At 45.3% G+C, this 144,179-nt stretch overlaps 2 protein-coding genes across 3 annotated transcripts in view; both read right to left on the bottom strand.

The window, feature by feature from the left end:
• LOC135909719 (cytochrome P450 3A6-like) overlaps window positions 1–46,650 on the bottom strand; it is a 54,377-nt gene extending 7,727 nt beyond the window's left edge. The window contains exons 1-11 of one of the 2 annotated variants that reach the window (XM_065441763.2): window positions 46,446–46,650; window positions 43,402–43,501; window positions 41,295–41,347; window positions 39,384–39,480; window positions 38,321–38,446; window positions 25,550–25,787; window positions 12,259–12,389; window positions 7,895–7,991; window positions 2,903–2,966; window positions 2,723–2,831; window positions 893–984 (exon numbers count right to left, since the gene is read on the bottom strand). In XM_065441763.2, coding sequence (XP_065297835.1) covers window positions 893–984; window positions 2,723–2,831; window positions 2,903–2,966; window positions 7,895–7,991; window positions 12,259–12,389; window positions 25,550–25,787; window positions 38,321–38,446; window positions 39,384–39,480; window positions 41,295–41,347; window positions 43,402–43,501; window positions 46,446–46,522 — 1,184 coding nt within the window. In that variant the 5' untranslated portion in view covers window positions 46,523–46,650. The remainder of the gene's footprint in view (window positions 1–892; window positions 985–2,722; window positions 2,832–2,902; window positions 2,967–7,894; window positions 7,992–12,258; window positions 12,390–25,549; window positions 25,788–38,320; window positions 38,447–39,383; window positions 39,481–41,294; window positions 41,348–43,401; window positions 43,502–46,445) is intronic. The other variant, XM_065441764.2, reaches the window with a different exon arrangement.
• A 28,520-nt stretch (window positions 46,651–75,170) lies between these two features.
• On the bottom strand, window positions 75,171–129,765 carry LOC135909740 (cytochrome P450 3A6-like). The gene is made up of 14 exons (XM_065441801.2): window positions 129,589–129,765; window positions 125,873–125,972; window positions 123,236–123,288; window positions 119,906–120,002; window positions 117,831–117,956; window positions 112,830–113,067; window positions 96,661–96,791; window positions 91,140–91,236; window positions 90,197–90,260; window positions 90,009–90,117; window positions 84,512–84,603; window positions 79,362–79,502; window positions 77,327–77,489; window positions 75,171–75,448 (listed from the first exon to the last, which is right to left on the bottom strand). Exons 1-14 carry the CDS (start codon window positions 129,672–129,674, stop codon window positions 75,359–75,361), a joined length of 1,587 nt encoding a protein of 528 aa, XP_065297873.1. The 5' UTR covers window positions 129,675–129,765; the 3' UTR covers window positions 75,171–75,358.
• Between the last annotated feature and the right edge of the window lie 14,414 nt (window positions 129,766–144,179).

Raw genomic sequence — 144,179 nt, 5'->3', positions numbered from 1 at the left:
ATTTGACGTCATGAAGTGACGATAATATGGGTGACGCCGGGTCAAGCGTTGCGAAAATTATTTTAACATCAAATCAAAATAAGTGTCTCCCTACCTTCATTCGACTAACAATTCCGTAATACAGTTCAGTAGTATACATTGCCGTAGTATACGATTCCGTCATCACATGTCAGTGCAGCGAAGCCAGAACATAGCAAACCCGCGTAAAGTGAAACATAAATACTATTGAACACACTGAATGATGCTCATATAAAATAACTGCCTAATAACCATACTGTAGATTGAAGATATCGAACTCGGGGAGTTCGGTGATAGCGCCATTAATCTGCTTGCATCTCATGAACTTACCATGATGAGGAAGTCGAAACATCAGGTTCACGCAATTTCGCGATTCCCAAATGACATCATTAGTGAAGCTTAGAAACATTTCTAGGCACAGCAATATTGACTGCCGACTACGCGCGCTTTTGTTCTCTAAAAATAGGATTCCGTGCTCGATTATTTTCTTCATTGGAGATTAAAACTGGTACGAGCTACAAGCTGTGTAAGTTTGCAATAGGTAAGTGGGATTAGTATACCAAATCATTGATTTACTTACCTAAATTGAGCTAAAAAGCTTGATCGTCATCCCTGTGTACTACCCTACTCCTTTGAACAGTAAGTTTTCGCATTTTTCGTGGGACACTTCCAACCAACACAATGCGCTCGGAACAAGCACTATTTACGTTGGCACCTTACTATTTCTCGACTGCCGTCTTTTCGTGTAGAGTGCCCGTTTAGATAGTAGCTTCTATGACAAACTTAATTAAAAAAAGAACACACCTGCTAGCTGACTTGTGCCGTACCCTAATCACGGAAAGTGGTTGTCAAAGAGGTAATGAAGGTTTCTCACATGATTACTGGCGGATACAGCCGCAGGGTCTCAGAAATGACTTGGTTTGAGTAAGGAAGAGTCGTAACAGTGCGCAGAGATAGGTGGTCTCCCTGAAAAAGGCACAAGAAACACATGCGCGATTGGCACACCCGAGCTAAGATCAGAAGAGGTACCGGACAACTTGCAGAAGATCATTGCATCTTTTAGAAGATTCCCTTTTCATGAAGCGACATGGTAAGAACTATGAATATTATTCAATGGTCGTAAAGTTTTTAGTGGCAATTTAATTCTTCAAGTAACTAGCGACAGGCCACATTCATATGCTGGACACACAAATTCGTGCTGCTCATTGACATTAGCTACGGAGAAATCACGTGCAATGTACACGTCAGCATGGTGCCAGTGGCTAAAGGGGCCTGAGGACTGCATGCCCGTTCCGACAGAGGAAGAAACGGAGACACAACACCAAACACCAGTACGCTTACTGGTATTGATTAAAACAATTTTTCGCATGTCGGCACCACCGCGTAGTTTAGGGGCTTCGATCTCGCCCACTGCGTTGAAATTTATATTGCATACGACTATACATGTTATAAGAGTATATTAATGGTTCGCGCCTTAGTCACTAGTATCGTCAATACTGACGACGACTCCTCCCAGTAAAGCATTTCTTTTATGATTATTGTGTAAGATAGTGCTCATCTTTGAGTTTTAGTATTATTACAAAATTACCATAAAATAGAAATTGAGCAACGATTAATGTATAGGAGTTTGATTTATGTTGACTTGAATAAAAGTAATACATATGGGCACCTACATAGGAACTTGTTCTTTAGGCCTCGAGTCTAAACACACGTTGTAGGTTGAGGAAAGAGCAACGCCACTTCTTATGCCTCGTATTTTACCGACAGGGTCACACACGCTCTCATTGAGGTGACCACGTGTTGAAAAAATTGTATTTCCGGTAAAGAAATGATCTTGCCTCGGTAAATAACTGACAAGATTTTATCGACAGCATGCCAGGGTGAGGTACCAGCTGATTGGGGAGCCCATCACTCTAACGTAGAAGTCACGTGAAGCTGACAGAAAAGTAGAAGTTTAAAAATTGACAAAGAAATCATGCAGGTCCCAATTACTTCGCGAAGCTTTCATAAACTATCAACGCGAAATAGCGGAATAAGACAAGAGACGCGCTGCAGATTCGAGTGAGTGCCCGTACCTTAGCCACTATGCTGGAAAATGACGAGAAACTGCAGCTATTATTTAACAATGAAACGCTTTGAAGAGTGAAAGAGTTCAGTATTGAACCAGCAACGGTCAGCTGTCCACGCGGCTTTATGCCCATGCAGATGTCAGTCATCGAGAACTGAGACAGAATTATCCTGATTTTTTTATCGCGAGCTTGAGACGGTTTTGTGTAATTTTCAAATTTCCTCTTGTACAGGTATTGTATCCCGAATTCTGGTATGGTCTTATTCGGTCTAGTAATGTGAGCCACACTACAGTACAACTTGTTTTACATACTATGGTGTCTGTCGACTACCACGCATAAACCTTGTAGAATCACTCCTGTGCTGAGCATCGTGCCGTGGTCTACTGGCGGAAAAAAAATGTTAAGAAAGCCTCCATTGCGTCATCTTGTGCACTGTTTCGCTGCTTCGGGACACAAACTGAAACGATCAACCGAGATTAGTGCTATTCGTGAAGGCTTCGAAGCAGTTTCGCCAACTTCTCAACTGAAACAAGCGCATTTTTTGTTCCTACATTGCACGGGCGAGTACATACCGCTAATACAAATTAGAACCATCAAAATTATCTACCGAAGAAGTATTCAAAATACTATCTAACCTCTGTTTCGAAAGCGTCAAGGACCTCCTGACGCATTTTCTCCTGCACCTCCGGATACCTCCCCATCAGATAAAACCAGAAAGTCAAAGTCATCCTTGTGGTATCGTATCTGAAATTACGAAGAAACACCGTATTTGCCTAATATTTGAGCACTCCGATTAGAGTGACAGCGATGCTTACCCTCCAATGAAGATGGCCATGCAGTTTGAAGACAGCTGGTTTAGTGTCTCTTGAGGGAGGGGTGCTTTGGAGAAAACATGACCGAGGTTACAAAATGCAAAAGAATATAATTTTAGCATTCAGTGCAGTATTAGAGCGCGTTGTCAGCCTGAACCTTGATGCTTAATAACATTATATTTGTGTTCCTGTAATGCAGCTAGCAAGATACATTAAACAAACACAATAAGAAATTACTTCATATGAGGAACAAAACTTGGCGCTACATCAGTGTGAAAATAAAGCAGACTACAAGGAGATTTCAGCATATGGATAAATTTCGCCGTGTATGTTTAGCCCGATAAACATTTCGAAAAAGCATACCCTAGTGAGCTGTGCGAGACATTACTTCCCCAAAAGCGATCGCCATTCACATCTTCGTACGTTTCGGGTTTTTCAGCCAAAAATCACAAAATGCGAAATATATATTTTTCAGTAGTAAATGTTGCAATGAAAATTTCAACTGGCATTCAAAAGTGTACGGCTTGCTAGCGTTATGGTGCAGTTAATAAAATCGTCCTTCATGTGATTTGAATGATACAGGCTGTTAAGCAAGCGCCAACAAATAAAAAAAATTGTATTGCAGGGGCCCTATAACGTAAAACTATTCCAATATGTTTCTATTCCAATTTCCTGACGTCAAATTTGCGTAACCACCGAAGCAAGCACCGGGCGGTCACCCATAGGGTTGTCTGAACAGACCAATCAAATGCTCTCCTCGTTCATAGGAGGTCCCTTTTGTTTGCTTGAAAAAGGAATAACATTGCCTACACTGAGCGGCTTGTTGTATCTAATTGGCTGACAAAAGGCGAGGAGAACGCTCAAGTGGAGAGGTATTCACTAGGGCAGAGCCAGTGCACTGAAAACCGATAACCGGATGAAGAGGGTGGTGCCGGCGTCTGCGATTGGTCGGCTTTCCCTTACTTAGCTTGTAATGGCTGGTCGAAAATTGCGGCGGCATGCAACGGAAGCTTAAGAATGACGCTAAAATTGACCCTCAGCAAAGAAGAGTTGGCAGAATGAGGTAGTAAACGTGTCGAAAGTGCTTGAAAACGTTACACGGTCACGCAAGAAGTCTTATTATACGTAAATACACCCATGCACTCCGGCAGGTGCGAGTAGCCAGCGTCTCAGTGATCGGCGGCAGCTATCTTTTATTCCTTTCGGAACGGGGCAGCCTACGGCTATTCCGAAAAAAATTCAGTTTTGTTCGGCATATTAATGCATCTTTATCGCGTACACGTCACTTTGACGCGGTGAGTTCGTGCGTTTTGTGACGCCGCGTGACAGGCAGGTGAAGTGGGTGCAGCCCGAAAACTTTTTACCAATAGCCGAGGGCTAATGGCGAAAAGGGGTCGAATCAGAAATAACTGTTTTTCTTTTTTCTGTCAAATCATGCATAATCAGTGTGTACACACCATATCAGATGGGGAGGTATTGCGGTTTTTGGAACGTCGCGTGACAGACAGGTGAAGTGGGGGGTGGTCGAAAAAAGTTTTTGACCAATCGCGGAGGGCTGATAGCAGAATTGGAATAGAAAAGTTTGGAATAGTTTTACGTTATAGCGCCCCAGGTGTTTTATTGTGCAGTTAGGAGCAAAATATGATTATCTCTATGCCGACAATGCAGCCTAGAACATGCGCATCATTTTTCGTTGGTTTAGCCGATCTGTCACGCATATCCTGTCGACGCGAGCGCACCTTATGCTATGTTCAGACTACGTTCGTAAGGCGCCGATTTTTCGTAACATGCGTAAGCGGAAGCGCAACAAGCGTTTGCGTCTAGTTCAGACTGCGAACGTAAAGGTACCAACGCGCGCAATTCACGGAAATATCGTGGGTGAGAGTGTTAAAGGGTCGGCAACATTTACGACTGCGATATTACGACCGTTACGACACAGCCAATGACCGATAAGCTTTCGGTTTTCAACAACCGGTGACGACACTTCCATCCTCCCGTCTGCAGACAGCTCCGGGCGCGGGAAGTGCCATTCCGCCATTCCGTGCGCACGATTGGCTGTGTTCGTTAAAAATTTTGGAGTGCGCCTTGCGAGACTGTTTTCAGTTCATCTGGTTTATCCGCCGAAGAAATCGATGGCCGCAGATGCGCGCTCCGAACTTCGATGAGTGGTCTCACTAGGTTTTCTAGGAAGCGGAACTGCTGGGGCGACATGCGCATGAAGTTATGAAACATCGCAGCGTCAACTCGGAGCTTGGCGAAAAGGTTGTGAAAATCGCCGTCTATAGCCCTATCGAGAAATACATGCCGCACCCAAACCCTTCTGCGTCGCCTCCGTCGTTTTTGGGCGACTGAATACATGACTACAAATTTGTTTTGAGCGTGCATTTCTTCGATCTCGGCCAGCGCTCGCATGTTGACAGGAGTCATATTGGACCGCTGGTGACGTCGATTCTACAGCTCCAAATTTGATTAGCCTGTTGTAAAAGCCGTAATTTACGCAGCAGTAAATGTGAACAAAGGTGCCGGCTTAACTGCCGTTACGTTTTTTACAGCCGTTACGTTCGATACGCCGAAAGAGCGGTTACGCGCGTTACGACCGTAGTGTGAACATAGCTTTAGGCTTATCAGCTAGCGTTAAACGGGCTCTGAGGTGCCCCTCAGGTATGGTGAAAACACGCATTCTGTGGATAGCATTTGCTGCTGTGAATGTCTCAGCTAAATTTTGACGTTGTGTGCGTCGCATGTAGCTCGCAAGCGTAGCGCGAACTCACTTTGCTTCCAAAACGCCCCCTTTCAACATTAGCCTTCTCCTCTCTCTTTTCGGCCTGCTTTGTTTCGTAATAAACCAGATTCCCATACACGGCTGCTATTCCAAGCACGAGAGAAGCCAACGAATACACGCAAAATTGCCAGGCGACTGGCCGATCGAGGCATTTCGTGTTTATTCGCGGGCTTCGTCCATGCTTGGAAAACACTTTTACGTAGCACGTATGAGCAACAGAAAGCTGTATCGGGGGTTTTTAATGTTGCTCTACATATTTTTCTTTGACACTTTCCAGCTATTTATAACCTTTGATAAGCTTACAGATATACGAATTACGTGGTTAAATGGGAATAAAAAATAATCTGAGTGCTTGCAAGAGACGAGAAACAACATTACCCTAGTTCTGTCCAGCTACTTGGCATTAGTATAATTTTAGGGATTGCCTCAAGTTACGTGGGACACTTCATATAGGAGTCAATACTACAACCCGTCAAAATTGCTATCGTTAAGGCTGCCAAAATAAAAACAAATCCAGCATGCCGGATTCGATGAATGACTCCTCTATGTCAATGACGCTTTCACAATCCTTAGCTTTTGCGAACGTTGGGCTACACTGAATTTGAACAATGCCGTTAAGGTGCAGCATTCGTTTGCATGTTGTCACGGTGTTTTACATTTTACGGCGTATTGTTCATACACCGCTAAGAAGATCCCAAGCTTCCAGAACGAGCTGGAAACATTGCTTGTGCGCAGTGATAGTCATTGCGCAGCTTATTTTATTCAGGCGCAGCAACAGTTGGCAGGTGAAGTTAACTTTGTCAAGCGCGCGTGAAACCTTAGGAAATGAAACCACGCATAGTCCGCGCCCAGCGAAATTTTAACCTTCAAGCTTCTTATAATCGGGAAAATACGGTAATTATTTCTCTTAAGAATGTTATGCTACCATGTCCTCCCAACCGCTTGCGTGAGTTGGCGTGTGCTGCCTTACTCTCGGGAAAAAGTCGAAGACATAAATAAAATTGTTCCCAAATGATGTCGGTAGTCAGGTGCGAAGAAGCTGCCATACACGCATCTTGCCCTCTTGTTTTGAACGAGAAATATGATCCCCTAGTATTGAAAAATGAAAAATGAAAAAAAAAAGCGTTTGCTTGACTTCTAATTTTAAGGTTGTTGAACTGTGCTACACTTGCAGTAGATTCATAGTGCATTGACTAAATCGGCTATTGCCTAAAACGAATTAGCGGGTGCTTGGTATATCTTGAGTGGGGCTTGGTATACAATAAGTGCCAACTAGATTAATTTGTATGATTCCCACAATAAATTGACTGGTACCTTCGAGTAAATCGAGCAGGAAAATCTGTGCACGTCATACTCCTTTTTAGAAGTTGACTACAGTGATGAGGACGGGCTCTCATAATTTATGTATTTGCCATATTGCATAACGAATGGCCCCTTAGAGCACAAAAGTGTGTTTGTCATATAAGAACTGTCGTTGCAAACCCAGTAGTCGAAATAGCTCTATGAAACATTCTGCCTGTACAAGCTGTATAGGTTTGTCTGAAGGCCCATATATATATTGTGCTGCTTGCCTTGAATATGCCTGGTGTAACGAAGAGTCATTAATTCGCAAGAGATAACTTTAAAGATGTACGCGCTTGCAGATGTTGGTGTGGGCGCTGCACGAATGCCGAAACCGACGTCAGTGCATAATATCATATAACTGCAATCAGGCCTTTCAGCGGTTTCTTGCCGCGTAGTTTGACACGTGCTGTAGCTATACTCTAGTACCGCGATAAGATGGGCACATGATAAGAATGCAGCTAGTCCTATCACTACGCTGAGCCTGTTGTGAAAAAGTGAGCTTAATAAAGGTATAAAATATGCAGAACATTTTGGACCGTCGAATGCGCCCAAAGTAGGTGTTGCTAAAGCGAACATAAAGTACAGTCAAATAGGTATTTTCGATGTGCTATACACACCTGTATGGAGTTGCTAATGTAGCTTTATAAATGATGCTTAAACCTTGTAAAACTTGCTGCTTGCGACCCCCTTTAAAGAGTGGGCTGGGCATCCAAAACGTATCAGGGTTAGGAATGAGTTTTCAGCAATCTCAATATCTTCTTTCCGAAAACATGAGGACGTCTTGTTCCCTTTCTCGCACATTTCTATGTTATTTGCCTCATTTCTAACAAGTTTCGTCCAGTAGGTTAGGTCAAGAATTGACGTGATACCTGTGTTGTCTACACTGACGTCATACTTCCCGACTTCGGAAACTTCTCCCTCTACAAGACCATCCAGAAGAATTTGTGCCATGTCCGGTACTCTCACCTGAAGGAAAGAATACAGTAGAAGGCACATTTCGACACAGTCTTCCGGAAATAATGGTCATCACTACATATCTGCATCTACCGACGCACGAGCTATTTGATCTCTCCGTGTCACCTAGACGATAACGCTAAGGCAATTCCTTACCACCGCTGCACTCATGGGCAAACAATTCGTGGATATCGTTTCATTTTACCACTTTTGATTTCTTACACACGCGTCTTCATTTATTGTTTCAGTGATCCATGTGAGTTCTCGATATTCCAGATTCGCGTCGTTCGACTTAAGGTGTAATTATTGTAATTAATAATTATTGCAGCGACAACGCTGGAATAAGAGAAGTTTATTGCACCGTTGCGGGAGAGCTGTGCGCTCCAAGCCAAAAATTAAAAAAAAAAACGTTCAGCGTGCGGGCTCTTGCAGGCATGGGCAGAGAAGATGTGGCCGTGGCTCTCGCTGGCCTTCCGCCCTACACCATCAGGGAAACCATTTCCTCTTTTGCTTCTTGAGTCAAGGCCTTGTGAGCACACTGGTCACTTCACACAAAGGAATACCGAGAAAACCTACTCAATTGCGTAAAGGTGGGGAGCGTAGGTAACGCTGGGTCGACACACAGGCCAGCCCGCACGCCGGAATTCGGAGAGAAACCACTCCGTGGCGTAGAGGGGGTGAACGGACATTAAAATAGAGTAGCATTTGCACTGGCGCGTAATCCCGCCGCTCACACGCGGCGGACAAGTTTTTCATGTTGACAAACGAGACGATTAGGGATGTCGTGTCTTAGGTGCTTGGCATCAGTTTCCTTCATCACCACACGCAGTGAACCGTAACCAGAGCCGAAATACACGAACAAAATCGAAGTAATGAACAATGCTCAAACAATGAATTTCATTGGAGCCAACGTATCGGCAAAGGGACTTTCCTTCGCCAGTTGCCCTGACAATGACAAGTCACTTCCAAGACTCTCACACGAGCCTCGTTGTCCGAAAGTTAGGTCCAGAGACACGGTTTTCTTGAAGTTTTCATGACTTCCAAGTCTCCGTCTTTCCCGTGAACTTCTGCTGTCATTCCGTGATTGCTGTCATTTGCTTACATTTATAAGTGATGGTCTGTGTTCAGAAACATTATTTTACGCTCAAAGATTACCCACCATCTCTTCAATCGCTTCGTTATCCCACGCAACAGAACCGTGAATGTCGGATACGATAGCAATTTTCCTTTAGCTTGAATTTCTATACCGAGGACGACTAAACATTCGTATTGATGAAACAAAAAACAAACACCGGTCTTTGTTACCTCTGTATACTTGTAGGCTACGATAACGAGTCAGTTCAATCTGGCCTGTTTCATTATCTAGATTCAATGTTACTTATTATATAATTAACGACCCATAACGGTGGGTTACCGTTAAATGATAGACTAGCTGTCCTTTAATTCGCTGACATCATGAATAAACATAGCGCTGTCACAACATAGCGCTGTCACAACATAGCACTGACACAACTGCGGCAGGGGCAAAGGCCTGAATTTCGCGGCGTACTATCTGTGTCAGCTGATCTGGTGTAACTGGCGGCTTTGCTGCCGTGTGGTCTTCGGAAAAGGACATTGTCGCCGTGCTGGGAAGACGGGCAAACGCCTGGCCAACGAGCCGGCTTTTAGCCTGCTCAAAGCGCCGGCATTCCTTGGTAATAGCGTCGACTTTAGAGACATTTTGGCACATCCAAAAGTTCAAGGCAATCAGTTTAAAGATATGCCCAACCTTGCCGTCCTCCGGCATCTTGGCAGTGGCCTTTCGACATGGCGATAACACGCCTTCAATTTGCGACACGTAGGATTCTGATGACGTCTGCGCACGTGACGCGAGCACCTTTTTCGCGGCGATCTTTCGGCCAACGGGCTTCCCAAACAAGCATCAGTTTTTCGTTGCAGGGGACCCAGCTCCCGATATCAGTTTCGTGGTTATCGAACCATAGTATTGCAGCACTTTTGAGGTTGAAAATAATATTTGCCAACATCAGGGTCGGGTCCCATCAGGTGTTAGCACTCACACGTTCGTACTCTGCCCATCAGTTTTCACCGTCCGCTTCACCAGAATCGCACGTGCTAGGATCCCGAGGTTCCACCAGCACGACCGTTGCAGTGGCAGGCTCCAGTGTAGGCACTGCGTCTTCCGCCCTTGCAGACAGATATCCAACACTATGGCCGCTGCAGAGTTCTGTTGTGAGGCGCGACGTACCCAGCACTTCCACCAATGTGTGATGGAGGCAAGATGTAGGCGAAACATCTGCTGGTGGATCGGGGGGTGTCGTGGAGAAAGCTGGCAAACAGGCGGCCTCGAGCTCGCAGCGAACAATACGGGTTACATCGTCACAGGGGGTGGTCTGACGCGGTGGAACCTCACATGTCGACGTAGCAGCAGTATTGGGTAGCCGCCTGATGTGATGTGTGATACGGCAGCTCTTAGCTTGTTCAAGGCGACGGCATTCTTTGATGATAGTGTCGATAGTCGAGACGTGACCAAAAACAAGCAAATTGAAAGCATCGTGGGAGATGCTTTTAGCGCATGCGACACTTTATCTGCTTCAGACATCGTATCGTCAGCTTTGCGGCAGAGTGCCAAGACGTCGAGGATGTATGAAACGTACGGCTCTGTAGATGTCTGAACACGAGACGCAAGAGCCTTTCTCGCGGCAGCCTTGCGCCCAATGGGGTCGCCGAACAGTTCCCTGAGCTTTTCTTTGAAACTTTCCCAACTGTTTATCTCGTCGTCATGCGTTTGGTGCGACACGCGTGGGGTGCCGTCGAGACAAAAGATGACATTGGCGAGCATGATCGTTGCATCCCACCTGTTATTAGCACTGGCGTGTTCATACAGCTTGATCCATTCGTCAACGTCCTCTACCTCTAGGCCAGAGAACACACCAGGGTCGCGATGTTGGGCAACCGTGATGATTGGAGCAGTCGGAGAAGTCGAAGCCGTTGCAGAGGCTTTCTCGTCACCGGGAGGCGTGGTGGCAAGCTCGATGTACCGACCACTCCGGAATTTCGTGGTGAGAACGCGGATCACTGACCTCCACCAGAATGTTACGTTTGGAAAGACACAGATGAAAGAGGCTACATACAGGGTATTTACACTGGAGTCAGACCACCAGGCCGACACTCGCCCACGCCAAGGGCACAGACCCACTTCGTCGTTGTTCTCATGGCGGCTCGTCCCTTGAGCATCGCTCGATGATATCGTAATAATATATTTACAAAATATTTGCAAAGCAATCTAGGGCAAGGCAAGATGTTTGATCCGGCCCACGTGCAATCGTCCTCATCGTCGTCTTCATCGCTCGACCTAGCTGGGTAGTCATCCAACTATCGATCGCTCCGTAACAATATAATGTTGCATATTGTACAGTCTTAAAAGTATGTCGGTGTCATAAAATCTATATATATATATATATATATATATATATATATATATATATATATATATATATATATATATATATATGGGTCATGTATTATAACACAGCTAAAAAAATATGCGGCTAACGATAAAGAAATTTCGTCTCTATGAGAGATCTCATAGACTGCACTAAGCGAAGACCGATGGAGACGCAGCTGTTACCACCCATGAGGGCCTTCTGTCAGCAATATCGGGAGAGAGGGAGAGAACGGTAGTATAAGAGGAAAGCTCAGGCACTAGACTACCTACAGAATAGTCCTAATCTGCAAGCTGAAAGCATTCCATGTTCAGGTGACTGAGGTTTAGCTGCAGGACGTTAGTTGTGGGTAGTTGGTAATTAATCAATAGACATTACTTCATCCCTTCGCACTCTGCAGACAATTTAACTGTTCCCAGATGCGCTGCATGGTAGAAATTGTTTTATCAGAAATGTAACTCGTTACATGCAATTGGTTACTAAAATGTAATTGAAATAGAGGTAGCGTTAATGAGTTCACCAGTTTATTAATAAATTTCAAAAGTATTGCAAAACGTAATTGAGTACAAGGAAATAATTGCATCTGATTCGTTGCGTACAAGTCTGCTTGGTACGTATTAGGCTCTGTATACCATAATAATCACAGAAATACAAATAAACATAATTTGAGCATAATTAGGTTTTTGCCAGGTGAATGTCACTGGCTCTAAACCGATCAAATCTGTGCAGAAATTTAGGCTTCCGAGAGATGTCACATCTAGCAATGATTTAGAATTGCTATCTACTTGTACAATCGATACACACTACCATATTCTAAGTTAGGTTAGATTACGCACCTGCGGATGTTTTCGTCGGTATCGAATGACTTCTGTGACTTTTTTGGTCATTTCTGCAAGGGGATTGCTGCTGATAGCGCCGATGACCTTGAAGGCCAATTTCAGGAGCCAATCCCAGTGGTACAGGTTCTCTGAAAAAGGTCATATGCCAGTTCCTCTAGATTGTTATTTTCAGCAAGATGTTTATATCAATAGTCAGCGAACCATGCAAGTTCTATGTCAAATATTTGGTTATCCAAACGCCGCTGGAGAAACATTTGAGGCAGTATAGCTAAGAAGTGCCTCACGCAAGTAGGTTGAATGGTCCAAGTCCAATATTATATTGTTCTCGTTAGAATGTATGTGCTCAAACTTAGGAACAAAGTACATGGTTGCTGTAAATGTAAAAAAAAAACACGAATGTTTACGTACTACCGCGACTGTGAGTCTCCGATTTGTGTAGCAATAACTTCGACTGAAGGTTGCTACAGTTACTTAAAACGAAAGCTTTTTAGCAAAAGTGTTTTCTTTTTGCACCATAAAGAGGTATTGGCGTGCGTTCAGAATCATTGCGTTAGGCTATGTGCCTTCTATGGAAGCTCAACTCAACTAGACAAATTATAGTTAAGACCCAGGTAATCTCTGCCTTAGCGAGGTACGAAGTACATCCAAAACTTTCGTGCGGTACGTTTAGAAAAAAAAAACAATGAATTTAACGAACATTCAGTTACAACGGTTGCACGTTTTTTTTTTCTTTGACTGGTGGAAGCACCCTTACAAGTCCTCTTCTGTTAAGCTCTTCAGAAGCGATTCCGTTACCTTTTCACAGTTCCGATAGCCACCATCTCTGGAGCACATGCTTGCATTTGGGGAACGAGAAATAGCAGTCAGGGGCTAACTCCGACGAGTTGGAATGGTGTTCAAGCACAGTGATGGCAAACTGCGGTCCAAGAACTCGCGCACTATCAAAACAGACTGCACATGTGCGTTATTGTGGTGCATAATATAGCGTAACTCTTTCGACAAATTTGGTCGGGCACCTTGCATGATATCCTTCAGATGCTTCAGCACCTCGTCGTATAAATCTGTATTTACAGTTTCATATTGCGATGCCAATTCCTTGAGCTTGATTACGTGGCAGTCATAAAAGACTATGAAAATGTGTCACTTTTGCTTTGTTCATCGCGTCGTTTTTTTTTACTTAGGCTCTCTTTTTTTGACGTCAACGTCGCATTCGTAAATCTAACTCTTGATACCGGTGACGACCATCTTTATCGCTGTCGTATTCTTTCCAATGAATGCAACATTCCATTTTTCCTATGTTTTGCTCGCAAGTCACGATTGCGGCATAATCATGGCGCAAATCCTTGTAATATTCAAATTCTTATTGAATATATGGTGAATGAGCAACTTTCGCAAAGTAAGTGCGTCTGACTTTACTCTAACAGCCATTGAGCCGTCGCTGAGCCTAAGGGAACACACACGATGGTTGTTTTAATTCTCTGTCACTCTTCGTCTTCACGGTTTTCACGGGAAGGTAGCACTCAGTTAAACAAAATTCGTTATTTTAGGGCATTGTTTTCATAGCCCTGTTGCAAGTATTGTAGAATTTCAGTTCTTTTTTTTGCTGTTTCACTGGAAATAATTTGCTGATCCTTTGTTCTGTGTATTTGCGAATGTACAGTCATGTGCAACATGACTTGAAACACCCTTGTTCCTGGTCGAAAGGGCTCCAGGGCTGTGCGGCGGCTCTGACATGCGAAATAGCGGTTTAATAAATACCGCTAATTGAAGCTGTCTTTAGGTCTGGAACTTACCCTGTGTCTGCGCAGCCGTACAGTCTTGGAGCCCCTTGGACCACGGGTACTGGCGTTGCAGGTCATATTGCACGTGACTGTACATTTCGGCAAAAAGCTAGATATGTGTTGTACAAAAAGCACACCTTAATATTCTCTCGTTTCATATAGAGCAGTACCGCTCATAGTAAATGTCAACCAGGTCCCTCTGAGTACAGAGAGCAAGATCGATGGCACTTCACTCCCTCCCCGTTATTTTTCTGACTCACTGCATGAACGCTTGACACAGACTTCGTATTATTTAATGTCTGTCATGAACTTATAAGAGCGTGAACATCAGAGCCCGTATCCACAAAAATTGTCTGCCGCAAGTGGGGCCTGCACAGCTGCTAATAGGGTCAATACGAGCTGCGAACCCGCATTCACACAGAAAAACATATTTTCCGGAAGTGCTCCTGTGCCATTAGATCGACGCCTGCCCAAACTTTAAACCAGTTCGTAAGTGGACAACGGCTGGCTCGTATGTATAGTGGTCCTCATGCAGAGGTGCTCTACGTGCTGAAGGGAGCCTTACTGTCGGCACTTTTTGTGGCTATTTTTAATAAGTGCCGCATTACTTTGCTGAGGACCGCAGTACGAATACACAAATGAAAGTATAGAAGAAAAGTCTCTCATAACAGTTAGTTCCCTCCAAGGACCAAGGAAAAATAAAGCATGGCTGTTTTTGACAATCTATATTTTAAAAATTGAATTAGAGGGTTTTACATGCCGAAACCACTTTCTGATTATGAGGCATGCCGTAGTGGAGGAACCCGGAAATTTTGACCACCTGGGGTCTCTTAACGTGCACTTAAACCTAAGTACACGGGTGTTTTCGCATTTCCCCCCAATCGAAATGCGGCCGCCGCGGTCGGTTTCGATACTGCGACCTCGTGCTCAGCAGCCCAGTACCATAGCCACGGAGCAACCATGGCGGGTTCAATATAAATTTCTTTTGCTTGTATATTGCGGACAAAGGCTTGCTCATATCTACAGTGGTCCCCATGCAGATGGGCTCTACATGCTGAAGTAAACCAGTGCCTTATACTTTCGGCACTTTCTGTGGACATTTTTTTAATTAAGTGCCGCATGAGTTTGCTCAGGGCCACAGTACGAATGCACAAATGAAGGTATAGAAGAAAAGTATTCCGTAACAGTTACCTCCAAGAACAAATAAAGCGGGGCTGTCATTTGTCAATCTAAATATATTTCCCTTGTACATATTTATATAACCTATCGCAGGAGTTGTCAGTTGAGGTGACAATGCCATAGCTTTCGATTTTGGCTAATGCAGTATCTGGTCTTCCAGAAGGTTGTATCGCTGAGAAGAGATACCCATGATAATTAAGGGACATAACCTAAGGCATGATCAGAGGCGACCACGGCCCATTTAAATATCATTGACCGACAAGACACATAGCCACCCCATTCACACCATCTCCTCATCTTCGTTTCTGCATCTCTCTCGGCTCTTTACTCTCACGCTCCTTCATCTTGTTGCCCTCGGCTTAGGGATTGACAATTTATTTTCAAGCGAACCTTTATGTGCCTCTTTCTTAGACTTTCCCATTGCTACTGCTGATGCTTTGTACGGCACACCACGTACAACATATTAGCAAGGCGACTCGAGAATCTCGTTTGGACCTACCGCGTCGAATGTGCACAATGCCTTCTTGAGCTCCCTGGGCGCCGCCACCTTAGCCTCTTGACAGCTGTAACTAACCGTGACCCCCCTCAAAAGCATTGCAGAAACTGAAGCGCTTACCTTTATACTAACTTGCGAGGACAGAGGGGACGTAGACAGAATTGTAGAGAGGAGGGGGGAAGAGGCAGTTCCATACAAGTGGGGAGAGGGACAGGCATAGGTGACGTGAGTAAAACTTCGGTTGGGGCTAGTTGGTACATAATATTTTGAAGGGGAAAAATTTGCGCGAACACCCACGGCAACCCACAATGACAAGCACTGGCGTTGTTAGTCAGCGCCAGTGTTTGTCTCATCTCTTCTTTGTGGCTTGTCCTATGTGTCTGTGCTGCATTTGCACCGTCAGGTGAGCTGAGAGGAAAGGATAGGCTACATGAAAGTGGTTGCGGAAAAGCTGGATAAACTTAAGTTCAAGGTAAGGTGCAGTACGTTTCTGCTATTTCTGAAAAATAGACACCCTGCAACAATGTCAAGCGGGTAACTTACGCTGGGTGTGCAAAAGCAGAGCCGCATTAATTAAAGCGCACCGCAGGGTCTAGGAGACACTACGGAAGCGGTGGATCTACCAGTCAGCATTGCTGTGCCCTCCGTTAGCTTTGCGGCTATGGCATTGTTCCAAGTTGCGGATTTGATCTCGACCACGGCAGCCGCATTTCGGCAGGGGCGAAACAAAAAAAAATGGTGGTGGCTTAGCTGGGCTATGCCAGGATATACGTAGGGAAAGCTTAGGCACAGCAGGGTTAGCCTTGGTTAATCTTGATTGTAAGTCCAGGTTAGTCTGGTTGTCGAGCTATGTGGCGGCGTTTAGCCAGTCGTTCGGCGAGCTGTTCGTCTGTTTCCTGCGCGATTCGTTTCCTCTTTATCTCGTTCCTATGTCGATTGCAGGCCTCCTCCTCCTAATCAGAATTGTCGCCGTCGATACTGCCACCCCAACTGTGGTTGCGGCGCACGCGAGCTCTCCTTTTCCATCCTCCGACATGTTATCAGACCTGCGATGCAGATGGTGAAGTGAACGGAGGCGAGTGCAACGACGAGGAACGCGCTGTGACATCGTACCAAACGGGGACAGCTGAAAGGCACGGTGCTGCGCAGCGGCGGAACACCTGTGGCTCGGTGCTACTAGTGTTGCATGTGCAGTAGTGACTAGGGTTCTAGAAATAGAGAAATATCCGCGGTGAGGCACGTGTTGTGACGTCATGTGTTTCCTCGGAGCACTGCCTCGGCGAAACCGCAAGTTGGCGGCACGTAAACCTTTGGCTTTAATACACACGTGCACCTGGACTTTCGGACATGGTAATGAACACTACGGTGTCAAAATAAATCCCGAGTCCGCCACTATGGCGTGCCTCGCAATCCGATTGTCGTTTTGGCACATGCAACTCCATAATTAACGTTTAAAGATTTGGAGGACGCCTAAGCTTCACTTTAAGAGTGGAACGCGATAGCATTAAAAGATCCCTGACTGCATCTCACGCTTCCCTTCAACTGGAGCATAATGAAATGAATAGAATTTATTGATTGGAAAGACAGAGAGGTCGACCTGAGCTAGTGCGCTCTAGTCTGTTACTCTGCACTGGGGAAGAGGGAAGGGGAGTGAAAGTATTGGGATGGATGATGATGATAAGAGAAGTGGTGAGTGCTTATGTATACATGAGACAGTTGCCTCGCTAGAGCCGCTCGTCGAGCTTGGTGTCCTGCAGGAACTTCAACAATACTTTTGTTGCACGCACTGAAATTGCAGTGTCGGGCCATGGGCCGAGGATAGCTTCCTCCGACCGTAGTTGTCTGCCAACGCTGGCTAGAAAACTGTCTAACGTCCTTCGCTCCAGCATATATGCTGGGCAGTCGCACAGTACGTGTTGCAGTGTTTCGGGCATCTGGCAGTGTACACAATCGGGGTTGTTCGATTGGCCGATGAGGTGTGCGTAGCGACGGGTGAAAGCAACGCCGAGCCGAATCCTGTGTAGCAATGATGTTTTGCTCCGTGTAAGCTTCGGGGGCAAACAGAATTTACCGTCTGGGTCAATCGTATGTAGACGTCTGTGAATATTATCAGAGTGGGCTCTGTAAGCCTTTGTAAGGTCCTGCATGAGTGCCTTGATCATGGAGTTGGTGTCAGGTCGCGAGTAGGCAATCCGTACTTCATCAGAGGAAGAGGAGGCCGATCTTGCCTCACTGTCAGCGAGTTCATTACCAAAGACACCACAATGGCTAGGCATCCATTGAAAGGTAATCACGTGGCCACTTAACTCGGCACTGTGACAAAGTTCGACGATTTCCAGCACGAGAAGATAGTATGGTCCTTTCTTTAAAAAGTATTTTAGTGCCTGTAGCGCTGATTTGGCATCGCATAATATCGTCCATTTATGGGGTGTCTGCGTTCTCATAAAACGGACAGCCTCTCGTATTCCCGCAAGTTCTGCAGCCGTAGATGTCGATTTGTGGTCTAATCGAAATCGTTGAGTAATTCCAAGTTGTGGGATGACAAATGCGGCCGTTGTGGCAGATGGCGTGACCGAACCATCGGTATATACTTGTACAGTCCCACTATATGATGTAAATATATGGGACAGGGTGAGCCGCTTCAAGCCAATGGAGGAAACGTGAGATTTCTTCCTAATTCCGGGTATCTGAAGCCTCACTAATGGTCTTGGCAATGTCCATGGAGGTGTCACGGGGATGTCGGTGGCCTGGAATCTTGCAGGTACAATGCTTGCGTGACATGCAATAGCTTTAGAAAAAGCACAGTCAAGGATGGTGCTTGGAAGTGTTGACAGTGGATGGTGTGAGTGTCTGGTTAGCAGGCGAAGATAGGTTCGCACAGGTTCACAAGACCTGTATATGTCGATAGGACAAGCCCGTGCTTCCGCTATTGTGCCCTTAGTTGACGTGCAGCGTGGCAATCCAAGACATATTCGTAGTGCTTGTGCCTGAAGGCTCTCCAGCGTGCGTATACAAGAGGACCCCATGTTAGATAATACAGGCATGCTGTAGCGTATGTAGCCCACAAAAAGTGCCTGGTACACTTGGAGCAAACTTTGCTCAGAGGGGCCCCATCTCAGTCCTGATATTACACGAAGAACGTGTATGAAGTTGGTCAGTTTAGCCCTAAGCGCAGTAACATGTTTGGTCCAAGAAAGGCTGTGGTCTATTATCACGCCAAGATATCTCTGGTGGGTGACTAAAGGCAGCGCTGTTCCGTCGACAACGATTGGATAATGTGACATTGATTTGCGCGTGAATGCCAGGACTGCACACTTAGTTGCTGAGAGTTGCAGGCCTCTACGGCGCAAGTACTTCGCCGTTATGGTAGCCGCACGTTGGAGTCTTGCACGCACTTGTGGACGTGTGACCCCAGATGACCAAATACAGATATCATCCGCGTACGTACTGATACGCACTGTTTCAGGTAGCTCGTCTGCAAGGCCCACCAGTATGATATTGAACAATATTGGGCTAAGGACACCACCCTGCGGAACACCCCTGCGAACGTCATGTCTATCAGTCTCGCCATCCGAAGTGGACATGAAAATGGTGCGGCCACTGAGGTAACTCTGCAGCCATGCATACATCCGGCCACCAACACCAATATCCTCAAGCGCCTGAAGAATCGAATGGTGGAAGACGTTGTCGTAGGCACTTTTGATGTCCAGAAATATTGCGCATACCAGACGACGGCGTCTCTTTTCCTGTTGAACAGAAGATACTAGGTCGATCACACCGTCAATTGATGATCGGCCTCTTCTGAATCCATTGATGAAATCAGGAAGTCCACCACTTTTCTCGAGTAGCCATTCCAGTCTGCTCAGTACCATCCGCTCCATCACTTTACCGACACAGCTTGCCAAGGCTATTGGCCGGTAATGTGAGAGATCATGTGGGCATTTCCCAGGTTTTAGTAAAGCCACAAGACGACTGCACTTCCAGTGATTAGGCACAGTTGCTGTGTCCCACGTAGAGTTGTAGTGCGCCAGGAGAATTTCTCGAGCTTCTACTCCAAGATGACAAATCGCGGAGTATGTAATTCCGTCTGGTCCTGGACAAGTTGACCGGCGGGAAGAAGATATCGCAGCGTCGAGCTCGTGCATGGTAAAAGGCCCGTCCAGACGGTGATCACTAGATGACGGGAAAGTCAGTCGTGAATGGGTTGGTATATCGTTCGAGGAGCTCACGAGTAATTTGCAGAAGTCATCGGCGACCTCAACTTCACGCCGGCCTTGCCGTATGGCCACAGCGCCGAACGGATGAAGCTGTTGTGGAGGCGAGCGAAGGCTTCGTACAATTTTCCAAATTCTAGAGAGAGGTTTTCTCGGATCCAGAGAGCCGCAGAATGATCTCCAGCGTTGTTTGTCAAGCTTGTCAAGGTGTCGCAGGACATGACGCTGAGCCCGGCGTGATGCAGTGACGTCTAATGGTGATTTGGTCCTTCTGTATTTCCGTTCTGCTCGACGCCGTATCGCGCGAAGTCGCTCGTACTGGTCATCAATAGATGATCTCGGTGAGGGTGCGCTGAGGTGTTTTGTTGTGTCACGTAAAGTTGCCGCGATGACATCTTCAATATTGGATGGTGCTTGGATGGCTTGACATGCATTGGTCACAGATTCTCGAAATGTTGGCCAATCGATAGAACGCACAGTGTGAGGAGCTGGGGGACGTAACCATTTCAGCTGAACATATGTTGGTAGATGGTCACTTCCATGGGTGTCGAGATCAGTACACCATCGTGTAGCAGACAGCAGGCTTTTTGAAACAAACGCAATATGAAGACAACTGCTGTAGCTAGAGCGCCGAAGGTATGTTGGCGAGCCATCATTGATCACCATCAAGCCTTGACTAAGCATGAAGTCAGCCAAGTCTCTACCGCGGGCGTTCGTCGAAGCAGAGCCCCACATGGGATGGTGGGCATTAAAGTCACCGATGACTATGTGGGGACCCGGACAAGCTTTCAGTATGGACAGCAAATATGAACAGTCTATGCTCGATGTTGGGGGTATATACCCGCCAATTACTGAGAGTGTGCGCCGCTTGTGCTTCAGCGTTATGCAAACGTACTCGTTGGAAGCATGTGCAGGAATGTCTTTACGAAGGCACGTTAAATTCCGACGAACAAAAGTGAGCACTTTGCTTGAATTGCGATCATTCTTTGACCACAGTGGCACATATCCAGATACACGTAGTGAAGACGTCATGTTTGGTTCACATACTACAGCCACGGGAAACTGGTATTTAAACATCCATTGGCGAAAGTCTGCGAGGCGGCCTCGTAGGCCTCTGGCATTCCACTGCATTATTGCAGATCTTCGTAACTGGTTTTCAAAAGATAGCGCCATGATGCCTTATTGTAGAGCCGCGAGGAGCGGTTCCAAAGCATCTAGAACATGTAGCGCGGTCTTAGCAACCGGCGTCTGTAGTCCGCAGAGAAGTGAACGCATCGTAGTTATCAGGTGTTTCAGCATACTTCGTACATTTTCATTTTCTGTCTTATCATTCCCAACCACCTTTGCAGACACATCACCCGACGCGTTTAAGCCTGTTTGTTTGGGTGGGAGCGACGGCCAGTCAATGTCAGAGTCGGTCGGCGGAGGCGTCGTTTTATGCAGCGCATGTGTTCCACGTGCTGCTGCCGAAGAAGGTACGTCAGGCCCGCATCTTGATCGCAGAAGCAAACTTGGCAAGCGAGGAGATTGCCATGCGGCCGATGGTCCATCTGTACGGGAAGCACTCTTGTCTTGCTGTCGTCTGTGTCGCGATCGACGTCTGCGGCGGCGTATCGATGTAGCAGCCTGTCTGTGAGTGGAGTTGTCCCGCACCACCTTTCGAAGCACTGACATTTCGTCCTTGATTTTCTGGCAGTCTTTTGATGTCGCTTCATGTGGACCGGCGCAATTGGGACATTTTAGGGCAGTAGCATCGCAGCTATCATTTTGATGGGCCCCTCCACACCGTTGGCATGTTACGCCGCCCTTGCAAGCTGCGCTTACGTGTCCTATTTTGAAACACTTCCGACACTGCACCAGTTTTGGCACGTAAGGGCGCACACGGTGTCTTACGTATCCTACTTTTACGTAGTCAGGTAATGTTTCAGAGTCAAAGACTATTTTAATACACCGGGACTGACCGAAGCGGTGAATCTGCACTATTGGCGCGGTGGAATTCAAAAGCTTCTGGAGGTCAGTGTCTGCAATTTCTTTGTCCACATCAGAGATAACGCCAGTCGAGGTTCCTTTTCCATACGCAAAGAAGGAGCGCACTGGGATGTTTCCTAGTAGTGTGGCAGCCTTTAACGTATCCAGAATTGACTTGTTGTTCACGTCCACCGAAAGGATGTTCCTCCGAGCGTTAATTCTGATCTCGCTGACTTGGCCGGGCGCAATTTGCTCAAAGTACTCCGTTAAGCTTTGCCTGTTCAAAGTATTCAGATCGTCGGTAGCTGTGGTAGGGACGTAAGCAACAGTGGATGATTGCTTACCACTGTCCTGCCTGGGCAACGATTCACTGTCTGTTGATGTCCTCCTGAGTTTTCTCTTCAAACGGCGACCCACGGCAAGTGTGAAATCGTTGTCCGATTCCAATTCTTCAACCGTTGAGCTGTCGGAAGATTCAAGAGCGACAGCGGAAGGGCCAGTGCGGTCCCTTGTCTTCGATGCAGCCAGTGGTGGACGACCAGGGTCAAACGCTTGGTTGGGATTCCTATCCCCCATCCTGGAGGATGACGTTGTGCCCGTTGCACAGTCTCTGATGTTGAAAAACGTCCGAGAAACAGGAAAATGAAGAGACCACAGCTATAGGCGTTCTTCTTCCAAGGCACTTCTTCTTCCTCCCCCAACTGGAGCATATGTAACTGTAATGTTTACCGGGAAACGCTGGCCGCAAACGCTATGTACGAAGGCGAGCTTTGGGCTAGAAACACGGCCTCTTGCGTGGGCCGCGATGCGGCGGAGGTGAGCGCCTGCTGTAGGTATTGCAAGGAACAAGGCGTGCCACTCCATGGCCCCCGAGACGCCCAACGCGCCGGCGCGCGTAATATTGCGGATGCCACCGCCAGTCTGTGAAGGCCGTGGCTGGTTTGTGTGTGTGAAGGGGTTTCTTTGAGTTTTCGCGTAAAATAAATATGTTTTCTCGCATAGCCAAATTACAATCCGAGAGCTATCATGCGTGTAAGTTGTGTGCAAGTCGTAGTTTACGATTTTTCTGCGTATTTTAGTTTGAGAAATTTAATTAGTTCAGTCAATTTCTTGCGTCACATAGAAGGCTTGGGTATATGTGGCACGAAAATCTTGCTGTTGAGATGGTGTCCGACAGCGGATTGTCCGCGATGAGGGCTGCTTATAGCTATCGAATTAATGCTTCTGCCACGGTGCAATGTTATGAAATATTGCGCAGAACAACGCCTCAAGCAAACACCTTTCCCTTTGTGTTTTGTCTACTATGCAGACTGCAGTGGTGCATGCAACGTAGCGTTTAATATAAACTCACCACTCTCATGTTCTACTAAACGTTGAAGAAATGAAACATTCACGGTCAACACTAGCGATAATTATCTTCAATTAAAGCAACCAGCACAGAAAGCTTCGCCTACATTGATTCTCACAGTACGTGGGATCTACAAAACGTTTTTTCGATTAACGATTAATCATTCATCGTTATGGCTTTTAATCAATTAAATGGTTTCAATGTATGGTTTTTCATCGATTAATTTATTAATCGAATAAATTCCCAGGGACTTTTAAAATGGTTCAAATCTAGTTATCTGCTTTTGTAAGACCATACTTTAATGTTGGAGAGGGGGAATCAAGCTTGAAACGCAAGTGTATAAATGTTTTATAAAGTATATTCTTTGACATCTTAAAGACTAAATATACTTTTTGACTAGTGGCTTTTGAAAAGATAAACAATATATGTCATAAATAGCACCTATTCAAAAATAAGGAAGAGGCATGGCACTAGCTTAGCCCTGTACTGTACAGTTAAACGGGAAATAAGAAAAATGGCAAAAGTGAAAGATGAAGTCCAGCTTAAATATGTATTGCAATATGCACAGAGGAAAAAAACAACTTTAGTGCTTCAGGATTCCAATTCCACATGCACTTTTCTACAGAGCCGAGGAATGTCAATTGATTTGGATGTTTGGGTGAAGCCGACACCTTCTTTGAATGGCCATACGACCAGCATGCGAGATGTGATGTTAAGACGCTATAGGTTTGCTGGAATTGACATGAACTCCATCGCTATGTCAACACACGTGCTCCAAACCGGCGCGCATGCTGTGCCACGTCTTTTGTGGACTGCGTGTGGCATGATGATCGACTGCTATGTTAGGGTAGTATGCCTTGAATTGCGAGGGCATTCCAAGCCTCCGGCTTCGGGCGGCGTGGTGCTTACGGGGAAAGAGATGGGTAGTGGCAGGCTTGGCATACCTGGGGATTCGCACAAACTGTCGACAATCGTTCTACCACAGCCACACAGTCACCACTCGTGTGCCGTCATTCCAACACGACTTTCAAAATTTTCGCGCCACTCCTGTCAAACTCTCGAAAACGACTAATCGAACAGGTCTAATCGATTGAGCCGAATAAATGAAAGGTGGACATCGTTTGAAGATTAATCGTTTTGGGCGATACAATTACTCTATTGATCGTTCGTCGATATTACCAGCCGTACATCAGGTGTGTTAAGACGGAAGAGCACGATGCGATTTATCGCTTGAGTGACATGCGGCGACGGGGCGTGCTCATGCCAAAATCGCGTCGCTGCCGGTTCCTGCGCGTCGGTACGTGATTAGGGGCTGCGAATATTGCATTCTTTTGAATAACCAACCAAGAATTTAAATATTTTTTTCTGTCCTAGTATCGAATAGTAACGAGATGTAAATACGAATATTTTCCGTTAAAGATTTGTATGCTTCTAATCTCCAGCTGCCCGCAATTAAGCATAAACATGGTCCACGTACAGAACAAACTTTATGGTTGTGACGACAGCAGGCATAAAACAAGGGTACCTGTGCAGTGCAGCACCTTACGTTGCTCAGGGAGCCACACTTTTACGGTTAGACTTCCGCCATTCGCATTCACCGTTGAGTCCGGGGTTGGCTTGCACGAACATTTAATAATGAAAATAACAACGTATTTAAGAACGCGTCCTTTTGCGGTCTAGGCGTTGTCTATGGAACACTTAAGAACGCGCCCCTAAATTCGTAATTATTTTCGTTATTAAATGTTCGTTCAAGCCGTCCCAGAGCATGCGAAGAATGGAGCTCCTATAATGCTCCATTCGTGCATTTAATGAATAACGCTTCATGAAGTGCAACGTAACGGCAGCAAGTTGATAACGTTGTGAATATGCAGGACGTGAAGATAGTTCTATATTCTTGCCGGCAAAGGCACTTGTATATTGAAAAGCTATGAAAAACGATTCGATTCCGTTTTTTCTGCCACTATTCTATACACGCATTCGATTCCATCTCCAAAATTATTATTCTGACGTAGACGCGATGCCACGCGCACGTCCACCACTGACCTCTCCCCTGTCGTGGAGAGCTCAGTCCCGTGACGCGCCGATCGGTTCTCTAGAACACCACCAGATGGCGTTGGCTACCACGCATCACTCGTGGGTGGAAGCCATGGTATCATGCTACCATGGTGGTCATAAACGTTGTCACTTCAAAAGAAAATATGAGTTCAGTTGTGATGGGTTAATTGGCATCATTTTCCTATTTCTACCACGGCCTATGCCACTCAAGTTTTGCTCGCTGATTCCGCTCATTGTTTTTACTCACGGCCAAGGTGGTAAAAGAAGCCCGAAGTCACATTCGCGAGGACTGGGAGGGCGCTCTTAAACAATGGGTGGTCAGGATTCCGTTGCACGCCCGTGTCGATGCCGTACGCTGCCTTGCTAATCACGTCGAAGGTGAAGCGCTCGCAGAGGCTGTTGATGTCCACGTCAACGCCGCGGTCAGCGTGCTCGCCCAAGACATCGATGAACTGCTTCTGGGCGTGCAGCAAGGACGGCATCACCTGGGGCGTGATGGGGCGCTTTAAATACGCCAGCGTCTCGACAAGCGTGTTTTCTATAACGCGTTTTTTAAATCACTGAAAGACGCTCGTAGCATTGGACAATGCAGAACCGACAGCCCTCTTCTGTTCAAGATTTATACAGTGTCTTATAACTACACGCTAACATATCTGCGACGTATGTGAAGTAATTTCTTGACTTTGTCAATGCCTAATTTTCACCAATTTCTTGGTAGTTAGACATTCAAACAATGCTCTTGGTAACGTATTCACTTACCCTTTTTTAAATAGCGCAGGCACAAAGGCACGAGCATGAGAAGCAAAGTGCATAACAAATATATGTTTTGCCAAATACGCAATAGGTGGGAGACGCACGAGAAAATATGGGAATACCAAGACAATTAAAAGAAAAAGCACGAGTTTGTAAAAAAGTTTATGAAGTGGAAGTAACGAACAGTAATTTTATAACGTGTGAGTTTCAGTACCTGTACAGAATTACGACGTTTTTCGGGTAAACTGTTCTATTTGACAACAGTTATAGGAAAGTAAACTTAAACTAGTTGGCACTGGCAGAGTAAGGCGTTAGAGACTTCGGAGGAGCATGCCGCGTTCTCTGAGTTGATATTCATGAAAGATTCTTTGGTTCCTACAGAAACATGAAACTTTGCAATGAACTAACACAGCCACGACACTTGGAACTTTTCACATCGTATATAAAACGTTTCCCGAAAAAATATCTGATTTCTTTCTATATCACTTATCAGGCTACATAGCCTTGTTCAGTGTCCTTGTTCTTGTCACTTAATCTACATCTTAGAATATTAATTGCTGCTCTTGCGCGACTTGAGGAACTACAACGATTTCGACAGCACATGGTAGGCTAATTTTGTTAGAATAATAAATAGATTATGTTTAGCATGCCTACTTGAAAAGCTTCGGCTATCACCCCCTTCAAAAATGTTCTCAATTTTTCCTCCTTCCATGGCAAGTAATACAGCAGGCATCGAAATGCCTGTTGTTGGATTTGGCTGCACAGCTTGACTGGATGCGTATTGCTGCAACTGGCTTGATCTGATGTTTCGGTAATTCGGACATATTAAGCAAAACCTTAGCGCAATATTGCCCTCTCTGTACATGTACACTGCGCATTTAGTAACCTTGCGAAAATAATATTTTCTGACTATTTTATGTTGGCCTCTTAATTATGAACTTTGAGCAAACTAAGCCTTTCGACTACGCGCTACGCTTACGTCATTCCGCAAGTTGTGTTGCCAAATTTCACAGTGTAAAAATTGTAGGGTCTCCTAAGATATCTGGTAAAAGGTGAACGGCGAAAACCTAGTCGTCCTGTTCTTATCATTTGCCTCATTAGTAAGCATTTTTAGTCATTTGTAATCAGTTGTAGCCGTTACAATTCGACGTTAGACATCTTGGTCCTTAGTAGTCATTAATAGTCATTGCAAGTCATTTCAGTCATCATCAGTGACTACTGGTCATTACTAAGTATTTGTAGTCACTTATAATCAATTGTATTCGTTAGACATATTGGTCATTTCATAGTCATTACTAGTCATTACAAGTCATTTCAGTCATTATTAGTCATTACTGCTAACTAGGAAGCATTTTGAGTCATATGTAATCAATTGTGACCATTACAAGGTATCGTTAGACAGATTTGTCATTTCATAGTCATTAGTAGTCATTACAAGTCATGTCTGTCATTATTAGTCATTACTGCTAACTAGTCAGCATTTTCAGTCATTCTTAATCAATTGTGGTCATTACAAGCCGTCGTTAGACATATTGGTCATTTCGGAATCATTAGTAGTCTTTACAAATCATTAGTAGTTATAATTAGTAATTACTAGCCATCATTAGCCTCTACCGATCTCTATTATAACGCTGTCCTTCACTAACTGCCACTATCAATAATTTTTCATTCTTTAATCTTTCTTCATATGGCGTGACGACGCTTCGGCGGATGCTCCGGCGGTCAGGTCTGCTGACACAACCTTGACAATGAGCGCAGAAAGGCTTTCGCCTGACAAACAATCAATTTATACGACTTCGTCCATGGTTCGTCTTCGCAAAGTTCCGCGCAGAATACTCTAAATGAGAGGCCTTTAAGAAGCTCACATTCTTGCGTTTGGCACTTAAGAGACTTAGGAGTTTGGGTCTTAGGAGCGTTTGGGAACGTAGTATATATTTTCAGAATGCATATATAAGGATGTGAGTTTGAGTGTGCATATGTTTCTATACGTATACCCACCCCGATCTGTCAACGCACGCGTGTTAGCCGGCGTGTCAAGGGCGTTTGACACGCCGGCTGAAAAAAAAAGAGGAATGGAAAGGGCAACAAAAACGCGGAGGATATGCCGAGAAATCAAACTAAGTGTTGTTGCCTATAGCTGGAAGTTTAGCATAGCGAATAGATTCTAAAGCTCCCTTTGAAACGTTTATGCCTATTGGTTGCAATGTTTTGAACTTATGGATAAGGTACGATTCTCTGTATTTTCTTTCTCGTTCAGAGCGGAATTTTGACTGTAAGATGTAGATAAAAGTTACGACCTGGTTGGTTGAAATGCTCAGCGAAGGCTTTGGGAAGCTTTTTAGCTGTGTCCGCGCGATGTCCGTTTAATCTGACGTTCATTGATTGTCCTGTTTCTCCGATATATTGTTTCTTAGAGAAGGAACATTCAAGCATATAAATCACATCCGAACTTGTACAAGTGAAGCTAGATTTGACTTCATGTGTATAACTATTTGCGGTGCTTTTCATTTTAATGTCACTCTGAAGGTGCCTGCAGGTTTTGCACCCAGGGCGACAACATGCTTTTATTACGGGGGAATGCTGTTGGCTGACTTTTGCGAGCACTAACATGTCTTTAATGTTCCTATTTCGGTGATAGGTAAGCCTAGGCACATCCGGGAACGCTTTTCACAGACGCTCGTTACTTGATAGTATTGTGTGGTACTTTCTTAGGATGTTGTTTATGTTTGGGAGTGAATTAGAATATTTTGTTATAAAGGCCGGCGGTCTGTCAGATTCTCATGTGGGCTGTCTCTTCGCCAAATCTGACTGTCTCTCCAATCTTGACGCAGCATCATAAGCTCTATCGAGAGGAACTTGGAGATAGTTCCTTTCTGCTAGCGTTGTTTTAAGGTCATTTAGGTGGTGGATATAATCGTTGCCTTCGCTGCAGATTCTTCCTATACGTTTCGCTTGTCCGTCAAAAACTCCTTGCTTGCAATGTCGCGGGTTATGACTGCTGCAGGCTAAATATTGCTGGCTATCTGTAGGCTTCCGGTAAAGTGTCGTTCTCAGTTTACCGCTTTCTATGTAGACCATCGTGTCCAGGAAGTTGATCTGACTGGGAGAGTGGTGAGCAGTAAATTTAATACTCGGGTGAAAGCGATTGAAATGGCTAATTCAGTCGGTTAAGGCGCTTGTGCCGTGTTCCCATAATATAAATATGTCGTCAATGTAACGAAGATAGGTGTGGTGTTTTAAAGGGTAGGATTTCAGCAGGTCTGCTTCAAGCTGTCCCATGAAAATGTTCGCATACGTGGGAGCGAATGGCGTACCCATGCTAGTGCCGAAAATTTGCAGGTAGTGTGTAGAATCGAATTCGAAGTAGTTGAGCGTGAGAACTAATTTAAGGAGCGATAAGTAAACTTCAGAAGCGTGCGGTCCGGGATTGATTGCGAGTGATCTAGAAACGGCTTCAATTCCTTCACTGATGGGAATGTTGGTGTAAAGGGCAGAAACATCCAAAGTGACTAGAATAGCGTGATCGGAAAGGATTTGGTTGGCGTTGATGCCGTCGATAATTCGAAGGAAGTGCGGCGTGTCTTGAACGAAAGGTGGGAGGGTGGTGGGTATGTTTGACAGGTGGTGATATGAGAATTCAGATAGTGACTCAGTAGAGGTGTTGTTATTAGACACAATAGGCCCGACCTGGGATTTCTGCTGTACACATTTCTTCGACCGGAACTTTATGTATTTTAGGAAGAAGATAAAAGCAGCCTGCTGTTTTGTTCTTGGGCATCATGAAGCGATATTCAGACTGCGTGATTATTTCCCTGGACAGGAGCTCCGCTATTGTGTTTATCAGAATATTGCTGTAATCTGAAGTTAGGTTAGAGTCGAGTTTTCTATAATGGGTGTGGTTGCTCAGTCGTTTAGAGGCCTCATTCTTGCACTTTTCTCTAGGCCAGATTACAATACTGCCGCCTTTGTCTGCTGGTTTTATTACGATATCATTCCTTTTCGCAAGTTCTTTAAGGATTTGGTGTTGAGTGGAGGTCAAATTCTTGCGTTTCCAGCAATGCCGCGTTGACTCTAGAATTTCCTATGTTATCAGTTTTATGTATAAATCAAGGTTTAGGCACTGTTCGGTTTCCGGTGGCCACGTGCTAGGTGTTCTAAGAGAGTATCTTCTTTTCCTACATCTGGTCTATCGAAAAAGAACTCCTTGATGCGCATGCGTCGTGAAAACTCTGTTATATATTTGTGGAGTTCGTATTCGTTTACTGCGTTGTTCGTCGGACAAAACGTTAGACCACGTTTCAGGAGATCAACTTCTTCGGGGCTTAGACTCTGGGATATGCCTACTACATTACTGCAGTGCTCTGGATGCTCGCCTGTAGGACTGTCGGTGGAGCTACGTGCTGCAGGGGTTACATTAGTTTCTTTGGGTGGATTTGCAGCTCTAATATCCTTGCGCTGGTATTTATCTAGTAATTTTTCCTCCTTAGTTTGCACGAATTGTTTAATTTCTCTTCTTTCCGGTTCAGATAACTTTATGCTGTCGAGTATATCGGTGAAATAGGACAATCAATGAACGTCAGATTAAACGGACATCGCAAGGACACAGCTAAAAAGCTTTCCAAAGCCGTCGCCGAGCATTTCAACCAACCAGGTCATAACTTTGATGAACTTAAACTCTATATCTTACAGTGAAATTTCCGTTCTGAACGAGAAAGAAAATACAGAGAATCATACCTTATCCACAAGTTCAAGACATTGCAACCAATAGGCATAAGCGCTTGAAAGGGAGCTTTAGAGTCTATTCGCTATGCTAAACTTCAAGCCATAGGCAACAACACGTAGTTTGATTTCTTTGCGTATCCCCCCCCCTTTTCTTCCTTTTTTTCCCTTTCCATTCCCCCCCCCCCTTTTTTTTTCAGCCGGCGTGTCAGACGCCCTTGACACGCCGGCTAACACGCGTGCGTTGACAGACCAGGAGGCGGGGGGGGGGGGTGACTCTGGCTTTGACTTTGTGCACAGCGTTCCTTTACTCTCAATTCGACACGCTAACACACCTTCCCTCATTTCCGCACCCTCCCGCCTCACACCCTCTCCCCTTTAGAAGAACCCCACCTATATATACTGTGGCGAGGAAAGCGTACGTCGCCTTGAAGAAGACCACTTGTCGAAACGTTGGGTCCTGCATTCACCTTGTTCACGTTTTCCTCATCGTTTTGTATTTCCATCTCCCGCATTCCCCGCCTTTTCCCTGGATTTCTACCGACGGAAGATGAAGGAACAAGGTGAGCGACCTCCGCTTTCCTTGTCACACGTAGCATTGGAGACAGTCACTACAACTACATGCACGAACACTTCCCACCAGGCCAACACTCACCACACATTAGCTTTAAGAGCGGCGCCACAACACACACCATCCGGGACCTCATTGATGCAGCACCATTCACTGCGGGACTAACGACCCGCAGTAAATGGATGGATGGATGGATGGAGTAACTTTATAGAAAGGTCCTGCGAGCTACGGGGTGCAAGGTCCCATAGAGCGGGCTACTCCCACGTTGGGACCGGGAGTTGTAACTCCCTGGCCGCATCGTGGGCTCGCTGGACGGCCCAGAGCTGCTCCGCCAGGTCCGTGCTGCGTAATGCGTCTTGTAGCCGGGCGGAGTCTTGATCCTTGTTTGCGTGGGTCCGACCACACGGCCAGAGCAAGTGATGTACGTCTAGTGTGCTATGGCAATTTTCGCAATATGATGTTTTGTATAGGTCAGGCATGTAGTGATGTAGTCTGTTCTGCGTGAGGTACGTGTTTGTTTGAAGCATTCTGAACGCCAGGGCTTGAGGCCTGGTGAGCTTATTGTGAGGTGTGCTGTATATTCTGCGGTCTAGATAAAAGTGCTTTATGATCTCGTCATATGTGGAGGGAGGGTCCCGATTCTCGCTGGGATGGTCACGACCAGTATAGGTGGCGTCGCGGAAGGTTAGGTCTCGCGCGCTCCTGTGAGCCATCTCATTGAGGAAGGATCGACATTTGGGCGGTTTGGCCCCTTCAAGATGTTCATCTCATTGAGATTGCGAGGGGCGTCCTCGATCTCTCCGAGGTGTGCCGGGAACCAGCAGATGGTGTGATGCTGCAGCGGTGCGGATCTATTGATTATTTGTAGTGCTTGTCTTGCAACTGCTCCTTTCTGAAAGGCTTTGACGGCCGAGCGTGAATTGCTGTAGACGTGGGTGGTGGTCGGGTCTGTGAGCGCGAGTGCGATGGCAACCTGTTCTGCTATCTCGGACTTGTGGGTCTTGACTGTGAGAGCGTTTCTCACTTGACCTTGCTTATTGATCATGGTGGCAGCGAAGGCCTTCCTGGTTGGGTACTGTGCCGCGTCAACGAAACAGGCTGGGATCTTCTTATCATGTATTTCGCGCAGGATGAACGATCCGCTTGCCAGCCTTCTGGGTTGATGGTGCGCGGGGTTCATGTTCCGCGGCAGTGGGCGAACCGTGTAGGAGTTGCGTGTGTCCGTCGGAACGCTTTGATATAGATTCTCGATTACTGTGGTGTCATGACCTAGTTTGGCTAGGATTTCTCTACCCGGTTTGGTTCCAGAGAGTCTTGTCCATTGAGCCCAATCTCGAGCTTCGGCGATTTCTTCAAGTGTGTTGTGTACCCCCAGTTGCAGCAGGAGCTCTGTCGCGGTGTTCTTGGGGATTCCCAGCGCTAGTTTGACTAGCTTCCTCATATGTACATTGAGTTTGTCCTTCTCCGCTACCTTCCATCTGTGCATGGCCGCCTCGTAGGTGAAGTGTCATAGCGCAAAGGCGTGTGTTAGCTTGAGGAGATTTTTTTCCTTAAGGCCATGTTGTCTGTTGGCTACGCGTCGTATCAGATGCAAGGCATTATTCGACTTTGTCACGATCTTCTCCACTGTAGCGCCGTTAGAGCCCTTGCTCTCAATGAACATCCCAAGGACTCTGATTTTGCTGTCGTGTGGAATGGTTCCTCCGTCTTTTGTTCTTAGAGTAACGACGTGTGTGTCTCTGATTTCGTTCTTTGGTTTGGGACCGCTCCTCAATGGTTTGTATACGAGGAGCTCCGACTTCGCAGGCGAACATCGCAGGCCGGTGGGAGCGAGGTATTCCTCGATCACGTCGATCGCTTCCTGCAGAGCGCTTTCATTTGATCCCAGTCTACCTCCGGGGACCCAGAGCGTTACGTCATCGGCGTATATCGTGTATTTGACGTTCTCGATTTGATCCAATTTCTTGCCTAGGCTGGCTAGCGCAAGGTTAAAAAGCGTCGGAGAGATGACAGAACCTTGCGGGGTGCCCCTGCCTCCGAGTTTGTATTTCTGGGACTTGATTTCCCCTAGACGGAGGGTGGCCGTTCTGTCGCTCAGGAATGATTTTGTATAAGCGTAGAGTCTCGTGCCGAGGTCGAGGTTGGAGATCGTGTCGAGTATGTAGTCATGTGATAAATTATCGAATGCCTTTTCGAGGTCTAGCCCTAGGATTACTCTCGCGTCTCTCGTGTCTGCGTCAATGATCTGATGCTTGAGGAGCTTCATGGCGCCTTGGCTGGATAGCCCGGGTCTAAAGCCGATCACTGCTGCGGGGTAGACATCTTTATCTTCGAGATGTTTCGAGAGCCTGTTTAGGACCGCGTGCTCGGCTACCTTGCCGACGCAAGACGCCAGCGAGATAGGTCTGAGGTTATTGATGTTGGGCGCCTTGCCAGGCTTTGGGATGAGCACGATAAGGGCCGTTTTCCAGTCTTCGGGTAGTGCTCCATTCCTCCAGATTTTTTTGATTTCCTCTGTGAGGGTTTCGATTGAGGTTTCGTCGAGGTTTCTAAGTGCCTTGTTAGTTACGCCATCCGGTCCCTGCGCTGACTTGCTGTTTAGGTTCTGAAGCGCCGTGCGTATCTCTTCGGCTGAGAAGTCCCGATCAAGCTCTGGGTTGGCTTTGCCGCGATATGCATCGGCGGTCGTGCCTCTAGCATTTTTGGCCAGCGGGAGGTACTTGTCGGCGAGACGGTCAATGAGCTCATTTTCCGTAGTAATTGTGAGTTCCTCGTGCATGATCTTGTCCAGCGTACGACCCTGGTCCGCTTTGGTTTTGGTTCTATCTAAAAGATGTTTGAGAAGGTGCCACGTCGACCCGCTGTTGATGCGGCCGTCCGCGGCGTCGCACACCTCGTTCCATTGCTGGTTAGATAGTTGCGTGCAATATTCTGCAATCAGCTGGTTGAGGGAAGAAATTCTTTTCCTGAGCCGTCGATTGTGTCTTTGTTCCTTCCATCTCCTGGTGGGCGATTGTTTGGCTTCGAGCATGTGGGCCAGTCGGCTGTCCATGCTTTGAACGGGAAGATCTGTCTCTATTTCTTTCGTGGCCGCCTTAATGTCGGCCTTTAGTTGTGACGTCCATTGTTCCATTGATTCTTTGCCTGTTTGGCGTTCGTGTCTGAACTCGCGGAACTTGTCCCAGTCGACGTACGTCATTTTTCTGGGTCCTCTGGATGGGGTGTCAATTGTCTCAACAATGTGATGATCGCTGCCCAGATCCTCGAAGAGGTTGTTCCACTGATAGTTTGGGACGTTGCGGACGAAAGTGATATCTGGCGTTGTGTCGCGGTTGACCGAGTTACCCGTTCTTGTGGGGTACTCGGCGTTCGTGATGAGCGTTAGGTGAAGTTCATCGGCGTCGTTTAGCAAGTCCTTGCCTTTGGCTCTGCTGGCGACGTATCCCCAGGCCGTCTTAGGGGCGTTTAAGTCCCCGGCCACGATCACGGGGTTCTCGCCGGTACGGTTACGGGCGAGCTGGAGTATTTGCTTACATTTTTGTGCTCTGTGCTTGGGGCTGCTGTAAACGTTTAGGATGAATATGCTCTTGGCGTTCTTGGCTCTAGGGAAGACTTCCGTGAGAATGAATTCGCAATTGCTGCGGTCGTGATTAATGTTGTGTGTCGTGTGGGCTAGCTTGTTGTGACCAACGTGGCGATACCTCTACATTTGTGTTGCGGTGTCGTTGCGGTCACGTCATAGCCGGGTAGCGAGGGTGTAGCGGTATTTGTCTCTTGTAGGAGAATGACTTGGGGTTTGTCTTTTTTGGCTCGAATGTATTGTTGCAGGGGGGCCTCTTTACGGACGTAGCCCCTACAATTCCATTGCCAAAGGCGAAATGTTTCAGTTTGCACAGCCATCTTTGTTGTTGGCGTTGGGTGGCCTTTGTGAGGCCACGTTGTTGCTACGTCTATCGAGCGACAACGCCCGAGGTAGCTTGGTGATAGTAGGCTGTGGCGTCACAGGCGGGTGGTCTGCCATTTTTAGCGCGTTGAGCCTTGCACCATGGATGTTGATCGTCTCCATCATGTGGTTGATCTGCAGCGTTATCCTGTCGCAACCTTCCTTGAGGGTCCCTACTGTCGTCGCAAGTTTGTCTTGCCCTTCCTTCAGTGACGCGACGGTAGTTGCAAGGCCGCTGAGCAGTTCCTTGATTTCCCAAATGTCGCTGTCCGTGCTGGATGGATGTGTGTTTGTCACGGCTTTTCTCTTATGCGGATTGCGCGTGGATTCCGCGACCGGTACTTCCACTACCATGGGTTCTGATGTGACTTCGGTTTGATTAGAGTCGGGGGTGGTGGCGTTTTGAGTTGTCTGATTTCCTCAACAAGTTGTGTGATGGTTTGCCTTAACTCTTTGTTTTCGTGTTCTAGTCTTTTAATCGTATTTGCTATTTCTACTTGCTCTGGCCGTGCCATCGGATTCACCTGGCTGGCGGCCTGCTGTTGCTGCTGCTGTTCTTGTCGCTCCTGTTGTTGGTGCTGCTGAACTCGTTGGGCCCACGTCAACCGGTCATCACCGCCAACTCGTGGGCTGGGAGCGAATCGTATCCTTGACGAGGATCTCTGGCTCGGGTTCCTGGAGCGTCCTCGCGATCGTGACGACAGGCGACCGCGGTTGTCCGCGGCGACCCCGCTCACCGGACAAGCGAGCATCTGCGTTGGCGGCCATGTTGTGGTTGATGGCGCTACACTCGGCGTCCTTGAGCGGCGGGAAGTCGTGCTGACTCAGGGCGTTTGGCCCTGATCTCGTGGTGCTTGTGCTTGCGTTTGCTGCAATTTTTCTTTCAACTCGTCTTCTTCGGACGACGTAGGGGAGTTGGAAGCGGTTCTTGCATTCCTTGCTTGCCGTGACATGATTTCCCTCGCAGAGCGCACATTTGATCGAGGTGCACACATGATCTGCGTTAGGGTTAGCTAGTCCACAGCCTTTGCAAATTGCGTCGTCGGGCGAGGGGCATACGTCGGCAGGATGGCCGAGTCGGCCGCACACATGGCACATGGCGATCTGGTTGCGGTAAAGGGAACACTTGATCAGGGCGTTGTCGTATCTGACATAGTTCGGGACTCGAAAGCCGTCGAAGGCGATGATGACCGTGCCAGTTTCCTTGATTCTCTTTGCCGCCAGTGCGAACGGGTTGCGTGGGTTGACGATCTTGCGGTTTATGGAGTCCTGCGTCTCATCGAGCGGAACCCCTCTTATAACGCCTTTGCATGTTTCGTGCGGCGCCGTCCTATATGCAGTGGTTTCAAACGTTTGCTCTCCTATGGAAATGCTGCGGATCCTGAGGTATTTTGCTGCATTCGCTTCGGACGGTGTGCTGACCACCATGATGTTCTGCTTCAAATTGGGGCATATCGTGTCCTCGCTTCGCTCGGTAGATTCGATGCAAGCAGCCACGCAAATTGCTTTGGTGACCGTAAGTTGGCCTACCTTGGCTATGTTGATACCGCCACGTATGCGAATCACGATCTTGATGTCATCTTGGGGCAGCGCGGGCATCCTGCTTGCTTTGATCAAGGAGTTTCTGGCTGTTGAGACAGTTGCGTTCGTATTTCCTCCCTTTCGTTGGTGGTTAACGAGGTTGGGCTGGCTCAACGCAGTCTTGATTACTACCGGGCGCAGCGCCACGATAGTCCACCCTGCGTCTGCGGTGAAGTCTTCCGGGCTCATGTCTTGGCCATTGACTTCGTATGCCATCGCTGTAGGGTTGTTGTTGGGTGGAAGGCTCGTTTGTTGTGATCGCTGGAGGCCACCACAGCCGGGGTGGGCGCGGGGACGTCTGGGGTCGGCGGCGGCTTGGTCGGAGTCGAGATGCGCGTTAATGGCGGCGGCCGTACTCGCCGTTAGGCTTAGAGCCCGAAGCGGGGCGGTGAGCGCTGAAATCACTCGTAAAAACGTCCACAGGTCACGCACTTGCCGAAATGTGGTCTCCCTAGGTAGAAGAGAACTTCAAGAATCCGATTCCGAGTAGAAAAGGCACAAAACTGGGCAAAAGGCGCATTTGAATTGGCGAGAAAGCGGGAGCCGGCGCCGACGCGTCCGCAGCAAGCACATGCTTCTTCTTCCCCCGCAGTAAATGACCCGCAGTGAACAAAGGAGAACTTCGTTATTCTCGGCAACCACTGTGCCAAATTTGGCGAGGTTTGTCGCATTCGAAAAAAAAACCTAATATCTAGTGATTGCTGGTTCCAAATCTCGATTTAGGTAGTCAATCGTTTATACAAATTTGGCAAAATTCGAAAATTTTCATAATATGAAACTATCATGTTCACAACTATGTAACTCAGCAATGAAAAATGATATCACAGTTCTGTGAGCTGCATCTAATAGCACATCTAAAGCGGACAAAATTGATATGTTACACATGAATCTGCAAAAAATTTTTAACATTGAAATACAGCTTTTGCAAAACCCTTGTAAACAGCGTAACAAATTCACGTAAAATGTAAAATGTCACGTCGAATTTGCCCGCTTTTAATGATCTAATGGATACCTTTCACAGAATCGCGATATCTGTTTTTGATGCAGGGCTATGAATTTGTTAACTTCGCGTTTCTATATTTTTCAAGCGTTCAAATTTTTGAAAATTCTTGTAACAAGATTTAGGCCTTAAATCGAAATTCCACTTCCAACAGTAACTAGAATTTAACGTTCTCTCGTAAATACAACAAATACAACAAATTTCATTAAAATCTGTCCCGGGGTTACTTCAGATAAGCGTTTTTGAGTTTTGCATGTATTTGGATAGGTCGCGTTGGAGTTGGGCCCGAGCTAGAGCTTCCTCTTAAAAACGAACCTTTAGTGGCGTCAAGTTATTGCTAACTGGGCCGCTTTCTATTTCGAATTTTGTTGTTCGCGGCCATAACAGTAAACTTTAATAGTGACACCAGCTCAGAGCCCGTTATCAGCGCTCCTCCAGTGAGATAACTTACCGCTCTGAGCTTCGACGACGTAAAGAACTGCGACATGCAGTTTCGAAAGCGCTTCCACACAGAACCCTTGGAGAAGATAAGGTACTTGGCGAAGAGCGGGTCTTGCTCGGCCATGTGAGACATGCGCTTAGAAGAAAAGGTTTTAAAAATGGTTGGCACACGTTCATATAACATGTTGCTATCAAATTATTAAAAAACTGCGAAAACAAACGCGAAGACGGAATTTACATTCACAAACAACATAAACGAAATCTCATACTAAGGCCTTCGTAACTGGCGCACAAAGCCTGTGCGGTACTTCGCATTCCTTCAGACAGCGTTCACTGAAAAAATTCATGGTCAACGGTGCTTAACGTAGTGAGCAGTGATAGATTCAAGAGCTTGGCTGTGCAAAGATATAACGCTAGCGCCGTGTGATTTGTTGAGTATTTCAAGCGACAGTGCTGATCAGAAAAGGAGGCTTATTCTCCGTAGCACTATTTGGGGTCATTACATCTTGGAAAGTAGTGGGTAGACTATTTATCGTGTGCTGTAAGCGCACTCTCTATGTGTATTGTTTAATTCGACCTGCCTTTGTTTCATTCTATGCCTGGATTCATGTGCCTTCGTGTGAACTTTATCTACCTTTCTTTATAGGCCCTGCCTTTATTTTAGTTATGCAGTATAACTACACCTTATGTTTCTGTTTTCTCTTGCTGCTTCTTTAAGGTGAAATGACTTAAATGCGCAGTGCTTCACTTATTTATATGAGTGGACGCTAAGTTTGAGTGCGTTCTCAGGTAATTTTTCATACCTGTGGGATTCATTATGCGCATTTGTGCCCGGCAAGGGACAGGCCGCACGAATTTAGGGCGCTGACATCTGCTCAATGTTATGTATAAAAAACTTTACTTCACGCGCATTGCGGCGCCCAGTTTAGCGAAATAAAAATAAAGATGCTCATTAGATCCATTCCGAGAAAATCAACCAAGCATATTTCTATAACCTGTCCTTTCTGGTCTCGAGCTGATGAGAAGTGAAAAAAAAAACGAAGTGGCTCGATATTAGCAGATGTTTTACTTACACCACGACTTGAAAACTTGTTTGCCTCCTTGATGAATATTTCGTTTATCATGTCGAGATCCTTGACCACCATGAATGGCGTATCACCAATGAAGAATCTGGGAAACGCATTCACGAATCAATGGTTCAAGTGTTCTAAAAAAAAAAAACTACCTAAGTGCCAACATTTGTGCATGGCAACGAACCGATCCGCATGCATGAAGTTTGAAAATAAAGCTTAACAGGGTCACAAGCACCAGGAACGGTCTGCTCAAATGAAATATTTCTACCCAGAGCAGAACGGCAGCAATCTTTGGACCACCAATGCAGCTTCGTGTTTCTTTTCTTGCGCTAGCACTTAAGTGCTCAAAGCTGGGTTTATTTTGTCTGTCCGTCCATCCCGTCACGCTTATGACTATGGTTCTTGCCACCGACATAATCTTGTTAACTCGCCGCGTTTTCACGTGCTTCACCATCGTTAGAGCGTGCATGAAAGGAAAAAAATTCTCGACTGACTGCCACTTGGATTTCATTTCAAGCAACTACAGCGGTATGCATCTACGAGTTGGGGAAGCTGAACACTCCGATTTCTGGAAATTGCAGTGCTGCGCGAGTATGGCAATGATTTACGCTCAAAAGAGACGGCGAGAGTGGTGTTTTGGTTAGTGTATTCCGGAGATCAGAACAAACACTAGTGGAGTAGGGAAGGACGACATTATGTCCATCGTATAAAAGTTGCTCTCAGAAAGGTCTCTTTGTGTTGGCTTTAGATTCTACTTCAGGTTCCTAAAAGGCAAGACTCGGTATTTTCACATTTTTAAACCCTATTAGCCTGTGTTAGGTGCACTCCGTATGCACTCTCAATGGGGCTATAATTTTGGAGATCTAACAATAATAGGTGCTTCCAGATAATATGTAGCGAGTAACAGTTGACTATATAAGAACAATAACTTTTATATTTATTTACGCAGGTACAATGCCACAGAAGTTACACTTTAAATAATTCCTCGTTCATGTTAAGGCCCTTTTTTGTAGCACACCACCAGATTTTTAGTGTCATCGCCATGAAAGTTTGTGGTCAAACCGTGATATCACTTGCGCCTCTTGCGAAGCACGTGAGCTCAGAAACCCACAGATCGGTCCTGACCCACTCGTACCAAAAACGCATCCAAAAAGTTTTCCACAGATTCCACCAAGAGAACATAGGTTCCAGCTGACTTAGCAGCGGTTAGATCGTTCTGTTTACCATGTTTCCCGCTCTAATCACAAGACCACACCGCAGTGATCCCTCATGATAAATCATCCGTGCTCTGCACACAAAGAGCTGAAGACCAGAGCACGTATCCGCAGCCCGCGAAGACCCCATTACACAAAGAACTTCGCAATTACCGGGACAGTTGTTAGATGGTCTTCCAATCCATATCACAGGGACGGCTATCACTATTTCTGTTTAACAAAACATATGTGAAAGGTAAACTTTTTGCTGAATCCACGCAGCGCAAGCAGTTGCGCTACCTAGAAGCACGTCGTGGACTCCATGTTTTAGAGACGACGCATAACAGTAGCTAACTTTCGTTCAGCACACCGAGCAACAGATGCTGGCTTCACGGTGCTGCACCCGCAAGATAAAGTAACGATCAAGTAACGACTTCGCATGGACGCTTGCACCTCCTTGTTGAACAGGTATCGCCATTTTTAGCAGCTTCGAAATTTTCCAACGTACATCATAGTACAAAGCATCGAGTGCAGTTTTTTATTGACTCCTTTAATCAGGGACCCTACACAGACGTTATGATTACAGCCAGTGATTCTGTTAGTCAAGCAATGTTTCTGCCTGCTGGGAGTGACGCAAACATCTGAATATAAGCGAAACATGTAATATTGCTCGTAATTACGCTTGACGTGAGCACATATTGCCCTAAAAAGTACTGACCCAAAAACGTTGCCGTATCCTTTCACCCATTCATCGATCCTTTCGATGACAGTCTGGAACAACAAGGCGTCCAACGCAATCATTTTCGATAGAAATCTACCACGATTAACCCTAAAAAAGCAGTCGATTTAGGCTGTTTCACCTTTCTTGTGGCATTGGCAAGGTATTGAAGCTCATGACGTTAGGTTATGGCGCCGTAAATGTAGAAGTCACGGTAGCTTTGGATCTGCCGATGGAGCTAGCCTATAAGGACAGCTCCAGTTTAATCGTTTTACTAAACAGCAATTCAAGAGAGAGAAACGACGTTTATTTATGTAGCCGGCAGATTGGTTGGGGGCCAACCCTCCTAGATGGCGGCCAGAAGCGCTTGAGCTCCTGCGGCATCCTCGGCCTCCTGGACGGCCAAAAGTTGGTCTTCAGGGGCCGAGCTGACCAGCACGGTCTGCCACTGCTTTCGCTCCTTTATTTTTCGGTTCTCTCGGGGAACTCTAGGGCAGGCCCAGATAATATGATCCAGGGTCCGCCCTTTCTTGACAAAATTTACATTTGGCCGAATATGGTTTTGGATGATAATGATTATAAGTCACCGGATGGGGATACGTATTTGTTTGAAGGAGGTACCATGACCCCGCCTGTTGCTTACTAAGTGATGGGTGTGTGGGCGAAAAACGCGCCCTCCCCAATCTGTAGTGGTTAGTATTCTCCCTGTAGCCTAACATCCGCTCTCCTGTCAGCACCAGCTGCGGCTCCCCGGTGGCTCGGCTTGTGAGTCCTCGAGCCACGGTGTATGCCGCCTCTTTGACGGGGAGGGAAGGAGGAGTGCGCAGGCGTGTAGATGATATGGACAACCCGCTGACCGCGACAGTTTGCCAGGATTCATTGCGATCCCGGCGAAATGCGCCCCTTTGTGTAATTTAAAATTGCGGTTTTAGAATCGCTGACTATTATCGTGGCCAGTGTGGTAGCCATTGCGATAGCAATGGCCGATTCCTCAGCCACCTCGGCTCTGTTGGTTTTAATAGATCCGCTGACCTTAAGATCTCCCTCCGAATTCACTGCAACGATAGACATATTCTGATTAGTCGTGTACTCTGCCGCGTCGACGTACACCACGCCCCGAGAGCGTTGGAATCTCCTGTGCATAGCCGTTTCCCTTTCCTCCCACCCTTTCCTGTGGTGTTCGGGATGTATGTTCTTGAGTAGCAGTGAGATAAACTGCTTCTTTATGTTGGAGGGAATGGCTACTTTAGTGACATACTGTGATGCGTATGTTACTCTAAGCTTGTTAGCTATGTGTCTGCCAGTAGGTGTTTGTGTGAGTCTTCCGTATTGCGCTATCGTATGGGCTTCTATGAGTTCTTCGAGTTTGTTGTGGACACCTGAGTCTAGGAGCCTGTCATTCGAAGTGTTTATTGGTAATCCTATGGCTTGTAGGAATGACCGTCTAAAGATCCCTACGATTTTTGTCTTTTCTGCGACTTCGAGAATTAGGTAAGGGGTTACATATACTATAGAGCTAATGACAAAAGCCTGGAGTAGTCATACCAGATCGTTCTCTTTCATCCCATAATGTCGATTAGCTACTCTCTTAATTAGTCTCATTGTTTGTTGTGTGCCGTTTTCTATTATTGTGATTGTTTTCCCGTTGTGACCTTTCACTGATTCGCGGAGTCCAAGGACTCTACTGCTCTCGACAATGGGTATTTGGCTGCCATTTACGAAAATTGTGATGCTTGGTTTATCCATAGAACTCTTACGGCAAGCTTGATTTTTTCAAGGCGCGCCATAGCTGAAGAATGCTGTTCGTGAATACTTCCACATTTCTTACCCTTAATAATGTAACATAAATAGTGCTATTGTTTGTTTTGGTGTGTTTTAGTGTTTTGGTGTCTATTCAGCGCACTCATCTCGCTTGTAATCGCACTTGCATACAGAGGTTATGGAAATAAATATAGTGTAGATACAATTGTTAATATAGCAATAGCAGAAAAAAACACAACCATACCTATTGGAAACAAGCGTTTTATGTGTGTCATTTTAAATGCGTCAAATAAACCCTTCAGAAGAAGCGCGCGTTTAACAATCTTAACACTTGTGTTGCACTTACTGGTTCCCAGAATTCATTCGTATTGCCGCTGATGAGGCTCCGGAGTGGGACGGTTGGTACGCCCGTGCCATCGAAAGCGTTGAAGCATTTACGACGCTGCCTGCAAAATTAATGACAAGGTCTGCTTGGTGTGACTTGCTCATGGCAATAAATATTGCCTATAGGGCTGGCAACTTAGCGCATTAGTAAAAAGAAGAAAACTGTGCCTTCTTTAATATTGCAGCAAATACACTAAAGCAAGAAAAATTAGTGCGCTACACTAAAAAAAGAAAAGAACAGAGAATGTGCTGCTCTTGAATAAAAATAATTATGACCAAACAGCGCATAAACGGGACCAAAGCTAGGTATACTCATGGAGGAAAGAAAACGCAGAAGAGGTTCCGGCTAGCACAGAGGCGTTGGGGAAAGTATGGCTTAAGTCATGTGCTGTTTTCCGCAAGGGAGCATTGGGACTGGTCCCCCGAACGTCAACATTGCCAAATCAACCACGCTCCTGAACTCTTCTGCTGCTATAGTCCTCTAAAAAGTGAGATAAATTTTTTTGGCCCGTGTCTTTCTTGAAGCACATTCTTCTTTAACGTGCCATCTTCTTTAACGTGCCACGGAAAATCGCAGGTGCGCGGCTGCTTCACTCAAATTGTTACAGATATTTCGTAGGCTTTGTTCTGACGCGCGTCGGCAGCACACATTTCTGGCGGCTCGTAGCAATACGGGTTCAAAGCTCTCGCCTATCTGCTCAAGCGAGCTCATTGGAGGCGCAATGAGAGATGGCGCACCAACATGGCTGCATTTCCGGCTTCGAAAAACGAGACGTCAGACCCTCTCCTGTCTTGATTCTTTCCCGCATGGGAATACGGAAGGTGCGCGCGCTGCCTTGGATCTAATGCTTGTTGGGCGGGGGCAGAATATATCAGCAGAGAAAGACTGCATCATAGAACAACGTCGTCATAACCATTCCACGGTGAGTTTCTTCACGATATGATGGAAATGACTTTCTGGGGTTTGATGTGCTTAAACTACGATACGATGATTAGGAATGCGTTGTGCAAAACACGACTATGTTTGACCACGTGCCGTTCTTTAATGTGCCCTTATTTGTAAGTACAAAAGTGTCTTTGCATTTAGATTTCGTGAAATTGCCGCTCGAGTAGGCGAGACTGAACCCGCTACTTCAAGCTCAGTAGTCGAGCGTGGTACCACGGTGGGTATCGCGATGTGTCTTGTGTCTATGCTGAATGTTGTCACAACGCACGTGTCACCACGTTCACGGCCCAGTTATTGCATTCAATCTGCCTGGTCCATCCCGCACATTGTAATTAGGCTTGACACCCAATCTAGTACAACACGTTCACGGGAGTCTGTGCAATGCACGTTTTTCCGCAACTGAAACAATGCAGTAATTGTATGATACACATGCTCCGATATTACTGAGAAGCTTTGGGAAAGAAAGAGAGATAGTGGAAGGGAGGAAAGGCAGGGAGGCTAACCAGACTTTGTCTAGTTTGGTACACTACACGTGGGGAGAGGATGGCGTAGTGAAAGAAAGAGCGACAGCAAATGAGCCTAGTTCATTACCCCTCACTAAGCTTGGTGCCACGTATCTACAGTCGGACACTGAAGGCTGTCGCCTTCATGTACTGCTGGCGTTCGAAACTGATTAGCTTTAAGGCCAGGCTCCCCAGACCTTTGTTTCTGTAAAAGGCCCATTGTCTAGTCTATTCAAGGCACACTTGAGTGTCTGGCGTTGTTTATCGAAGCGTGAACTCTTTACGTCTGCTATTAGCCCACATGGGTGAGTCAGCTATTGCAATGCCATAGCTGTATGAGCTACTGAAGGCTACTGCGGCGAACAGCTGACGCAGCAGTGATTCGTCACGCCCTGAAAAAAAATTTGGTGGTAGCTGCAGTTTCAATAGTGCGTACAGTGTCTATAAATGACGATTGGAGTTCTGCAGAGAATCACAACAACCCAACACTGTGTCACGCACAACGTTGTGGAACTATCTTCAGCGACTTCTCTTGATACCTGCATAAGGAGTGTCGGTGCTCTAGCGCGAACACATCGGGGCGCATCACTCTGAAGCTCTAGTAATGACTTCGAGTCTGAGCTAACGACCCTGTTGGCACTTGCAGCACCTTCCGTAATAAACTTCGTTGCGTCCATTGTGGCATATTGCTCTGCTGTAGTGCATGATCCAAAGCGAGGAAGTTCCTGCGTATCGCAGTGCTCAAGGAGCTGAAATGGTGCCGCATAGAATATGCAGGAAGTTCTGTTTAGCCAGTGCCGTATCAGAGATTTTAGCTCAGCAGCAGTTCTTCTCCAGCTCCATGCAACGTAAATTGCGTCATTGCCTGACACGCACGGCACATTGCCTGTTTTGTGTTGAATGGCTAGAGGAGATGGCATAGGAGATGGGAGGCCGAAGTAGCTCCGGAGTCCTCCCTTTGACTTTTTAAATAAATACGTTTTTATCACCACCTCCACCGCCTATAGCTAAAATCTGCTGCGAGTTTGTCGTCGAGATAGCCAAATTCTACTCTCCATCCATAGGTAACACACATTTTAACATCATTAACGAGAAGAAATGGGGTTAACCGAAGGGCCCGAATTTTATTAGTCGTATCATAAGAAGCCAACAAACACTGGCACCAAGGACAACATAGGGGGAATCACTTGTGCTTAATAAATTAAATGGATGAACAAAACAACTTGCCGCAGGTTGGGAACGATCCCACAACCTTCGCATTTCACGTGCGATGCTCTACCAATTGAGATACAGCGGCGCCGTTTCCCCATCGACTTTCTTGGGTCATTGAATTTTAAACCAATTTCTGTCTTTAATGCTCCTATTGCAGTGGTGGCCGTTTCTGCAGTAACATAGTAATGTTCAGATATTGTTCCTGAGCATGGTTACTTGGCACCCCCGGACTTAACTGGAAAAAAGAAGTCGCGTATACGAATGTGTTGGCCGGGTATTAACAGGTTATATAAACTCGAACGCCAACCCCACGTAGCGCTGCTACAACATCAGAAAAATTCTTACCTGATCAACCATCGTCCAAGGCTCTGACAAAGACAGATGGCCCCTACGACAAGCAGGGCGCCGCCAACACTCAACATCGCTACCGAATGGCGCTGCCACAAGAAGCCGTGGCGAGAATAGAAGCCTATGTCCCGGTGACCACTAGACTCATGTGAGTAAAATCCGGGAATGAAAGTCGTACTAAGCAGTAAGTCATTCTACGACGTGCACGTGCCGGAGAAAATGCCTCAGTTATCAATGGAGGACGCCCAGCACTTGACTACTATCTCAAGCATAGATTATGCGCCGCTTATTCCAGTGCCTATACCATGAAAAACAGACGATAACACTACCGTTGATATTGGCTGGAAACTTTCTTTATCATTCCAGCTGAGCTGTGCGCAAGGGTGTTCCCCTCTCATAGAGCTGATAACGACATTTGTTTTCGGCGAGACTACCTCGACCTGCACTGAGAGTTGCAGAGTGTTGAGCATATGTGTACAATGCTAAGCGATTGAAACACGTTATCGGAGGAAAGCGGTTACCGATACACTTTTGCGCCGATCTGATGCATTTTCGGATCGAGGGAAAGCGAGTGCCTTTGCGATGAATTTTGACTGCATTCGGGGCCCCCTCGGCAATCACCCGGAGTTCTTCGTTGGCGAAAAATGCAAGACACCATACGGTCTGAGCATCGCGTTTCAGTTGCTGACCGCTGTGTAGGCAGTGACAAAATCATACAGCCCGAGCACGAGGTCGCCCTGTCACGGTGGTCGCATCTCGATGTGGGCGGAATGAAAAAAAAGAGCAAAAACACCCGTGTGTTTAGACTGCCTTCCAAAAAGAGCTACACATTTCGTGTCTAGCATACGATCTGGTTACATAAGTTTACAACGGACAGAACCTGCGATATCATTCGAGGAATTTCTGGCGCAAAAGAGATGCTTCTTGCTCTGAGCGGTAACTTCCAATATTTATTAGCCTGTGAAATGCGATCACCGCAAAAAGGCAGAAGTGTGCGTGTCAATATGCCTGCTTTATTGGTGGAAGCTTGTGTTTGACTGCGCAATAATCGATTTGATATTCGATACTTGTTTACCATACTGAATTTTTGTTTAAACACTTGATATTCTGTCATCTCTAAAGATTTTATTTCTGGCTCTCTATGTTTCTATTTATTCTGCTCAGTATTTAAAGCATTCCATCTCGCCCTGGTTGCACCTTTTATTTTGCTTTTTAAAGAAAGCTGCTATATTTGTTCTATCCTCTCATTTGCTAACATGCAAATGCCGAAGAAAGACACATGATTCGCGTATGTTATTCTGGGCAACATAGAGCATGTTATTCTGGGCAACATCTGCTCGGGGCCATTTTCTGCTGGTTGCCGCTCGCTGTGTAGGCAAGTCAGAGCACTCGGCATTCAGCCGCCCCAACGATGAAGGTTTTAGAGCACTCACAAGCGCTCGTTGTCTCGGCAAACCATCTGTTAAGCCAAATTTCTAACGCATGGACAGGTAATGACAGTACTCCTTCTCGTCGCTTTGGCGATGCTGAATTTTGCGAAGACATTTCTTGAGAGAGCGAGGTGATCAAATCGATAGGGAAAATGAGATAAATTTCAGCTCTGTCACGTGCTGGAAAGAAAGAGGGCTGCTTTTGCTTCAAGTGCCTTTGAGGTACGACTAAGGCATGTAAATGCTGCCACCGGGCTTCCTCAAATGCACGACGTAATTAGGCACAGCAGGCTCGATGGCGTCGTTGGGCAGTATTACGCCGCCGTAGTTCTATTCTGCCGCGCTCACCTGAGTGGCCGGGGGATATTTTACATTTTATCGTTCTACCGCTGCCATAGCGTCGCTATGGAACAGCTCTGTTAGCGTAGACCTCGCGCTCATAGGGTCTGACGTTTGTGTGGAAAACTGCTTAATTACACGGCAACAGTCGTCATAGGTCTCTGTTCAAGGAAGGGCGCGTCCATGCGTAGGAAGAGCATTTAAGTCCTCCACAATGCAGCGAAGGTTAGTATGTACCGAGCACATGGCCGACGCCATTATCTACTACAGAAAAGTTTGTTTCCTGTCATGGATATAACGCACGCAGACTACTTCTACTAAAGCAGCTTCACACAGATATAAACCATTCAAAACGTTTACTGATAGAGATCCCCTAAAGGTATGTTCATATGTGGGTGAGCTCTATCATTTTCAATTTCGGAACCACATTCATGATGCTATGTATTAGTGCTGCTGACCTTTTATTTTTTTAATAATTAATTAATTGGCTAACAAATGAAGAGCCACAGCTTATCGGTTCTTCAGTGCGAAACAATGCTTTTCTTTTCACATTTCGATTCAGGTGCTTTCTGTTGGAGAATATTGGCCTATTTCAAACGTTGGGGAAGTGGTTGTTGTACGCATGACGGGTTTTGGTCTCTCTGGAATAGGATAGATTTTCACCGGTTACGCTGGGGGCGCCCCTCCCTTTTTCGTCGATGAAAGTGGAATTGGTCTAGCACCGCCCAGACCTGCCAGCGTCTGTGTGAGCTCCTCCAAGGAAGAGGAACTCTCTTCAGAGCCAATCTGACAACGATGACACCGAGCAGTGCTCTTGTACTTTGAGCGACGCCACTTCAGACCACGAATGCTTCAATGTCTACAAATGTTGACTGTGACTCCTACACGTGGAGCTCTCGAACAAGCAATTATCTTTGCTCCCTAGACGCTTGCGGACAATCGCAACCGGCTCAATTGGCAGGCCATCTCTGTTTATCTGAAGGCTCTCACTCTAGGTGATACAATAGAAGTCAGAAATAAAAATGCACGAGCGTCCTCGACATGAATGTTACTAACCGAGGTGCCTTGTATCCGTTGATGAGGGTTAGGCAACTGGATAGCATCAAAGTGCCCTGCCACATTCTACAGACCTTGGAAACAACTGGAGGCGTTGTCTACAACATAAATGTCTCAATATGTGACGGTGATGTCCCTATTTTGATCATAACAATGGCAGACAGCGTCGCCCCAATACATTCGTCGTATTGTTAAATTAGATTGCGTGACGCTCCTATTGAAAGGTGATTGTCTATCATCGCACGGGAAGGCCGGCCATTTTCGACATACTGTGCTACCTTTCGTCGCAACGTCCCTACAATGTCGGAATTGCCAGGGAATTGGACACGTGATGCTGCGTGCATGAACCCAGGCCCCACGGTGTTCCGAGTCACATAGTTCTGCCATTTGTGGTGCGACGGGTTTCAAGTGCTCCAGTTGCAATGACGCGCACGAGATGACTTCGAAAAATTGCGCGTTTCTGTTCGCAAAAATCAGCAGAGAATCTTGAGGCAGATGGCTAGAGACGATTCGACGCATAAAGAAGCCGCATTTGAAGTGAGACACCGTCGTTCCCGGTACCGCAAGTCCAAAAAATACACTGGTAATTCAAAGGTGATGTACAACATCGCGAAGTCTGGTCGCCAACAGCTGAGGTCTTGCATTACCAGCGCAAATGAGAGAGGGACACCCTTTGCCGCTGTTTCAAGTAAAGCATGGCCACCTCGACCGAAACCACGCGAACTCGCCCAACCACGAGACACAACTCGGCCCCCAACTACGAATGGCCCTGCGGCAGCCGGCGCAGAAGGCCAGGGCTTGCAAGTGCTCGCCTTGCTGTGGTCACTCATGAATGTTAAGCGTACAGTCGCCCAAATCTTTAACTGGTGTGTGGGAGCGGTGACTTTTCCGTGCGTCAGCGCCGTTTGGCGGGGCGAGGCTGGAAACACTCTGAGGCTAAGCGCATGCGGACAAAGCGCGCTCAGCTGGGCCCATCGTCTACTAGGCTGTTTCCAGCCTCGCCGCGTCATACGGCGCTGACGCCCGGAAAAGTCGCCGCTCCCGCACACCAGTTAAAGATTTGGGCGACTGTACATTACTGACGAACTTCCGTATATTATAAACCAATAACAAACTTATACAGCCCCGAATGCTCGCATCCTACGTCAAGTACTGGACTCGATGAATCCGTTAATTGAATGGTATCATGACTCATTCACCGCATTCATTCTATGAAGATGTCAAGGAAGTATACTTTTTTCGTTAGAATGGTCAAGGCCTCAGATCAAAAATTTCGGATTTTCTACCTTTCATTTTACTTTTATTATCATTTCATTCAAATTTACTATCATCCTCCTCTGCGAACCAAACCTTCAAAATACAATTCAGCTATAGGGCTATGAAGCTTTCTTATCCGCGCGGTGAAATCTCCTCACCAAGGTCATCGTTTATGCTTTGTATGAACTCCACTCGCGTGCTACATTAAGTTTTGCCTAACGAAGACGACCAATGCGTATGTTTAACTTTAAAAATAAGAAAATCGCTATTCATTCTTGTCGCTGCATTTATTTCCCCAACCATTCGTTTTGACAAGCAACAACTGGGTGCTTTGTACTGTGACACCTGGCCCTTGGATTCTTAGTGGAGATTTTAATGCGCACCAACTGTTCTGGGGAGTTTGAAGATAGACTCCAAGGAAACATAACTACTAGCATTTGCCTCATACGAAGGGCTTTGTCTGCTCAATGATGGCAGCCCGACATACTTATGGGGACCGACCTGCAGCAGCTGTCTGTACTTAAATTTCGTCTCTCGGAGTCTTCGAAGCATATTATGTTGTTCTCAAACATAGAAACCTACGGAAGTAATCATGTTCCTGCCTTTTCGGATATCAACGTAGTGGTCCTGTCTCTATCTACTGCCCTTCGTAAAATAGGCTGGGCGAAGTTCAGGTCGCTTATAGAAGACAATGCCAAAAAGACCACCTGTTATTCCTTGAGAATAAGATTCAAAATGCACTGCAAGGGGCTATGTTCACTTTTAGACTTTTTCCAAAGTATACATATTATGAAGGTGAATTGGAAAGGCTTCGTGCGATTCGCTGACGAATAGAAAGAAGATACTTGCGTACCAAATGTATTCACAATCTGAGGGAGGCGAGACAGATCCAAAAGAAAATCCAATGCTGCATCCATACGTTACAATCTCAAAAGTCGAAGTCATTTTGCGAGTCCTTCGATCCCCCTAAGCCTCTGCCCCATATATGGAGAACAGTGCGTGGCCTGCAATCGTCTCCGCAACAGCGGCACCCTTTTAAGACTCTTGCGCTACATCAAAGACGAAGGGAGAGTGACGTTGCTGAGGACAACTGCGCAATTATTGCAGCTTGCCGTCACTGCCTGTATCAACATCACGTGATGCTGCGGCATCCACGGACTCTGGCATGAATCCTATGTCTTCTGTTGAAGAGCCAGAAGCAGCGTTGTCGACTTGTAGGAAGTCATCATCGCCTGGGTCCGACGGAGTCACATACAAGGCACTTGAAAACCTTTGCCAAAAAGCCCACAGTGTACTCGCGGACAAATGCAACGAATGCTGGCGTGAAGAACTGATTCCTTGTCAGTGGAAGGTGAGCCACGTAGTACCTTTACTTAAAAGTTCTAACTCTCCTTTAGACGTGGGATCGTACCACCTCCTTGGTCTTACCAGTTGCGTTCATAAATTAATGGAAGGTATGGTGTTGGCGCGGCTTTAATGGTACCTAAAACATATTGAGGTATATCCACATGCAGTGGCGTGATTCCTGCATGGTCCGTCATCGATCGATAATGGGCTTAATTTAGTCACATCTATTCAACATAAAAAGACTGTGGAACGATTAACGGTGCCAATGTTTCTCGATGTCATAGAAACATATGCCAATCTAGCACACCAAGCAATCTTCGATGCTTTTATTGAGGTGGGCATTGGTGGCCGTGCACTGCGCTGGATTCACTGTTATTTGGAGGATAGATCCACCTTCGTACTTACCGAGGAGGGAATGACAAACGATCACATAACCAGGAAAAGTCTGCCGAAAGGCGGAGGTTGATCCCGACGCTCTTCAACGCAGCACTGTTAGGTATTGTTGGAGCATCGCCAAGGATGGTCCAGATATTCATCTACGCAGATGATATCTGCGCCTGGGCGTCACACGTGAGGCGTTTGCAGGTATGATCGAGACTGCAGAAGGCGGTCACATAAACGCCTTCTTACCTGCGTATAAAAGGCGTCGAACTATCCTCAGAAAAGTGCCGATTAATCGCATTTACACACAAAACAATGACTGCATGTGGTATACGCATAAATGACAATAAATGACTACGAAGCAAAGCACCATTTGCTTATAATCATCATGAACCTTAATTTGTCTTGGGCGCCACATATTCAATATATGAAGAAGAGGCAGACTGCAATAGCCCATGTGTTTTAATTTGTCAGTGAAGAGTATTGGGGTGCCACCATGCTATGGATGCTGCAGTTGTATCGTGTATTATTTATCGGATTCGCAAGATACGGCCTGCCCATGCTGGGTAACACCAGTAAAAGGAACAGGCGCACATTCCAGAGTTTACAGGTACAAGTCCTAGTTCTACGGACGTGCCTCGGCCTCCCTAGGTTTGCATCCACAACAGCCACAATAGCCATAGCGCGTGACCACCATATAGCAACGTACGTTGCAGCTGATGCTCTAAGAGTGCATATTTCACATGTCGCAAGGTATCCTTTCACGGATCTTGCTGGCCTTCTAACAACTAGGCCGCATACGAGCATGAACCGTCTCACGATTCACGGAGCATCACTACCATCGAATTACGTCCCAGCAGCATGGCCTTCGTTTCCACTGTGGTCTCTGCATTCACCATGAGTATGCCTTACCATTCCAGGCATCCAGAAGGCACAAATGCCGTCACCATCATTGAAAGAGGAAGCATTATCGCTAGTATATGACGTCCGCAGGGACTGCTTACATGTTTACACCGATGGGGCGGTCATGTGCTCTAGTTCAGCAGCTGCAGTATTTCTACCAGCAAAACATACAGTGATAAGATTCATAACATCACATTTGACAACAGCGACGTCGAACGTGCTGCTCTGCTTACAGCAATTCAAATGATCAATCAGGAAATATCCCCAGAAATGGCTCACCTTCTGCGATTCGAACGTCGCCCTCCAGGGTTTGCTCTCTGCATTACGCCGTGGACGCTACGAATGACTTTTTCGCCGAAACACGGTAAACTTACCATGGGGCAGTTGCGAAAGGACACGATATCGTATTTAAATATTTGCGAAGTCATCGAGGTACCCATGGCAATGACCAAGTAGATGCAGCCGCTCAATCTTCACATAGCAGCGGCGATTGCGTCGCTACCCCGATGACAAGAACAGATGCAGCGGGAAAGCACCATATGCTTGTATACGAGCTTACGTCGGTCCGATCAAACTCGGTAGACTCTAATAATCGGCGTGTTTGTTCCCTGCATTCTCATCCGGAACTCCCCCTTCCACATGGCTTACCGCAACAGGAGGTAACTCTGATTTGTCGCCTACGGCTTGCAGTAGCTTTTGTTAGTACGTGCTTCTGCCTCAACGAAATAGCCACAAGCACAGAATGTGAAATTTTAGGATGCAGACAGATGACAGGGCACCTTGTGTGTGATTGATGCCGTTTCAAACAACAAAGCAAATTCCTCAGCACCACGCTCGACAAGATCGACAACCGTCTTCTCAGGGAAACCAGAATTATTGGACCCTTGTCCCAGACGATGTCGGCCCGAACGGTTCTAAAACCGTCCGTGTGCTTTTTAAAGGAAGTTGGACTCCTTCAATAACAATAAAATGCGAGAGCTGACGCGTTCCTATCAATGCGACAGCAATTATATGTTCACTCCAGGCGCATTATCACCGTTGCCGTTAAAGTCGCTGTGATGGTCCGCATAAAGTCCAAGGGCGACAACAACGTCGCCACACGCCATATGCTTTATGTGCAAGAGAAAGCGCGCGAGGGTCGCCAACGGTGGCGACTCCATCTAGCACGCGTGAGGGAGGAAGGCGGAGAGCAAGCGCACCCTCTTCCGTCGAGCGAAAGGTCGTTGGGGGATGGGAGACAGCGGGCGTTGCTGGGATCCAGCAGCAAGTGCATATTTCGCGACCAGGTGCAAGGGGAACTGACGATCGTGGCTCGATCTCGGGAGCGACACGGAGGAATGCAACGCCGGAGGGAGGGGGATTCTACTCCGCTAGCAACTGCGTACTTAGGCTGCGCGCGCTGTATTTTGAAAGGACCTGCAGATGGCTCACGCCTTTGTGTGGGTTGTTTTCTCGCCGTTGTTTACGTTGAAGCGATAGACAGCACGAAGGCCACATTACTCGCTGCCGCTGCCACTCTTGCTCACGTCGCTGCTTTGACAGCGAGTGTGTACAGTCATAGAGTGTGACGTGTTCTTCTTTGCCTTTGAGAGCTCACACGATGCTTGTTATTCCAGTTAGTAAGCGAACGTTTCTTAGTATACACGGTCGATAAATCTATCACCCTTACTTCGTACAACTGTCTACTAATTTGCTATCGCAATCGATGCTTCGCCTTTCGCGTGAAACTGCGACAATATTAGTCTGATTTTGTTTGTTACCCTTCCTGGCTTTATCCCATACCCATGTGTACAGCAGCCAATTGTACACTTAATCTGGTTAACCTCCTTTCCTTTTCACCACTCTATTTGTTTTACGTCCGCCACATGTAAACGATTTCTTCGGCGTCCGCTATTTGTGATGTCCAAACTATACCACAAAGAGAAATAAACTTGTATTGTATATTACCATAATATTATTATAGCAACAAGGCTTTTATCGCAAATGAAACTGTAGCCTTAGCGACTATATAAAAAAACTAATTTCTGCGGTTTTACGTGCCAAAACCACTTTCTGATTATGAGGCACGTCGTAGCGGAGTACTCAGGAAATTGCTACTGCCTGGGGTTCTTTAACGTGCACCTAAATATAAGTACACATGTGTTTTCGCATTTCGCCCCCATCGAAATGCGGCCGCCCTGGCCGGGATTCGATCCAACGACCTCGTGCTCAGCAGCCCAACACCATAGCCACTCAGTAACCATGGCGGGTGACTATTGTTTTGTTAGCTCACGCGCACGTTGTGCGTAGGTCTTCTGTATTAAATTATTGCCACAGCTACCAGCTGTAGAATCCTGTCCCTGCGTACTATACTCCGTGCTCCACTGGAACTGGTGAGTACATACACTGCATCCTCAGTCGGTTCCACAACTGCGGCAAAGCGAAAGGCAGTAAGTCTCGCTCACATATCTGTCAGGGAAAATAATAGATTCAGTTGTTTTACTTGCAAGAACCACAGTATTTATGTACCTGTCAAAGAAACATACAGCTGATTACCTGAAGTTCTGCACAGACAACACTCGCCGCTAGCGCGACTGTCTACATGGAGAACTTGTTGCATGAAATCATCCCGTGAAGAGCCCGGCGATAGTAATACGTTCTCGTATGAGTGTGCACTCAGGCACAATTGTGTGTGCGTACATGTCTGCCCGTACGAAAGACACTTATAGCTCCAGAAGTTATTGAGCAACCACTCAAGCATGACATTTTTTTGTCTGAATCCCCCGAACCTAGTATCCCTTACACAACTCACGTAAGCACTGTGGTCGTTGCAAATACCCGCAGCATAGATGACAGCTGAGTCACTGATCTAACACGAAGTTCTCTTCGTTACAATGCAGGAACGATGGTCAGTTCTTAGAGAAGACGCGTTGACGGTCTGCTTTAGCGCTCTCACTTTTCAACGACCAGATTTTTTATAGCGCTTGGCTGAGGACTGGCAGGGTATTTTTGCACTGATTAATTTGGCTGAAATCCCCGGCGACGCTTAGATGTAGCCGACAGGAGCAGATCGAGTGAAAAATACACGTCATAGAGACCGATTCGGCAGCGTTTACGTCAACGTGTACTTGGTTGGTAGAGCGTGTTGCGAGAATCTGCTTCGATGCCACAGATAGAACAACTCGTGCGGTAAACCGCTGCTACCTATGGATTGCCTACCCGACGCATTCGCATTTACATGTGCGCTTCGAATGGGGAAGTGTGCGCCAACGTAGCCCGAGCAGTCGGGCTGCCTCTGCTCTACTCGATGCTCTATCAGTCATAGCTATCTCACCTAACGTTTACAAGAGCGCGACAGCCGAATATCAGCCCAAGTGAACTCAACCCATTTTTTTTTTTCAGGTTCATGTAAATGCACTGACATAGACCGACCGGAATCATCAGTTTGACCGAGTCGCAATGTTTTTATAGGGAATATATCGCAAAGCACGCAAATCGATGCGTTTTTGCTATTTTTGATACGTTTACTCCTACAAATTTTGTCTAGGTGATCAAGAGGAGGCGTGCACGTGCTTCCTACTGCTCCATTTCACTACTGCGACAGCGTAATACGGTTCATATTGACGTCTCTTCGTATGGCACCTGGCTGATGAGGCACTGCCTTCCGGATGGGTAGGTGCGCGAACACGGAGCTGGCCGCAGCTTTAGCTTTTTTCATGGGCGGGTATTCGAAACTCGGCGAGCAGGCGCAAATTGTCGTTGTAGCTGTCTGGTGCGAAGTGTTCCGCGAACAAAAAGAAAAAAACGCCACATGAGCGCCAGTCCTCCTTGCCCACAATAATTCGCAAGCCTTACGCTTGACGGGCTCCTTTGGGAACAAGAAAAACAATACGAATCACTCCTTGCTCAATTCGCTCTATGCCACCCCACAGCGCTGCATAGGCGCCATGGTGGCATTATTTCAGCTGCTGCAAGTCGAACAATTCCAGTGGCAAGCTGAACAAAGCAGAAGTTCCCTGCGTGTGCGCACACCCGAAAAACATTAAGTGTACGATGCGATGAAGGTAGAAGGTAACTGCAAAAGAAAAGAAGATCGCAGTCTTGATGAGACTGTAGAACTTGTTGTAGTGTGCCTGTATTGTCGGTGTGGGTGGACCAAATGTACCTCCAACTCTCACCTGGAATTTTCTGTCTTTGAAAAAGTTGTGGTTGAACTTAAAGGAATACTGACGCAGAAAATTTCGATCTGGTTTTTTTCTGCTTGAATAAGCAGCTAATGACCCAACATTCACGGCGCGAAACTAATTTACTTCAGAGCACAATAGGTAATTATTTGGAGTCTTGTATGTAGCGACGAGCCCAAGTTCCGTTTTCAGAGGGCGACGACATGGGCCAGAGAAGGAACCCCCCGCCATCTAACCTCCCCCCCCCCCGGCCTCAAGGGGGAAGGGGGGGGGGTTGTTATCAGCTTTCCCACGCGCCTGCCAGAATGAGCCGCGCGTCGGCTTCCTTCGCGTACTTTCACTCGCACATACAACATACGCCCCGCGTTGACGGTGTTATCGCCCTTGAACTGTATACCCAACATCACGTCGATGCAAAAATACGTGTGCTAAATAATTGCTATCGCAATAAAAGCAGCTTAAGGAGATGTATACAATTGTGCTAGAAAAGACACATATTGTGAACCAACTGGTTGAATCAAACTGGCTCGGTGAATACGTCAACGCCGCGTTTCAAAGTAGCCATCAAATCACCATGATTGCCTTCATTCAGTACAAAGGGCTCACGTAGACACGGTACGCAGCGTGCACCTCACATTGCGAGACAAGTGTACAAGAACGCTAGAAAATATATACAGGGTGTTTCAGTGAACACTTTCAAAAATCTTGATAGGTTGCCTATGGCAGATATCACAATTGCAGTTCATGTGCTCGTCTACTCGAAGTGGCGGACAATACTTGCTTAAAACATTGTGATCCAAAACCCACTAATTAAGTTTTTCACTAATATCAGTATGGCACGCATTGTAATTTACAAATTGTAGCCGTGGAGTTCTCAAGGCGGCTCCACTTGGAACTAATTTTTAAGATGACACCAGTTTCGAGATATAAATTCCCGAAGGTTGCGGAGAAATGCATTGGCATCCTAGTTAATTTGTTAACAAAACGTCATTTCATGCACGGAAGGACACAAGTAACTGGAACGCCAATGCATTTCTCCGCAAATTTCGGGAATTTATATGTCGAAACTGGTGTAGTCCTGAGAATTCATTCCAAATGGATCCGCCTTGCGAAGTCCACTGCTAGAATTTGTTAATTGCAATATGGGTCATACGACAATTAGCTATAAGGTTAATTAGTGATTTGCTGTTAATTAGTCTATTTTGCATTTCAATTTTTTGTGCAAGTTGTGTCCGCTGCTTCGAGTAGACCAGCTCATAAACTAGAATTGAGCTATCTGCCAAAGGCAACCTTGAAAGGGGATGCATATAAATCATCATCATCATTATCATTACCTTCACTAGCATCATATCGTAAAACTGTTAGTAATTACGATGTCAGGATGGCTTCTTGGGTTTAGTACACGCCCAATACTTTGTGGGTTTGTAACGAGAACAGAAGAAACGTCGCTTGAAAAAACACTTGCGTCTCGTTCTTTTAGCAAAGATTCTAGTCATTTTCGCATATTTTGTAGCGTTGTCAGGAACTAAAAACACGATTGTTGTCCGCATTCCTATAGAGTCGCTTTTTCTTATTGTTGAGGAGTCGAAGCAACTTGTTCAATCAGGGCCTGGATTTCGGTCATTTTATTTTGATGACAGGCATGTGCGTGTGAATTAGATTAATGAGCGTAGGTTTGAGCCATATCCAGTTTCTATAACGGATCTATGTAAATGATCCTAAAAAAATTGGGTACACAAAGCTGGAAAAACTTTAATTCTCTATATCTCAGAGAGATTGGCGGTGGGCCGGTGTCTTCATGTTTTGAGTCCTGGCCGTTTCACAAGGTCGGCGCCCCTATTCCAGGGCACCGCTGAGTCTTGCTGCTTCGCAGGCGTGCTGCACAATTGCCCGTTGGGCTGCGAGCTCGCTGCTGGTGAGCAGACCCTCCCATTGTTCCGCACTTGGGTTATTTACTTTATGGAATGCGAAATTACGCTTGCATTCCCACGTGATGTGATATAACGTGGGGCTTGTTCCGCACCACGGACATGTATCCCTGTACTGGGTAGGGAACATTTTGTGTAATGTGTGCAGGTTGAAGAACGTACCTGCTTGCAGTCTTCGCCAGCTTACTGCCTCATGTTGTGTGAGCGATGTGTGGGGTGGGGGGTATTTAAGTCTCCTTCCTCTGTAATGGTTAAGTATTTCTGCATACGTCGGCTCCACCGTTAAGGGGGCCTCTAGGGTTTCCGACTGCCCTGCTCGGTGCGTGAGTTCGCGAACTAGGCGGTCCACCCTTGAGTTGCCCTCTATACCGGTGTGTGCCGGTATCCAGAAGATCCTATGTTTTATCTTTTTGTTAGGAGGCTCTGTTTTGAGGAGGATTCTCAGTGCTTCCTTACTAACTCTGCCTTGTGTGGAGTTCCTGCATGTTGCTTTGGAGTCCGTTAGAATTATCAGAGATTTGTTCCTGCGGTAACCTTCAGCCGCCGCTAGAGCTACGGCGACTTCCTCCCCCTCCGTTACAGTGCAGTTTCTCAGGGTCGCGCAGCTAATTGGTTCTCCCGTGTGGTTTACCACTGCTGCCGCGACTCTAAACATTCTAGTGTTGCGGTCCCATGGGTATACGGCCGCGTGTGTGTATACGGTGTTTTCTAGTGCGGCTAGGTTTCGTTCCACGAAATCTGCTCGTGCCTGCCTTCTGGCGGCGTGGAGATTCGGGTCCATGTTTCTCGGTAGGGGGCTAACTTCCAGTGTCTGGCGAACGCTGTCTGGGATGCTAGCAGCCCGATCCTCTAGTCCGTCTGTGTTATGCCCTATTCTTTTTAGGAGCTTGCGGCCGGTGGCAGTCTGCTGGAGCCTGGCGATCTGTGCAACGAGCTGCGCTTCCGCGAGTTCTTCGAAGGTGTTGCTCAGGCCCATCTGTAACAGTTTATCGTTGGGCGTGTTTCTAGGCAGATGTAGCGCCGTCTTATACGCTTTCCTTAGTAGCGTTTCCGTCTGTTCTTTTTCGTGCTTGGTCATGTTGTGGTACGGGAGCGAGTATGTGACTCTGCTGACCACTAGGCTTCTGACCAGCTTGATTGTGTCTTCTTCTCTCATTCCGCTTCTTCTATGAGACACCCTCGTTATCATTCGGCTTACTTGTTCTGTCGATTTTTGTAGTAAGCTGATTGTGTGGCCGCATTTCTTGCTTCCTTGAATCCACATGCCTAGGCGCGTATCATGCTTTTTTCAGGTATGTTTTGTCCCTCTAGCTTTACTATTAGTTCTGCCTTGGTGGGGTTTCTGCCCACTCTCAGGATTTCTGATTTTTCGGTAGAGCACGCCAGGCCCCATTTTCTGATGTATTCTGCCACGCACTCGGCCGCTTCCTGCAATTTTTCTTGCTTCTGTCCCAGGGAGCCTCGATTGACCCAGACCGTGATGTCGTCAGCATATATTGCATGCTGGATGCCATCAATCTTGCTGAGTCTTCGAGCCAGTCCGATCATTGCGATGTTGAAGAGTATTGGTGAGATCACGGAGCCCTGCGGCGTGCCTTTGCGTGGGGTGGTAAAGATGTCGCTTCGCAGATCCCCCAATCCCACCGTTGCCGTGCGTTTGGTCAGAAAGGCCCTCACGTAGTCGTGGATTATCTTGCCGCAGTTGGCGTTGTTCAGTCCTTCCATGATGGCTTCGTGGCTAACGTTGTCGAAGGCCCCTTTGATATCTAGGGCCATGATAACGTTTTCGCCTGCTCTGGGTGAGTGAGGTGTTTATGATTTCTTCTTTTATCTGTAGCAGGACGTCCTGTGTTGACAGGTGCGCCCGGAAGCCAAACATGCTGTGCGGGTATAGCTCCTTGTCCTCCAGGTGGTGTTGGATTCTTCTGGTGACTATCCTTTCGTAGAGTTTACCGAGGCACGAGGTGAGGGAGATGGGCCTCAGGTTTTCAATCTGAAGTTTTTTGCCGGGTTTAGGTATCATCACCACGACAGCGTGCTTCCATTCCTTCGGTATCGTGCCCTCTGCCCACAGTGTGCTGAGGTATGCTGTGAGCTGATCTATCGCCTCGTCGCTGAGGTTGAGTATTAGGGAGTTTCTGATCTTGTCGGCGCCCGCGGCTATGTTTTTGGTTGTTGCTCTAATTGCCGCGTAAACTTCCTCTCTTGTAATCGGTCTGGAAGCTCCGAGTTTGTTCCGTCAAAGTTAGCTCTGATATAACACGTTATCTACTTCTCCATGATTTGGGTACTACTTGGTGAGATAGCACGGTTACCGGTAATGATGTCATGGTCCGACAGACTGTCAATGTGAATCAAGTTAGAGAAAGAATCGGAATTATTTCTTAATATGAAAACCAGAATATGAGCAGATGAAGCCGCCGTCCGTATAGGACAAGTAATCAGCTGGGTGAAAGAAAGGCCGAGACTAGTTTTAAGAAACTTGTGCTCTTCTGTTGAGTTGGTGCAACAAATAACATCAGTCAGTTAATACTCTGAAAGTTAAAATTTCCGAAAATAAGCAAGGCACCGTTCAAAAAGCAATAGCCGATATATCTAGGCGATATATCTATCTATTCTAGGCTGAGTGCTCCGCGAAATTCTTTTGAAAATCTGCTGCTCACATTAGGGGTCGATAAAATGCAGGAACGAGTAACAAACTGAAATCACATTTCACCGTGACCTATATAGGTTCGAAAAATGCAATAATCGGAAAATATGCGGTATTTAACGCGTTTTTAAGAGCCACTAAAAGACCGCCGTCTTATTTTTGCTTTCGGTCACAAGAAAAAAAATTGCATTGAGGTCCACTACACAAAATAACTTATCGGGAACTGAGTCATCCAGAAAGAAATGTTTGGGTGAGCACGACTAGTGATGCTGATCATAAATCAATAACGGATGATAAGGCGAAGGCTTTTTAGATAATGCTTCTAATATTCATTAATAGAAGGGAAATAGTCTGATCCCGTGAATATTTGGGCTGGGTTGACGCAACTATTCCAGACTGGGACGATGGATTATTGGACGATGAAGCAGGAACTTGGAAGCTAGCAAAGAAGCTTGAGAAAAAAGTGAGCGACAGCAGAACGAGCAATGAAACTAAAAATCGCGTGATTAGATTTTCAGTGAAAACTGCTAAACCAGGCCAGCAAGTTTACCTTAGCAAGCATTTGTCAATGGCATCGCATAAGCTTTTGAAAGTACACTTAACATTCAAACATCATTTGGGTCTCTTGCTAACGTCATGAAGTAGCATAATAGAAATGCTTGCTTAATAATATACATGAATGAAGATATGAGGAAATGGGAACGGAAGGAAATTTTGCAGATAACCACACTATCTCTGTCTGGCACACTCTACTGATACCATTACAGCGTTTAGCATTTTTGTAGGGAAGCCAGAGGACCGAGAGTGGGCTAAAGAGAGATGATAGATTAAAAGAAGGCATTTGCATATTTGCATATGCAAGGTATCCTCACCTAACGTTAGACGATCTGTTCATCAAACAAAAGATTAACAAATTATGGGGCAATACGCAATTTCAGGCCTATTGTGTTGTACTGTGTTGGGTGGTCAGACCTCTTCAGATCAAGCTCCATAGGTCTTATAATTGTCCTTGCACCGCATTTTAAATTTCTTCGTTCTTGTTGAATAGCTTAACTAAAGACAGCTGGGACACACGGTATACCATAAACTGACTTTGTAAAATTTTATCTATACTTCACTTGTAGAGCGGCATAAACACCCCACGTCAATCTACCTGCTAAAAGCCAAATAAACGACAGCCATCGCAAGTTAACAACCCTTCTCAGCCACTAAGCACCGAATTTCTACAGGCTACAAAACTTACAAAAACGTGCGAGCTGCACCTTCCATCTGTAAACGTATAGACACTGCACACACACAAATATAATCCCTAACGGCTAAAACTGAAGGATATACCAGCTCTAAGAACACTCCCACCACACCATCGTGCAAACTGGCACACAACATTAAACAATGCCTCACTCTCACTTTTGAATATAATCAAGGAACACTGTGAATCACGACTGAAAAGTTTCAGCAACAGACTTTAGAACATACCTCTGACACCGGATGAAATCAAAGACCTAGAACTTTATCACGACCTAAAGACTAAAAAATTTGTTCACAAACAGAGAAAAATGCCAACTCTGATGAAAGATCAGTGCTCTTCCTCTCTGTGTAGAAGGATGACCAGCGAAGCTGTATAGTATATGCGCCCCTTAATAGCGAACCATACCACTACCGCGGCCGGTCCGGTATTGCACTATCTTAGGGATCGGCCCACGTGGGGGGAGTGCTCAACGCCTGCTTCACCTCCGCCGCGGGTCGGCTCGGCATTGCAGTATCTTCGGGATCGGCCCACGTGTGGTGAGTGTTTAACGCCTGCTTCACCTCCGCCGTGGGTCGGCCCTGCATTGCACTATCTTCGGAAATTTCTTATACACGCGCACATGATAGTGGGGCAACTAGCCCTTAACAGCTTCGTTGTAAATTGTTTAGTGCACTTCCACACCGTGAATGAGGATAACCAGCGAAGCTGTATTGGGATAACTATATTTAAAACTATATTGATTTATACGGTTATTTCTATATTGATTGATTAAATGCACATACACGGAACTTCGTGGTTGTTATCGTCTTTATTTTGTATGATTCCTTAATACAGTGAGCTTAGGTGCGTTCGCTGTGGTATTCCGCGATCGGTTGCGCTGCTATGCTATACACGTTCTTGCGAAAGGTTAAATCTGTACACGACCGGCGATGCGTGGTCGGCGCACTGATGTCCGTGTAGCACTTCATTCCAAACTGTTCCAACAGGAAGGATACAATCCACTTGCCGTAGGAGCGCGATAGCGCGACGTTAAAATCGACGATTGGTGGCTGCACTACTGCGTTTTATTATACTTTTCGACCCTCCATTATGGGCGAAGGACTGCCACCATCCCACGTTTTATATATGGCCATGAAGGTGACGCGTCATAACAGGGTTGATAAGATGATAACATTCAGGGCGACTGCCGCGACTCATAACATCACGCAGAAAAACATGCATGACTATAGACAGCTCGGGCCCAGGGGCACATTTTTGTCAGAATCTAGTCATACGACCTTCCATGCAAACTGCCATCTCACGCCAACAAGAGGGAGCCCGAATCTCAGAATATTAGACGTGGCTGTAGTCGCCAGAAAACTAAGCCCGTCTAATCTTGTAGATATTTCATAAATATTAGGTAGGGAAGAAGTGGACATACATAGCAAGGGCCTAAACTTTGTCCCACGAGCAAGAGAATAAATGTATTCGAGCTTCACAAGGACCTTGCGGAATTTTTCTGATGAATCAGTATAAGACATTTCTTTCGCAGACCACAACGCACAAGACACGGGGACGACACCACTTAGAGCCCAATCCACTTGGACTTCTTACCCAAAACAAGCAGTAGAGCTGGACTTATATCTTAGAACTGTCACTAAAGAAATTATCAGCCAAAACAGCTAAGCGACCTAAAACATAACTTCCTCAGAGCGTCGTATTATTTCAAATCTTAGTTGCCGGAATGATACTGTCATTATAGAAGGAGATAAGGATGGAAGTATAGTTATCTGGCCAAATAGATCAGTACAAACACGAGGCTTACACACAGCTAAACAACTCTGAATATTACCGTAAGCTATAGATAACGATTCGGCGTTACCATACACACTGACAATTATGAACAGGGTGAAATTATTTTGGCTGATGAACTGATAGCACCGTCAGAATTGAAATGTCCTGTATCAAGCAACAAAACTACAAGGTGCTCGAGCCTGCTTTCGAAAATTGATAAAATTCCACTCACTGAACTACACACCGCTATTATCCCAGGGCATTCGGTAGTATCAAACAACATCACCCCCAAAGAGAGCCTCTCCACATTTCTGAACCAGTTCCTTGGTGACTTTCCCAAATTAGTTAGGTCATTAGTACAAGATACCCCCACCTACTGAGAATCATGGATGACATTAATATCAAATGGACTCTACCGCAAAACATAATTCTCGCAGCACCAGACGTCACGGCCCTGTGTAGACCAACCTTCAAATTCCTGATGGCTTATTTTCGATAAAAGAAACGCTGTCCAAACACCATGCACAACACTCTATTGAAGTCTACTTGTCTCTTCTCGTGATTATCCTAATATATAGTTGCTTCGAATTTGAGAAAAGTGACCACCTACAAAACGTGGGACAAGCATGGATACACCTCTTGCTCCAACCTATGCGAACATATTTATGGGGACTCTAGAAACGAATTTCTTATTTCAGTCCAATGACAATCCCCAAACATATCTACGGTAGAGAGAGGACATATCTAGAATAACGGCACATGGTCAGGGCAGTCTAGATCAATTTGTAGCATGCCTAAATTCTTTTCACCCAACATTAAAATTCGCATCGGAGCCTTCAACTGAGCGCATAAATTTTCTGGACACAACAATAAATACTGACAATGAGACTGAAGACTACACCCTGTAGGAAACCTTTGGTAAACAGTGCCTAAAATATACTAGTCACCATCCCAGACATTGCAAACAAGGCATCTTTAAAGGACAAGCCACACGACTTCTTCGCATTTGCGGGGAAAACCATGACTACATAATAGACTCTATCGCCTTGAGGAAACCCTATCAAGCAGGAACTACCAGAACACTAGCCTTCAAAAAGCCTACACCGATGCACCCAAACTTGATTGAACCGAGGTCTTTAAATCTCGCTCTAAGATCGCAAGAACAACAACACCTCTTCTTGCTACTAAGTTCTCAAACGCACTCCCAAACGTGAACAACAATATCAGTAAATGCAACCCAAATCGCGTCAGCAGCCAGAAACTTATCTTTCCCGGTCTACTCAGAGTAACCTACAGACGCAACAGTAACTTCAAGGATGTTCTTGTGCATGCCAAACAAAGGGCGAAAACGAAGCCAGGATCTGGGCTGTGTGGCCGTCCCAAGTGATATACATGCATACATATTCAATCAACTACTACGGTAAAATGTACAGCGTCCAATTAGTTTCACAATGTGACGTCGTCTTTCACTTGCACGTCGAACAACGTAGTCTACTGTCTAGAATGTGCCGTTTGTAACAGGTAAGACGGGACAAAAAATTCATACAATACACAACAGCCATCGCGCAGATACAAAACACGATTTACCTAAAGCAGTCGCCAGCCACTTCAATGAACATGGCCATACATCCGATAAAGCAAGGCTCTATATTTTACGAATTCCCCTTCACCGCTCGAAAGGAAATGTGCAGAATCATACTTACATCACTAGATACATACATACAAAAGACGAGGATGAATTTGGCATGTGGTAACTTAGAATCCCTAAAAGCTATAACTTGAACTTGAAACTGTCATATAAACAAAGGCACACAATACGGTATCCTACCAGCCAACATTGATTTTCAACCTCACCGATTCCTCCATTCCCTAATCTTCCATGCTTCTCCGCCAAGACTCAATTTATTATTCTCTTCCAGGATTTTACGCATACATGAACCATACGAGCCCTTTATAATTTACACTTTCCCCGTCCCGTTTTTTTCTGCTGCCTCCCTCATACTTAGTCGTCCGTTGTTTTCGTTTTTTGTTCTTTCGTTCTGGTTATTTTTTCTTTCTCCTTTAAAGACCCACATGTACACATTTCAATGTCCCAGACGCCAGGATGCCTTTTTCGGCACCTCGATAACACAAGGTCGCGCCACTTCCGTATCCGCCGTGAAGACGCCTACTTCGAACTACTGAGGCTAACGTCCCTTGAAAGACCAAGCTGCTGCTTTTGAAATACCTTATGCATAGCGCCCAGGTTTTATGTCATCTTAACACCTTTAAAGTTTCCCGACGCATTGCTGCTACCCTAGTCAGGTCATTCTTTCAACTCATATCTCTTTGTTACCTGCACACTGACCGGGTCACCAGCTCTTCTGAAGCCACAAAGGCGCGCCACGCACGAGACCTGTGAAGGCTCTCTAACCTCTGGCTCCCCCAACACTGCCCTATGTCCTTCTTTTATTTTTCTGTTCCTTCGACTTGGAAATCTCGCCTAGATACATCAAACGACAGCGCTTATTTTATGTTCAGTCTCTCCCTTTAAGACCAGCCGCCACCGACAAGGACCGCACGTGACGGCACACTACTAACTCGTTAAAACTAACTTGCCGAGGATGACGAGGCAACCTTTCATGAACCTCCTATCAAAAGGTTGGCCAGCTTTTCTCAGGCGCCGTACCCCTGTTTATGACCTTTATACCATGTATGCTGCTCAATCTTTCAGCCCCGCGTTTGCAGCGAAGCTGTCTTTGGCTAGTTTCCAGCGTTTTGTCATGTGCGTAGGCAAAAACGATGGCGGCATCTATAGAGCTAAAATAGCCTACGGATAAGGCAAAATGGTATCAGCGTAAGTGTCGCAGCTTAGTTTCAGGTAAGATGTGTCAGAACCTGTGATGGATGATGGATGATGGTTTGATGCGTTGTAATCTGCGCAAACAAAAGCAGCGCGGCCTGTGCGACTTATGCTTTACCGACGACGGGCGAGTTTCTTGCTGTGGAATAGGCCGACGCGTGCGCCGCACTAACTAGGGACGGAATCGTTGCTGCCACCGTATACGTTCATCCCGGAACATCAAATAGGGACCTTGAAAGCTTTATGATCTACATTCTCACGGCACGTCTTTACTACAAAAGAACATACCGTACTCGTAAATAACTTCTCATTAGTATGCAACAACTGCCTTCTTGTTGTTCCCCCAGCTCTTCGTTCAGAGGTACTTCACGCCCAGCCTGACGATCCCATACCGGGCATCTCGGATTCTCACGTACTCTATCGAGGGTACAAGCGAAGTATTACTGGCCCTGCCTGAACGCCGACCTTGCCCATTACGCATCTGTATTGCTTTCCTACTGCGCGACGAGCTTGTTTAGCTTCGGGTATGCTCATTGCTGTTCAGCGAAGTCTTCCACGCTTATCGTTCCCGGAAAGGCGCCGTCATACTCATCATCTTATGGCGGCGAGTCAATGCGGGCGCGTTATAGGCAATCGGCGTCAGAGTGTTTTCGTCCGGACTTACAGACGACAGAATTGCGGCGTTACGGGGCGCTGGCGGGGGCGCGAAGGGAGACCTTGAGTGCGAACGACGACGGCATAGGTCATCGCTTCTGCCGAGGATTAGGGCGATGCCAGAACTTCTGGTACTACAAGCGACCGCTGAAGCTCTTCGTTTACTATGTCAGCAATCGAAGCAACCTAATGCCTCGATTCTGCTCTCTTTTCGCACGACCGCTCTGATTGTCTCGCGTAGGTCGTCGGCGCCTAGCGCGTGAGCTTCGGCCTGGTTCGTTGTCAGCGCACGGCGCCTGTATTCCCTGGTTTGCCTTTCAAGTGTCTTTTCGATAATTGTGCCCTCCGAAGCTATATTGGTAACATTATTGGGTGGGTTTTGTATTATACCGGCGAATAGTTCGCCTTTCACACCCCGCATCAGGAACCGTACTTGAAACATGTCAGGGTCGGCGTGGTGGAGGAGGCGCGTCATCTCCATGAAGATCGCGATGCTCTCGTTCGGTAGCTGTACTCGGGTTCCCAAGAGAACTGTGGCTCATTCCTTGCGTGCGAGACTCGTCAACGCCTTCAAGAAGTCCTAACGAACTTAGTCCCGATTCGCTAGAGTGATCTCTATGTTCTGAAACCAGGCCAGAGCATCGTATGGTATGGTATGAAGAACTTTATTTAGGTCCTGAGGGATCAGTCTGGGACTGATGCGGGCCACTCCCACGTCGGTACAGAGCATCGTGACCCAAAGAAAAATAGAAATGGCACAACTTGTCCTTATCGCTATCGCTACAGTTGAATGTCGCGATCCTCTCGTATATTTATAGCCAGGTTTCAGGGTGTTGAAATGATGACCGACGGAATGATTGTGGCGGCCTGGGCTGTCGAAGTAAATGGCTGCTAACAATGTATGAGCCCGTCATCGTGGCTCTCGACTTGACTTGACTTGATATAAATGAAGCCTAGTGCGAACGCGCCGAAGACGCTAATTGCGTTTATCTGCGTGCGTTGAGGATAGGCGTCGTTTAAATCAAGTCCAGCATGGGCTTCAAATTAAGATGCATTTCTGAATACAGGGGTAGTGTTGGTCCTCCTGGTCGTCTCGGGTAGAAGTGCGAACTGCGGGAGCAGCTTTCGTAGTGCGAGGCTTGTTCGACAGACCGGGGCGACGTTGGTGCTGTCTTGAAGGTTCGGGCTTTCATCACGGCACTGCGGGGGCGTCGGGTACATGAACGCAACACCACCTCCCCCAGATGTCACGTGGTAGTGATGGTGAGGAATGACACAGTTTCAGAACTGTGAGTTACAAACTTTTTGGCGAAACTTGGGCCCAGCTAGACAAGTAGCATTCAAGCACAACGATAGTGGCGAGCAGAGTCGGCGGTCGTCGGAAATCTCATCAGCGGTTGAAGCGCGTCGGCTTTTATACGCGAGTCATTGAAAGTTCTAGCGTAATCGCTGGTGCCCGCGTGTGTCACATTGCACAAGGTTCGGGGACAACAGACAGCTGATAGAACAATCGATAACATTTGAGAAACGTCCGATACATGCAGGCGCGTCCTACACTGACTGATAACGTTTCACACATGTTAGCCGGTGAAAAGCGGTCACCCGAGAAAGATAAAGAAGCACACTTGTCAATATTACCACAGGTCATCAGTAGATTTAACAGTGTTATAAGAAACTGATTAACAGTAGAAGTACAAAGCATAACAAGATGGCAGGTGCACAATTCACTTTACCAAACCCTCAAAGGTAAATAGATCCTGATTATTATAAATAGTATTACAACTTACGAAAGTAAATGCTAACGCTACAGAAGACGAGCCATGGCCAATTAAAAGGTTCCTCGCGACGCCACAAGCGTCACATCAACTGGAAGCGATTTCGATAGCAATATTGTTCCTGGAATATTGTTCTAAGTACTGGTGCAGTGTTCTCGGTTTAAAATGAATGATATGCTGACCGGTAGTTACTAGAAAAATGGGCTCGTATAGGGTTTCAGCGTGCGCCCACCTCCTCTAAATTATCTGAAGAACCACGGTGCAAATAGTGGTCAGTGAGAGCTAATTATTCGTGAACCAAGCAATTACGCGCGGGTTAAACATTCATGATCATGAATATTTATAGCAATATCTTGGCATAATGTTCAATGGGGAATTTTGTTATCGCTGCAATGCTGGTAAATTCTTGTAAGAGAAAGAAACTCAATGAAATAGGTAGGTTTATTCTAAAATTATTCAGCGCTGTACTGCACTAGTAAAAATTGGCTCGGCGGAAAAAACAACTACGATGCTCCTTACGGCGTGCAATTCTTTCAATAGTCATCTTGCACTGCAGTTAGCATTAGCGATGAAAATAGCACTGTTTCATCTGCAATAGTAAATAACCACGCAGTCCAAGGTAAGGCTCTCTAAATCAGAGTTGTGACGTGTTAGCTTAATTTGTCCTTTGAAATTTGCTCATTCATGTTAAAAATTAAAAGGTGCCGCCAGTTAAACCTCGTGCGCCATTGCCTGCACCGTCATCGTGATTGTCAGAGTGTTTATCTCGAGTCAAATATATACGCAGATTGAACTGAATACTGAAGTCATAAATTGACAAAGAAAATAATCTTGCTTTAGTGATGTGCCACTGCCGCAAATTCGTTCTCTGCTTAGGTAAATTTCATCCACCTCTTTATGGTCAGTATATTCAGAGGTCTTCTCTACAAGGGTACTCAATTTTGTGAATTATTATGGAACCGCATTGAACAAATCTATAGCAGTACTGTACATGTACGGTATATATTGCACATAGCAGTACATATTATTCAACAAATGTATATGGAGTACTGCTCAAAGGAGTGATTATGCTTATGTGATCGAAAATAGGTTGCGTATTTCTTTATTTTTTCCCATTAGGCTTCTAGAGCTGTCTGAAATCCACCTCAACGCATTTTCTGGAGCCAAAGGAGCATAAAGTGAGATGCTAAATGTCAGCGTCCGGCACATATTTAACTAAAATCGTTCAATAAGTTTTTTAGCGAATGCAGTAAGCGCGCACGATCTTATTGGGAACTTAGGGACTGTCCCATTCCTCCGCAATTCCATTTGGTAGAACTATTCTAGCCCTTTCAGCCCTGGAATTTTTATTTTTACCGCAGATTATTTTCTCTTGCACTTTCTTCACTTTGAGGGCTCAAATGACATGCTCACAAAATATAAAGCTTGTGTGTGAATTACTGATTTGGCTTCTTGTCCTCAAAAAAGGACATCAGGGCTCAGTGGATGCAGAAACTTAAAAAATGTTCTCTTTATTCCAAGCGGTTCTTGCAACAAAGTGTTAGCACAAAATTGATTATTTCTTTGTGTGAAAGTCCTTGAAGCAATTCCTGGACTTCGTCAAGCACAGGTGCACTTACACTTTTCACACAAAAAAACTTGAACATTCCTTGTGCTACCGTCCATTTTGCACCGATGTGCTCTAGCGTCGGTGTGAATTGGCTAATGTCCAACTTGGTCGAACCTCACATCTTCTATAGACCTATTCTCTGTGTAGCGAACTTGCTTCCTGGGCTCTAGTGGAGACAAGGATAGCCTACCACGCTTCATTATCTTGCATTTTTGTCTTTCTTTTTAAGAGCATCGATGATTCTAAGGGTGAAGTCCAGGAGGTCAAGTTTATTCGATGAAACTCCACGTACATCGGCATCATGTCTGTACTGTAACCAACAGTTCACAACAGCAAGATTCACAAAATGAAAAATCATTCTGAGAGTCCACTTTCTTGACCGGATTGTGGTCCTGTACAAGGCCACAAGGAAGTCCGTTTTGTCTACACCTCCCATGCTTCGGTTGTACGCTCCGACTACAGGTGGGCGTTTCACATCAATGAAAGATTTGTCCACCTTGTTCCAGCGCTGTGCTGTTTCCTCCTCTTCTACACGGATAAAATTTGAGGCCATACTTGTTCGATTGTCCAGCCACAGCATCACAACAATATTGCCGTCATTGCTGACCAAACTGTCAAAAGACCCTCGGCCATTTTTCTTTAGGTGATTTTCACTGATGAGCAGGCACTTTTCACACCTGTTCATGTGTACAGTACCAGCTGCAAATATTTCTCGTTCACGCACGGTGCGCAGCATGGGCAACGAAGTAAAGTAATTATCAAAAAAAAAGGTTTGTGGCCTACAGACGCCGCGATTCACTCGGCCAGGTGAGAAACAGTTGCAACTGTCACACCATACTACTGTTTTTCACTTTCATTCAGCTTTGTTGTAGAGAGCTGGTATACCAGAAAATCATAAATCATGCCGGACGAGCCACATAGCATGACTACCGTCCCACCCCAAGGGTGTTAAGGTAGTCATGCCCTTCACATATTGCTTTATGTCCAAACGGCCCTTGAAAGAAACAATCTGCTCATCAATGCATAGATGCTCCTCTACCTCGAGATCGTGGCACCTTGCTTGAAAATTTTTGAGCAGAGGTCTCACCTTCCAGAGTCTGTCATTGATGCCTGGCTTGATCGCATCAACAATGTGAAGAGTGTTGCGCAACTTCTCGAAGCGGCTGCGCGAAATCTCGCATAATGCGATGAGAGCAGTTCTCATTGCAGGCTTCCAATGTAGGCGCAACCTTGGATATTTCAGGACACACATTATCAGAAGGAGAGCCACCAGTCGCCTGATTTCATCTTCATCAGTGCTTACACACGTGCCATACTGAAAAACCTAGTAATGATTTGTTTTCTCAGCAAGCTCAGTAAAGACGCTCTTCGGGACATAACGGCTAAAATAACCAAATGGTGAGGGTATGTATTGTTCCCTTCGATGTGAAGGTCTTGCGCTTGTGACGCTCAGATGGTCTTACAACCAATTTTTTTAGCATATACCATTTAGGATATGTTGCATTCAGCGACGCCAGCTCCCCCTTTTCAAAAAACAAAGAGGGGGGGGCACGTATATGCTAAAGCTAAATAAAGAACGGAACGAAAAAAAAGCGAAGCGGATGAAGAGTCAGACAGTCCGCTTACGGTAACTGCGGCAGAAAGCATACAAGGTGGACTGTCGAAGTTAACTCTATTAGCATTGAGACAACTAGTTCCATACGATACCACCGAAACGCGTAGTTTTGTAGACGTGTGCTGTAGCCGCGTTCTCTCACGCTTACCTCCGAACACGCTACATCATCTGGCGCCGCCTCCATGAAGTGTTAAACGAAGATGTGGAATAAGTTGCCACTGCTTCTTATAACACACGTTTCACTTTCGTACTATGAACAATTCCTCTGAAAAATGGACCAACCAATTTTTCATCGACTTTATATCAACAAGATTACAGGAACATTGAAACTATCTACTTCATTCGAAAGTGCTAATGCGAGACCGTTGGCACTTTCTGACTAAGAGTAAAACAGCAGTGTAAATAGACGGCTTTTAATATCAATGCAAGCAATGAACTTGTAGTTAACCTTTAAAAGAGACTTCACTGAGTTTTATATAATCACAGGAACTGTACAAGGTGCCGTTTTGTTGCCGTGATATCGTACACAAGCATTTTAACAGTGCTTTCTTTCTAGAACGAACTTATAAGACGATACAATTATGGAACAATTCATTATTTGTGATCGAGCAGGCTCCGCAATAGTTGTCAAAGTTTACAGTTTCTCCTAATCGAAATTGATCAGTTATTATCCTTGACTAAACATAATGAATAGCTGAGGTGTGTGATCTAACTGCCTAAATAGGCCTCGACTCTTTCCGCAGCAGATATGCCTCGTGTCAGTCTTGTTCTTTCGCACAGACCTAGGCTATTCAGGAGCACAAGGCGACGGCCTTCACACGTAGGAAAGTAGTTCTAATATTTTGGCCTGCTTATTTCTTTCATCCGCATAGCGCGAAGATTCTGTTTTCTAGCATACAATCTCCCTGCTGGCTGTATACATAAGCCACTTGTTCGTTTCAGCCCAGGTTCGCTATTCCTGTCCGTTTCTGCTGCAGCTTCCGACCGAAAAAGCATCTCTGATATTTACTTCTGCAACAGCAACACGGCACTGCGACACAGAAAGGTAATGTTTGCGATTCCCAGCTACGGCCAGCGGGATGTGCATTTTCCAATACGACTTCGCATTACGAGTGATACCAGGATGTCCTTTCGCAGTAAAATGACAGTCGACACTGTCGGTTGAGTGGTGCGGTAGAAAGGGAAGATTCAAATAATTTGCTTGATGCTAGTCAATGTTTGCCATGATTGGACCCAAAAATACTGTTGTTACTACGATCTTCATGTTATGGAGCTTGAAGAGATAGAAGATCGCAGGAAGACAGAAAATTGCAGTAAATAAGTAGAACTAGGAATGTCGTTGAAGGGAATGTTTCAACAAGGGGGCTCGTCTTCGCCAGGGGAGCAACTGTTTCCGTTTACAGCGTTTACGCACGCGTCACTCACTCTTCCCCACTCTCTTGAGCATGTCAGAGATCGCGGCGCACGAGCGTGTCACCTCCGAGGTTCTTGTCATCGTACGCCGGTGTTGTGACCGCTTTCTGCGAAGAAGTGGAACGGTGTATGCTCGGCGTAAACAGCGCTGTCATATTTAAGCCCTCTATGGTAAATTTCGGTGTCAATACCTTGATTACCTGGGAGGTTAGCAGCTTTACTCGTAGCCCACGACATATACCTATGGCCACCGGGAGCAGATGTCGTTTTTGACAAAATTTTGTATTTTTCATGTCCTCTCTTTATTTCCGAGTAAGTTGCAAAAGTACACGAAAATATTTTTTTACTCGCATTCGAGCGTCTCGTTGACGTGTTTCGTCGAATATTACCAAGCAGTTGCGGCACCTTTTTTGCCTTACATGGATTTACTGATAGAATATGTGTGAAGAACACTACTTTTTTATTTTGTACTAATGTTTTCTGCCGATAGAGTAACATGCATTCCGATCAAGTGCCACTTTAAGATTTACTTCGTGCCTTTGAGTCTCTGCACATGAATTCGCACACTCTCTTTAGGAACGATCAGGAAGGAGCATGTGTCCAGCTCAAGGTCGTGCTGCAACGAATGGAAAAATAGATATGTGTTAAAAATATAAGACATGCACACGCCAGGGATGTTGTAACGAGTGAGAAAACAAAAAGTAGCAGCGTATACTTTTCACTTGGTAAAGGCAACGTACTTTTGTGCATGCGCATATGCACGGTCAAGTCTCATGTACCTAGTAGCGTTGTCGGTCTGATATTCAAAACCTGAGTACCGCTGCATTTTCTTCCGGAAATCAGTGAGATGTATCAATCATACGTGCTGTCTCACCGCTGTCAGCACAATCAAAACACATAAATGAAACAAGTCTTTTGCATCGAATGTCAGAGAACACAGCAATTGAATCCGGTATACTTTTCACGAAGAAATGACATGAATTTTCCGAGATAAAATGTTACAGGCACATTGTTTTAAAAGAAAGGAACACTTATTCAGATCACTGTAGTGAGCAGCAAATTGGTCTTCAGCGTTATGAATATAATATGTAGCATGAAAATTTAGCTAAAGCGAATAAAATGCTGCAAAACCACACTTTTGCGTAGGAAATTACTTGTAAAATATTACCCGTAATCAGTTACATTTCTTGGTACTTTTATAAGTACACAACCGTTTTTTTATTCACTAACGGTCACTGCGGTTCAAATATTTCTTGACTAACCAGTCACACGTAACCAGTTACGCTATTGTCGGAACAAGACCTAACGGGAGACGCAGCTATAGGAATTGAATTTGGCTAGAACTAATTATAGCAAACCTGCGGTCCTCACATGTTTTGATAGGCGAACCCGACTCTTGGGTAAATTTGTGGGATGTTCTTTTTATGCGGCATCTATAGGCGGCGAGAGTTGCTACTCAATTCTTCGCAAAACTAGGTCTATTATTTCTCTCACATGGACAGGTTATTCGTCGTTAAACGTACGTGTCCTTGCGATTGTAACGTAAGCCGTATTTTGAGGGCCGAATGAGGAACAGTTATATTTTTGTTTGCATTAAACGTTTGGCCACCTCTTCGAAGAACAGGAACCTCTGCTGGTGTCTCGTACAACTCGTCGTTTTAGGTCTAAATGGCTGCGCGAAAAGAGGGCCGGCGAGAATTCCACCAAATGCTGGGTGACGAATTGAACCGTCACTGTTGTATGCTTCACACCGGTGACCACTTCGTGAGTTATTGCCAGCAAATCACCTCCTGGCGACTTCTTTTATGCTTTTCTCCAGCAGGAGCGTCGTCTTTTTCTCGCGTTCCAGCAACTATAAAACAACGCTTCTTAGACGACCCAGACAAGAGAATCGCAGCATTGAACAACCGCCATACGCTACACCACCGCCGTTCCTTCGACCACTCACATCGGGTGAGTTTTCAGTGTCACTGCTGATGTCGCCAAAAGAAAAAGAAGGAAAGTGAGTGATCCCAAAAATTCAAGAACAACGGTTAGTGAAGTTAAACAACGTGTCAATGGCTGAAACGATGCACCGAAAGCGCCAAGTCCGTTCACTGCAAGTTTTCCCTGTATTCCTGCAATATTAATGAATGTTGAAAAGCCAGTAACTTAAAATTAATCAATTACGTTTTAGTGATTGCACCGTTAGCTTTGTGAGGGTGTAATTGGTAACTGCAAACAATTAAATTATCGTTGAGGTAGTGCTAATTATGATCGCTTACATTTTCTCTGTAACGTATACGAGTGTGAATAAGATGAAATTAGTGGTCTATTTCATGGACATTCATCGTACTTATTTATATTGAGCAACGAATGCAAGGGGCGGTGAATTTACAGGACAATGTGACAAGCGTATTGATATGAGCTTCTATAGTCTCTTTCCTTCTTGCACTAAGGAAGCACACACAAAGAATAGTATGAGATAGACATGGCACTAAACTACATGCAATACCTTCTGACTGGTGCCCATGGTAATGCGATAGTGGCGAAGCACCTCAGCAGTAGCCGAGGCTAGCTCGAGAAGTGCCAGACGCATTCCGATGCATATCCGGGGGCCCAGACCGAACGGTTGGTACGCAGTTGGGTTGACAAAGTGTTTATTTTCTGGACTGAACCTGAAATTGAATGAAACGCATTAACATGAATAGTACGATGAGTCGGTGTTGTGACGAGCACAAGGCGTGTGGCCGTCTGAATTGTTTTTTTTTTTCTCGTTCCCTGTTGAACACATTGCACCATTCATAATTTAGTGTTAAAAAATGCTCTAATCTGCCATAAATATTGATTTCATGAGAGATGCAAGATGGTTACCCTGAGCTTTTCTGTTGCTTGACAGTCAGCCAGGCGACCAGGTTTAACTCATGTGTGAATGCCCGAGAGATGGCAGCGTCGACATCCTTCACTTGCGCCTTTCTTTTAGGTACGGCCACGTCTGCTTGTCTTATTTTCCTCGATCCATGAAATCAGTCTTAAGCTATAAATCTGGTCATATAAGGCTGTTGAAGAATGGAATCGCACTTCTGCGTCTTAAGTCGGCCTTGACGAAATGGTTCGATCAAAATTTAAGAAGAAAGATTCTACCGGCACGTTAAAAAATTAAAATTTACAAGTGTTCCAAGCCATTTATGGCCTCTTCTCACAATAAGTTACTCAGGGGGCTAAAATTTCAAAACCTCACACGGCAACGGACTCCCGAAACTTGTAATAAGACGGCTGTCTAACCGCAGATTTATCGCCTACCTCATAGGCTGAGGCAGCGCTTTGAGGGTAGCGCTTTGGTCTCAGGCCGTTTTAACAGCCAAGCACAAGATACACAAGATAAAGGGGATTCGTTAAGCTGTTAGCAAATGTGCAGGAGCGCGGACACCGAGGAAAGGATGAAAAATGGCACACATTAATAAACCTGTTGCTTGTTAGCACGATGTAGTATATAAGCGCAGCCTCCTATATAATCTATATAGGAGGCTGTGGTATAAGACACCATTGACATGTGGCATATGCTATACTGGCAGAACTGAAATTTGGCATAATGTGCACCTAAGAGAACAGAGCTATTCGTTAAGGAGTCCCCTGTGTTTCCATTTTTCATAGCATTGATCCACGTGTAGACGTCAGGAAATTACGAAAGGACCGCCTTGTTCAGTCGGCATCATGACGCAACCACTAGAGTTGTAGCCGAGGTGTTCTTCAAACCTTGTAGTGATCATACGTTGGACATCCGGGCTTCCACTTACTTGCTGAAAGCCGACATCAGTTTTATTTATGCCCCATAACAATGTTTTCTTCGTTATGTTTTTTCCCCAAGAAACCTCGGTTGCAGTATCACGCTTTGTGCCTGTTTATTCTCCTTTATTGATGGCTGTTTTTCTCATTGTACTTACCATCATTCGCAGTGTACTAAAACTAGCCTAATTTTTTGTTTTCTTTTCTGTGACGCGTACCTCCCCAATATAGGTATTTCAAAAACGATAGGTCTAACATTCTCACAAGTAAACCTAATAACCATACGGAGATTTCCGCTGTAAGTAGGTGGCGAAATTTCCTCTAATAGTTTTTCGAGATGTGGTACACGACAGACACACATCGCTCTATGGAGATACGCACATGGTTACAGAGTGCTTGTGCCTTTCGCACAAATTATGTTCAAGAAACAATGTCTAGAAATGAGTTAAGCCCTAAAAATCAATGTGTCATTTTCCATAGGTCATTTTTTACCTCAAATGTGTGATTTAGGCTCAGGCAATTGAATTCAAAGCGACAGTGGTATTTCTTATACGCTGGAAAAATGTCTCAGTCGTGGATGGTTCACAATTTAAACAATAAATGATACTTATTGCTCCAATTTTTATACCTTACAAATTGTCTTGCTTTATTGAAGAATTTAATAATTACTCTACGTCACCAGAAACAATGGCGAACAAATTCTAACTTTGCCTAATACGGAATGTGGCCTGAACCTTCTGGATTTATTGAAGACAGACGCTCACCTTTCTGGGACAAACTTTTCCGGTTCGTGCCAGTATCTCGGATCACGATGCAGCAGATACGTAGGCACTACAACCGACGTTCCTTTCTTAATGAGATAATTCCCACATTGATAGTCTTCTTCCGCACACCGAGATGTAAACCTGGAGAAAGGGGTCCGGAATGTGACCGAATTGTCGTCGAGGAAAGACGGATTAAGCCAGCTCACAAGTCACGAAACCAGCCCATAGCAAGGGGAAAGACAACGTCTTTCGCGAAATGAAAATAAAGGCATTGGACAACGCGAGATAGAGACTCGTGAAAATGCCGAATACAGAAGTATTCTAACCGTTAAATATAGAAAAATAAGATATATGTGCCCTCTGCCGTCCAGGAGAGATTGATTAATCCTGTCTATCTTGAATATGTGTTCATTATTACGCGTTTTAAGCGATTCAGTCCTCCTACCTGTTCTGTCTCGACGTTGGTCGTTCAGGCCATAAGAGAGTTCAAGGTTGTAACGACGAGCCGCTTAGTTATCCGTGTGCAGAAAATGGCTCATTGTTGTGCAGTACTGCATATCAGTGGCGTGCGATTCTCGTTGTCGTTCAAAATATCAACTGCTTGGTTGGGCGCTTAAGACCATTGCTAGCGTTACACGTGCTTCCAATTCTCGCACCCAGCTCATCTGGTGACCAGCAGACAAACATAGGGATACTATGAATTTGGTGAGGCACCGAGATACTATACATGTTGGAAAATATTCGAAGCATTTTTAGAACAGTCAATACATAATACGTGTTGCGAGCAACCATACGAGGAAACTTTGGAAGGTGCGACCGCTGACCGCCTGATCTAAGAGATGCGCTCTGGAGACGATCAGCAATATGGTCTTTGTATCCATGTAATGTTTACCTACAACATGTAATTAGCCTGCCTTACCGTTGCCGTAGAGCAACGTACGGACTCGGTGCAATTGCTGAGTGCTGGAACTTTTATTAACTTGCTTTTAAGTTTGTCCTTCGCTCTAGTGGAGAACAATGCTAAACTATCTCATTAATGTTTTTACTGTGCAGTCACATTACCAGCACTTCAAGCGTTTGCTTGTTCTTATTTTTTTGTTATCTGCAGTGCTGTAACTGTGCACACACCAGTCACTCTAATGCTCTCTAATGCAAGCTGTTTATGTAGCGTTGAGCCCAAGATGGTCATTTAACGTGTACACTAAAACATAAAATTAATTTGATTTGATCTGACTTCAATATCAAATGCGGAACTCTGATCGTGCTAAGTAGTGAGAGCTAACTCAACGAGGTTTTCATTTCAATAAATTTCACTCTACTTTGTAAGGACGCGCTTTCCTCACTGAACATGACAAGTTTCAAACGTGCAAGTACGTATTCGTTTTATATCTCTGGAGCGTCGGGTCAATATATATTGGCAAGGCACTCCTCGCAATCACTTATTTTGAGGACAACATATCTGCTCTGATAGCGTGACAACCGTCCGAAAAACATTGCTGTAAAAACTTAGTATGATAATAGCGTTCATAATCAATTACACGCAATATAAGCAATGCTAAATCTCCACAACCGCCAAAACAAACTCACTTTACCGATCCTTTTAAATGAGTGCTGTTAACGTTCACTCTGGTTTCTTGCCTGAATTGTATTCGGCTGATCAATTGTGTCAACGACAGCTTGCTTCTTTAATTTTACAACATCAACACAATTTCTAGCATTTAACTTGCAATTGTAGACATTCAACGCGTATTATTTATTTATTTATTTATTGCGTATTGCCGATCCCAATGGGGAGTATTGGATGAAGGACAAAGAAAAACGGGAGGAAAATAGAGATAAAATAGTTGTCAATAAGCAATTACAAATCTTCACAGCATTATTTCGAGTTTGCGGAAGCAAAAGTCATCATGGCATCATTACGAACAGAGGTGTAGCACATAATGATCCTATTCTGTAAGGCACTCAAGAATTAATCAAGAACAGTACACAAGAAACGCAGACAAGGCCTTAACTGTGAATCTTACGTATGCAATTTTCTAGTAGTGATAAAAAATTATTGAACTTGGTATTGCTAGCTATGCATTCACGTAATTTATTCCATTCTCTATATGCTCACACGAAGAAAGAATATTTGGAACCGTTTCTGTTGAAACGGTATTCTTGGAATATTAGTGGATACTTGTCACATGAATGTCTACTTTCGGATTGCAGCCTTAAATGTTGCTGTTTAGCTGTCTATGAAGAAGATGGAACAGCATTTCTTGATGTGCGAATTTACCGCGATGGCATAATGTTAGGAGTCCAACTTTTAAAATTATTTCTGAGGTTGAAACGAATAAACTATATTTGTTCTATATGGATTTTCTTGAACACCTCGCAGCTTGTTAACTAAATAAGTTGTGGCCAGGAACCAAACTAGATTTGCATATTTGCTTTTAGGTCGAACAAGGGTACTGTGCGCTAAAAGCTTTGTTTGAGGTAGTGCTCTCGCAGGATAAGTATTGCAACATCGAAGTCCTCGTTTAAGAGACTCTGTAAGGCGGGCGACGTAACATAATTGACGCGTGTTTCCCACCTAAGGTATTCTTAATCACTAATGCAAGGTACTTGTGCTGTTTGGTTGTGGGTAGTTAGGTGTCACCAATAGCGCAGAAAACAAAACTTGAAATGTTCTGTTCACGTGTTACTCTTATCAGAGCTAATTTTCTGATATTTAAAGCCATATGCCATTTTGTGCACAATTTTGACACTGATATTATCGCATTATTTATTTATTTATTTATTTATTTATTTATTTATTTATTTATTTAGAAAGGCTTCACAGGCCTTCGAAGAGGCATAGTGGGAGGGGGGCATACGGCACAATTTATCATAAAATACAATCGGTAAAAATATATCGATGCATAAAATGATTAAAATTTTGGCACAAAACGAAGTTCCATATTTACCAAAAAAGATATCAAAAAGAAAAAAAAGGAAGAAGGAATAAAGAGATCAGCATTGCAAAAACAGCACGAACAGCAAGAAGTATTACATAAAAGCAGTAGGCTACTTTGCGTTGAGCCGTTATACACTGCGTAATTTTAAAGATAAATAAGAAAGCACATGGCATAAGGCATGATAAAGCATTGAAAACGTAAACGTAATGGGATTAATAAATACCCATGTACCTAGTCACCACTACGCACAGTGTGGAGAAACATGTTTGACCAAGCTACTGCAAAAGGCATCATGACTTGTGGGCAAAGCAATGCTATCCGGAAAGCTGTTCCAGAGACGGATAGCTCGAGGACAATATGACCGGAAGAAGAGTTAATTTCCTTATAAATGGAACAATCATAGGCAAAAAGTTTCATGTTCTTACGTATGAGGGCCGACCACTAATAAACGAAAAAATGAGATCGGAGCCAAAAATATGCCATGCGGTACTCCTGATGTAACATTACTTACTTCTTATATTTGCTTATTTACTTTCAAAACTGTGTCCGGTTGCTTGGCTACGCGCTAATCCAGTATGTGATTGGTCTTTTACTATTGTCACGCGTATGTGTTGTATTAGCTCGTGATCGAATAACCGGTGAAACGGTTTAAAAAGTTCAGTGAGATAAGGTCGATCTGCTTTTGTTGGTCGATGGCCCGCGAGATATGGTCTTAGAATTCGGATAATTGTGTAATTGTGGAAATACCTTATCAATACCTCTGCGGAGACAGTGACAAAATACGTTCTTTTTCATGGCAAGTAGTGCTATGTTTAACAATGTGCTTGTTAGTGATATCGAATGCTACTTGGTGACATCAACTTCACTGGCTGATTTGTGATCTGGTATAACCTGTGTCATTTGCCACTCGTAAGGCAACGAACATGGTGTTAAGGATTTGTTGAGAGTTATGCACATATATTTCGTTACATATTCGCCTTGCCTGGTGGGAAACTATTTCAATACGTTATATTATCATGCCCTGGCTGCTTTTTTACTTTAATTCTTAGCAAAATGTTAAAAATACCTGCGACGTCTATGCGAAGAGGCTCCATCCACTTGACACTACATACCTTAGCATGCGGCGGGATGTCGTACTGTGTAGTGAAAATTGGACCTAAATAATGTTTAAACTATTTAGTTGTGTCTCTAATTTCTTTGGGGGAGACTGCACTGTCTTTCTAGCTTTTAGAATTTGAGCAGTTTGAAAATGTTTGTGGTGCATCATTTCGAAATTGAGCTAACGTGAAAGATAAGAATGATTTTTGGCGTCCTCTGTTTTTGACTTCAATTAAATGATAGCTGCCGCAAGAATCTTTGTAAATATAAGACTCGGTGTTTCTAAAATGTTTTCTTAGGCGCTTTGCGTTTCACATGAATAACCTTGCGATTTGTTCATGGATAATTTATTTTTTTGTTTTCTTTGCTTGGTTTGTAGTAAGAAATGCAATGGGATAGAAAATTTTAAAATTTCTGCCGCAACCATTTCATATAAGCATCCGGATTGCTGGCAAGCTGTTCGAACGTACTAAATTTGTTCAATAGGTGGTGGAGTATGCTAATATCCTTAACATCCTTGAAATCAACATACATTTGAACTGATATCGAGAGCTTTATACGGTTGCGCGCCAGAATCGAACTCAATGCTGTGGCGTGGCCCGATATGCCGTTTATTACGTCAACGTTGGTTTTATCCGGGGAAAACGGTAGCTAAGAACCAGCAGCTCAAGTATACTTGGGACATGCCCATAGACACGGGTGGGGTGCTTAATAAATTGAGATTGGCAAAATTGCAAGGAATGCAAGGAATGGAAAACCTTGGTGTCGGATGAGGCACTCCGATAACCGCAGCCAACAACAACTGTATACGAAGTGAAGCGCATTTCATAAAAACAGCCTCGACCCCCTTAAACTTCTGAAAGGACCGTGGGAGCAATATTTTTGTTATTAGAATAGCTACCCCTATCCCACGTGTCGGTCCATCTTTTCCTAAGAATGCGTAGTCAGGCAGCGTTATCTCGAAGTCCCTAATGCTACTAGATAGCTATGCTTCGCGTTCAGTACTGAACACACAAATTCAGACAAACAGTTCAGACAAATTTGTGTTCTGTACTGAATAAGAATGGTTCTAATGTCAATGTTTATAGGTAATCAGTTCTCCAAAATACTCACGTGGTTGATGTTGGATAGAGCCGCATGGTCTCAGAAATTACTTGGTTCGTATAAGGAAGTGTCGTAATAGTTTGCAATGATAGGTGATCTCCCTGAAAGAAAAAGAAAGCGGGTGAACAGCGTTGCAGCACTTCAATCATTTAGGTTCGCAATTTGATTCGTTTTGGCCAGTGTTGAATGTAAAAATAACTTGTTTGTGTAGAAGGCAGCCTGTAGAAACTCATTTTAAAGTAAACCCTATACTGCAACTAGCAAGAAGAGAAGAGACTAAACAAGGATAGGAAAGGTAGGGAGGTCAACCAGAAGAGCACCCGCTTTGGTACCCTACACTGGGGGTGGGGGAAAGGGGAATAGAAAGAGGAAAAAAGGGAGAGAGTAAGCACTCAGTTCGTGTGGGAGGGACACTGTACACAAGGACACTATAAACGGTTTCTTAAGCCGGTGCACGTCATGTATTGCACTAGTGCATGAATCGCTTTTCGAGCCAGTGACGGGTGTGGCCACGGTCCGAGTATCTTTGAGTCGGTGAATGGTCTCGAGTCCAGTCGGTGTAAAGTGGCCCGCAGAGAGAGGCGTTGGGCATCATAGCGAGGGCGGGTGCACGATAGGTGCTCGGTGGTTTCCTCGCACCCACAGGAGTCGCACATCGGGCTCTCGGCCATTCCCAAACAATAGGAGTATGCTTTCGTGAATGCCACTCCCAGCCACAAGTGGCGAAGCAAGATTGTTTCGCCGCGGGAAAGGCTAGATGTCAGTTGTAGCCGTAGTATGGGGTTCAGTTTACGCAATCTGCAATTGAAGGCACTTGAAATGCAGAGATTTTGTGACTTCTTGCATGTAAGTAGGCGAAATTCCCTGGCAGCGTCCCAAAGGTGTTGGACGCGTCCAGGTATCTTCGTGGGCAGACCGGGCAGCCTTGTCAGCTAGGTTGTTGCCGACGATGCCATAGTGAGCAGGAATCCATTGAAATGTGGCGCCCTATTTCCAGAGCATGGTGGTGCACTTCCCTGCTGATCGCAACTGATCCCAACTTCTGATCGCGCCAGCTGATCCCAACTTGCTCCTGCAAACTTTCTAATTTCATCACGCCACCTAGTTTTCTGCCATCCTGGACTGCGCTTGCCTTCTCTTGGTACCACTTTTGTAATTCTTATGGTCCACCGGTTATCCATCCTACACATAACGAGGCCTGTCCAGCTCCATTGTTTCTCTTAACATCAATTCTGTTCTATTCAATCTTCTATTCCTTTTGGAACAGGGCAGTCTTTGCCTGTTTAGAAAAAAGAAATGCAGTTTTGTTCGGCACAATACCCCATTTTTAGAGCGTATGCATCACATAGGCACAGTTAGTTTTTGTGTATTTCTGTCGCCACGTGACAGGCAAGCGAAGGGAACATAGCCCAAAAACGTTTGTTAAAAATCGGAGGCCCAATATAATTTTTTTATACAGCCTAATCATCACAGTAGATTTGTACGCGTCTTATCAAATGGCTAGTTTCGGCAGCATTAGTGGCATCACGTGACAGGATGGCAAATTGCGATTTGTCGGAAAATATTTGACTTATCATAGATAACGAATGCTAGAAGTGAAATAGAAACAATTTCGAAACGTTTAGATTATAGCGCCTCAGAATAAATTGTTCAGAATTTGGTATGCAGATCAAAACAACAGCGTTCACGTTAAATTTTCAGTTTGCTCATTTTAGAACACGCAATTTCAAAACATTAAATGCCGTTTAACGTGATTTGTGCTTACAAGCCTACAAATCAAGTTTACTGACGAACTAAGTTGGTTTTCCTATGGGCGCCACACGGACTAAGCCTCTAGAACTTTCTTGCAGATCGACGTATTTAAAGTGTAACGTTGCCAACGCTGGACTTTTCGAAGAATAGAACAGGCGAGCCTAATTGGATGTGAAGAAGCCCTCGCAAAACGAGCCCGGCTGACCTGGGGCGCAGCAGCACTTCTCTTGGTAAGGACCGCGCTAAACATTCTCGGAGCTAATAAGCGAAACGCATCTGTTTTAAATGTTCATTTTAAAAGGAGGTCATGCAGGAACATCCGGACGACAGAGCTTTCACCCTGGATGTCACAAGTTGCTGCAGGAAATCCATCGACCAATGTGGCTTTGACGACCAACGTGCCATGGAAAATATGTATATTCTCACGTGGTGGCGACGTTGAAGAACACAGTAGCAATACTGTGAAAGACAAAACTAACTTTTATTGGGCGAACCTGTGCCCACAAAAACAGGCTACACTTATAGCACAACGATAGCGGCGAACACGGTCGGCGATCGTCGAAAATTTGATCGGCGGGTCAAGCGCGTCGGCTTGTATACAGCAGTCGTCGAATGTTCCAGACTAATCGTTGGGACCCGCGTGGCTTCCACAAAGTTCTACACCATTCGCGTCAGGTGATGAAATCAGATAACACAAGGTTCGGCGGCAACAAACAGCGGATAGAAGCATCGATAACTTTCCAGAAACTTCGGATACATGCAGGCGCTTCCCACACCGTGCGATAACATTTGTTATGCGGCGAAACGTGGTCGCCCGATAAAGATAAGTACACGTGTCAATAACCCCTCTTAAAAAACATCGACCCGATGCTACAAACATAAGAAAGTAATAAAGAAAAGCACTCGTAGCAAAGAAAACAATAAAATAAAGAAGTTTGTCAGCGTCCATGAAAGGGTTTAAGGCGCACCACGTGGACCACTTCAGGTCGTGCGCGGCGCCGCTGCGAATGCGAAATGCCGTCTGGCACGACCTCATAGTCCAGTGCGCCAATACGTCGGATGACCTTGTAGGGTCCGAACTAGCGTCGCAGTAGTTTCTCACTGAGTCCTCGTCGGCGTATCGGGGTCCATACCCAAACACGGTCGCCGGGCTGGTACACCACGAAGCGTCGTCGGAGGTTGTAGTGTCGGCTGTCGGTCCTTTGCTGTTTCTTGATCCGCAGGCAGGCGAGCTGTCGGCCTTCTTCGGCGTGCTGGAGATAGCTAGCGACGTCAAGATTCTCCTCGTCCGTGACGTGCGGCAGCGTGGCATCGAGCGTCGTTGTCGGGTTCCTGCCGTAAACCAGCTTAAACGGCGTAATCTTTGTTGTTTCTTGCACCGCCGTGTTGTAAGCCAATGTTACGTACGGCAGGACGGCATCCCAGGTCTTGTGTTCGACGTCGACGTACATTGCTAGCATGTTGGCGAGGGTCTTATTCAGGCGCTCCGTAAGACCATCCGTCTGTGGGTGGTAGGCCGTTGTCCTTCTGTGCCTTGTCTGACTGTATTGCAGAATGGCTTGGGTGAGCTCCGCTGTAAAGGCCGTCCTTCTGTCGGAATGAGGACTTCTGGGGTGCCATGTCGCAACAGGATGTTTTAGACAAAGAATTTCCCCACTCCGGCTGCGCTACCTTTTAGCAGTGGTTTAGTTTCAGCGAAGCGGGTGAGGTATTCTATCTCCACGACGATCCACTTATTTCCGGTTGCTGACGTAGGAAAAGGTCCCAACAAGTCCATGCCGATCTGCTGGAATGGTCGGCAAGCAGGCTCGATTCGCTGTAGTGATCCCGCTGGCCTTGTCGGTGGCGTCTGGCGTCGCTGACAGTCTCGGCATGTTCTGACATAACGGGCGACGTCGGCGGTCAGGTGCGGCCAACAATACTTCTCCTGCATCCTCGATAGTGTCCGGGAAAATCCTAGGTGTCCAGCGGTCGGATCGTCATGCAGGGCTTGGAATAATTCTGGCCGCAGTCCTCACGGGACAACAAAAAGGTAGTTGTCGCGGATTGGTGAGAAGTTCTTCTTTACGAGTAGGTTGTTTTGAAGCGAGAACGAAGACAATCCTTGCTTAAATGCCCTAGGGACAACGTCGGTGTGCCCTTCCAAATACTCGACTAGGTTTTTCAACTCCTGGTCTGCTCGCTGCTGTTCAGCGAAGTCTTCCGCGCCTAAAATGCCAAGGAAGGCGCCGTCATCTTCGCCATCTTGCGGCGGTGAGTCAATGGGGGCGCGTGATAGGCAATCGGCATCAGAATGTTTGCGTCCGCGACTTACAGGTTACAGTGATATCATATTCTTGCAGTCTTAGGCTCCACCGCGCCAGCCGTCCTGAAGGATCCTTTAAATTCGCTAGCCAACACAAGCCATGATGGTCGCTGACGACTTTGAATGGCTTGCCATATAGGTAAGGGCGAAATTTCGCTGTAGCCCAAACGATGGCGAGGCATTCCTTTTCGAATAATTGCCTTACGCTTTTGACAACGACCGGCTAGCGTATGCTATGACGTGTTCATGTCCATCTTTTCTCTAGACTAGGACGGCACCGAAGCCTAGGCTACTGGCGTCTGTGTGGATTTCGGTATGGGCGTCCTCGTCGAAGTGCGCAAGTACGGGCGGCGACTGCATGCGTTGTTTGAGTTCTTGAAATGCGTCGGCCTGCGGCGTTTGCCACTTGAACTCGACATCACATTTGGTTAGATGTGTCGGCGGCTCAGCGATGCGTGAAAAGACCTTGACAAAACGCCTATAGTGGGCACACATGCTAAGGAATCTACGCACTGCCTTCTTGTCGATGGGCTGCGGGAACTTTGCGATGGCAGCTGTCTTCTGCGGGTTGGAGCGGACTCCATATTTGCTGATGACGTGGCCTAGGAACAAAAAATCAACGCATGCGAAGCGGCACTTTTCTGGCTTCAGAGTGAGCCCTGATGACTTGATGGCCTCTGGTACTGTCGCTAGCCGCCTAAGGTGGTCATCGAAATTTCCGGCGAAGACGAAGACGTCATCCAAGACAGGTCTACCACTTCAATCCTGCTAACACCGTGTCCATGACGCGCTGGAACGTTGCAGGTGCCGAGCACAGTCCGAATGGCGTGACCTTGAACTCATAGAGGCCGTCTGGCATGATGAAGGCGGCCTTTTTGCGATCTCTCTCGTCGACTTCTATTTGCCAGTAGCCAGACATGAGATCCATCGACGAGAAGTATTTTGCGCTGCAAATACTTCTCTTCGACGATTTGATCAGCGGGTCAAGCGCGTCGGCTATTATACAGCAGTCGTCGAATGTTCCACACTAATCGTTGGGACCCGCGTGCCTTCCACAAAGTTCTACATAATTCGTATTAGGCGATGAAATCAGATAACACAAGGTTCGGCGACAACAAACAGTGGATAGAAGCATCGATAACTTTCCAAAAACTTTGCATACATGCAGGCGCATCCCGCGCCGTGCGATATTGGTTAGGCGGCGAAACGTGGTCGCCTGATAAAGATAAGTACACATGTCAATATTCTAATAAATGTACAACTACCTGTCACGGTAGGTTTGTGACTACGCCGTCTCGTTACTGAACACGCAAGGCGGCCGTGTTTCGATAGGGGTGCAATTAAGACTACGTCGGAACAAGCAGTCAATAGAGAGCTATCAATTGGTAATATTCCTTGTTAGCATATGCTCAAATATGATGTGATGTAGAAGAAAGGAAAGAGACTCACTTCTTTTTTGAATGCTTCAAGAACTTCTTGCCGCATTTTCTCCTGTATGTCAGGATGCCTTCCCATCAGATAAAACCAGTAAGTCAATGCTAGCCGCGTAGTGTCGTACCTGCGCTAACAGAAGGCATAAGACTTTACAGTACCGGATAACCTTCGAGCATTCACTGTGCTGTAATAACGACACTTACCCTCCAATAAAGACCGCCACACAGTTGGACGTCAGTTCATTTAGTGTTTCACGAGGCAGTGGTGCTATGAGGAAAAGGTAATTCATTGGTGAAAATGGTGCTTTATTTACGCTAAATTTGGGATAGCACATTTGTTTGGGAAAGTAACAAGCATATATTTATAAAAGAAAATATATGTAATGAAGAAGAAAAACCACCGGCTAGGCAGGCGAATCACCAGTATATTATATAGAACGAAGAAGTGCCGGCCAGTCACGCGCATCACCAGAGCTTTATGCACGGGGCTGGTTCTGACTGCTAGCAGGGTTTTCACTGCGGCACCGAGTTCAACCTCTCGCTCCTTTCGTACCCTGTCAATAAACACCTGGACATATAAAACAATCTCCAGATGAAAGGTAAATGCGACATCCAGTCGCAAGCCTCGAGAATCAGAACTGAAATGTTTATTTTTAGCGCAGGATTCTTAACATTCATAGAAAAATGTTGTGAAAGTAGTATTTTATACCAAAGGAATTCTCGGGGGGGGGGGGGGGGCTGAAAGCGGCTTGAAGTGATTACGAGGTTTCAAACAAGGAATCTTACTGTTGCCATCGTTTCGACAACGACACTTGTATTCGTCGGGAAGAAAACCGGTCCCCTTCTCAAACGATGGCTCCAGCGACATTTCTTGTGCGACCAACGTAACTCACATGAAAATGGTCGGGAGCTTGCAGGCATCTACAATCTGGCTATCACTTCCTGAGTACCAGATTCCTCCTTAAGCTTCAATATATATATCTCAGCACATTTTGTCAAAGATAGGATACACTGACTCAGTTTGAGAATTGCGCACCAAGTTGTTCGGGACAAATCAGTCTCTGAAAGAAAAAGGCCATCAAAATGGTGCATGAAGACGTTTAATTTTAATTGTATGACCACTGAAAGAGGTAAAAACGTATCGTACCTGTGGCGTCAACCATGGATTCATGTTGCTTTAGGCTAGAGTCTCCTCTGCTGAGCACTCCGTCTAACAGTATCTGAGCCATGTCTGGTAAGTTTCTCTGAAAACAAAAGGCTGATACAAACACTGTTTAACCAATAAAAGACCCTCTGTGTTCGCTTTGGCCGCACTATCATGCATGACCTAACCCAAGTAGGGTTTTCAACCATCTCAAATTGAACCGGACAGCCCCGACTTTTGAGTAAATGTTCCGAGTCCCTACTGCACCCAGTCTAGAAGACGAAATGTCCTTAATTTTGCGTTCATTTCCTCAAGAATAACAATGAATAAACCATATGTTCTTTTTACAGTGGTTGGCAGCAGGATTGCACAGCCTTCTATTTCGTCTTTTGTTTGATTGCCAAAAATATTGCTACGTGCTGTTCGAAAATGATGATGTGGACAGTTAGATTTATTGAGACTTAAGCGGCCTCTAGCTCATCTGAGGACGACTACGTGCCTTACTTGGTGCTGGCTTCCGTATCGGACAGTGCTTGCTACTCCTTGTAGAAAGACCGCGTAAATAGTTTATCTACTCAGCTTTCACGTAACCATGTGTAAGTGGTTTCGTTTTTCTCATGCTTTTATCTCTATTTTATAGATGCAAGCTATTCACAGTACCTCTATGGCCTTTGTTGGCCGTGTTAGCCAGATAACAACTGTAGATTCGTGGTTATATAACGCGACATGCTAAGACTAACAGAAATTGTGAAACCTTGTTGCAGGTACAGACTGGTTGCGTCTGGGAACGAGACGGTCAGTCTTCGCTCTCTTACCCGTTCCCACTTCTGCACTAAATTTGGCAAACCTAAATGAAAGTATCGTTTGAAATAGTTCGCAACTCTTTCCTTAAATATATTGTGTCAGCACTCTCTGTTATTTTGATATATTTATACAATTTCGAAGTTTGTGGCCTATAGCTTCTCGGTATGCAATTTCGAGGTTTCTATGCGTGCGCTCGGCAGTATTAATACATTCTACTGGTTGTTGCAAGGGTAGTATGTGCCAAAGTTCTTAAACATATTTCAGTTTCACAGCTGTAGTAGAGAGGTGGCCTAAGTAGTGGACACCAGAATTAGTTGAACTGTCATCGCGTCTTTATTTCTTTGTAAAAGCTTCACTCGAGAGAGTTACGGGGATGGAAATAGACGTGTCCATTGGAAGTGCTTTCTCAGCGCAGGAGATGCTGGGCACCAAATTCATAATATTTCTATTAAATCTTTCCCTCATTTGGCTGTTAGAAATGTTGCATTAAACGAGCAATCTATGTATTATTTTTCATGCTGTTCAGTTTCCTGGTCTTTTTGGTTAGATATAGGTAACGAACAAATAGACGTATCCATAATTTTTACTAAGAAAGCTTTTCCTACAAACAAGGTTACTTTTGTACGACGCCATGCTTGTACAGGATAATGGTCGATAGTAGGAGCAGCCCAGTGGCGCGTTGCTCTGAGAGCGAGCGTTCTGCTCCTACGAATTCGAAGAAGCGTGGTTTTAGTTAGTAGGTGAGGTAAATCGGTCAGATTTTATCTGTAGATAGGTGTGCAAGGGTCTCGACTAAACCGTTTCGAGCAGCAAAATGATGCCCTAGTTAGGCAGGTTGCGAAACTAGAAAAGGAACTCAAGAGCAAAGCAGAAGCAGAGGAAGGTGGTAGAAGATGAGCTAGCCAACGCAGAAATGAAGATGAGGGCTCGCCCTGCGGGAAAGCACTGATGAACGCTTTAGTGCGAGCACTACCAACGCGGCTGGCACCGAAGTGAGAGCAGGTAAGGAAGCCGGAACCTCCACGCCAGAAAGCACTGATGAACACGTCAGTGACGGTCACGAAGGAGCTTTGCACTGACGGGCTGGCTGCGCAAGACGACAGCAAAGTGAATGGTAAAGATCGGACAGGGGTGCGGGGCATTGCGGCCCCATGGGCAGCTTTCAGTGGCGAGGAGGAAGAATAGCGTCGGGCTGTCTTTGTTGCGGATTCAAACATGCCTAAAGTAGACCTGGTCATACAGAGAGGGTAGTTGTAGGCGAAAGAGTAACGTCTAGCGCGCTTTCGGGAAACCCATTAAGGAAGTGATAGCGAAAGCCAAGCATCACAAGGGGGACACAGCGAAGGAGCGGCCCTTAGTGGTCATAATTGGCGAAGTGTTTTACGTGCTGCCCGGGTGGGGGTCAAGGATCGCTAAGCAAATAGCCAAAGGGGTTATCGATCTTCGGAAAGTTTCATCGATAGCGCAAATCGCAGTGTGCACATGGCCAGAGGTTGAAACGCAGCGCTGTGGAATTTAGAGGGCTGTGTTTGCAGTAAACAGTGAGGATTGGGCACTTGCTAAAGCAATGAATTTTACAGTCATTGATAAAAACCGAGAAGTTTACTGAGCAGGCGGAAAAGGTGACTTTATGCATGACGGGATATAGTTTAGCAAATTCTATCAACACCTGTTTGAGGCCGATTCGAGCCATGGGTAGTAGCTTCCTTTAAGCGGGCCCCAAGCAATCAGGAATGTTTATTAGGTACTGAATGTAGGGACACACCAGCAAGGAGCAGAATTACACCACAAGAAGTTAAGAAAATGCGCACATAGGATAAATATATAGACGGTAAAGTTTGCTACTTGAATATGCAGGGTGATCGCAAGCAGGGGCAATGTCTGTCATTTCAAACGCAGCTGAATGACGAAGCATTTACCGTGTGTGGTTTGACTGAAGCGCTCGTAGGATACCTGGAGCAGGCGCCTGCTGTTGGCAATTTTGTATGGGAGTGATGCAACAGATCAAGTGGGTCAACGCATGCTAATTAGACGAGGTATGAAGTGGCAAACATAAAAGCGACATGCAGGCAGTTTTTAGGGGTTACCGGCAGATGACAAGGAAGAAGATGTGGCTTGGAGTAGCTTGCCTATGGAGAAGTAGTGAAAGCAGAGATAAAACGAAATTTCTTGCCGATTGCATTAAAACCGATATTATTGACTTCAGGAAACCAAACCCGGAGTTGTTTGGAGCAATGGAGGATTTATACAGATATACTGATTGCAATAGTTCTCTAGTGCTGGATCTGTGCAATGAACAGAAATAAGGAGTCATGGGCAGGTAACGTGACAATGAGGTAACAGGCAGTCTTATATCGACTATGCCTTAATCTCAGAAATGGTCTTCCGACGACTAGAGCAAATGACGATAGATTAACATGGAAAGAATAGCGCGTTTAGCGATCGTAAGAGTCCTACCTCAAAACTTGGGAAAGCTTCTAACGCGAAATTCGAAGCAATAACAGCAGAAATCTTCGATATGAATTGAAATAAGTAACAGGGATAGCAAAAATATAGAGAACCAAATGAAGGTGCTTCCTACAAATGCCTGGAAATATAAGGAAATAGAAGGCGCTCTGCCGCAGGAGATAAAAGAGACACCGCTAAAAAAATCGAGGATTGGAATGGAGAAACCACGCAGGTGGCGGAACAAAGAAAGAAAGCAAGCTTCAAAATATCGTAAGCAGGCGTCAAAGGATTATCGCGAAGCGCGAAAGATGGCTTTACACGAAGAAAAGGTGCCCTTGGATGAAACAGGTAGACAGAAAAGAGAAGGGTAACGAGTGAACTCGTGCAAGAGAATATAAATGCGCAAGTGAACTTTGGCGGCATAAGATTCCGACAAATGACAAAGGAACATCAAAAAGATTCTGGAACAATGTAAGAACACCCGAATCTTTAAATAAAATGCGCAAGGAACTATAAAGGATGAAGATTGTAACATCGTCAAAGGACACGATGTGCTACGGTACATAAGAAATGTTATTAGGGATCATTTCAGCACCAAAGAGAGCCTAGTTCCGTATTGAACATATTCAGGAACAAGGGAGATGCCCTAGCGATAATAATTTAGCATGGAAAACGTTTACTGAAGAACTTCAGAAAATGTGCCTACTTACGCTATTGCAGCTCCCGAAGAAATTTCAATACAAGTAATGAAACACCCGCGCCAACAAGTCAAGGCACTGCTGACTAATTCTATAGAGCGAGAGATTAGAACAAAGCAAATCCCTGTCGGATGGTGTGAAATCAAGACGAGCCTCATCTACAAAGGCAAAAGTGAACAGGCTAAGACAAGTTTGTGTAGGCCAGTCACGCTAACGTTAGTTATCTATAGTATGGCAGATCAACCATAAAATTAGAACTGCCGAAGTAGATAGAGAAAAATAATATACGAGGGGAACTAGAGAATGGGTTCAGACGAGGCACACGCTTGCAGGATATCTTTGTACTAAGTGCATACAGATTTCAATATCTCAGAATACACTTTTAGGGGTAGACTTTCCGGTTAGCAAGGGAGCCTACGAAAACGTAGACCGAGAATTGTTATGGGATTTTCCCAAGCACGAAGTCATAGAATACTATTTCATTGAACTGCCGAGGGAGATATACAGGCTATTTCAGAGAACTTTCAAACATTTTTAAAGGGTGCCTGTGGCAGATAGTACAACTCTAGTTCACGAGCTGGTGTACTTGAAGAGGTGGACATTACTTGCACAAAAATTGTAATGCATAACCGACTAATAAGAGGAATTCACTAATTAAGTTTTAACTGATTACTTTACGGTCCATATTGAGATTTACAAATTCTAGCCGTGGAGTTCGCAAGCGGATCGACTCGGATGGAATTCTCAGTTTGAAACCAGTTTCTAGATATCAATTCCCGAACTTTGCGAACAAATGCATTGGCGTTCCCGTTATAATTATAGGAGAACGTCACTTAATGCATTGAAGCACAAAAGTAACCGGAACGCCAATGAGTTTCTCCGCAAAGTTCGGGAATTATTACCTGGATAGTGACGTAATCCTCATAATTAATTCCAAGTGGATCCACCTTGCGAAGTCTACAGGTAGAAGTTGAATTTGTTATAACTTAGTTATTGGTTAACTCTAATGATTAAAGCACCGCACGTGCAATGCCAAGGCGTGGGATCGTTCCCCACATGCAACAAGTTATTTTTTCAGCCACTTCCATTGCCATAAATTATCATTCCTTTAATTAAATTGGATAGTACAAGTAATTTTCGCTCTTTTCCTTGGTGCCTTGGTTTGTTCGTTTCTCAAGATATGTTTAATGATACAAGGCGTGCGAGTGGGTTGTTATCAGTTATCAAATAAATATGGTAAACAGAGGATGAACGCGAAGTCACACGCTTAAATTGCTTCGATATTCCACTAGTGTTACAGCAAGCTCTACATACTTTAGTGGGCAATAAACAATAGGTTACAAATCACTAAAAGATTGGCCAGTCCATTTTTTGAGGAAAATAGACGAGAAAATGAATATTTGTCTATGGTTACTTGCAATGGTCGCACTGGACACAGTGGAGGCAGGAATATTTCATATCAGACAAGCACAGACATTTCTTTAAATGTAAATTCATGTTGCATCGCTTCTACAAGTGTTCCCAGTTTCTTACAGGCCATTACGTGAGGCGCCAAATAACGGCGCATTACTTACCTGAGGATTTTTTCGCCGGTATTCAATAATTTCTTCGATCTTTTTAGCCATATCAGAAATAGGGTTAGCATACATGGCGCCCAATATCTTGGCGAGTATCCGAGGTATCCATGCCCAGTGGTATAGGTTTTCTGGAACAAGACATATATAAGTTTTTCTGACTATCAATTATAAATTTCTGGTATTCGCAAATCACAAAAAAAAAGTTATGCCGCAAATCGCTCGCCCAATTTTTCACGCCATGTAGCAGCACCACAAAAAATTACATCTGCTGCGCCATCTAATGGCACCGCCACGAAGATCACGCGTCGCTAGAGTATGAAGATATATGACAAGATGAAATATATGGGATGCTCCTTCAATTCCGACCAGCACCGGAATAACCGTCAAGAATTATTTTTCTCGTGAAACAGCAGCCCGCATCATGCAGCACATACCGAGAAAGCCTTGAAATATGTGCATTGAATACGGGCGCCTATCTGATGGCACATAGCCAGTGCCCCAAGTTGGCAGCTGCAGACAACTTGTGTCGTGTAGCAGTGACCTGAGTTGGCCATATGGTTTTCAACCAGGTTTCCTTCCTGCACCAGCCGGACATCAAAGACAGACAGACAGATAGATAGATAGATAGATAGATAGATAGATAGATAGATAGATAGATAGATAGATAGATAGATAGATAGATAGATAGATAGATAGATAGATAGATAGATAGATAGATAGATAGATAGATAGATAGATAGATAGATAGATAGATAGATAGATAGATAGATAGATAGATAGATAGATAGATAGATAGATAGATAGATAGATAGATAGATAGATAGATAGATAGATAGATAGATAGATAGATAGATAGATAGATAGATAGATAGATAGATAGATAGATAGATAGATAGATAGATAGATAGATAGATAGATAGATAGATAGATAGATAGATAGATAGATCATCAGCCTGGTAACGCCCACTGCAGGGCAAAGGCCTCTCCCATACTTCTCCAACAACCCAGGTCATGTGCTAATTGTGGCCATGCCTTGCCTTCAAACTTCTTAATCTCATCCGCCCACCTCACTTTCTGCCGCCCCCTGCTACGCTTCCCTTCCCTTGGGATCCAGTCCGTAACCCTTAATGACCATCGGTTATCTTCCCTCCTCATTACATGTCCTGCCCATGCCCATTTCTTTTTCTTGATTTCAACTAAGATGTCATTAACTCGCGTTTGTTCCCTCACCCAATGTGCTCTTTTCTTATCCCTTAACGTTACACCTATCATTCTTCTTTCCATAGCTTGTTGCGTCGTCCTCAATTTGAGTAGAACCCTTTTCGTAAGCCTCCAGGTTTCTGCCCCGTAGGTGAGTACTGGTAAGACACAGCTATTATATACTTCTCTCTTGAGGGATAATGGCAACCTGCTGTTCATGATCTGAGAATGCCTGCCAAATGCACCCCAGCCCATTCTTATTCTTCTGATTACTTCCGTCTCATGATCCGGATCCGCCGTCACTACTTGCCCTAAGTAGATGTATTCCCTTATGACTTCCAGCGCCTCGCTGCCTATTGTAAATTGCTGTTCTCGTCCAAGACTGTTAAGCATTACTCTAGTTTTCTGCAGATTAATTTTTAGACCCACTCTTCTGCTTTGCCTCTCCAGGTCAGTGAGCATGCATTGCAATTGGTCCCCTGAGTTACTAAGCAAGGCAATATCATCAGCGAATCGCAAGTTACTTAGGTATTCTCCTTTAACTTTTATCCCCAGTTGTTCCCAATCCAGGTCTCTGAATACCTCCTGTAAACACGCTGTGAATAGCATTGGAGAGATCGTATCTCCCTGCCTGACGCCTTTCTTTATTGGGATTTTGTTGCTTGCTTTATGGAGGACTACGGTGGCTGTGGAGCCGCTATATATATCTTTCAGTATTTTACATACGGCTCGTCTGCACCCTGATTCCGTAATGCCTCCATGACTGCTGAGGTTTCGACAGAATCAAACGCTTTCTCGTAATCAATGAAAGCTATATATAAGGGTTGGTTATATTCCGCACATTTATCTATCACCTGATTGATAGTGTGAATATGATCTATTGTTGAGTAGCCATTACGGAATCCTGCCTGGTCCTTTGCTTGACAGAAGTCTAAGGTGTTCCTGATTCTATTTGCGATTACCTTAGTAAATAGTTTGTACGCAACGGACAGTAAGCTGATCGGTCTATAATTTTTCAAGTCTTTGGCGTCTCCTTTCTTATGGATTAGGATTATGTTAGCGTTCTTCCATGATTCCGGTACGCTCGAGTTAATGAGGCATTTCGTATACAGTGTGGCCAGTTTCTCTAGAACAATCTGTCCACCATCCTTCAACAAATCTGCTGTTACCTGATCTTCCCCAGCTGCCTTCCCCCTTTGCATATCTCCCAAGGCTTTCTTTACTTCTTCCGGCGTTACCTTTGGGATTTCGAATTCGTCTGGACTATTTTCTCCTCCATTACCGTCGTGGGTGCCACTGGTACTGTATAAATCTCTATAGAACTCCTCAGCCACTTGAACTATCTCATCCATATTACTAATGATATTGCGGGCTTTGTCTCTTAACGCATACATCTGATTCTTGCCAATTCCTAGTTTCTTCTTCACTGTTTTTAGCCTTCCTCCTTTCCTGAGAGCATGTTCAATTCTATCCATATCATACTTCCTTATGTCGGCTGTCTTATGCTTGCTGATTAACTTCGAAAGTTCTGCCAGTTCTATTCTAGCTGTAGGGTTAGATGCTTTCATACGTTGGCGTTTCTTGATCAGATCTTTCGTCTCCTGCGATAGTTTGCTGGTATCCTGCCTAACGGAGTTACCACCGACTTCCATTGCACACTCCTTAAAGGGACACTAAAGTGAAAAGTGATTTCTTCTGCATCAGTAAATCACCGTTCTACAACACCAAAAACACCACTCTTACAACGATAAGACGTTTGCAAGAACGAAAAGTGCAAGAACGAAATGCGGGTGGCGACGCCTACTTGAGTTCCTGCACCTGGGGGCTGCGACGTCTTTGATTTTGATGGCATCTTCCACGGCCTACCAATTATATATAGCGGTACAGATTGACTACATTGTGTTCTAAAGGAACCAAATATTAAACATGCCAAGTTTCGGGAATCGTTATTGAGCCAACGCGGCCCAAATGCGAAAACAAACTTTGGAATCCCTGACGTCACGCTGACGTACCGGCGATGGCGTTTCGGGCGAAATTCAAATACTGATACTTGGACCTTCATTTTCTCATCTAATATTCAAACTATTTTCTTGAAATGACTGCCTGCAGGTTTCGCAAACAATGCTTTATTAGTCTAAACTGATTTATTGTTTCCCTTTAGTGTCCCTTTAATGATGCCCACAAGATAGTCGTTCATTGCTTCAACACTAAGGTCCTCTTCCTGAGGTGAAGCCGAATACCTGTTCTGTAGCTTGATCTGGAATTCCTGTATTTTCCCTCTTAACGCTAACTCATTAATCGGCTTCTTATGTACCAGTTTCTTCCGTTCCCTCCTCAGGTCTAGGCTAATTCGAGTTCTTACTATCTTGTGGTCACTGCAGCACACCTTGCCGAGCACGTCCACAACTTGTATGATGCCAGGGTTAGCGCAGAGTATGAAGTCTATTTCATTTCTAGTCTCGCCGTTCGGGCTCCTCCACGTCCACTTTTGGCTATCCTGCTTGCGGAAGAAGGTATTCATTATCCTCTTATTGTTCTGTTCCGCAAACTCTACTAATAACTCTCCCCTGCTATTCCTAGTGCCTATGCCATATTTCCCCCCTGCCTTGTCTCCAGCCTGCTTCTTGCCTACCTTGGCATTAAAGTCGCCCATTAGTATAGTGTATTTAGTTTTCACTCTGCCCATCGCCGATTCCACGTCTTGATAGAAGCTTTCGACTTCCTGGTCATCATGACTGGATATAGGGGCGTAGACCTGTACAATCTTCATTTTGTACCTGTTCTATCTATCTATCTATCTATCTATCTATCTATCTATCTATCTATCTATCTATCTATCTATCTATCTATCTATCTATCTATCTATCTATCTATCTATCTATCTATCTATCTGTAGATAGATATCTATCTATCTATCTGTAGATAGATATCTATCTACCTGTAGATAGATAGATAGATAGATAGATATCTATCTACCTGTAGATAGATAGATAGATAGATAGATAGATAGATAGATAGATAGATAGATAGATAGATAGATAGATAGATAGATAGATAGATAGATAGATAGATAGATAGATAGATAGATAGATAGATAGATAGATAGATAGATAGATAGATAGATAGATAGATAGATAGATAGATAGATAGATAGATAGATAGATAGATAGATACCTGGGGGTGAGAGTAGTGGGGAGAGCCACTTTTTTACTTAGCACCTGCTACCCATCGAGAAAACACATTGGGTGGTACCCTAAAAATCCTAACCGCATTTTTATTTCCTCAGAGTTTCGGGTACAGTTGTACCAGCGCACGTATCAATAAGATCTAAATGTCCTATGTAATGCAAAAATATATTGTTATTAACAACTAATTTTGTTATTAGACGCTGATACCTCTACAATACTCACTCAGAGATTGCAGTATGCATTCACAGCACAACTACATTTGTCTACGGAAGTTGCGGACTTCATGGAAAAGTGCTGCTCACCGGCAGACATCCCGACAAATTAGACAGTACTAGCAAACGTACGTCTAATAATAAACGTACATATAATATGACAACACACACAAATATCCTATCAAGTATTCTTTACTTCTAAACTTTCAAATAATCGTCCCGAAAGTAGGCAGTGCGCTTAGCATATTCTTCAATGTACATGGCCACAGAAGAGGAAAGACATATTTTGTCCACAGGTGTGTAATGAAGCAATGATCGCCACGCAGGTTAACCTAATAAGTGGCATTTTACTGCTGTCTAGCATCACTGCGGATATACCCGCAGCATTCTTGTTTATTTTGCCAAGGAATAGTATAGCCTGGTTAATACTCTTCCAAAATACGTGCTCGGAACAATCATCCACTTAAAATTTTGAGCTATCTGCAATTGTAAAGAAGGCGTCACATTGAATTCTTATCTGGTCATATTATATCAAACTACCTTGCATAGAAAATGTGAGAAACAAAGATCGCGTTACGATGGAAGTATAATCTGCATTGGTATTAATGCCAGATATCCTGAAGCTTTATTTACCACATGAAGTAAAATACCGTTATTCTTTTTCAGCAGGAGCGGCGATGGCTGGAAAAAAAAAGAAACTCTGGTACACTCGGGATTCATTTACCTCATGTGTGTGTGTGTATTATAGATGTGTTCATGTGCGTGTGCGTGCGTAGGTGCGTGCATGTGCGTCTATTGTTTCATTGCACAGGAGCGCTTGAAAGAGGACGTGAAATGATGTCCTATCGATGGTTCGTATTCGGGGCGAGGACGTACGGAGTTGCCATCTGTCAAAAGCGCCTCGCTTGTGCAGCAAGTAAGGGTGATAGATTGTGTGGCAAAAAAAGAACTATCCCTGCACTTTTCTACGCTAAGACAACGGCTATCACACTTTGTGTACAACTAACACCAAGCGCGACGTGTTACTTCGGCCGAGGCTGACTAAGGTGGTGCTCCTGGGCCCAAGCGCCCCCCCCCCCTGCGGCCGATGCCGAAGAACCTCCGCCTCCCCCCCCCTCCCTCTCCCCCCCCCCCCCACACACGTAAGGTGCCTTTACCAGAGCTTTGTCACCCACATCATTTGCGGTTTCTGTCGACTTTCCCCGATCTTTATACTTGAAATTTTACTGGGGCTAATAGCTTACTGCATCATTGTTGCCGTGGACGTACAGGGCTTTCAGCCCATACTTTCGATGTATTTCCGCAAATCCTGGCAACAGGAGGACACGCGCATTAGCAGCACCGGCGGCGGCTGCTTCATCTCTATTTTCTCACTTCAACATTGTTTTAAATTTCCACTGCAAACCCCATGCATATGCAAATATATTTAAATATACACTCAGTAAAAAAGTTTATTATATTTCTGAAAGAGTAAGAGGTAGCCAAAGAAATATTATTTCTAAAGGTATTGATCGCCTATGCCTTGAAAATAAATGAAATTATGTATGTGTATGTATTATGTATGAGAGACTGCGAGCAGTTTCGGTCCCAACTTCAAGAATACTCTTCCTAGTTTGCTGGTGATTTCAGTTTTTGTTACCCTATAGTGCTGTACTAAGTACCACAAGCTGCTGCACTAAGGGTCACGAATTGTTCTTAATATTGTTTGTGTATACCTGATCATATGCACTGCTGTGTGTTTAGTGTTTGTTGGTGTACAGTATGTAATACGTTATTGTACTCATTCCTATCTTGGCCCTGTAAAGGGCTGATAGTATGTTCAAATAAATAAATAAATAAATAAATAAATAAATGTTCACCACACTTCAAACGTCCTTGCCTGCTTTTTTGACCATGAAAAAAACCTTAGACTTCAGTGACTCTTTCGGCAGAGCCTTTTATCCATGGCCTGTGAAATGAACGTGAATGTTGTGTGTCTCAGTATTCCTTCTCTTTCCAGAAAGCAAAGCTAACGACTCGTGAAAAGAAGAACGTTTCTAATAATTTACAACCTTTAATATGGATGAAAACATCGTCATCTGCATGCAAAGGTAATAAATATATACAGGTCGTCCCAATGAACTATCAAGCGCCCAGACTTAAAAGAAAGAGCAATGTATTACTCGAATAAAACCTATTGCATATTGTTTGCAGTACAATGGAGTAGCTGCTGGCAAATTTATCGTTACTGAGATGTAATTAGGCAATTGTAATAAAATATTAAACTCGAGACATACTATTCTGAAAATCAAAGTGTCATTGAGGCATTTCAAGGCACATGTAGCTGCGGTATTTTTAGTAAAGAACTAAGTGGGTTTGATTGTTGTATTCACATAGGAGGTTCTGGCCAAGTACTGCACCAGGGTGGCCAATCCTGCTCAGGTGAGGGAGTGTGTTACCGGTTCTGGTTACCGGGATCAGGCTGCACTCCTGGCCTGTTTGTGCGATTTTACCAATACGCCGATTTCTTTTTTTAATCTGGTGGCATCGGGATTCTAACCACGGTCTTCTTGCACGCGAGGTGGATGCTCTACCTTTACACCACCATTGCACTTTTTTGTTCAGGGACAGATGTACGTCCCTACATCCAGTCATGATGACCAGGAAGTCGAAAGCGTCTATGAAGACGTGGAATCGGCGATGGGTAAACTCAAACAATATACACTACACTGATGGGTGACTTCAATGCCAAGGCAGGCAAGAAGCAGGCTGGACACAAGTCAGTGGGGGAATATGGCATAGGCAGTAGGAATAGCAGGGGAGAGTTCTTAGTAGGCTTTGCAGAACAGAATAATATGCGGATAATGAATACCTTCTTCCGCAAGCGGGATAGCCGAAAGTGGACGTGGAGGAGCCCGAATGGCGAGAGTAGAAATGAAATATGCTTTATACTCTGCGCTAACCCTGGCATCATACAAGATGTGGGCGTGCTCGGCAAGGTGCGCTGCAGTGACCATAGGATGGTAAGAAATCGAATTAGCCTAGATTTAAGGGGGGAACGGAAGAAACTGGTACATAAGAAGCCGATAAATGAGTTAGCAGGAAGAGGGGAAATAGAGGAATTCCGGATCAAGGTACAGAACAGGTATTCGGCCTTTAACTCAGGAAGAGGAATGACCTTAGTGTTGAAACAATGAACGACAATATTATGGGCATCATTAAGGAGTATGCAATAGAAGTCGGTGGTAACTCCTTTAGACAGGATACCAGTAAGGTATCGCAGGATACGAAAGAGCTGATGAAGAAACGCCAATCTATGGAAGCCTCTAACCATACAGCCAGAATAGAACTAGCAGAACTTTCGAAGTTAATCAACAAGCGTAAGACAGCTGACATAAGGAGCTATAATATAGATAAAATTCAACATGCTCTCGGGAACGGAGGAAGCCTAAAAGCAGTGAAGAAACTAGGAATTGGCAAGAATCAGATGTATGCGTCAAGAGACAAAGCCAGCAATATCATTACTAATGTGGATGAGATAGTTCAAGTGGCTGAGGATTTCTATAGAGATTTATACAGTACCAGTAGCACCCACGACGATAAGGGAAGAGAATAGTCTAGAGGAATATGAAATCCCACAAGTAACGCCAGAAGATGTAAAGAAAGGTTTGGGAGCTACGCAAAGGCGGAAGGCAGCTGGGGAGGATCAGGTAACCGCAGATTTGTTGAGGGATGGTAGGCAGATTGCTCTAGAAAAAGTGGCCACCTTGTAAACGCAATGCGTCATGACCTAGAGCGTAACGGAATCTTGGAAGAGCGCTAACATAATCCTAATCCATAAGAAAGGGGACGCCAAAGACTTGAAAAATTATAGACTGATCAGCTTACCTACATCAGCTTACCTCTGTTGCCTACAAAGTATTTCCTAAGGTAATCGCAAATGGATTCAGGAACACCTTAGACCAGGCACGATTCCGTAAAGGCTGCTAAACATACTGAAAAGATTTTGCGCAAAAAACAACACACACAAGAAAGACGACGACACCACGAGCGCTCGCGGTGTCGTCGTCTTTCTAATGTGTGTTGTTTTTTGGCGCTAAATCTTTCCAGTATGCAAGATCACCATCTAGCCCAGCAGTTAACTCTTCTAAAGGCTAATCAACTATAGACCGTATTCACACTATCAATCTGGTGATAGAGAAATGTGCGGAATATAGCCAACCCTTATGATTAGCTTTCATTGATTAGGAGAAAGCGTTTAATTCAGTCGAAACTTCAGCAGCCATGGAGACATTACGGAATCAGGGTGTAGACGAGCCGTGTGTAAAGATACTGAAAGATATCTATAGCGGCTCCACAGCCACCGTAGTCCGCCATAAATAACGCAACGAAATCCCAATAAAGAAAGGCGTCAGGCAGGGAGATACGATCTCTCCAATGCTCTTCACTGCGTGTTAACAGGAGATATTCAGAGACCTTGATTGGGAAGAATTGAGGATAAGAATTAATGGAGAATACCTTAGTAACTTGAGATTCACTGATGACATTGCCTTGCTCAGTAACTCGGGGGACCAATTGAAATGCATGCTCACTGACCTGGAGAGGCAAAGCAGAATGGTGGGACTAAAAATTAACCTGCAGAAAACTAATGTTTAACAGTCTCGGAAGAGAACAGCAGTTTATGATAGGTAGCGAGAGAGAGAGACAAAAGGGAAGGAAAGACAGGGAGGTTAGCCATTGTAAATACCGGCTGGCTACCCTATGCTAGGGAAAGGGGTAAAGGGAACAAAAGGAGAAGGAAGAGAGAAGAAAAAAGAAAACAAGAAAAATGCACACAGTAACGCGATGTTACGCGCAACAATAGTCAAAGGCGTTCGCACAATTCGCATGTCCTTAAGAACTTGAGCAAAGCCCTTAAGGCCTTAAGTGCCGAAACTCGTCTGGACCAGCGTCCTAGAACTTTCTCTTCTGTGAAGGGTCGATTGTCCAGTTTTTCGAGCACGGTCACGAGCACTTTTCTTTGCACATTGCAACGTGGGCAGTCACAGAGGAGGTGCGCGATCGTCTCTTCGCAGCCGCAGTGAGGCACTGGAAGTGGTGGGGGATACATCTGCTTAGGGCAGGTAGTGACCGCGGATCCAGATAATGAGACTCAAATAATCAGAAGAATATGAATGGGCTGGGGTGCGTTTGTCAGGCATTCTCAGATCATGAACAGTAGGTTGGCATTATCCCAAAAGAGGAAAGTGTACAACAGCTGTGTCTTACCCGTACTCGCGTACGGGGCAGAAACCTGGAAGATTACAAAAAGGGTTCTAATTAAATTGAGGACGACGCAACGAGTTATGGAAAGAAGAATGATGGGTGTAACGTTAAGTTATAAGAAAAGAGCAGATTTGGTGAGGGAACAAAGGCGAGGTTCAGTCGCCTTTGTTAGTTGAAATAAAGAAAGAAAATAAGAAAACAAAGAAAGAAAATAAGAAAATAAAGTTGAAACATCTTAGTTGAAATAAAGAAAAAGAAATGGGCATAGGTAGGACATGTAATGAGGAGGGAAGACAACCGGTGGTCATTAAGGGTTACGGACTGGATTCCAAGGAATGGAAAGCGTAGCATGGGGCGGCAGAAAGTTAGTTGGGCGGATGAGATTAATAAATTTGCAGGGGCGACATGGCGACAATTAGTACATGACCGTAGTAGTTGGAGAAGTGTGGGAGAGGCCTTTGCCCTGAAGTGGGCCTAACCAGGCTGATGATGATGATGATGATGATGATGATGACGATGACTAATCGGGCACAATTTTTTTCCGACTGGTAAACCCCGCGAAATATGCAGAATTCCACGTGACTGCGCTTCGACCCACATCATAAAGCAATGCCCTCGAACGGGCTCCTGAGTTAGCCAGAGCGAAATAAAGGAGGTAAAGACAAAACAATCTCCACCCAAGCACCCCGTACAGACGGTGAACCAGCGAAGCTGATACGTGCGGTCCGGGTTTTTATGACTGGGTTAATGCCGACGGTTAATTCTACGACGGCTGGGTAGGCTGCCGAATCCTCGGTACGCAGTTACCGCTTGCGCTGGGCTGCAGAAGCCTGTTCTTGTGCCCGGGCTGCAGCATCGTCACGGCGTAGACGATCTCGTTCCTGATTCTGCTCATGGCGTTGTTGATCGAAAGCTGCCTGCTCCTCAGGAGTACGTGTGACACGTTGCGTACCCATTTCGGAGCCGAAGAGAAACTGCTGCGTACCCGCTCTGCTGCGACGGAGAGCAACGCCGTCAGGATTGGAGCAGCCAATCTTGCGCCTCTCTTTCGCTTTTTTTTTTTATTGTGCATTCGCACGGTGTTGCGCTAGAGAAGTTTTCGGTGCGCAGGCGACAGACGGACGGACGTATCATCTAGCTATATACAGCTTCGCTCTAAAACGTCGTGATCAAGCTAGTGCCTTATCTGCTGCGCCTCGGCCCAAGTAACACGTCGCGTTTGGTGTTAGTTGTAAACAAGCTGGGGTAGCTGTTGTCTAAGCGTAGAAAAGTGCTCGGACGGTTCATATTTTTTACCACAAAACCTAATACCACAAAAGGGAATCGACAACATCAGTACAAAGGTTTAACAGTGCGTTTTGTTTCGTCCCAGTCGCCATGTCTTTCTCTAATGAGCAGAAGGTGAACATAATCCTTTCCTTGGGATCTGCAAATGGCAATCAGAGGAAGGCCGCAAATATAGATATCAGTCATGGAAGTGTGGCGGTAGACCGAACACATCGAATATCATCAGAAATTATGAAACCCTGAGACAAACCAGCAGCTTCGTGAAACAACGGCAGAGGACTCCGACTTTGAGTCCTAGTCTAGACACGGATGTTCTAGCATTTATGGCCTCAAACCGTCATGCTAGCGTGCGGGACGTGGTCGCGCAGGTAGCAGGTTCAAAGTCATCACTTTGGAGTATTCTAACTGACGGCCTTGCACCCGAATCACCGTAATCAGCAGCAACGCTTAGAACATGAGGACCTGTTGAATCGTCTAAATTTCCCGAATTTCGTCCTCACTAAAGCCGCTGAGTCACGGGACTTTTTGAGCAACATCACGTCTTCAGATGCAGCCAATTTTCGCAGAAATGCCTCGGAATATTTGCATAATGCACACTATTGGAGGGACTCCAATCTACACTGGGTAAAGCGCAATCGGCACCAGAACCAGTGGTTGCTGAATGTGTGGTTCGGAATTTACGCCGGTGTTATAATCTGTACCATCTTCTTCGATCACATACTGGTTGAACAGCGTTACGTAAACGAAATGTTTGAAGGTGCAGGGGATGAGTTCCTCACCGAAGTGTCGCTGTGACGTCTTCCACTTCTGTGGTATCAGCAAGATGGAGACCTCACACACAGCAGCAGCCGAGCACGAAACTAGCTCGATGCGACACTTCATGCGCAATAGATTGGAAGGCACGGGCATGTAAATTGGCCGGCTAGGTCACCTGACTTCTCTCCACTTTTCTTTCCTTGCGGTTATATAAAAGATCGCGCTTACATGATCGAGACGTACGTCAGAATAGTTCAAGGCAATGATAATGGATGCCTGCCGTAGGATTCCGGCGGCGATCATCAAGCAAGCCGCTGAAGATGTGATAAAACGGACACAGTACTGCGTAGCTGCAAAATGAGACCTATTCGAACACGTTCTTTAGAGTGGTGTTCTACGCATCTTACGAATTCATAGATAGTACGGGTACACTGAAATCTCATGGATTTTTTATTTTTGTGCAGACATCCTGATTGCCAGTTCGGCGAATTTATAAGTGGTATATTTACTTTCTTGAACGCGTCGGTTTTGGCTTCTCTACACGTCGGTCGCTTCCCGGTCTGTTTATTTCGCTTTTGTTTTTGAACACAAAGTTGCTCTTGCAACACGTATACCTTCATAAAAAATAAAATGGTCTCTTTATTTGGCTTAGGTCCGAAGCAAGTTTCTAGCGCCAAATACAGCTTCGCGGCACTCTTTCAATGCAGTGCGAGCAAAGCCGGCATTTTGAAACATTAGATGCCTATTGCTTTTGGCATATCGTGCTTGATTGGGCCGCATTATCAAGGGGCTTTTGTTATCAATGTGATAAGTCGGCCTTAAGAGACGGGTAATAAGTGCGACGTAGAAATGGGGGGAAGAAATAGCTGCGAAGCCGCGAAACCTGCTATTGGTGCTCCTTCCGTTGCATTATCAAGGTGATGGGTTTGTGACAGGCAGTGCAGTTGCTTTCAATCAGCCTATTTAAGGGCACTGGTTTATGATGTGGCTAGGAGCACACTCACGTAGTATTTTTGATACTTCGTGAGGTTTCTTTGCCAGTCGATGCGAATTGCACGCAATTAGTATGTCGCTGTAAATACGGCAGGTAGATGTGATTTCACTGTGCCTACAAAAGCCTGATTGACACTTTGAAAATTAGGACAGCACATCTCGAGTTAGATATTTATTTACAATTAACGAATTAAATCTCAGTAACAAAAGAACTGCTGGCGGCTACTACACTGTACTGGAAACAATATGCACTAGGTTTTGTTCGAGTAACATAACTGCTCTTTTTTATGTCTTGGTTCATGATAGCTGGGGAACACTGCGTAATTCCCTCGGTAAGCGAAATGAGGCAAAGCTGGATTCGCTCGAAATCAGGATCAACAGCAGTCATGCTCAGCAGAGCTTATACTCGGGCTCACAGAAAAATATATATCGAGAGAGAGAGAGAGAGGCTGCCGTTTCGCCGGAAAGGCGAAGCAGTATTAGCGATAGCCAAGTATACGACAATTATACGAAGGAATATTACAGCTCCGAGAGCACTCAGGGTGTGAAATTGAATTGTCTCCTACTATGAGGTCTCGCATATGCTCATATAACGCTGCCGCTTCAGCGCCCAATCTTCGATGTCACAGGAAGTTTCTTTAAGTTGAAAGAATATATATATATATATATATATATATATATATATATATATATATATATATATATATATATATATATATATATATATATGGGGTTGGGGACAAAATGGTCTGGCCCCAGACCACCACCTTTCCGTCCGCCCCCTCGGCAACATGAAAACTCTTCGCCTTTGGTATGAGCGACAACCTGGCGAGCTCGTCATAGGTGTGACTGTTGGCGCTCAATAAAAACGCCACGGGGGAGCCCTCGTGGGCATCCTTGTATGTACTCTGGCAACAAAGAAAGTTTTTTTACGGTCAAAATAATAATCTTCGTCAAAGAGCAGCCACATGATGGTTTACAGGTGGTATCTCTTTACCGAGTGCATAATACGAACATCCACTGGACGCGGTCGCCGCCATGGAGTTCCCCGAACCAGTTTCTTGCTTGAAAGGTTCGCAATGCTGATAGCAAACTACGTGAAAGACTTTCTTATGATGGGGTGTCCGTATAACTAAATGGATAATAACAGAATGAAGCCTCAGTGCAGCGATTACACGGATTCGCGGTGATCGACTAAGTTTCTGAGTTTCGCAATGCAAGCTTCACGCAGCTCCTCGTCCTGCAGCTATACGTGTGAAGGCTGACACTGGGCTCCATTGTGTACGTTGAGCTCTGCGGCACCGATCAGTAGCCTACCATGTTGGACGCCTTCAAAGGCGCTACTGCCTATTGTACGACTTTCAGGCGTTGTCAAGCACACACCCGAACCGGGAGAACCTCCCCACTCAATCAGAACGGCAGCGCAGGTGGGACTTCATACTTTAGTTTTCAGCTCGCATTGGCGCTTGCGAAGCAGCCGACCCGGCCGCTGTGTCCACGTGATCCCTCACATCGCGTTACGCCGACGGCGGCGCCAGCTTTTCCACTGGTGGGGCTCGCCCCCAATACCGATCATACGAGCTAAGCGGTATTCGTGATTCAGTTACAACAGAAAAAAAAAGATTACAAGCTCCAAAAGTAAGGTGACATTGTAGTACCCTTTAATGAAGGACACTAAACAAACTGCTTTATTGTGGGCGGACTTGTGACCGGAAACTCAAGACTAATGCACTTTCACGCAATTTGCAAGCAGAGCTAACAGGAGCCTATTCAAAAGTGTAACGCGTCCTCACACCGAACACACTTGCACGCACCCCGAAGACCAGGAGCCACGACGTGGCTTCTCATTGGACAGGAGACTCAGGCGCTGCCGCGTGCGCGTGCACGAGATATGCGCGCCGTATGCGACGCGTTTCTGGGGCTCTTCTGATGGCGATGCGATAAGTAATGCCTCGCGGCTTTAGCAATGAGGCGCTTGGAAGGGTGCCTCACGAGAGTGCTCGCAAGTAGCATGTGGAGAGTTCTCTGTACTGCGTACAGTACGATGCACGCGAATGACATTCTTAAGTGCAGAAGTAATGTTCTTGATATACTACACAATTCCTACGGTGCTAGCAACATCTGACAGAAGTGCAGAAGTGTCAGCTGACAAGACGTGAACGTCTAGCATGGAACGGTGACTGCCCATTGCCACAACGGTATTTGCGTACTGCACTTCGCCAAGGCTGTCACTTTATTCATCCGTACAAATAAAGGGAAGCGACAAATTACTCAAGCTTGGCCCATAGCGGCATACGATGGTACATATACATAAAGCAGACATTGGTTGCACTTGCGTAACAAATAAAAAAAAATAAAATTATGGGGTTTTACGTGCCAAAACCACTTTCTGATTATGAGGCACGCCGTAGCGGAGGACACGGGAAATTTCGACCGCCTGGGGTTCTTTAACGTGCGCCTAAATCTAAGCACACGGGTGTTTTCGCATTTCGCCCCCATCGGAATGCGGCCACCGTGGCCGGGATTGTAACAAATAAATAAATAAAGCTGCTGTTGATTGGGCTTTGCAGGTTGACGAGCCTATTTTTTTTTTTTTTCAGTTTCTACTTATTTGGTGAGCATCACTTATAACTTGTCATACTGGAACGGTTACACGAGGGTGGCGATGGTTAATTATATAGCGTGTAGTTAATAAGAGTTGTCAGAAAGCGCTTCTCGCCTGCATTTTTTACCCTATGCTGTCATGTTTCGTGCCGTGTCCACAATGGCAAATAAGAAGTGCCGGCTTCAGTTCGCTCCTGTATTGATTTGTAGATTCCTTCAGTGAGTCATTTATTTGTTCAGCTTATCGCGCATCAAAGCTTTTCGTCGTTTCCTCACACACACCGGCATGGTATTCATGAATGAATGCGCTAGTGCTACGTATACGCCGTCATGCTGATGCACACAGACAGGTCTGGAAACCACATCCTTCAAAAAAAAAGGAGCTTCAGGAGCGATTTAGCTGTAAATGCCAGACAAATGCGTTAGGCATTACGTCGCACCTCTTTCAGGTGTTGGATTCATGATTTAAACAACGCTTACCACATCGCAAAATGCTGTTCACTGTTGCTTCACGCACGTTGGTGCCTCTTCGAGCTTACAAGTGCAACTGAGGGGAGGCCGGAGAAGTGAACCGTTAGTTCATAAATATACATCCACCACGTTACCGGCTTAACGCACATCACACATACAATTTTTCACTTTGACACTCCTAGTACTCGAGCGATGAAAGACTTCCACTTACGGCCAAGGTTGTAGAACAAGCCTGATGCGATGTTCGGCATGAAAGCCAGGGCCTTCGTAAACAGTGGGTACTTGGGATTCCTCTGCACATTCGTGTCCATGCCGTAGGCCGCTTTGCTGATCATGTCGAATGTGAAGCGCTCGCAGATGCTGTTGATGTCCAGCTCGATTCCACGGTCGGCATGCTCGCCTAGAACACGTATAAACTCCTCCTGGGCATGGCGTAGCGAAGGCATCACCTGTAGAGTTAGCGATAGGGGTTTTGAATCTCTGCTCTCGGAACAAATATTGGCCGCAACGATGAAAGCTCGCCTAGTAACCTCGCGATCACATCACATAAGTTTTACTTTTATTTTGCGGCTTTTAGTTTTTACAGCGAAGCTGGTGGTGCGACAAGAAGCGCTCTGAAACGTTACAAGGCAATTTTCGCGGTTTTCTGAAGAAACTAAATCACTGACTAAGTTTACATATTGAGCAAATTTGATGAATGTTAAGGGTAACGGGCAGACGATTCAGCTTCCTTATACGCTTTATATGAAACGCTAACAAGTTGTTTTCCGCTGCCCAGGAAGGAACAAAATGACAACCATTTCATATTTACAGAGAATAGGAACCATGCCATGCGTGATGTGTACTGAAAGATTCAAATGGGGGTGGGGGAGTGCAGGTTGAACTTGTGCTTTGATGATATGGACCGAACACTCGTTTGTTCGCACTGCTTATGCATTACACGAGGCGTGCAGTTTGCTTTCCCGGTCTCCACGGTGGACTACGCGATGTACGTTCTGTTCATTTTTCGTTGAAGTAGGAAATGAATTATGGGTGATGTACGATAAATGTTTTCTCTGTGTAAGTTGATGACAGCCTTTTTTCAAAATTATTTATTCAGTAGTTTGATTGCGTGATGTTGGCTTTATCCAGAGTGTCTCCCGGAGCCCTAATACCACTGCGCATGATTCGGAGTTCAAATGCGGTGGGAACTTGGCTGCTTAAGTGAAATGTGTGGCGAAAAGTATTTTTCTAGCTTGAAAAGAAGGTTTGCGAGCCGTTACAAGGTCCCCCTCCTTTTCATAATATTTATGCGTATACGAAGTATGCAATTGCTTTCACTGGTGTCTTCGAGGAAATAAACAAGGAAACTAACTTATACTTGTTGGAAATAAAGAGCGCATTGTGGGCTATGTGAAGCCAGTGCTGCCAATATGCAAAACCAATGTTCATCTAACTCGGTAAAATAAGTTCCGTAGGTTATTATAAGATACGATTCTTCTGAAGGTCATTACAGTTTATGTTAAGTTATATTTTTGTTATGCAGATAGACTGCAGGTATGTAGTGAAATTATTATTTCAATATTATTTTAATATACCTACATATGGTAACGTCGCTGCACTAAGGCTTCGATGATGTCGCAGTGCTAGTTGCGCTACCAACAGAGTGCCCATCTTAAACCGCATTCACAGAAGACGCCGTCAGCAGATTTATACTTGCCTTATGAGCACAGCGAGTGTGGGTAACAACAAACTACCAAGGTTGAGATGCGATCTCACCCAAATTCGACGAAAGAGAGGCGCCGGATCCTGCTTATTTGCAGAGTGTAGAAGTGTCAAAACCCTGTTCTACTTGCCGACATTCATGTATCCCGGCATTCATGTAAAGTATGCGCGCACACTTTTGTCCTGCCTGGCGTGACCAACTGGCGTACAAACCGAAATCAAAACACGCAGTCATGTCGGCTATTCAACGTATCGTACATGATGGCATCACTGCAGGGACTTCTAATTTCAGTGAGCTTTATTGCGATGCCAATGCTATGGACACTACAGGCAAATTCGTGCCTTCGCCGTGATGTGCCGTTTTAAAACCCCCGTGCAATGAGATCGTATCGCACTCTTTGCGCCGTAAGCTTTGGGTGAGAAGAAAAGCTGGCGAGGGTGCGGCAATGTTATGATGATTATTATTATAGTGATGTTTATTGGCATTCCCTGTGATACGGAGCGCGGACAAATGGTGAGCTAGCTTACTTTACATTTCAACAAATTTTACTGCATCTATTGCTATATTGCCTTTCCCCTACAGGATCTCTATATAAAGTTTCGTATTTCCAAACCTCTATGATATATTAGAGAGTTTTACCACGTCCGGCATTGCGCCAGACGCAGGTGGACTGGTGCACTGGTTGCCGCACGGGTGGAGGTAGTCTCTATAGCGGAGGCGCAAAGTGAGAGGCCTGCACTTTACACTCACCTGGAAGCGCTGACCTCAACCACATAGGGATTGCAGTAAGCAAGTGTTATTCGATTAACTTGGCTACTGGTGTAAACTTTCGGCAGCGGAGTAAGCGTGTCCACTATTACGCCACTGCCAAAAACCTGCAGCAGCAGCAAATGAGCATATTACGGGAGATAACATGATTAGTACTGCCATTAGCAATCGAGCAGTATGGGGACACACCGCCTTAATGAAGTAATTTTATATAACATATGTTGTGGCCATTGTGAGGCTCGTTTTATCACTTTAATCACTTGTCGTTATTCTCATGCGTCTGCCAACGACGTAAATATTTCTTCCTCGTTGTATTGTAATCATACTGTCGCCATTCAATCACCAATGGTTCGTGATTATCCACTGCTCCGCCAATATAACTATGCTACGATGGAAACTATGACATTTAGCTCTTCTGGTATTCGCGCTATCATCGGCAAATTACCGTCCTCTTCTTCTCGTGGTGCTGACGAAATTAACTCGAACTATCTTAAGAATACTAAGGAATACTCTTCTATCATATTAGAATGCATTTTTACCCAATCGCTTACTACTCGATCACTACCAACAGATTGTAAAATAGAGAAAGTGATAACGATTGATAAATCCGGTCATACGTCTAACCCTCGTGATTACAGACCAGTATCACTTACATCTGTACCATGCAAAATTATGGAACAGGGCCTATACTCACATCTTAGCTCTTTCTTGAGAACAATAATTTTTTTGCTCCATTTCAACACGGAGTTCATAAGACATTTTGGTGTGACACTCAACTTGTATTCTTCAGTAATGCTTTGCACAGCACTGTTGATTCTGGTTTTCTTACTAACTGCGTATTCCTTGATTTTGCTAATGCTTTTGACAAGGAAAAACACTGCCTGCTTTTACATAAACTATAAGTACTTAATATCGACCCTGATATTTATACATGGATTGAAGCCTTGCCGACTAACCGCGTTCAGTTTGTTTTTGCAAATGAGACAGCGTTACTAGCGACACATGTCTTACCTGGCGTGCCGCAAGGCTCCATGGTCGTACCACTGCTGTTTACATTTTACTAAATGACTTGAACACTAACATTCTCTCTCAACTTTGTTTATTTGCAGGTGATTGCGTAATCTATCGTAAATAACTAGTACTAGTAACTTCGCGCTTCTTCAAATAGCATTATGAAGTCCCAGTTAGACGATATACATCTGCCAGGTATACAATAATGCACCCTGTATTCTATTCATCTTCCTGTTTTTCATGTGTTAGTAGAAACACTTCACTGGCTTGCAGAAGAAATCAAGTGCGTGTTTCGAATTTAATTTCAGATAAATTATATTTCGTAAATGTCTTCATTTCCTAATTGTTGAGCGAAAATGTGCATACTGTTTACTGACATGAGTCTTTGTGGCTAACTGAATGTCCAAGCTGTAGAAAAAGACATCAATCGCAACTACAGACATTTCTGTTGCGACTACAGAAATTTCTGTCGTACGACAGATGTTCCTGATGTTTTTGTAGCTGCGCCAGACATTTCTGACGTTACGAGAAAAATTATGCCATCGCAAAAGAAAAATTCTGTCACGACTACAAGAGTTCTGAAGTCGAAACCACAACTTTCTATCCCGACAGTGATTCTGACGTCGCAATAGGAACTCGATGTCGCAATGACAGACGCATTCTGTCGTGGTGTTAGAAATGTGCCACTTTCTATGCCAACGACGTAAGTTCTGACGCCGCGACAGAAGCGCTTTCGGTTGCGACGCTCTAAAATTGTATATGAGTATCACATCGGTGGTGTACACTGTACTTTCCTCTTGAGCGGTATTCAATGATGCGTTCTCTGAATCCGACAATGCTGATAGCACCGACACCGGTAATTAAGTTGGTTTGTACACTTGCATTGTACAGAATGTGGTAATGTAGACTCTCTGATCGCCATGCCGAAAGCCTGCAATCTCTAAAAACTTTCTTTCGCGAAAGTGCTACTTACGAGAGAACTGCGTACGCTGCGCAGAACCTCCGCCAGACTGGACGCACTTGTTCGACGCATGTGTGTTTTAGCCCGAGTTTTGAGTGTGTAGTTCTGTCCGCTTTGTAATATATCTTAAGTTTTGTTTTCCATGTAATAAAGAAAAAGTTCGGCGAGGTGCAGTGTTAAGGTACTGGGTTCAGGGTGTTCACGTCGAGAGTTCGAACCCCGGGTGGAAAACGTTTTTGCGCTAACAAACTCACGTAGCCCTAAAGAGGTCCCTGTCTATTTTTAATTAAATATTGATCAGAAACTAAAGGACGTGAGGCAAGAGAACGTCTAAAAATACGACAGATTAAAATTTCCTGTTGCGTTTTTCAACTGGGCAGCTTAAACAAAGGACCATAAAAGACCGTGACCCAGATGAACTTCATTTATCGCATCTCTGATATTCCTGTTAAAAATATCACCCTTGCTCTTCAATACTTCATATTGCAAAATTAAAAGTTATGTTATAACAGATTCGTACTTGCATTTCACACGGCACGAAAAGGGCAAAACACAGTTTCAGTGAAAACAAAGCCGCCACGTAGTTATGTTTCCTACAATGTATTTCTTAAATTACGACTTGCCGGAGCAACAAAAAAGTTCAGTTTGTTTTTAATTTTGACGAACGTGAACGTGATATGTAACATTATGATAAAGATTTAACATTTCAAGTATACTTCGTTTGGATCCAGATAGAGTGGGTTCAGATCCCATGTGCATCGACTTACCGCTTTCAGCTTCGATGTAGTGAAGAATTTCGACATGGAGGTTCGTGCGCTCTTCCAAACTGAACCTTTGGACACGACGATGTACTTGGCTACGTTAGGGTCCATCTCGTAGATGTGCATCATGCGCTGCGGGAAAGGCAGGTTGTATTGAGCAGCTTGGAACTTTGTCTTAATTTTTTGCTATTGTAGCCGCCCGCAAGAAAGTAGGATCCCAAAATTCAGGAAATATCACATTGCAAAAACCGTTTTAGTGGCAGTTCGCAGCACGTGAAGGGATGGCAAAAGAATGGGTCAGCGGTCTGTCGTACGCTGCCTCAAGGCATCGAGGCTGCTCAAGTTGAGTCCCCTTGCTACGAGATGAGCGAGGAGAGCGTGGGGATCCCCATGCCCTCCTCGCTCATGCTGCTCGTGCTCCTCGACAAGAATTCAAGTCCCTTCGTTCGAACAAAGGTGCTTGAATTCTTTATACAACCTCATCAAACTAATAGCCAGAGATGCCAAGGAAAGAGGAGAAGGTATGGCTCAATCGGTCAAGCGTCGCGGAGGTTATGGGGTCGACTGCCCCCGGCAGCAAGTTGTCTTTGTGTACTTTGATTTGCGTGTTGCACTTTGTTTGCATGCAGCAAGTTGTCTTTCTGTACTTTCATTTCCTTGTGACACTACCTTTACATAGTTCAGTTAAAACAATTTATTCTGCTTGCGTCTTTCATTACCTTTATATTCTATCCACTTCATGCGCTACAGTGTGCGAAATTTCAATACCGAACAACATACGTATGTAGCTCTTGACGCACAGAAACTGCACGTATTGGTGCTATTCGAGCAACAAGCCTTTGGATGAGTCTCGAGACCTTCTCCCCTGTGATGGCAATGCATTGCCGTTTCTCGCAGAAGGCGCGTGCGGCAAGACACTTAGGGATGGCCTCGGTAAAATGCACACCAAAAAGTTAACCGAAGAGGACGTTTCACGGAGGTTCGCACATTGCCCGATGTGTCTACGAGCATATTTGAATCTTAATTTCTGATACTGTAGACGCAGAGTAGTTCAAGATCAAATGTTCCCTAGAGGACGATATCTACGCTTACGTTTTTTAATTACTCAAGGACTTTATGAATTTCATCCATTCTGTTTCGAAACATTCGTTATGAACGCCTGCCACAAGCCACTCTTCTAACCCTCCTTCACGATAGATTGCCGGTTCCGAAAGTAGCTTTCCCCTTAAAAAAAGCTTTATTTTAATAGCACCGACTATATGGAGCATAATTCTTCCATCACAGGTAAAACGTCAATTATTTTAGCCATGCCAGAAAACACATGGCGAGCATTATCTAGCTTGTCGGACCTATGATTGTGTCGCAGCGCATTCATGCGAGTTGAAATAGCACACTTCGCTATTTACAACACATGAGCAATGTTGAGGGACAAGCGTTAGTAGTGCACTTCATTCTCTTGCTTTCGACTCTTTAAGCCTACTCGCACTAATAGAAACAGTGGTTGCAGTGAATGCTTGCAGTGAATGCTTGCAGTGAATGCTTGCAGTGAATGCTTGCAGTAGCACATGAGTTATTTGCAATCTGGTAAAACATTACGTTGTTCTCTGGTAGGTGTAGCGTTCTGTTGAGGGTATCTTTCCATATTTTTCATTTTGATAATTTTCTTCAAGCTTAGAGACTTAATTGTTGATTTATGCCCTAGGCTACCTTGGTAATATCCCCGGTTTCACTTCGCCGATTCTAGCATTATGTAACAAACGTTCTTTTTTCTCCCGAGTACATTTGATTCGAGCGATGGAAGTCCGAGCCGGGTTGATGCTTTACGTCTGGGCAACTTTCTAGTTGTGCACTCGCCTTACTCTCGACGATAGTGAATTTCTTGTCAATGAGAAATCCTCGCTATTACGCATATAAAAAAAATCAAATGCTTCTGCTAGGCTCGATTCCGTGCCTCATTATAGGGCAGAAAACAATCTTAGTCGACACAGCAATATTGCACAGGATAAACGGCCCATTATTGTAAAGCGGTGAGTCAGTAAATATATCAACGATAGATCCCATTGTTTTGGACGTCTACTTACCCCGCGGCCGGGAAACTTGCTTGAGTCCTTGATGAATATATCGTTTATCATGGCCAGATCTTTCACTACCATAATCGGGGTATCACCTAGAAAGAAGCTAAACGATGCATGAAATAAAGGTCAGTCAGGAAAGTCCAATTCATTCGTGCAGGTATAACGACAAGTTGCGTTGACGTAACATCACTTACTGTGAAGCGAAAGTTAACGTCGAAACGCAACCTATATAGTGCTTCACTATGCTCGCTGATGCGGCACAAGAATGAAAGCACACGTGGTTTCCGGACAACCGCATTTTACCTCACTTCTCGCGCGAGTTAAAGTTCGCGTCATGTGCCCGAGCAGTATTCCTGCCTGACTGCATTCTCCTCCGAAAGGTGTGCTAAGACAAATTGCAAGGCGCTGAAACTCTACATGCGATGTATACACCGCATCCGCACTGACCCGGCACGTTCTTTGTACAACAATAGACGTTATGAGGTCACGGCCATAATTATTTTCATGTTAGCGCTGCTAGCGCGGGTGTCACAAGCATCCGAAAGTTGCTGCGCTAAATACATGACAAAATAAAGAAAGGAAGAACAATGCGCAAGACTTCACGTGGATTCGAACGCTGGTTTCACAGAGTGCAAATCACAGGTTTTACATTTTGAACCACCCGCCTAATATTGAGGAATACGGACACTAGAGAGCGCGGGGGCACGACCAGCTGCTGTGATTCGCTGGGCTGTGCACTCCGCAACATACCCATAAACTAGCCCAAAGAGGAGATTTCTGGAATTCATTGCCAGTGAGCAGACAGCGGATGTTTTTTTTTTCGTTGCCGATAGGAGCATACTCAGTGCGTGTATGTTGCAAAGGTTGCTCCAACCGACACCGCAAGAAGCGGTGCGAGACTTGCTTCACAAAACATTTTAACGCGGCAGTGTTAAAGAGCCCGTGTCGCAAAAAATCCGGCGCCGGCGTCCGGCGTGGGATACCATTCGCATGAAGAGACTTTCGCACCATATATACCCTGACCATTCATGTGACGCAAGGAATTCACTGAACTCATTAAATATCTCAAGCTAAAATACGTGGAAAAATCCTAAACTACCATTGCACACAGCCTACTGACATGATAGCGCTCGAGTTGTCATTCGAATATACTATAAAACATAATTCTGTTACGCAAAAACTCAAACCAACCCCTTTTCCAGCGCTTATACAATGCACAGACCGGAGACGTCGTCTGCCAATTATGCACGCCCACGCGTAAATATCTCAGAGTCCACAGAGTGGTGCATCCGCTTCCTTGAAACAGTTCCCGGTGGCGCTCGCCTCCACCGCATAGCGGCGTATGCAAGAGGCCGCGTTTCTACCAGAAAGCCCGCCTTCGTGCATAGCGTTCGCCGCGAGCGCTTTCCGGCAAACATTACTGTTACATACGCTGCAGTTGCCCAAAAGCGTGAGAAGCAGTCAGGGATATTTGAATGCCATCGCGTTCCACACTTAGAGGCGAAGCTTAAGCATCCTCAAATCTTTAACTCTACCCATGCTACCGCAGAAAAGAATATCGTGCGTGGACGATCTACTATTTGCTGACGCCACGCTCTACGGCTGATCTAGCAACCAACAGCGAGGTGAATAAATATATGCAAATCGTGAGGTATAAACCGAGAGGCAGAATGATGTACGCTAGAAGAAGAAACCACGTCGGCTAACTTATTTATGAACGTGCCGCGTCTCTTTGAGAAACGAAGATCATATGTACTTTAGAGTCTGCATTGCAGTTATTGAGAGTAGATTGCTCGCGCACATCTGCAGATCTTTACTCCAGCTGATACCAGGAGGAAGAACTATAGACTTATTACGTTTATTATACTTTGCGTCCAAAATATAGCACATATGACGTGTTTCTGGCTGCGGAAATGCTTTGGGTGCATATAGTTAGTGCAAGGACAGCCTTCGAGATGCCTTTCTTTTATTCAGACACAACCACTGCTGGGGCACAAATTTAGAAACCAGCTATATAGCGTTACTATTTCTAATTAAGGACCAGACAACAAGTTATTTACTACACTCTTCAATTATTTTGCCAGGAGTGAGATACTATGCGCCGAGAATGGCGTTTGCGTGTACTTTGGGAAAAAAGTAGGCATATATTAGGCAGCTGCGTTTGAACACCTAAAAAGACATCATCTGTTTTCAAAGACAATTTTTAGTTTGGGAAAGAAAATAAAACAAGCAGTTTCTGCAGCGGACATGGTTTCTCTTATTAATCTCTGGCACCTCTTATTTTACCATTCTCATGAAGCAAGTGGTGTCTGCATGGGGCGGCTTACTATGAACTCTCTTAACAAGGTTTTTCGTAAACAAGTGTCTCTGTTGTTTCATGCGTTCAGAAATCTGCGGTTCCTATAGTTCCCCAAGTGAAAGAACCCTAATCTACCTTTTTCAAAGTGTTAAGGGTAAGATCGTAAACGTGCGCTGAATTCTTAGTAGTTATGCTGATGCTGACCAGCGTTGAACCAATCAGCTACTCTGACAGATTTTTTTCGGGGCGCTGCAAACGCTCTTTCGTTAACGGCGTATAGAAAACGATCGGCAGTATCTTAAAGATTAGCAAAAGTAGCAAGATAACAGTCGTTGCTGAGAACTCCACTTGAGTGTCCAGTAACGTCACCAGATGGGCACAGAAGTTGTAGAGAAAAGGAGCCGAGATTACGAACTCCTTGCGTGTGTGCCAAATATTTGAAATACTAACAAGAGTTGCGACCTATCATAGTAAACGCGTTTGCGTCGTCACCCAGCTGGCGCCGCCAGATATGGCGCACCGAGCAGGCGGGAAAAACCATAGGGCTTCCCACAAGCATTGCTAGACGGAACTGTGACGCTAGTGTTAACGGAGACCTTAAGCGTGGTAATTCAGGAGCATTGAGAATGATTGGTAGCTCATGGATTTGCTTAAACTTGGCTCTAATGACTTCAGATGGCGCGATGACTTTCCAAATTGACCATTTCTCAAAACGTGTTGCGTCAGAAACGCCACAATGCTCAATAATTACGCACGTCTTTTTTTAGTAATTGCTTTTCTATGCTTATAAAACTATCAGTGCCTGAAATTTTAGAATGATTCAGCGTAAAAAATGATGTCAGAAGAACCTCCAGAGCCAAAAGAACAAAGACTAGAGAAATCTATTTGCTAGCCATCGTTCTGATGGCGGCTGAACGATTGTAGCGTCTGAGTTCGTTCTAGAGATTCTCGCAGTAAAATCTACGCTGAAAACCACTGACCCACTACTTCTCCCGGAGGTTTTCAGTGGCGTGAGTCAGCGAACGGTACCAACTTACCCGAAGACATCGCCGTATTTTTGACACGCTTGGTCCATGTTTTTGATGACATTCTAGAATGAAAATGCTTCCATCATTGGCATTCATTATTCGAAGTGCGGATTGGTGTTATGAGTAAAACAGGACACTCGAGCAATATACGGTTTCTATCCTTCCTCGCATCGCTGAGTTTATTTCACTTTATATATATGCACTTGTGTCAGAACTGCGATAGTAGCTTATAAATGAAAAGACATGGGATCTCTCGACTTGGAGATGACTCGCACTTTTAATGAGCCACGCGCCGTGACTACGCTTTCACACGACGATAGGCGGTCATTCTACATCTAAGTGTTTTGAGCTCACAGTTTATAGTAAATTAGAATTGTATGATATGCGTTAATGCGAAACAGTCTGTGGTATGGCATGCGCATCAAAGGTATTGGAGAATACGCCGTGAATGTCAAAGAAAAATTGAAACATCGACATTTGCGCCAGAATGATGTTGCGCAACCACGGATGAAATAAAAGAAATGAACTTTTATGCGAATCACGTAGAATAATTACAAAATCCGACTAGAAAAATTCAATTTGCTAACGAATATCCACTGACAAAGCCTCATGCGAATTTTTTGTAGAATAGTTTGCGGGGCCAGTTGGTGCATGGTGAATGTATAATGGTTTCCAGCAGGTACGGACGCGAGCTAATTTAAGTAGAAACGGACAGGACAACGCTGTTCCACTGTTCAATGCTGGACAGGACAACCAGCGTTGTCCTGTCCGTTTCTATTTACTTGTGTTCGCTTCCGTACCTGCTGGAAACCATTATATGCCATATGAACATTCACGAGGACAAATGCAATTCTGAATGGCAACGATACAATGAAGTTAAATTCCTTGTTTTCTCATTCGCGCTTCAAATACGTACATTCATATCCATATCATTTAGTCGCAATCTCATTAATTATATACGTCCTTTTCTTGTAACCCACTGAAGTTGCTATGCATCTATAGCAATTCCTGTGCTGAGCACGTCTGGGCTTCATTTCCGGCCGCGGAGGGCTCTTTCCGATGATCCTGCAAAGCAAGAACTTTCGCTTACCATGCTTCGCCTGCTAAATAAAGACGCCCATGGGGGCAGAATTAATCCTGTGCTGTCCAATACTACCTCTTTCGTAGCACACGGCGCTTCTTCAGATGCTAAATAAAAGTAATTTTCGCATCCACTTTGTAGCTAACGCGATATCTAGAAAGATGACAATAACGACGTTTGTTCTTTCAGTATTTCCTACTTGTCAGCATAACAAATTCTATAGGTGGCTTCAATAAAGCTTGAATGGCTACAAACCAGTCGAAAAGCTTGACAACTTTGAACTGAGCTTACTTCAGCAAATTTATGTGGTATAATTCATTTTGCCGACTTGGAGGGCTCTTTGATTCTGTAGCATGACTGCGATGACTTCGCCTCTGCTATTCGAAACTCGTGCTCGCATAATAGAACCCGGTGTCCCATGACCTGCCAACAAGCTAATTATGCAGTCACGGTGCATTGTGTATTGTGGCGAACTGCTGTCCCTGATACAGCGCAAGAGCGATCCACTGTGCTGATTTTTTTTTCTTCCTCACATCTCACTACACATTCGTTTGCCACCCTTTTGTTGTGCACGGGAGATGAATTATATCTGTTGTGGAGGTATCGGCCAGAACTAAATTGTTTGGGCCAGAATTAAACTGTTTGCTTAATACCCCCCCCCCCCCCCCAATATATGAAATAATCAGTATGGAATCATCGCGGAAAGCAACGTGCCTGGGTATCAAATTTCTTTTGATTAGACAGATAACGATGTTATTAATTTAAATACGAGGTTTTTACCATTAAAACACTGCAAGTTGCAGTAGTAAATTGCAGTGACCTTGCGATATTTTAGGAAAATCTTTAGTAAGTATACATTGATAAGCACATGTTTTTCGACTACTTAGTTCAGATTCATTTCGGGGAAAAGTCGCACGACAGAAAATGACACATCTGGCTAGACGACAAGACATGTGCCATAACGACAGACATCTGCCCTGCTGCAAAGTTTTATGTGTCGTTTTATGTGCCATATTATCCAACATCAACGTAATTGTAGTAGGTGCGCTGGGCACAACGTACCTGTTGGATATATAGTAGTGGCTCAAACTAAAACCACGAGAACTATTAGCTCTGGCATAGAAAGAATGTTTCAAGCTATGGCAATGGACTGGAAGGAAGAAATCATATATTGGGGTAGATAGGCATGGTGGTTGTTCTGAATTTCCCTTACATTGGTTACTATATGAATAAGGTCAGTTTTTTGAAGGATCACATTCTCATTTACTTTGGGCCATACTCTAGTAATTTCATTCTTGGAGCATTGAAGCGAATACAGTAAATATATAAAGTTTAAGCTGTTCAAGCCCACCGCGATTGGCGGACAAACGTTTTTAATGAGTGATGTGTCATTGCGATATGGGGCTTGCCTCTCGCAGTTGCTTGGTGTCGTTTGGCACTTTGCACATCGTAGTATCGCTGTTTTTTAGTACATCGGTATTTTCCATACATAACATCACAGAAAGTGCCTCCATTAAAGAACACTTCATACAATTCAACGTCTACTTCATTTCACTTTTACATACCTGCTTCCAGAACTCGTCCGAGTTGCCATTGATGATGTTTCGAAGCGGCACTGTGGGCACCCCGGTGCCTCGAAAAGCGTCGAAGCATTTGCGACGCTCACTGCAACAATCAAGAGCGGCGGTAAGACCACGTGTCTTATCGCTGCGCTTAACTTTGGGGAAGGTCAAGAGCTGCAGTGGCGCATTTAAGATGCAAAAAGCTGTGTTCCGTTACTTTAAGGACCAATTTAGGAACACGTCCGTGAATAAAGACACAAAAATCAGAGATACCTACAAGGACAGTGCATCGTGTCGTTTTGCAAGCGCCAAGACAAGGTTGAGGTACGCTATCCTTTTTTGACCCTGGTGTCACATGCGGGCGTGCGCGCGCGCGTGTGTTTGTGTTTGTGTGTGTGTGTGTATGTGTGTGTGCGTGTGTGTGTGTGTGTATGTGTGTTTGTGTGTGTGTGTGTGTGTGCGTGGGCGTTGTGCGTGCGTGCGTCTAGATGTAATGTAAATAATGATCGAATGACATTGGAGGTATTTTCATGGTGTTAAAAGATAAGTATTCTGTGGCGTAGAGGTCACGGCACCGCACTTGCGAATGGCGGATCCATAGTTCAAATCACGTGTTCGACCGCTTTATTTTTCAATTGTAAATTATTTTGTTATATCATATTGCAATATAATATGTCGTTTCCCTCTTTGACTTCTCCACTAGTTGTTTACCTAGGCTTCACCAGCACGCCTGATATGGAGGATTGTTGCCATGAGAAGAGAGAGAGACAGACTCTTTCTTAGAAAAACAGATTTTTGCTGGCGTGCATACAACCGCTGGCATGCGAAGAAAATAACCCGGTATAAACGGCGGCGTGGCGGCTTAGGTGGATGCCGCTTTAGCGGCCGCCGTCCAATGAATTATGACACGTCGTCATAGCGAATTTCTCGTACTGCGTAGTTGTGCTTTACCTGCGCTTCACAAACAAGTCTGACCCAGAGGTTTCTTGTCAAGGGGCGAAAAGCAACCTGGCCTGAAGCTCTGGGACGGTGGCTTGTGTAGATGCCGCTTTAGCGCTCATAGACCAACGAATAATGACGCGTTGTTGTAGCGAATTTCTTGTATTATATGCTTCGCCATTAGGATTTCTCTGTTTTGGCCGAGCCGATACCGACAGACCACGTTTGGAGGTAAGTTAAGCGTCGGTTCTGGCGTAGTGTGCATTGTCACAGGCTGCGGACGAACGGCGCGAAGCGTATATCTTTCTCCGCATTACGTAGGCGCCGTGCCCACATTTCCCTCTTCCAAATCACACGCGCGCACAAGCGTCGGACAAAGACGGCGCCTTTCTCGCGTGTCTGCACCCTTGACAAAACGTAAATATGCGTGGAAATACGACTGGAATTCTTACTTTTAAATTATTGCATCTCTTACTGTGTAGTTTATTGTAGGGGAGCCATGGCAGTGTTCTGCCCATGTATTGTAGAAATATGCGTCCATATTTATTAAAAATTAGGAGCTTGATGTTGCCCTTGCCATATGTCAGTTTCCTTCAGTAAAGAGCACTTTCAATAAGGGTCATAGATATCTACTGTAAATAAAGTACCTTACCAAAGACTGAGGTAAACTGCACCCACGATATAAGCTCTCAGAGTTACGACGCGACGAGTGGTGCGTAGCTGAATCATTGTGAGGGAAAAAAAATGGCAGCTTTTTCCGAAAGGCAAGCGTTGACATTGACAGAAAAGTACTAGGCAATCACACAAAGAAAGGATTTGGTTTTATCGACTCTCAAAATCGTAATACTGATTCGTTTATTCATTAAATAAACATGAATGTTCCACGTGTGGGAAGAAAAACACGGACATATCTCATCAGTTAACCCCGAGCACTTCCTGTCACAGCGCTGCCATTACGAAGAGCGCCGGCAGCCGGTGGTGTATGCATCGTGCTGTTGCTCGTTACACCGTGTCGCCGAAATTTTTAGTAAGCGAGCTACAAAATTCGGTGCAAGGAAAAAACAGCGGACATTCCGAAGCCAGCCATCTCGGCTCTCCCTAAACATTGCGCCCGCTGCAGATCACCTCGAAGATACGCCGCGCGGACAGCCATGAGTAGCCTCGGCGGGGCCATATAAGAAGGCGCGTGGTCTCCTCCCCTAGTGTATGCTTGATCACATTACTTTCAACATTGGGTGCGCGAGTAGACAGAGTGCATCGTCACCACGTCTTTGCTGAGCTTTGCATCGCGGCGTGTGGCACGCCGATCACTTACAAATTTTATCCCACTTGGTGTTGTTGGCACACGACGATGAGGGCGGAAAATTCGCTTGCGGTGTCAATAGAACGTTTATGATAGTACAATAAAAATAATAACAATGTTTCAATGGCACAAGTGCCGTTCAAACAGAGCACCTAGAAAGTGAAAGAGGGGGTCGCAGAGATTAAAGCTCTTCGCACTCAATACGAAGGGCTGGAGCACGTTGGTGGAATTTTGAGCTGGTTTAACAACAGTTCCATTTGCAGCAACTTTCTGTGCTACGCATTGCCACTTGCCCGTTCGCAAAAATGTCCGTCACTACTCGTATAACTTACGAAAAAACATGTTTTGTTGCTTTATCAAATAAAAGGTTATCACTATCCAGCGACCTTTATTCTTGTAGTAGGGTGTGAAAATTGTATAACGACATCCCAAACACTAATCTTAAAGGCGTTCAAATTGTTTGTGTGTTGGTGCTCATATTTGGAGGTTCAGATATTACATGCTTTTCCCTGGTAACGTGTGCGTGCAGTAAACACTTGCAAGCGGAAGTTACATTTTTTTATGCGGTTTACGGGGAAGGAATCAGAACTGAGACAGCACGAATCAAGTGCAGATGGTGTAAAAGCTAGCAGAAAAATTATATTTCTGGTCTGGAATGCGCAGTCGGGCTGTTCAACGGTTCAGTATTAGTTCTCTGGGTCAAACTGTTCACAATGTATTGCGCTAGAGAACTTAGTAGTGTCGTATATTTTCTTTTTCTTGGAACCGGCTATAACGTCATTGTAAGACCGGCTGGATGTTTCGAATTAGCATAAATCTTGCTGTCAATTTAAGAAGGTATTTAGAAGGTATTTATAATTTAAGAAGGTTATCTCCGTAATGATTTGACTGGATATTACTTGAAGGTATTTTGAAATATTTGCTTTTGTTCTGAAACAAACACAGAATTAACTCGCTTAGTTATCGCATCTTCCCTGTAGTTTATACTATCGACAGCAATTTCTGAAAAAAAAAACTTGTATCCCCGTCTCAACGCGCACTGCGCCCCAGCAGCAGTATCTTCTGGCTTGATTATCTAGCATCATGTCATGGAGTAAAAGAAACGGAAATATTTAACTCGAGTGCACATGACTCAAAAGTTCGCAGAGCACCGAAGCGTACTAGGACAGAACTGGAATAGGAAGGCTGGATACACTAGAGCGTAGGGAACATACTGTCCAAAATACTTCTTGCGCATCCTTTTCGTTCTATACCGTTCGGTGAGTTCTTTTATTTTCGTAATTGAATTATATCTTCATCGGCAATTAATTCCTAATCACACAGCATTCTCTCGTTGTAAGTTTTACCTCTTTTCTTGTTGATTTATTCATTCTTCTAGTTATTTCTGCGTTCAACCGAGCAATATAATAAAGGCTCACCGTCATCATTACCACCATGTTATTCGTGTCACGGTACACGGAAACAAAAACGTCCTTACCGGAGCAACCAGAGAACCAGGCCGTAGGAAGCGCCTAAAGCAAGCGCGAGAAGAAAAGCGCACGAAACGCTCAACAACGCCGCCATAGCCGTGGCCAATGCCCGTCTTGCCGGGAATACGCTCGTGGGAGAAATTCTGATTGCGTGGGAGAAACAACCTCAACGGCTTCTAACAAAGATAACTCTGATAAGGTGCGCCTCACTCCGGCATATGACCTTGCCAGAGATCACGTTCCAAATCAGAAATGGGCTTCGTGTTTCCTTTTATCGCAGGCAACCTTACTACGCAGCGCATAGTGGCCACAATGCCGAGACGAAAACGTACGATAACTCTACGGCATCCATTAGAGTTCGCTGTATCGTAGTAAGGGTAATCAGTTAGGCGTTTTTGTTTCCGTTGAAATGCATGTTAGCTTGCGCGACAAAGTGACACACGTTAAAGCCAGCACAAAGTAGGGACAAATGCTAAACTCTCAACTAATAAGCGTCCATGTGCAAAGAACATGTATGCAACTTTCTATCGTAGGCTACATTAGCCGCTCAAGTGTTCGTTCTCGATGAAGGTGTTCGTAGACGGTGCCAGCCACAGGCGAGTGCAGCATTGGCCTCAGGTGTGCCACCCTCGGATCTCGTACCGCGCCTGCTTCGCTTGCACGTTGGCGAGATGGTTCACACCGTGTTTCCCTGCGTTACGCATCCGAGCTCACTAACGCAGGGTCTATGCTGCGTGTCATTGATGACTCGCGGTTTAAGGCATTGCAATCTATCTATCTATCTATGTAAACATACTGAGAGATATCTATAGCGGCTCCACAGCCACCGTAGTCCTCCATAAAGCAAGCAACAAAATCTCAATAAAGAAAGGCATCAGGCAGGGAGATAAGATCTCTCCAATGCTGTTCACAGCGTGTTTACAGGAGGTATTCATAGACCTGGATTGGGAACAACTGGTGATAAAAGTTAATGGAGAATACCTTAGTAACTTGCGATTCGCTGATGATATTGCCTTGCTTAGTAACTCAGGGGACCAATTGCAATGCATGCTCACTGACCTGGAGAGGCAAAGCAGAACAGTGGGTCTAAAAATTAATCTGCAGAAAACTAAAGTAATGTTTAGCAGTCTCGGAAGAGAACAGCAATTTACAATAGGCAGGGAGGCACTGGAAGTCGTAAGGGAATACATCTACTTAGGGCAGGTAGTGACGGCGGATCCGGATCATGAGACGGAAATAATCAGTAGAATAAGAATGGGCTGGGGTGCGTTTGGCAGGCATTCTCAGATCATGAACAGCAGGTTGCCATTATCCCTCAAAAGAAAAGTATATAATAGCTGTGTCTTACCAGTACTCATCTGCGGGGCAGAAACCTGGAGGCTTACAAAAAGGGTTCTACTCAAATTGAGGACGACGCAACGAGCTATGGAAAGAAGAATGATAGGTGTAACGTTAAGGGATAAGAAAAGAGCACATTGGGTGAGGGAACAAACGCGAGTTAATGGCATCTTAGTTGAAATCAAGAAAAAGAAATGGGCGTGGGCAGGACATGTAATGAGGAGGGAAGATAACCGATGGTCATTAAGGGTTACGGACTGGATCCCAAGGGAAAGGAAGCGTAGCAGGGGCCGGCAGAAAGTTAGGTGGGCGGATGAGATTAGGAAGTTTGCTGGGACGGCATGGCCACAATTAGTACATGACCGGGGTAGTTGGAGAAGTATGGGAGAGGCCTTTGCCCTGCAGTGGGCGTAACCAGGCTGATGATGATGATGATGATGATGATGATGATGATGAATCTATCTGCGTGATTGCTGGAAAGGAACGGCCGGCTCTCCCCAGCTCGGCGTAGGCAACGACACCCGAGGCGTACGGGTTTGCTTGTAGTGCCGCTGCAGGCTCGCGTTTGTAGTCGCCGGCCATCGAGTCAAACGCCTCGCTCTCGAGTGGCTGCCGCTGTGATCGTGATAGACAGCGGGAAAGAGCTTAGGGGGCTTATGTCCGTCCTGTCCATTCTTGACTTGGTTTCGTCCGCGTCATGCAATATCTTGAGTCCAAGGGCCGTTGCAAGCTACGCTAATGTGTCCACATCGGATGATGTTGGGTCGTTCAGCCATTCCTGAAGTACGTGAGACATTTCTGATACTGCACTGAGACCGAGAATGCTATGCAGGGGTGCTATAACGTAAAGCTATAACAAACTTTTCTATTGCAATTCCGCAATCTGCCCTTCATTGATCGGTCAAAACACTTTCGGGCTATCCCTACTTCACCTGTCTCTCACGCGACGTCACGAAAACCGCGAAAACCACACTTCTGATAAGATATGTGCACACTGGCTATGCATGGTCACACCTAACGAAAGAATAACTATATCTCATTCGGTGCCTTTTTCGTCACAATGCTCTCCCATTGGTCAAATGTTTCCGGGCTGCACCCATTTCGCCGGTCTGTCAAACGACGTCCCAAAACCGCAAAAACTCATAACGTCAAACTGAACTGAATTTTTTTCTGAATAGCCGGAGACTACCCCTTTGGGAAAGAATAGAAGACTGCTGCCCACCGATTCCTCTGGCATTAGCTACTGGGAGTGGCCGCGAGCAGGCATTTATTTGCATACAATAAACATTTCTCCGTGGCACTATAATGTTATCGAGCCCTTTCGGCACGTATGCGACATCACACTGCCAACTATCGCAGACGCCAGCATTACCCTCTTCAGCCTGTTATCTAGTGTCAGTGTTCTGTCTCGACCCCATTGAACCCCTCTCCACTTGAGCGGCCTTTTCGCCTCTTGTCAGCCAATTCGATAAGGAAATCTACTTAATGCAGGCAGTGCTACTCGCTTTGAAATAGAAAAAAAGTGACGTCCTATAAAGGAGGAGTGCGCTTCACTGGTGACGTAAATTTGACGTCAGGAGATTGAAATAAAAAGAGATTCGAATAATTTGATTAGATTACGGGGCATTATGTGCCAAAACCACTATTCAAATATGAGGCATGCCATAGTGGTCTCCGTAAATTGGGACCACCTGTTCTTTAACGTGCACCCAAACCACTCAAGGGAGATAGCACGGAACGCACGAGAAAAGCAGGCAAAGAAAAAAAAGCTATCGAGAAAAAGCCGCGTGTGTCAACATGAGCGTACCTTGCTCGGCACATTGTTCCGCATTTCCAGCACAGAAGTTAGTGCAGTGAAATGCGCCAGCGTCGCGTATTGTTATCAACCTATTATCGCAATCAAACAACACCGTGACTGTCCCGCTGTCTATCTGTACACTTGCCTTGAGCCGCTTGCTACGCATTTCTCGCGTGCGTCAAAGGTGCGCTTCCGCTTTCGCGCATTATCGTTCTATCCTTCGAAGCAAGCGAACCGGGCAGCTGCGGCTCATTGTAGCACCTACACTTCACCTCAAACGAATACGTCAGAATACAACAAACAAAATACTAAGCACCTTTTTCTTAAGGCTTGTCTTTCTCGTTCTGAATGCTGTAAAATTCTGATTACAAACAGATATCAAGCTAATTAATCAAATAAATTATTTCTCCTCACTGTCTCCACAAGTGGAGACAGTGAGGCGAAAGTTTACACGGCTTGAACTACCGTCTCGTGAAAGAATACAAGCGCACAAATTCTAGAGGGTCGCAAGCACGAGAGAGTCCATACAGTTAACAGTCGCCAGAGGCGCTGCAATGCTATTCTCGATAAAGTCAGTCATGACAATAATCCGACCATTCACTGTCCATTAGGGGAATGGCAACGCAGTGGCGCGGCATGCCTGCTCACCGGAGGCACTTCAACGAGGCTATAAGTGCTGCCACTTTACCAACGAAAAACCACACTCTAGCCATACAGTCGGGAGCCACGACTGTCCCTGAAAAATGTCGGTACGGTATCCTAGGGTGCCTAGTGACTCTGGAGGAAAACACAAAATAGGAGAGGCCATAACATCACGTTTTTGAAGCCGGAAGTGCAGCTATGTTGGTGTGTCATCTCCCTTTGCGCCTCCAATCAGCTCGCCGCAGCATAGGCACAAGTTTTGACATTGCATTGCTAGAAGTCGCCAAAAGTGTGTGCTACCGATGCGCGTCATAACAAAGCCGCGATACTTCTGTTGCAGTTTTAGTGAAGCAGACGCGCTCCTGTGCATTTCCGTGGCACGTTGAAGAACACGACGAAGACCTGCGCCATGGTAATTTGAGTGTTTCTGTTGCTGGCTGACACACACACTCATGCACCTTAGAAACAACTTGCAGGTTTACACACCACACAGCAATGTTAGCTTGTCTCGCGAACACAACGCGTTGTGAGAAAGACCCGGTAAAAAAAGAAAAAAAAAAGACTTATCTCACTTTTCAGTAGCCTAGAGCAGCAGCGAGAGCTTCAGGAGCGTGGTTGTTATAGCAACGTTGATGTTTTGCATAGCTGTCCCAGTGCTCCATTGCGAAAAACACTACCTGATGCGGGCTAGCTGGGGCCGCTCCTGCGTTTTCTTTCCTGCAGAGTAGTGACGCAGCACAATAAAAATGTGCTAGTCTATGTGCGTGTGCAAACCCTCCGTGATGCATTGAGAAGACCATGGTGCCCAGCGACACAGTTCACCGCTTGTCATCTCTTGCCTAGTGAAGGAGTCTCTGTGCGCATGCACGCAGTATTTGAGTATTGTGTGCACTCCAAGGCGCTTGCCGATTGCCTCTGCTGGAGCGAACGGCAATCGCAGATGGATATCGTAACGACACCGCGGCAATCGCACTTTGGCAAGTGAGGGCTCTAGTGTGCAGGTATGAAATGAGATTTCGAGTGGAGGAAGGTGTTGCAACGGTTTAGTGCGCAGTACTTGTGATGAGGAAGTGCCCTTGCACTGGGTCTAAAAAACCGAGCAATTCTAGACGTTGACCATGTTTGCAACACTGCGGTTCCGATACATCACCGATGACCGGGCAACCATCTCAAACGACAGCTGTGATACGTCGTTGCTGGAGAAGACTACGCACTCCTCAGCACCCTGGTCCAGCGCTGCGCATCGACGCCTTGCAAACAGCTACAGTGACGTGTCGATAATTAATTGCTGTGCACTACGCTGCCACAATGCAGGCAAAAAAACCGTGCTGTGGGGCCATCACAGCGCGAAAAGATATATCCATGAGCCAGCGACAGCCGACGCTTTGTGTTTGATAGTGGTGCTCAGTACCTCACCGATGGCACAGATGACAGTGCGTTGTTCGTTCTTCATTTCGGCGGTCAAGATTGTTGATGCCTCTTAGCTCAGCGCCGCGTCGCTGTTGCCAACAAATAGGTTGAACGTGGCCCAACCGTGGTGGGTGCGTGCACAAGTAACATTCTTCGCGTGGGCGTGACCTATGGTTTTCATTGACAGGTGAACTCGTTCTAACTCCTACATCAAAAACCCCCCTTCCCTCGAGTTGAACTTGGGGTCATGGTGGCAGCAGCAGCAGCCTGTGTCATTGCATCCAGTGGCAGCAAGCGTCAGTATGACTGACTGGACTCGTTTACCTACATTAGCAACGTAGAATTTCAGCGTCATTTTGGCCTTTCTAAAAGGCAGTGCACTGGTGGTGTGACGAGATAGGCGAAGACCCCTGCCCCCGGAGAGAGCATGGCAGGCAAATTACGCTTTCCGAGCAAAGACTGGTGTGACTAGGCTGTGGAGGGGAGAGTTCGTGCGATCGCTTCGGCTCGCTCCGACCAGGTGTACGCTGTGGGTAGACCTGGCCTCCGCGCCAGGCCAGATATGACGGCGTCATCGTAATACTGGGGCACTTGCAAGGACCTGGGTTTCAACCCGGACCAACCAATTTGCCAAGATGAAGTGGTCACATTACGTTGGAATGCTCGGAAAGGACACTGGGCTGCCTTCCGGTGCAACAAGTGCCGAAAGCAGTTGTCGCAGTTACACGGTGCCGCTGCACTACACGGGTAGAGAGGCGATGCCAATTACGATACCAAAGTAGTGGATAGCTCTGTGAAGTAAGGATAGTAGTTTTAGCCACCGTATAAACATTTAAACATTCGCTTACTAACTAAACTAATCATGATAGAATATGTAAGCATGACTGAAGGAGAACGCAGGAAGAAACAGACACATAGAGACAGCGCTGTGTTCGTATGTCTGCTTCTTTCTACGCCATTGTTCAGTCGCGCTTACCAACTCGATCATAGATTTAAACCAACTCGCCCACCAACGTGTCTTTACTAAATTGATAAGCACGGTGTCACGCGCGCATAGGTAAACATGTACACATCTCACTCGATGAGCACGGAAACTCGGAGTCAGAAGGCTGGAGTGAGGAATCGCGGCAGCAGCAAGCGAATTGACCTTCGTGCATCTCTCACTTCAACACGAAGGAAACGTCGGAAACAATGGGAGGAATTCCTCAAGAGCAGAAATCTCCCTATTAAATTCCAGGATGTCCAGAGGACTCACGACACTGCGGCGGGACTTCATCTCCCGGTCCCATCGTGGGCGGAGCGACCGACTTGATCTTCGGGAGCCTTCGGCTTTGCCTTCCCAAGATCTCAGTCCCTCCGGTATCAAATAAAGTTTTGTCATGTCATGTAATGTCACGTCCATTCAGCTGCGCAAGCAATTTGTGAAGCTACAAAAGAAGGCGAATGTGACAAACAGAAGCATGCTTGACGTCATGAGAACCTATTTTGCTTCTAGGCAAACCAACGCTTGAATGGGAGGCACCCAACATCATTTTTGTTTTGCTTAATTTGCTCAAGTTCGTTAATACAGGTACTCAATTTTCCATCTCCCATACATCCACTTTTACTTGTTTGCACTAAATGTACAAACCAGGCCTACCCCTATTGTCTTCTGAACAGGTGAGGCAAACGTTCACTATTGAATGCCTTTGTTTCGGTGAGAGACAATTTCAATTTCAATATAAAAAAAACGTACGTAATCAGACCTATCCCTAGTGTGAATATACGAGGCCAAGTATTACTGTAGAACGCATTTGTTTCAGTCAGAAAGCCACGACACCATTTTCGCCATTGCAGCACTAAAACTGATACACAGGCGAGTATTAGAAAAGCAAAGGAGACAGTAGATTTACACTATCGGCTAAATATTGTTCATAAGACACTAAATAGTAAGGAGTAATGGCCACGGTTAGTATAAGAAAACTTTCCACATCGAGCGCTGCACTGAAAGCGAGATCTTGCTTGTAGTAGACATGCGACTTCTTGCACGGTTCTCGCAAACTGTGAACATGATAATTGTTCAGCACATAGAACGTAGATGGAGTGCTTGTAAATGCCTAATGATGTCTCCCATAAGTGTGAAGAGTCAAAACATTTAGCTGGTCAAGCGTCCTGCAATACGCTTGGCAAGTGCATCTCTAACTTACACTCCTAGTGAATCTTTACGAGTTCCTGAACATACTGGCCGAGCCCGCTTTACGTCTTCACTGTGCAGAACCCAAATCCAACTTACATCACAGTGATCATTTGATCACAGATGTTGTTAAGAACAAAGCAAGCACGCAAGCAATGATGATGCAGTTTACGTTATCGATATCACATTCAAGGCCCTTATGCATGATTCAGAACCGCGCTTTCAGTTGCCCGGTTGCCTTTTCCACAACACGTCTAGCGGTTGACAGCTTATGATTGAAAATATGCGATGCTGAACCGGTAAGACCTGGCCGGTCTTGCCTCAAATCCCCCCGATCGTCGCACGCACGCTGGCGTCCCACACACAATCACGTACATAAAACAAACACGTTGGTCTATGTAGAAACGCTTTGCCAAACCCCCAAGAATGACAGATAGCGAGAAATGTGCAAAACGCTTCGCATTACAGTGGTTGTCACTGTGCCTGGAATCTGCACTTCTTTTTTTCTACTTCGTGTTTCTGCTTCTATTATTGTTCTATCTTCTTGAACAACTGTTGTTGAGTGCCATCGCTTTATTGCTAAAAATTCGTGCATAATAATCGTCATCTTTAAGAAGGCGTTCGCAAGCAGACTGATCGGTGGTCGACAACCCTCGACCAGCGGACGTACCCTGCGCCTTCACTTACGCGGAAGTAAACAGGTGACAAAGAGATAAGTCAGCTTTGGAAGAGGCCAAACGAAGCACGTTGCGCTTAAAAAAAGATGCGTTTGGGTCATGAAAATAGGACGGCCCTTATGTAAGCGCTCGCTTCCGGCAGGCTTGAGAGGCTTGGGAGAGAGCAAAGACCTTATCGGTGGCCCATGCAGCGCCACCCGGTAACGGCAAATGTTGCAGCTCTAGTTGCCGCTGGATATCCCAGTACTTTTGTAGCACTCGTTTTCACGGCAAACGACCGCCACCAGGCTGTCCTTCGGCAATGCCGGACCTAGCGTGGGCTTGCTTTGCTGCTGTTGTCGTGTGCATCGTCTGTAGCGCCGTCTCGTGGGCGATTAGGTAAGTTATGACGGGTGCTCAGTTGTTATCGCGGCAAAGCAGAGATTGAATATTATGCAGTATTCTTGGGCTTTACACCTTTCTAATTAGAATAAGGAAATGGCAAGGAAATATGGACGGTCGCATCCGAAACATTACTGCCGCCTGCTGCCTACACTGGCTACAGCTTCAAATCCGAAGCCTGCGCCTGGGGTCAGCTGAAAAAGGTTACAGAGGCGCTTACGTCTACCTACGTCTATTGAATGCGAAATCATTTGGGCTCTTCCACGCGATACTTTTCACTAGGTCATGCGCTCAGATTGGGCACAGTCACTTCTGACGACGGGCCACCGAAATTTTTGGGGGTGGGTCAAGTCGATTTTGGGAGTGGGCCAGGTTGGTTTTGAACGTGGGTCAACTCGATTTTTAAATCGGACACTGTCAATTTTTGAGCGTGCTCCACGGCGACCGTCCAACGCCGTGGCTACATGTTCACCATGGGATACTGCACTGCGAGCCGCAGCAGGTCAAATGCCGTTAACGTGAGGTCGTCCTTGCTCACGTGGGCTTTGTTGCCATCGGACGTTAACGCCACGCGCTCGCCGGATTTTCTGCTCCATGGGGCTTTAATAAATTTAATCGCAATAATAAATTACGTACAGTGGGCTGCGAATGCTCGCTTCTTTTACATGCCCCGCTATTTCGCTCGTTGCATTGTTAGATTCTGTACATATCTGGCAAACATGAGGGAAAGAGGTTCCGGTAAACTATACACTAGGTGTGGCATAGAAGTTGGTCGTATTGCACATAAACTTCTGTATTCAAATACGCTTCAACACTACGATACTACTCTGGTATTCCTTTCTGTCGTTTATATAGGGTAAAGTGGCTCTAAATGTCTGAACACCGATAAAAGGTACACTTTTTGGCTAAATAAGACCGTGATATTTTTAGAGTCAATTGATGCATGATTGAGCGAAGTAATTTATTTAGTTGTTGAATTTGTAGTGATATAAATATATATATTTATATATATATATATATATATGTATATATATATATATACATATAAATATATATATATACATATATATATATACATATATATATATATATATATATATATATATATATATATATATATATATATATATATATATATATGTGTGTATGTGTGTGTGTGTTTGTGTGTGTGTGTGTGTGTTTCCTGTTTTAATCGCTTTTTCTCAATGCTTTTCGAACATGCGTTTGAAAAACAGGACGCCTACAGAAACGCGATCGTGCATACTTTGAAATAAGCATTTACCTAGCCGAAATTCCATGGAAATAGCTATGCTATATCTTTTTGTTATGAAACCGTGTATCCCTTGAAGCGGTATGAGCCTTGGAATAGAAGATGAAGAAGCGCAGGAGTCTGGGTTCAGGAGAAGAGAAGAAGGAAGTGAGAATTAAATGTAGACAAGATGGACGCCAGTTCCACAGCAATGCTTTACGTTTACTGTGTCCTTTAAGTAGGAACGCTACATTATTTTGGCGCAGCCGGCAGCGAACTCCAACATGTGGGTGAGATTTTTCCTTGAGGAGACCTCCGCGGACAAGATCATCTTTTCGAGATACCAAGCTGAAGATGAACCAGCGGTGGAACTACCTCGCGAACTCAACTCGGCAGAACTCATGAACCTGGTTTTAGAGAAGGCTTCCATGGACCCTGATGAACTACGTCGGAAGGGTGCTGTGAACGTGAACTTGCCTCTGGTGATCTTCGACGAATTAGTTCTTCAACCGATGCGTCGGAAGGACTCTGGATCACAGTCGTCGACGGAAGAGGTGAGCCTCGTTTTGAAAGCACTTCGGCTACAACAAGAACAGATTTCGCAACAAAACCAGCTGGTGACATCGCTTATAAGCTCTTTAAACGCTGAGAAGCCAGTGACTAAATTTGTAGAACCTGATGCATTCGACGGCATGTCATCAAGTCCAGAAGGTTGGCTTGAATTCTATGAATATGCCGCTGGAAAGAACAACTGGCACTCTAATGAGGACAAGATTACTAACATGCGTAGTTACTTAAGCGGTGTTGCACGGAAGTGGTATGATTTGCACATTATTGAAGAGGCTGGCAACTCTTGGAATCAGTGGAAAGAAAAATTCTTGACGACATTCCGAAGCAACCCAGTGCACAGGTGGGACGCCGCGCTTAATTTCAAATTCAAGCAAGGCTCCCTCGTAGAGTATTTCTTTGACAAATGCCGCCTTTTAAAGCTGGCCGAGCCTATGCTTCCTCCGTCTGCCGTAGTAGCACTAATAATGCACGGACTGCACGCGCAAGTCCTGAAGCAAGTGCAACTACGGTCACCTAAAACTATGGACGGGCTCCTGGAGTGCCTTCACGACATATCATTTACTTCAGAAGAAAATATAAACGCTAGCTCAAGCGGTCACTTCACACGGTCCGGCACGGATTGGTCAAGCCGTAATCAGCGAGAACCGCGCCGCCTTGCAGGCGGCACAGAGAGCTTGGGTTGGCGCGCTCCCAGAGGTCGGGTGCATAACATCGACAGCGACCCTGTTCCCCTACTTTCGGACGCTGAAGAGGCTCCGACGACAAAAAAACTGATAAACAAGGGTGATCAGTCCGACCCGATGACCACAACTGAGACTGTTTATTTAACTTGCTCTAGCCTACTTCACATCCCTGTGAAAGTGGGAAACAGACACATGATGGCGTTGGTTGACAGCGGTGCTTCTGTGTCTATAATAAATGCCAAGCTGGTAGATGCAAGTCACCTGCATAGTGGAAGAGTACTACGGGTGCAAGGCTACGATGGAAAAGTGACAATGCATAATCAGTGGGCCTCAGTAAACATCGAGTTCCAAGGTCATGAAATAGCGAGTGAAGTACTGGTGATTGAGGGGGTGACGTATGACTTTCTGCTATCCAGACCAGATATAAAGAAACTAAAAATCAACGTATACTGGGACGATGCGGTTTTAGTGGAAGGACTATCAAGGCAAGAGACACAGCCGGATAGAAAGGATAACCTGCGAGTTGTCAATTGCGCGGAGGATATTGCAACGACCTATCCTGAACTAGTATGCATAGGAAGCTATCCACCGGCGATGGCGTCACACAAGGTGCCTTTCGAACTCACCGACAAGACCGTCATCCGAAAATCACCTTACAACATGTCAAGAGAGCGCAAGATATGGTTGAAGAAGGAATTGCAGGAGATGCTAGACGCCAATATAATCCGGCCTTCGGTGTCACCCTTCGCCTCTCCCATAACTATTGCGCCGAAAGAAGATGGAACTTTCAGACTGTGCACAGATTACAGGGTTCTCAACCGACAGACAGAACTTATACCATTTCCCATGCCGAAGATAGACACGATTATAGATGAGACAGGTGGTTGCCGATGTTTTTCACGTATTGACTTGTGCAAAGGTTTCTGGCAGATCCCGCTAACCGAAGAAACAAAAATGTACACTGCTTTTATCACGCCCTTCGACCTGTACGAGTATAACCGGCTTCCTTTCGGCTGGAAAAACTCACCAGCATGGTTCCAGAAGATTATGAACGAAGTCCTGAAGCCTTTCCTAGGTGTCTTTTGTAACGTGTACATAGACGATATTATCGTCTTCTCCAAAACAGAGACGGAGCATCAGGCACACCTGTCCCAGGTATTAAATGCCTTGAGCTTGGCACACCTCAAGGTTAATTTTAAGAAAAGTGCGTTCTTTCAAAGAAAAGTGGTGTTTCTTGGAAGAGTCTTTGATGGGACTACCAAAAGCACGAAACAAGAGTCCGTCGAGAGGATTTCCCAACTGGTAAAACCATATGACGTACACTCATTGCGTGTATTTTTGGGATTAGCAGGACATTTCAGGCCCTTCATAAAAGACTTTGCCATCAAAACAAGATGCCTCACGCGCCTAACACAGAAAGAAGTTCCATTTGAGTGGAATGAGGAATGTGAGAGAGTCTACCGTGATCTGGTGCACAGAATATCTGCTGACCCTATTCTACGCATACCAGATTTCACTTTACCCTTTGAACTGAATACCGACGCCTCACACTATGGGACAGGTGCAGTCTTGTACCAGAAATGTCCAGAAGCATCCGGCCGAGAAAAGCGACACGTAGTAGGTTACTACAGCTACACCCTCAAGCCACCTGAAGTCAACTACACCACTACTGAAAAGGAAGCTCTTGCAGTCCTCAAAGCAATTCAGTACTTCCGTACGTACCTAGAAGGTGCGAAGTTTACTTTGTTCACCGATCACCAAGCCCTCACTCATCTCTTGAATATGACCCAACCTAAGGGACGTATCGCCAGATGGGTGAACTATTTGCAGCAGTTCGATTTCACCATCTCCCACAGACCTGGACCCCTTTTGACTGATGCAGATGCATTGTCTAGACTGATGATACAGGCCAACAACGAACAATCGGCAGAAATCAATGAAATTAAATTGTGGGAAGGCACTGAACAATTGATTTTTAGGGAAGGTCGCTATCAAGTCCCGCCAACGCTGGTTTCCAGGGTGCTTTATTTGTACCACGATAGCCCAGAATCTGGAGGACACGACGGATTTTGGCGCACCTACAACAAGCTAGTCAAGAGATTTACGTGGCCTCACATGAAAGACGACGTCAATCGATACGTTCGTTCATGCCACATTTGTCAAATCAACAAAGTGAAATATAAGCAGCCTACGGACGCCATGATAATACCTTGCCACTCAAACGTGCCTTTTGAAGTTATACACCTGGATTTCGCCGAGCTAAATAAGAAACGAGAAGGAGTCCGAAAAACGCAAGCTTTTCTTCTGGCCATAGATGAATGCACCAGGATGGTCGCGGCACGGGCAGGAAAAGAAGATGCGAATAGTGTCATCGCCCTTCTCGAACGGGATATGTTTAGGACAACCAAGACAATTGTATGTGACAACGGTCCAGCGTTCAAGAGCGAAAAGCTAGCAAGATGGGCTCGAGACCATAATATATCAATCCAGTTCTGTGCGCCATACCATCCCGCAGCGAATGGGCTTGCAGAGCGTGCTATACGAGATGTTAAACAATACATCAAGATGTACGATAGTTTCCCTGGTGGTTGGAAATGCTCTTTAGAAGCAGCTGTAAGACATCACAATCGCTCCTACACCAGCGGCTTGGGATGCAGCCCGCAATTCGCTTCTTCAGGAGAAACCCCTATTCTTCAGGCGGACCGTGAACTTGGGCTGTTAGAAAATCTCCAGATCGTCGAGGAAAGGAAACAGAAATCGCAGGAGGAGAGGTACCGTAAACGAATGAAAAAAAATTTTGACAAGAGACATTGCTCAGATATTCCAGACATTCAAGTCACCGACCTCATTCTAGTTAGGAAAGGAGTAAGAGAATCCAATGCCAAATTTTATGGTCCTTACTCTGTGACAAAGACGGCCACTCAGAAAGGAATATTGAAGACTGTGTGGTACATTGGCGAACGTGGCTCAGTTGAATGTGCTTCGATTCGAAACGTTTTCAAGTATTACCCCAGGAGGGGTCAGCAAAAGAAACCTGGAAGGGTGAAGCGGTATGAGCCTTGGAATAGAAGATGAAGAAGCGCAGGAGTCTGGGTTCAGGAGAAGAGAAGAAGGAAGTGAGAATAAAATGTAGACAAGATGGACGCCAGTTCCACAGCAATGCTTTACGTTTACTGTGTCCTTTAAGTAGGAACGCTACATCCCTTTATCGCGAAACTCCTGAGTCACTCACTACTCATTCTTACTGAGGTTAATAATTATGGCAAACAATGCAGAAAATCGGAGAAGCTAAAATAAATTTCTTCCAACGCGCCGTTCTGAGGGAAACCGGCCGCATACCACGCAAAGGTATGTAGAAAGCCATGCATTACAATCACTAATTATTCAATGCATAAGCATTTCTATGCCAAACCAACGAGAGAACCCGCCGGTCCGTCCATTTGCCCGTCACGTAAGATGATAGATATTAAGATAGGGCCCGAGGCAGCGAGCGCATTCACCTTCATGCTGCCTCTCGCTCCAACGCAAACTAAGCGGCGAAAGGAGAGCGTACGCGAAGCTATCAGCACTCGGCGCACTCTTTCCCCATCGCCGATCGCATCTTGAATGCGATCGGCGATGAAATGCGATCAGCCGATAACTACCGCCATACAGAAGGAGTAAAAAAAATTGACAACT

The sequence above is a fragment of the Dermacentor albipictus genome, chromosome 8, assembly GCF_038994185.2.
Source record: "Dermacentor albipictus isolate Rhodes 1998 colony chromosome 8, USDA_Dalb.pri_finalv2, whole genome shotgun sequence".
Taxonomy (NCBI): domain Eukaryota; kingdom Metazoa; phylum Arthropoda; class Arachnida; order Ixodida; family Ixodidae; genus Dermacentor; species Dermacentor albipictus.
Note: the sequence above shows the minus strand (reverse complement) of the source record. Positions and strands in the feature narration are given on the sequence as shown.

Coding starts and splice junctions, on each gene's coding strand:
- LOC135909740 (XM_065441801.2), bottom strand. CDS start 129,674: ATGGCGGCGTTGTTGAGCGTTTCGTGCGCTTTTCTTCTCGCGCTTGCT. Junction 123,289..125,872: donor CGGACGAGTTCTGGAAGCAG/GTATGTAAAAGT, acceptor TTTTCATTCTAG/AATGTCATCAAAAACATGGA. Junction 96,792..112,829: donor CTTGTTCTACAACCTTGGCC/GTAAGTGGAAGT, acceptor GTCTTGTTCCAG/AAAACCTATACCACTGGGCA.